This window comes from Pituophis catenifer, unplaced genomic scaffold (assembly GCF_029215685.1).
Source record: "Pituophis catenifer annectens isolate HBS135680 unplaced genomic scaffold, rPitCat1.0.hap2 SCAF_3, whole genome shotgun sequence".
Lineage (NCBI taxonomy): Eukaryota > Metazoa > Chordata > Lepidosauria > Squamata > Colubridae > Pituophis > Pituophis catenifer.
This window is the reverse complement of record NW_027256883.1, coordinates 211461026-211605204: the sequence shown is the minus strand read 5'-3', so window position 1 is coordinate 211605204 and position 144179 is coordinate 211461026. Positions and strand designations below refer to the sequence as shown.

General features: G+C 42.7%; 1 protein-coding gene across 1 annotated transcript; it reads left to right on the top strand.

Annotated features, from left to right (window-relative positions):
- The first annotated feature begins 25054 nt into the window (after nucleotides 1-25054).
- On the top strand, nucleotides 25055-135494 carry RTEL1 (regulator of telomere elongation helicase 1). Its single transcript, XM_070940239.1, has 30 exons — nucleotides 25055-25130; nucleotides 29393-29477; nucleotides 31432-31497; nucleotides 35519-35672; nucleotides 37343-37381; nucleotides 39795-39873; nucleotides 43327-43424; nucleotides 49487-49542; nucleotides 54071-54145; nucleotides 56598-56679; nucleotides 62036-62168; nucleotides 70304-70417; nucleotides 75684-75724; nucleotides 77830-77915; nucleotides 80173-80250; nucleotides 86739-86816; nucleotides 88620-88763; nucleotides 89501-89616; nucleotides 90085-90208; nucleotides 93464-93629; nucleotides 96687-96835; nucleotides 100082-100180; nucleotides 105846-106056; nucleotides 108043-108180; nucleotides 109403-109516; nucleotides 112200-112445; nucleotides 121616-121723; nucleotides 124058-124180; nucleotides 126156-126259; nucleotides 135089-135494. The coding sequence occupies exons 2-30, from the start codon at nucleotides 29448-29450 to the stop codon at nucleotides 135194-135196; spliced, it is 3159 nt and encodes a 1052-aa protein (XP_070796340.1). The 5' UTR covers nucleotides 25055-25130; nucleotides 29393-29447; the 3' UTR covers nucleotides 135197-135494.
- The last annotated feature ends 8685 nt before the right edge of the window (nucleotides 135495-144179 follow it).

Below are 144179 nucleotides of genomic sequence, written 5' to 3'. Positions count from 1 at the left end.
TCTACCTCTCCCTTGCTTGTTTGAGCCTTTAAAAAATAAGGAGTCTTTTTAAAGGGCTCCTATAAAACGGTGTGTTTTTATTTCTGTTTTATTGATCTGCAGTTTTGCTGAGCCTTCCGATTTTTCTTTTCACTCTCTTCTAAATCTCTATTAACTTTTTAAGAATTCAGATCATTTTGCAAATCATCCTGACATAGTACAGGTAGTCCTCGACTTACAGCGGTTCATTTTAGTGACTATTCAAAGTTACATCATCACTGAAAAATGCGACTGATGACCGTTTTTCAGACTTACGACCGTTGCAGCATCCCCATGGTCACATGGCCAAAATTCAGACAGTTAGCAACCTACTCATATTTATGACAGTTGCAGTGTGATCCTCTTTTGCGACCTTGTGACAAGCAAACCTTCTGACAAGCAAAGTTAATGGGGAAACCAGATTCGTGTGACTAACGATAAATGAGATATTTGTTAAGTGAATTTTGTCCCATTTTACGACCTTTCTTGCCACAGTTGTAGACTGTGGCAAGAAAGGTCGTAAAATGGGACAAAATTCACTTAACAAATATCTCATTTAGCAACATAAATCCTGGGCTAAACTGCGGTCATAAATCGAGAACTACCTGCACCTTCATTAAAAAAACAACAACCCTACAATTGCTAGGCCTGTTATCATTTTGGGGCTGCTCAGGATTTATATAATGTCTTTGCAGTGATTCAAAGCACTTCCGATGCACCTTCTCCGTTACCTTTACAACAACCCTGTGAGGAAGACATTCCATCATTGCAGATGGCCTTTGGTGGTAGCATTTGAACCTGCCTAATATCATTTGGGGCCTTTTCTTCCCCACATATATGATCTGAACTGGGACCTTCTCACAACGTGGCTCATACCAGGGATGGGCTTCAAAAATTTGGAGCCCAACAAGGAGTTCTCTGCCCAGTTGCTTGGTGGGTATGGCCATGGTGGGCGTGGCCTAGTCAGCCTCCTGCACCACGGCGGGGAGGATGCGTTTTTGCCCTTCCTGGGCTCCGGAGGCTTTCCTTGAGCCTCCGGAAGGGAGAAAACGGCCTCCCCAGGCTCCAGGGGCCCTCTGGAGGCACTCTTCCCGAATTTCCGGTAGGCCCGTTTTTCAGCCTCCCTGAGCCTCCATGCGTGCCCTGCTCTTACCTACATCCAAAAAGGGCTGCGTGGGGACTCCTGAGAGGGGAGGGGTGGCAGGGCCAGCCAGGTGTGGGATTTGGGAGTTCTCCGAACTGCACAGAATCTTAGCTAGAGGTTCTCTCGAACCACTGCGAACCCCCAGCAGCCCACCCCTGGCTCATACTCTACCCATGACTAACATGATTGTTCCAAAAACGAATCCAACCTTAAAATGGGCATTTATTTTTTTTGATATGCACCCAGGCTTGGCTCCTGAAACGTCATTGGAGATTCCAGGAGAACTGCATACTGGAAAATGCCATCTCAGCGTCAGAGTGCTGGTGCAGTCAACATAACTGAATTTCATCATCTTTCCAGTTCATTTTGGGTGAGAAGATGTGAAGGGTCATCATCAGTGCTAGAAGGAAATGGGATTTGTGGAGAGGAGGAGGAGGAGGAGAAGGAGAGGAGAAGGAAGGAAGAAATAGAAGGAGAAAAGAAGGAGGTGGATGGGAGGAGAAGGAGGAAGAGAAGGAAGAGGAGGAGAAGGAGGAGAAGAGGAGGAGGAGGAAGAAGAAAAAAAGAAAGAAAGAGAGAGAGAGGGAAAGAAAGAGAAAGAAAGAAAGAAAAAGAAAGAAAAAGAGAAAGAAAGAAAGAAAGAAAGAAAGAAAGAAAGAAAGAAAGAAAGAAAGAAAGAAAGAAAGAAAGAGAAAGAGAGTTGGAGTGTAGTCAGTGGTGAAATCCAATTTTTTTTACTACCGGTTCTGTGGGCATGGCTTGATGGGCATGGTGTGGCTTGATGGGCATGGCTTGGTGGGCATGGCAGTGGAAGGATACTGCAAAATCTCCATTCCCACCCCACACCAGGGGAAGGACACTACAAAATCCCCATTCCCTCCCCAAAGCTGTCCGATGCTCCCTTGCCCAGCAGCGTCAAGTGGGAGAGCTGAAAATGAGCCTCCCCCCCTCCTTTATCGGGAACTCAGCTGGTGGCTTTATCGATAAGCCTTTCGCCCTGATCCTCCCTCCGAGGGGGAAAAAGGCCCTCAGAGCGGCTTAAACCCAATCGATGCCAAAAAAAAAAAAAAAAAACCCAAAAAAGTCTGTGTCTGCAGCTTTCTGATCTGAAAGATTTTTCTTTTTTAAGGAAGGAAGGAAAAAAGCATGGTAAGGAACATTTTTTAAAAGCGAATCGCCATTCTGATATCAACTCATCATTCACTGGCCTCGGTTCAAGGAAAAAAAAAATCTGGTTATTCAGCAAGACCGATGGCTTGACCTTAACTTTCCTGCTGACTTCTCCGGGACTAATTAAATGGCAGTTCCCGCTTAATGACAGCTGAAGGATAGGCAGAGCTGGCCTTTCTACTTCTGGATCCTCCAACCTCAGGAGGCCCAATTAACTCATTTGGCAGTCTGGCAAGGTCCCTCTTATCCTAGCCTTGCTGTTTTGCTTTTTTTTTTTTTGCTCATCGGTACCTCACTGACCTTGGCTGACCTTGGAAAGAAAAATGGGGGACAGCTTGGATGGGGCACCACCACGGAATCCCAAGGCTGCAGGTTCGCCTGAGAAGCTGAAAAAGCCATCTCAGAAAGATGTGGCAAAACCGTTCAAGCAAAATGCACCGCAGTTTTGGGAACGAAGTTGGACTTTTTTTTCTTTTTTTTTTAATTTAGATTTATATGCCGCCCTTCTCCGGAGACTCAGGGTGGCTTACAATGCGTTAAGCAATAGCCTTCATTCTTTTGTATATTTATACAAAGTCAGCTTATTGCCCCCACAATCTGGGTCCTCAATTTACCTACCTTAGAAAGGATGGAAGGCTGAGTCAACCTTGAGCCTGGCGAGATTTGAACTTGCAGTAATTGCAGGCAGCTGGTCTTAATAACCAGCTTAATAACAGGGTGCCTTAGACCACTGTACTACCAAGGCTCTTAGGGAATTGGATCCCGTTATCAGTTTGTTTCATCATCTTCATCTTCGATTGGAGAATTCAATGCTCCCAATTGGCCCTTTGACAATTCCCCAGTCTATTCCCCACCATCCGGTCAGAACTGAAGAAGCTTCTTGGATGAGGAGCGAAATGTTTTCAAAGAAAAACCAGAAAGTCCAGTTGCCTCTTGAAAAAAGCACCTTTTTATTCTTTAAAGAAACATACAAACAAGCCAAAAAAAAAAAAACCTAGGTAGAATGTCTGGATCTAAGAGTATAATTCTAAAGATTTTAATTAATTTTACCAAGTAAACAAGCCCAAAAATGTGCTGGAGTCTTTGTTGGGGACAATATGCTGAATTTGTAAACCGCTTAGAGAGGGACGTAAAGCACCGTGAAGCGGTATAAAAGTCTAAGTGCTATTAACATCCTGGGCCTGGTAGCTCAGCAGACTAAAAGCATTGTGATTAACACCAGCTGTCTGCAATTACTGTAAGTTTGAATCTCACCAGGCTCAAGGTTGACTCAGCCTTCCATCCTTTCTAAGGCAGGTAAATTGAGGACCCAGTTTGTGAGGGGGGGCAATAAGCTGACTTTGTATAAATATACAAAAGGATGAAGGCTATTGCTTAACGCATTGTAAGCCGCCCTGAGTCTCCGGAGAAGGGCGGCATATAAATCAAATCTCGTGGTGGTCCACGAGAAAATTTTGGTGGTCCGCAGAAAAATTATTTGCATTTTTTATATTGCACTAAATCAGGGATCCTCAAACTACGGCCCCTGGGCAGGATACATGCAATGAACATTTGTGTTGCTGCAGAGTCTCCCCCTTCGGGGTCTTTTCGTGTGGGTCAGAGAGGGGGTGCGGAAATTCCAAATTGGGGTCTGCTTCAGCCTCTTGATGGGGGGCTTTGGGTGAAGGCTGGAGGGAAGCACCGCTGGTGGCAAAGAGCCAGAAGGCCTTGTTCCAGTGGGACTGCATCGTGGCCTGGAACTGGCTGACCATCTCAGCCCACTGAGCCTCCAGGTGCCGGTACCTGGCCTTGCACTCCTGCAGGTCTTCCCTCTGCTTGGAAAGCCTATGCTCCTAGTCCTCAGTGAGGTGCTTCTGCTGAGCCTCCTTCTCGGCCAGATCCAAGTTGAACTGAGCTGTTTTGCCAACTCTTTCTCATGGTGGCTGCTTAGCTCCAACAACTGCTTCCTGTTGGGGCCCTAAGGAGCCTGGGTGGGCAGGGGCTGGGAGGGGAGGTGTGAGTAGAGGCCGGTGAGGAGACCCTCGACATGAGTGACATCGAGTTGGCCATGCCCACCCATTCACATGCCCACCTAGCCACGCCCACCCAGCCGGTCATTAGGGAGATCATATTAGTGGTCTGCGGGATTTAAAATTATGAATTTAGTGGTCCCTGAGGTCCGAAAGGCTGGGGACTCCTGGACTAGATGACCTGTAAAGTCCCTTCCAACTCTGTTATTCTGCTTTAAACTTGTAAAAAGCATCGTGATGGTTTGGAAGGTTCTTGAAAAATCTGCATATTTTAAAAAATGGTGCTGTCACACGAGAGTGTCTGTATTCATAAATTGTAGCGATTGATAAAAGTGAATGGGAAAACAAGTAAATGTTTGTTTGTTTATTGGTTCGATTTGTATGCCGCCCTTCTCCGGAGTCTCAGGGCGGCTTACAATGCGTTAAGCAATAGCCTTCATACTTTTGTATATGGAGCCTGAGTGGCGTAGGAGGCTAATGCCTCCTACTAAGGCAGCATTTAACATCCAGCTGCCTGCAATTACTGCGAGTTCAATTCTCACCAGGCTCAAGGTCGACTCAGCCTTCCATCCTTTCTAAGGTGGGTAAAATGAGGACCCGGTTTGTGGGTGCAATAAGCTGACTTTGTATAAAAATATACAAAAGTATGAAGGCTATTGCTTAACGCATTGGAAGCCGCCCTGAGTCTCCGGAAAAGGGCGGCATATAAAAATAATAAATAAATAATAAATAAAATAAAAAAATAATATACCTGCTTAGTAGGGCTTTCAGCCCCCCCCACCCCAATAAGTCAGCTTATTGCCCCCACAATCCAGGTCCTCATTTTACCTACCTCGGAAGGATGGAAGGCTGAGTCAACCTTGAGGCTGGTGAGATTTGAACTTGCAGTAATTGCAGGCAGCTGGCAGCTAAGTGCTATTTAACAGCGCTTTAGTCCGCTGCTCCACCAAGGCTCCTTAAAAAAAGATCTGTATGGCCCTTTACTGTTTGTGGGGCCTATTTGCGAAGGTTGAACGAAACGTATCTTACATTTTTAGAGTTCGTTCAGAAAACAGAACAGTAAGCAAAAACCCACCGGCTAGATCTAATCTAGATCATGTGCTAGCTAAATTGAAATGAGCGGCTGCTGGGTCAGTGCAATCTATGAATGCAGCCCCAGAAGTGGTCATCTTGTTTGCTTTGCAAAAAAAAAATTGGGGGGTGGACAGGAGGGGAGGGTGCCACAGGGGAGATATTTTGCAAAGTGCAACCTGCCCTGACTTTACAAACATAACTGATTTGGCCCAAAGGTGCTTTTTTCAGGAGGCAATTGGACTTTCTCGTTTTTTCTTTTGAAGGCATTTCACTTCTCCTTCAAGAAGCTTCTTTAGCTATGACTGGATAGTGGGGAATGGAAGGATTTATACTCCTTGTGGACAGCTGGTCATTTGCATCCTTTTAGAGGGTCGTTGAAGCACTTGGAGGTTTATCTGTGTTCTCAGGGTCATCTGAGTAGTGCAAACGGTTCCTGTAGTCTGCAATTTTTCCTCTGGAAATCCATTCCTACTCTCACTCCATTCCAAGGGTGTTCATCCCATATTGCATAGTGAAAAGTCTGTAGAGATTCTCAGTCACCCAGGTCATGGTTGTCCCAAAGGTGCTTTTTCAGGAGGCAACTGGACTTTGTTTTTGTTTTTTTCTTTTGAAGACTGCAAGGAATAAAGCATAAGCCACCTTGAATCACACTGTGAAGCGGTATATAAGTCTGTTCTGCCCCAGCTACGGACCCCAAAGAACTCAGCACGCACAAAGTCTGTACAAACCTTTGTTTGCTAAATTAAATCAGTCTTTTTTCAAACAAAAGCTGTTAATTAACTTTCTTAACAGCCTACAAGAATCCAAAGAATAAATAATCGTAATCTTACTATGGTTGGCAGAAAGCCCAGAAGCAATTTGCAGAGAACTAAGATCAAGACGCGAAGGAGAGTGAACGAAGTTGTTCCCTGCAAATTGCCTCAGTCGGCGTTCCTCCTTAAATAGGCTAAGGGAGTGGCCAATTAGCCCCAAGCCTTACTCTCAAGGAGACCTCCTCCTGAGGAGCCACTCCTGCCTTTTGGCAGCTCTGCGCGCCCGTGCATCGAGAAGAGTCTCCTCCTCTTCTTCCTCTTCACTTATGGGAGCTTCTGGAGGTTCTGAAGGCCCCGGCTGAATCCCCGCCTCTGGCACCACAACTTCTCCAGCCTCCTCATTGTCCAACTCGAGTGCCAGCTGCACAGGCTGCTGGCACAGCACCACACCAGCCTCCTCGCTGTCGGAATCAGCTACTAGCTGCACAGGCTGCTGATGGGCCACAACAAAGTCTAAGTGCTATTGCTATTCCTCACCTTCCAGTCAGAGCTGAAGAAGCTTCTTGGATGAGAAGCGAAACGTCTTCAAAGAAAACCAAGGAAATCCAGTTGCCTCCTGAAAAAGCACCTTTGGGACAACCATGACCTGGATGATTGAGAATCTCTACAGATGTTTAGCTATATAACTGATTTGGATACCTGCAATGCTTAACCATGTTGAATGATGAGTGACAATTACCCGAGTTCTCACATCACACTGAGACAAAACCAAACAATGATAGATTAGCAATAGGGGTGCATCAAGTCATTAGTTTGAACTTAGAATGATGTAGAATAATGATTTAAGCTGCAAGAAAACCTTGATTCAGAGTTCGAGCTAGCAGGAAGCTTTGAGCAAACCCACAGCAGGCAAACAGTCTCATGGATGGCATGGAGATAACCAGCAGTAATAATAAATAAACTCCTTGAAGTTTAGCTTAATTCCTGGGGACTTCTTGGATGGTATCCATGCGGTTTCCTTAGTAACAATGTAGATGAGATTTCTCCCCCCTCCCTCTTCTGGAATGGTTTTCAACCTCCCTTGAAGAAGCTGGATCTCCTGGTGGCCTCCCATCCACTCTGACCTGGCTTGCCATTTGAAACTCAGTCAAGGTGAGCTAGGTATTGAATAGAAGGAAAATATATATATACAGGTAGTCCTTGACTTACAACTATTCTTTTAGTAACAATTCGAAGTTACACCGGCACTGAAAAAAATGACTTATGACCATTTTTCACACTTAACGACGGTTGCAACCTCCCCGTGGTCACATAATCGGGCACTTGGCAACTGGTTCATATTTATGACGTTTGCAATGTCCCACGGTCCCTATTCTGACAAGCAAAGTCAATGGGAAGAGTCAGATTCACTTAACAACAGTGGCAAGAGAGGTCATAAAATGGGGGCAAAACTCACTTAACACCTGTCTGACTTAGCAACGGAAGTTTTGGGCTCCATTGTGGTCGTAAGTCGCGGACTATCTCTAGAATCAATCCCAGCATTCCCGCTGGGATGCCCTCCAGCCTTTGAGGACTACAACTCCCATCACTTCAAGCTTGGAAAGAGCAGAGACCCCAGTCTGGGCCTTGATTCCTGACTTGTTCTCTTGCTTAAAACTGACCTAGCACAGCGCCTAGGACTACAAACTCCACCAACCTCGCCTGGCTAAGGTTCCTGAGTAGCAACCATGGGGTTTGTAGTCCCAACAAGCTTGGGCGGGCGAGAAGCGCTTTTTAGGCCCATCTGGGAGAGAAGATGGCGTCACCATGGAAACGAGAGAGAGAGAGAGAGTTGCCCCGGCAACGAGAATGCCTCGCGAGAGCTTGCCGTCGTCTCTCTCTCTCTCTCTCTTTCTCTCTCAGAGCTCTTGTCTCCTCCTTCAAGGTGTGTGCGCGCGCGCGCGCGTGCCGCCCAACCAATGAGACGCCGAGGACGCGGCCACGTGACCCAACGCGCGGGGTCTGCGAACCGGGGCGCTTGAAGAAGAGGTGCGTGAGGGGAGCTTGGCGGAGACCGCGCGGGTTGAGGCTCCTCCTGGGCCCTTTCTTTCCCCGCTCACCGGAGTAGAGCGGCGGGACGGGAGGCCAGTCTCTCGGGGTCCCCTCCTGCCGGAAAGGGGAACCCGCCGGGGGCCCCTCAGAATGGGGGGGGGTGGGGAGGCACGGATGAGGGAGTCTTTTTTTCCCCCCCTAGTGTGGGGGAGGGGAGGGGGTTGAGGCCTGGTGTTGTTTTTTTTTTACCCAGGCCGCTGAGGGCCTGGTGGTGGGGGGGGGGACAGGGACTTGGCCCTGATGACTCTCTGAGCCTCTTTGGGGGGGAGGGGGGGTGACCCACGGACCTATTAATAATCTGAAAGGAAAGCGAATACCTGAGCGAGGCGAACCAGGCCTTCCTGGCTCTGAAGAGAATGCTCCCAACAGTTGCCATAAGTTCACTCGTTTTCCAAAAGCACCAGAAGGCAAGACAAGTAGCTAATCAAAGAGAGAAGCAACCTGGAATTAAGGAGAAACAGTGAGGACAATTAACCAGTGGAACAGCTTGCCACCAGATTTATTTATTTATTATATTTCTATACCGCCTTTCTCCCGTAGGACTCAAGGCGGTGTACAGTCAAGAAAAATATAGACACAGAAACATCATAAAATTGCTAATTAAAATTATTACTTAGTTTGGTCAATCAAATAAAACCCAGAATTAGATAACATTTAAAAAATCATTCACATGTTCGTATGTTTAGCCCCGCCTGTTGGAACATCAGGGTCTTGAGGGCACGGCGTGATATTCCGTATCTCCGGGGGCAGTTCATTCCAAAGGGTTGGAGCCCCCACAGAGAAGGCTCTCCCCCTGGGAGTCGCCAGTCGACATAATTTGACTGACCGTATCCTGAGTAGTCCCTGTGAGAACGAACTGGTCGGTGGGAGGCTATTGGTGGCAAAAGACAGTCTCGTAGGTACCCAGGTCCTAAGCCATGGAGCGCTTTAAAGGTGATAATTAACACACAGATGTTGAGGGTGCTTCATCACTGGAGGTTTTTAAGAAGAGATTAGAATAACCATTTGTCTGAAATGGTGTAGGGTTTCTTGCCTGAGCAGTGGGTTGGACTAGAAGACCTCCAAGGTCCCTTCCAGCTCTGTTATTCTATCTATTCCATTACCTAGTTGAGTAATGAAGCGTCGTCAAGAGAACCATCAAGCTCAGAGACCACCAAGGACCCCACAGTTCCACTTTGAGCTATAAATATTCTACTCCCCAAATATTCTATTCCCCAATGGGGTCAATAACATGTCCTGAATATTTAGTGGGGGCATTCATAGAGGACAAAAGAAGTAAATAAGTAAAACTAATATCCTGCAGACACAAGTGGTTTGCTCCCATCTGTTCCTAAATGGAAAAATCTGTCTCTTGAATTGTACAAAGGTGATGAAAATAAGTTCTTACAGATCACATTTTTCAAACTAAAGCTTTCCGTGTGTTAAATGATTCTTTAAACTTGTATCCCAACTTTATCAAGGAGTTGAAGATGGTTTACATAAACATCTCTTTATTTCTGCAATAATTGTTTTATGGAGTAGGTTGAGTTGGGAGAATTATTGGCTCAAAACGAACCAGAGAGATTGTGTGATTAAGAGTGAATTGCAACAGGTTCTCTCTAGTCTTAATCCAAAACATGAACTACACTCCTACATTGACTAGAATCCCTAAATTTATTTAATCAAATTCATATGGCTGCCCATCTCACACAAGGGGATTCTGGGTAGCGTACAGCTAAACCAACCATTGAATGTAAAAACTAAAGCAGTGAAATAATCAACATAATTAAAACCAAGATTATGAGAGAATTAATTAAGGTTTCATAAGTAGTTATGATTTGGCTGTAACCCACAAATCAAATAAATATGAAATTTGTCTTAAAAGCATTCCATCATTTATTTAAAGGCAATAAATCATGTTTAAAGCTAAATAATATGCATATTGTATTGTTATGAAGCTTTATTGTTGATTTTAGTCACCTATTATCTGACAGTGGTCCAATGCTGAAAAATATTTTTGGGTTGCTAGCAGCTGACCCTTTTGCATTAACAAGGGGAAGAGATCTGGCAATTTTTTTTACTAATTTGCCCACACAGTAAAATAGGGGTTGTAATTGCTTGTTCTTTCTATAATATTCTAAACCTATTTAAAAGTAGAGCTTGCAGCAATCTTCATAGAGAACTAGAAGTATGTGGTTCATCATGACTGAACGGGTCAAATATAGTGGGTTTCTTAAAACACTGAGATTTTAAAGGAAATTTTTGTGATGAGATGGGCGGTAAACAAAATTAATACATAAATAAAATTTTAAAAAGGAACTCTCACTGCTGAAATAGAATTTGGGAGATTATGAACTGTCTTGTTGATATTTAGTACTAATGGAACAATATTCTTGATTTTAGGTTTTGTGATCCTGAGATGCCAGATGAAATATGCCCAAAATAAAATTAAATGGCATTACTGTTGACTTTCCATTTCCACCCTACAAATGTCAGGAGACATATATGTCCAAAGTGCTTGAGTGCCTGCAAAAGGTAAGCATTTGATGAAATTCTAAACAAAACATAATACATGTGTGTCAAATGAAAGAAACTTTGAAACACGCAACATACATCATTACATGGACTGTCTTTGAAGCTTCAAGTGATCAAAATGTCTCTGTTTTAACTATGTTGCATCTATACCAGGGGTGTCAAACTCTATTTCATTGAGGGCCGCATCAGGGTTGTGTTTGACCTCGGGGGGGGGGAGCATGGCAAGGGTGGGCGTGACCAGCTCGACATCACTCGTGTCGGCTGCACCTGTGGCGGCCTGAGCACTCTGACAGTGAAAACGGGCTTCCAAGCTCTGTTTTTGGCTGCAACAGCCGCCTGCAACCTTCTGCAAGCAAAAACGGGCGGCCCTCCCGAGTTCTGTTTTCGCTGGCAGAGGCACCGCGGGCCAGTCCTTCACTATTTCCAGGGCAGCCCCGTTGGCCAGATCTAAGCACCCATGGGCTGAGTTTGGCCCCTGGGCCTTGAGTTTGAGACCCCTGATCTGTACTATGATAGCTGCATGGATTTGCTTAAGTCCAATTCAAGATGCTGCCTATTGCCATCTGGAGCTTTAAAGCCTCCAGGTATCAGAACAGACATCAGCAGTATCACTTAATATACCAGGCAGAGAGGTGTAGTTGAGTATCAATAAAGGAGAATATTGGATTCTCTCTGATTCTCTCTGAACTTGCTTGTTTTCTTGCAGACATTTTATTATCCAAAATAGGTAACATAATCAGTGCTAGTAAGGAGTGGGATTTGCTTTCAGTTTATATTTTAGTGTCTTGCCCTGGTGGGGGTGATTTTGTAGGTTTTTTTTATTTTATTTGTATTTTTCGTCAAGTGTGTATTTTATGACAGATACAAGTGTAAACATAATTATAAATACATGAAAAGGATACGAATAAAAGAAAACATTAGGACAGGGATGGAAGGCACGCTGGTGCGCTTATGCATGGCCCTTAAAGACCTCTTAGGAATGGGGTGAGGTCTACAGGAGACAGTCTTAGGTTAAAGTTTTGGGGGTTTGGGGAAGAAACCACAGAGTCAGGTAGTGCATTCCAGGCGTTGACCACTGTTGCTGAAGTCGTATTTTCTGCAGTCTAGTTTGGATCGGTTTACCATGAGTTTGTATCTATTGTGTGCTCTTGTATTGTTTTGGTTGAAGCTGAAGTATTCATTGGCTGGTAGGACATGGTAGTGGATGATTTTATGTACTATGCTTAGGTCAGACCGAAGATGGCGAAGTTCTAAGTTGTCTAAGCCCAAAATTTCAAGTCTGGTGGCATCAGGTATTTTGTTGTGAGCAGAGGAGTGGAGAACTCTTCTTGTGAAATATCTCTGGACTCTCTCAATTGTATTAATGTCTAATATGCAGTGCCGGTTCCAGATAGATGAGCTGTATTCAAGAATTGGTCTGGCAAAAGTTTTGTATGCCCTAGTTTGCAGTTCAATATTACCGGAGTAGAAGCCACACAAGATTAGGTTAACAACTCTTAATGCTTTTTTGGCAATGCTGTTACAGTGAGCTCTGGCACTTAGATCATTAGAGATTGTAGGAATCTGCAATGTGCATATGTGCAGGAATTTTCCTATCTTGGATGGCAAACTTCAGATAAGGAAAGTTACTTGCACGTAAGCGCCAGGAAATGACATTAGAAGATAAAGACCCTAACTCTGTAAACAAGAGGAACAGGAGGAGAGGAAGTGGGATGTGTGTTAGATTTTAATTATAGTTAAACATTATAAGTGCTTAAGCAAAGCAGTAATGACTAAGCTATGATTTAAGTTACCTGGAAGATTCTGTGAGCCAATGATATTCTGCCAAGTACGCTGTAACTTGAAAGTAACAAACTATATAATGTCACTATGTAAGATAATAAAGTTACCACATATATTCTCAACCTTTGTGTGTGTGGTCACTCAACAAGAGATGAGTATTCCAAGGTCTTTGACAGAGTGAGGGTTATCTGTTAGGTCATATCCGTCCAGCTTGTATTTTGTGTTCTGATTTTTTTTTGCCAATGTGTAAGACAGAGCATTTGTTGGTTGAGATTTGGAGTTGCCAATTGTTTGACCATTCTGACACATAGTCAAGGTCTTTTTGTAGAGTAGCAGCATTGTCATAGTTTTACGTCATCAGCGAAGAGAATGCAGTTGCTTATAATATGATCTCAAAGGTCATTAATATAAAGTATAAAGAGTGTGGGTCCTAAAACGCTGCCTTGGGGGACACCGCTGTTAACAGGTGCAGGGTTAGATAAGCCATTCCTTATTTTGACTACTTGTTGCCTGTTCGATAGGAACGCAGTTATCCACTTATGCAGGAATCTGGAAATGCCATAAGATTTTCGTTTTAGAAGTAGCTTGTTGTGTACCACTGAATTGAAGGCTTTACAGAAGTCTATATAAATTGAATCTATTGATTGGTTCTTTGGTTGCTGTTGGCTTCTTTGGCAGTTTCTTGATTGGGATATTGTCTACTTATTGATTATTGATCTGAAGTTAATCTTAGGGTTAATCTATGCTCATCTGGGTGTTGATTGCTGGCGGAAAATGGTCTTTTCACCTTTTTGCTAGTTGATTGTCTCTTTTGTGTAGTGTATAGATATTGTTTATGACTGTGTTTATTGATTTCTAATTTGCCAGAGTTTCAGGCTTCTAGAAATTCCCTAGAGTTTTTGGATCATGGATGGTAATTGGTGCACCCTAGGAGGATGATTGAGGTGCTAGGTTTTTAGTCTTTGTTTTTGTGGTTTGTAGTTTTATTATAGTGAACTGCCCAGAGTTAGGTGTTATGGGCAGCAGTACATATCTAATAAATAGATCTTGTTATCAGAAAATAAAGATGACTTTGCATCATTCATCATGGACATAAAACTGCAAGAGAAAGATCCAAGTTAGTGCTAAATATTAACAAGGACAAGGTTATTTCAGTCAGAGTGCTTAGAGTGACTTCATAATATTGCATAACAGGTCTGAGATAGCTGGTTGCAAAAATTACTATTCTGTGATTTAATTGATTAATCCAGAATTAATCTTCTTGAAAATAATCTTAGAGGATTTCGTTTTGAGCGATGATATATAGAATTGCTTTGAAAGTACTGCAGCTATAATAAACATGATCTTCTAAACTCAGAAATAGAATTGGCTTAGTTAACTGTATCGACGTACACGTTTTTGGATTCTGCATATATTTTTACCTTATGTAGAACAGATGCATTTGGAACATATGAAACCTGCTTAGCACTTCCTGAAAAGAAGCTTTGTTTCAGTCCCTTCTCTTATCAGTGCCAGCCATGTTTACATGAGACCTGGAAGTAGAGAAGTGGGTAGATGGGCTCTCTTTTCTTGATGAAGGGAAAGAAACACTTAAGAAGCCCTTATGTTCATACAATCTGTTCCTAAATTTTTAGTAAGTCAGAAAATACATTCTGTGCTGGCTTAATACTGCAAGATAATTTTATGGAAAGACTTTGCTCATGGACTGTTTTGTAAATGTTATTATTGCCCTAGTCAGGAGTCCTGGCATCTTTTTGAAATCAAGGGGTCTGTCTGTCTTTTTGTCCATCTGTCTATCTGTTTGTCTGTCTTTCTGTTCATCCATCTATCCATCCATGTCTGTCTGTCTGTCCGTCCATGCATCCATCTATCCATCCCTCTCACAGAGGGGCTATACAATTTAATCAAAACATTAAAACCAAATAATTTACGATTCAAATTTAAAAACGTAAAACAACAACATAAAGTTGCAAGAGGTGGAGAGAGCCAAGATGGGAAGACTAAGAATTGTTCATGTAGACTGGGGAGGAGTTCCCATGGGGCCAACCTGCCCCGTGACCTTGGGCTGCTGTATCCCTCACGTAAGGCTACACATCCAGGCTTTGACCCCTTTGTGGAAGGCCAGGGGATTGGAGGCTTTCCTAGTCACTGGGAGCAAGGTATTCTACAAAGTAGGGGCTGCCACAGAAAAAATTTGCAGAGCAATAGTTTGGCTTTGCTGTTGTAATACGTGGTCTTACTATTGGTAGGAGGGTGATTGTCTGCTTACACGTTGTAACTTAAAAGCTTGTGTAACTTAAAATACAATTTATTGATTGGTTCGCTTCTTATGGTTATTGACTGAAAAATTGGTTTTTTATTATTTCTTCCTTTCAGGCAAACAGTTAAATGTGGGTTGTATCCCATGATTGTGTAAGCAGAATGCAAACTAATTTTCCTGCTGTGTTTCTCCAGGGATAAGGAGCAATCTCTTGAACAGTACAGAGCCATTAATTCTGCCAAGGATGGGTGTTTTTTTTTTTTACAAACTAGGGGTCACATTTCTTTTGAAAACCATCTCCATGGCTGCGTGGGGCATGGCCAGTAATGTCATAATGTCACTGGAATATAGGCAGGTGTGGTGGAACACATTCTTTCAGGATTTTCTGATTTTCTGAGAATAGAGGTTAAGGGGCATTGTCTTAACTGTGCCCTCCAAAATCCAGGTTGGTGTCAGCGCCCTCTGGAAAACTTTAGGAGCCATAAAATGGTTACTAAAAGATTGCATGAAGACTATTCAGGGAATCCTTGACTTACAACAATTCACTTAGCGACCGTTCAGTGTTACAGTGGCCCTGAAAAAAGTGACATGACCTGTCTTCGCACTTATGACCATTTCAGCAATCCCCAGGGTCAGGTGATCAAAATTTTGTGCATTGTGGCATGTCTTTATAGCGGTGGCAGCGTCCCTGAAATCACGCGACTGCCATTTGCAACCTTCCCAGCTGTTTTCCAACAGGCAAAGTCAAGGGGGAAAGCTGGATTCTAATTATCCTCTGAAGTCTGTGTTTTGTGAAGTGCATAGAATGACTTTGTGGAAATGTTTATCCTCCTCTGGTACTTCAGTAAATATTTATTTTCCCAATTTCTCCCCTTCCCCCCTTTTAATTCTCATTTCAGCAAGTGAATGGGATCTTGGAGAGCCCCACAGGCACAGGGAAGACATTATGCCTCCTGTGCTCTACCTTGGCATGGCGAGCGCACTTCAAGGATGCCGTTTCCGCGCAAAAGATTGCTCAGCGATTAAAAGGGGCAGAGCTTTTTCCGGACCAGCCCTTGTCGTCTTGGGGTAATACTGTCACAGGGACCGAAGTTCCAGGTATTTCCTTTCATTTGGAAGCCCTCGTTACATTTGCAATGAGATTTTGACCATAGAGCAGATGTAAGGATAAGTTTCACGGTTCCAAGTAATAGATCCATAGCAAGCAGAACTCGGAGGCAGGTAAATTCCTCAAAGGATAGCTTTATTGGAAATATCATATTGGCACATACCTGGTGAAAACCTAGTTAAAAGAGAAAGTTTTCCCACAACCCCAAACAATCAGTCACATGGTCCAATCAAAACGCTGTCTGGTCGTCTGGTGACCTCCTCCTTCCACGGTCCAGGTGTAAGAATGTCCTTGCTTCTCAAGAGAAAGTATTTTGTTTTGGCTACACAAACCCCTCTATCTCTAATCCCCCCCTTCCTTTCTCTCAACTCCAGTGTGGAAACACTGAAGCTGCAATATGGCTCCTTTCAGGTCAGCTTCTGGGTTGACAATAAGAACAGAACAGAATAACAGAGTTGGAAGGAGCCTCATAGGTCATCTAGTCCATCCCCCCCCACCCCGCCCAAGGAGGAGACCCTACACCAGATGGCAGTCCAGTCTCTTGAAAGCTTCCAGGGATGAAGCTCCCACAACTTCTGAAAGCGAGCTGATAATAGGCTTATTAGATACAGGTAGTCCTCAATTTACAGCCATTCGTTTAACGACTGTTTGGCGATACAAAAGCACTGCGACTTACAACCAGTCCCCATGCTTACAATCTTCGCAGTATCCCCAGGGTCACATGGTCAAAATTTGGGGGTTTGGCTATTGGCATGTAGTTATGACAATCGCAGCATCCCAGTGTAATGTGATCCCCATTTGTGAACCTTCCCAGCTGGCTTCCAACAAGCAAAGTGAAGGGGGGAAGTCAGATTCACTTAATGACTGTTGTTGTGTCCGTGGTTACCTGATTGCCATTTGTGACTTTTCGGGCCAGCTTCTGACAAGCAAAGTCAACATGGGGAAACTGGATTCATTTAACCACCTCATGATTCACTTAACATCTGCAGCGGTTCACTTAACAATCATGGCAAAAATGGTAAAAAAAACCTGGGCGTAACTCCCTTAACTGCCCCGCTTTGCTTAGCAACTGGAATCCTGGTCCCAATTGTGGTCGCAAGTTGAGGACTACCTGCAATGCTGGTACCCTCTCCTCTTGCAGCTCTTCAGAATTTTGAAAATTCAGGGAATATGAAAGTTGAAGGAAGTTGAACCAGTAAAAATATTACTAAAGATAAAGGTTCCCCTTGCACATATGTGCTAGTCGTTCCCGACTCTAGGGGGCGGTGCTCATCTCCGTTTCAAAGCCGAAGAGCCAGCACTGTCCAAAGACTTCCACGTGGCCATGTGGCCGGCATGACTAAATGCCAAAAGTGCACGGAACGCTGTTACCTTCCCACCAAAGGTGGTCCCTATTTTTCTACTTGCATTTTTTACGGGTTTTCGAACTGCTAGGTTGGCAGAAGCTGGGCCAAGTCACGGGAGCTCACCCCATTATGCGGCACTAGGGATTCGAACCCCTGAACTGCCGACCTTTCAATTGGCAAGCTCAGCATCTTAACCACTGAGCCAGCGTGTCCCCCCAAAATATTAATACATGCCTTGAATTATTTTTCATAACAAAAGCAGAAACTGGTTATGAGAAAAGCCTGAGAATCCTGTTGTCTGGGGAGGAGAACTTGAAGCAATGCAAACCAGTACATCAATTTTCACTGCCAATTCCAGAAACTTATCCACAAGTGCTTCAAAATAAATCTCCTTTTTTGAAGATAGTAAAAAACATGCAATCTTCTCTGTTAGGTGGGCAATTGGACTGTAAATTCCCAGACTATCCCCACAGGCTAAATTGTTACCATAGCACCAGCGAAGAAAAGCAGACTGACGATATATTTAGTTACTAAACACAAACTAAACAATTTTTTCCTTCTTCTTCTTTCTCCCTCCTGCGCACACGGCTCCTTTCTCACTTTCTCCGCATGACAGCTTATTACAGCGATGTCCCTAAAATAATTTATGCTTCCAGAACACATTCTCAGCTTGCTCAGGTCATCAGTGAATTGAAGAATACTGTTTACAGGTAAAGAAAGGATTTTGACTTCAAGTGTGAAAAGCGCCTGGGGTTTATAGCTGTCTCACCTTATTTATTTCAGAAGCATCCTTGTTTATTGCAGTGATCTGAAAAAAATGTCTTGCCCTGCAGCTACAGTAAAGGAGCACTCCCGAATAAAAAGCAAGGCCCCTCCTGGATCAGACCAAAGGATGATGTTTGTCCAACATTCTGATCCGCAGAGGCAAATCAGATTCTCTCTTGGAAGCCAACAAGCAGAACCTAAATGCAATATTACTTTATCTCAACCGCTGCTTGGAGGCTATTGCAAATGGTAATGGGGATCATAAATAGCTTAGACGACTGTTAGCCATTGGTGATTTATCCAGCTGAGCCTATTTCATCTCTTTTTAAAAGCAGTCCAAGTTGGCATCCATCGCTCCTCTCTTGCAGTGCATTTAATGGTAGTTTAATTATGTTGGTTGAAGAAATATTTTCTTTTTATCTGTGAGGATTTATATCATTCAGCTGTGCTTAAGGGTAACAGAATAACAGTCGGAGGTCTCGGAGGTTTGATTAACAGAGTTGGAAGGGACCTTGTGGGTCATCTAGTCCAACCCCCACCCACCCACCCACCCAAGCAGGAGACCCTACACCATTTCTGACATGGCCGTCCAGTCTCTTCTTGAAAGCCTCCAGTGATGAAGCTCCCACAACTTTTGAAGGCAACTTCTGTTCCATTGGTTGATTGTTCTCACTGTTAGGAAATTTGTCCTTAATTCCAGGTTGAATTATTTATTTTATTTTATTTTATTTTATTTTATTTTATTTTATTTTATTTTATTTTCTTTCTTTCTTTCTTTCTTTCTTTCTTTCTTTCTTTCTTTCTTTCTTTCTTTCATTCATTCATTCATTCATTCAATCAATTTTTATACCGCCCTTCTCCCGGAGGATTCAGGGCGGTGTACAGCCAGAGATAAAACCCACAACAATATAAAAGTTAAAAGACGAATTAAAAATATTAAATAATTTGGCCGAAAAAGCTAAAATAAAGACAACCCATTAAAATAGCATTAGGCCAGCCCTGCTTGGTGAAACAATAGCGTTTTGAGGGCGCGGCGAAAGTTGTGAAGGTCAGGAATCCTACGAATCTCCGGGGGCAGCTCATTCCAGAGGGCAGGTGCCCCCACAGAGAAGGGTCTCCCCTTGGGGGTCGCCAGTTGACATTGTTTGACCGACGGCACCCTGAGGAGTCCCTCTCTGTGGGAGCGTACTGGTCAATGGGAGGCTATCGGTGGCAGAAGGCGGTCTCGTAAGTACCCGGGTCCTAAGCCATGGAGCGCCTTAAAGGTAGCGACCAACACCTTGAATCGCACCCGGAAGACCACCGGGAGCCAGTGCAGCTGACGCAGGAGCAGTGTTACATGGGAGCGTCGAGTCGTTCCCATAATCACCCGCGCGGCTGCATTCTGGACCAGTTGGAGTCTCCAGGTGCTCTTCAAGGGGAGCCCCATGTAGAATCTTCTAGTCCAACCCCCTGCTCAGGCAGCAGACCCTATACCAAGAGCGGTGGTGGTGCAGTAGTTAGAGTGCAGTACTGCAGGCTACTTCTGCTGACTGCTGATTGCCAGCAGTTTGGCAGTTCAAGTCCCACCGGCTCAAGGTTCATCCTTCCGAGGTCGGTAAAATGAGGACCCAAATTGTTTGGGGGAAATATACTGACTCTGTAAACCGCTTAGAGAGGGCTGTAAAGCACTGTGAAGCAGTATATAAGTCTAAGTGCTATTGCTATTCCTATTTCAGACAAATGGTTGTCCAATCTCTCCCGTGTTGGAGCATTCACAGTTTCTGAAGTTCTGTTCCACTGATTAATTGTTCTCCCTGTCAGGAATTTTCTCCTTAGTTCCAGGTTGCTTCTCTCCTTGATTAGTTTCCACCCATTGCTTCTTGTCCTGCCTTCGGGTGCTTTGGAGAATAGCTTGACTCCCTCTTCTTTGTGGCAGCCCCTGAGATATTGGAAGGCTGCTATCATGTCACCCCTAGTCCTTCTTTTCATTAAACTGTAGTATTTTCACAGAGGGCATCTCCCTAGTAGCCATGTTGTACAGTTTAGATGCCCATTTATCTTGCTTATCCTGCCCCTGTTTTACTTTCCTGGGATTTTTTTAAAGCTAAAATATAAAACGTGCCACTGTTTTGCCTTTTCTTGATCTGTATTTTGACATTACATGGAAACGGCCTGGATCTTTTGCTCTTGTTAAAACAGACCCAAAGTTTGTGTGTTGGGATCCAGAGACCAGCTTTGCATCCACCCTGAAGTTAAAAAGCAGGAAAACAATCATATGCAGGTAAAATGATATGTGCAAAATGATGCTGGCGCAAGATTATTCTGTTACTCTTATGATTGAGCCGAGGTGGCGCAGTGGTTAGAGGGCAGTCCTGCAGGCTACTTCAGCTGACTGCCAGCTGCAGTTCATCAGTTCAAATCTCACCAGGCTCAAGGTTGACTCAGCCTTCCATCCTTCCGAGGTGGGTAAAATGAGGACCCCAACTGTTGGGGGCAATATGCTCACTCTGTAAACTGTTTAGAGGGGTCTGTAAAGCACTGTAAAGCAGTTTATGACAGGAAATGCAGCCTCCCTATTACAAAAATTAATTTTATCATGTGTTTTTCAAAGCACTATCTTCCCCCATCACCTCTGCAGGAGCCCTGTCTTCCAATACTCTATTATAATGGGCCATGATGGTGCAGTGGTTAGAGTGCTGTATTGCGGACTAATTCTGCCAACTGCCAGCAGTTTGATTCTCACCAGCTCAAGGTTGACTCAGCCTTCCATCCTTCCGAGGTCGGTAAAATGAGGACCCAGATTGTTGTGGGCCGTAGGTTGACTCCGTAACCTACTCAGAGAGGGCTGTAAAGCACTATGAAGCGGTATATAAGTCTAAGTGCTATTGCTATCTCCTTAAGAGGGCTTTTTATGAGTAGTGTGGTGGCCTAGTGCTGAAGACATTTGCCTCCCACTCAGAAGGTTGAGAGTTCAATCCTAGATAGCACAAGATGTTTCTCTCCTAAGGCGCAAGTAAAAAAATATCTGCTGTGAACTCTGTGTAGGCATCAGGAAGGGCAGCCGGCCAGTAAATGCTCAGCTCCATCTAGTCGCCCCAACTCTACCCTGAATTAAGGGATTAGAGGGTTGTAAAAAGAGAGTAGGGGGCTTCCTATCAAAGCAGGGGTGTCCAATCTTGGCTACTTGACTGTGCATTTCAACTCCCAGTATTCCCCAGCCAGCCATGTGAAGGGTAACATATTCCCTATCTCAGAGCTAAGCAGACAAATCTACTTTGCACAGAATAGATGATCATGTTGCTAGTGTAAATTTAAACACGGAGCGCTAATGAACCTATTTTAGCTCCATTATGTGATGCACTGAACTGGATTTTAATTGATTTGCAGATCCACTTGTGTCGTATGAAAGTGTCAAGTCGCTCATGTCATTTCTATAACAATGTGGAAGGTAAGGAATGCGGATATTGACTGAGTTTGAATAAGGCTTTTGTTGATGGGGGTCACATTTATGTTACGGGTCTGCTGCGTTTGCCAGGCAATCTGCGCTGTGATTGGTTGCTGTAAGTGTGGAGGGGGAGGTTCCCTTTTTCCCCACCCTTTTCTTCTGTGTGCTCTTATGTATTTATCTCATGATGCTCCTGTTTCCCTGACTATCTTGTTTGCTGTACAGATAGATAAATAGATATAGATGGATGGATAGATGATAGATAGAAGATAGATAGATAGATGGATGGATGGATGGATGGATGGGTGGGTGGATGGGTGGATGACATGATAGATAGATATGGAAAGATAGATAGATAGATAGATAGATAGATAGATAGATAGATAGATAGATAGATAGATGACAGATTGATAGATAGATAGATGATAGATCGATATGGATGGATGATAGAGATAGATAGATAGATAGATAGATAGATAGATAGATAGATAGATAGATGACAGATAGATACCGTGTTTCGTCGAAAATAAGATCCTGTCTTATATTTTTTGAATCCTGAAATAAGCACTTGGGTTTATTGCCATGCACTGAAAAGCCCAATTGGGCTTATTATCAGGGGATGTCTTATTTTGGGGAAAACAGGATAGATAGATAGATAGATAGATAGATAGATAGATAGATAGATAGATAGATAGATAGGATAGATAAATGGATGGATGGATGGATGGATGATAGAAGATAGATCGATCGATCGATAAGATAGATAGATGATATAGATATGGATGGATGGATAGATGGATCGAGAGAGAGATAGGGAGATAGAGGGATAGATAGAGAGATGATAGATAGATAGATAGATAGATAGATAGATAGATAGATAGATGTTAAATATATTTAGTTAGTGTCAGCATCTCTGACTTCATTTGGACATCATCTGTGCAATTCCCTGACACCACTATAGCCAGGGTTTGATAGATTCATAGTATCATTAGCAAGTTTAATACAAGCACTCTATTTTATTGTGCATTTGCATGTATTGATTTGGATAGATATTTGCTGATTTAGTTTTCAAATTATTAGGCTGGCAAATAAGACCGGTTAAATAGGTGTCTATTTAGCATAGGAGATTCTCAGCAATGTTTTTTTTAAATAACCGTGATCAGATTGAGGCCTGGTAGACCAACTATTTACTCTATATAAGGGCCAAAGGAATAAGTATCACCCTATTGGGCGGCGTATAAATTTAATAAATAAATAAAAGGCACTTTTCCTATATGGGTTATTTCCTATATGGGTTATATAGTGAAGGTTTTGAAGCAACAAATTTATTTTAGTTTCACTCTCGCACATTATGATACGTTAATAGAATTGCAGGTAGTCCGTGACCTACAAAAGTTCATTTAGTGACCATTCAAAGTTAACATCACTGAAAAAAGTGACCTACGATTGTGTTTCACACTTACAACCATTACCGCATCCCCATGGTCAAGTGATCAAAATTCAAATGCTTGGCAGCTGACTCATATTTATGACAGTTGTCGAGTCCTGGGGCCGCGCGATCCCCTTTTGCAACCTTCTGGCAAGCAAAGTCAGCTGTGAAGCCAGATTCACTTAGCGACCGTGTTACTAACTTAATAAGTGCAGTTATTCACTTAACAACGGTGGCAAAAAAGGTTGTAAAATGGGGGCAAAATTCGCTTAACAGATGTCTCAGCAACAGAAATTTTGGGCTCCGTTGTGGTTCGTAAGTTGAGGACTACCTGTATAGAGTGTAGTTTAAGAGCAGGAACTATGGTGGAAGCTGCAGTCACAGACTGAGTTAAGGAAAAGGTCAAGGGTATCAACTCTTGGCTTGCAGCTGAGCACCGGTGCTTGTAATGTGTTGCGTCCCTTTCATCTTGGATTAGCTTTTTTTAAAAAAAATTAAAACTGTGGACGGGTGATGAATTAACAGTGTAGTGTTTAATGTATTAATCAAATAAAAGCAGCAGGACTTGATTAAAAGTGGATTCAGCACGGCAGGTCGAATCTCAAGCCCTATTAAACATAGCCGGTTCCTTCAGGGTTCCCCGAAAGGGTGTGTTGTTTCCTTATCGCTGATCACTTGGTTGACTGACATCTGAGACAGATTCGTTTCCAAAATAAATTGTACAAAGTAAAAGGCCCTTGCAAAGAAGTTGTACATTCACAATTTCAGCAAACGGGTTTCATTTAAAACTGGTGCTGGTTATGCATAGAAAGCTGCTGTTTTTAGTTATTTATTTGTATCCCACCTTTTACTATTTTTGCAAATAACTCAAGGTGGCAAACATATACGATACTCCTTCCTCCTCCTATTTTCCCCACAACAACAACCCTGCAAGATGGGTTGGGCTGAGAGAGAGAGATTGGCTCAAAGTCACCCAGCTGGCTTTCATGCCTAAGGAGGGACTAGAACTCACTGTCTCCTGGTGATTGGTCCAAAGTCTCCCAGCTGGCTTTCATGCCTAAGGAGGGACTAGAACTCACTGTCTCCTGGTGATTGGTCCAGTCTCCCAGCTGGCTTTCATGCCTAAGGTGGGACTAGAACTCACTGTCTCCTGGTGATTGGTCCAAAGTCTCCCAGCTGGCTTTCATGCCTAAGGCAGGACTAGAACTCACAGTCTCCTGGGGATTGGTCCAAAGTCTCCCAGCTGGCTTTCATGCCTAAGGAGGGACTAGAACTCACTGTCTCCTGGTGATTGGTCCAAAGTCTCCCAGCTGGCTTTCATGCCTAAAGCAGGACTAGAACTCCCCCTCCCCCCTTCCTAGCCAAATGCCTTAACCACAGCTATCACGGTATCAGAATAACATCATGCCCATCTCCTGCCCACCCTTTTGGAGCCTCGAGTCAAGGAGAGGATGCTTCTAGCAAGAGGTACAGGTAGTCCTCAATTTAAGATTGAGCCCAATATTGATGTTGCTAAGTGAGTTTTGTTGGCCACTTTTTTTGCCACTATCATTAAGTGAATCATTTCAGTTGTTAAATTTGTAAGACGGTTGTTAAGTCAATCTGGTTTCCCTGTTGCTTTTGCCTGTCAGAAGGGGATCACATGACCCCATGACACTGCATAAATGCGAGTCAGTTGTCAAGCACCCGAATGTACCTAAATCACATGACCATGGGGATGCTGCAATGTCCACAAGTGTGAGAAATGGTCATAAATCACTTTTTTCAGTGCTTCTGTAACTTTGAATGGCTGTTAAGTGAACTGTTGTAAGTTGAGGACTACCTGTATTATCAAGCCCCACCTCGCTTTCCTTTCTTTCTTTTGAGGGAAAAAAAATGAGCCCTACATGTAGAAACTAATGCCATGAAGGTCAGGGGTCATGCGGTGGGAGGTTTAGAAATAGGAAATAAATTAGATTTAGACTATCTAGCTTCTTTTAGCCTGAAGACTAAACCAAGAATGTTCTGTTGTCTAGTCTTAACATAAAAGTACCAGTGTCTTGTTAAGCCTCAGGTGTGCCACAAAAGGCCTGATCTTGATTGATGAAACACCAGCACAGCGATGGTTGTAATTGTTTTAAACTTCCAATACACAACATATTTTTTTCCCCTTCTTTTTCGTGTAGAAAAAAGCACCGAGAAAGACCTGATCGATCCCATCTTGGACATTGAAGACCTTGTTAAAAATGGAAACAAACACAGGTCACTTCTCCTTAAACTCTTGTCTCACTTCCTTGGAGACGTAGCTCAGCAATGGCAGGGCTTCGTATTAAGCCGGAATGGCGAAACCAGATTTACCAACCTAATTTACAGAACCAAAGACGATGCTTTCTTTTGCAGAGATTGTGCATGTTTAAATCATTTGTTGATCCCGTGAATGGCCGGGGTACCTGTGTTTGCCCCTGAAAACAAAAGCTTGATAGCACAAGCATTCAAGTTATTTTATATGCCTTATTGTGATCATCCATAAAGCAAATTTTATAATGCTCATTATAGGTCAGGGGTCTCCAACCTTGGCAACTTTAAGATTTGTGGAATTCTGGGAGCTGAAGTCCACAAGTCTTAAAGTTGCCAAGGTTGGAGAGCCCTGTTATAGGTGACTTTTTGAGAGATTCCTCAGGAATCTATTGTCTCCCCACTCTTATTTAACATCTATATGAAGCTGGGGCAAGGACATCTCTTGGCATAAATTGTGTTTCATCGCAATGCTGATGACACCTAACAATAGCAACGACACTTAGACTTATATACTACTATACCATAGTGCTTTACTGCAGTCTCTGGGTGGTTTACAACATCGGCATATTGCCCCTAACAAACTGGGTCCTCATTTTACTGACATCGAAAGGATGGAAGGCTGGGTCAATCTTGAGCCAAACAGGATCGAACACCAGACTGGGGGCAGAGTTTGCCTGCAATACTGCATTCTAACCACTGCACTGCCAGGGCACGTAGTAATACATCTCTACCCCGGATTAATCAACTGATGCTATCAGAGTTCTTTCTTAGTGTTGTGAAGCTGTGGGAGTGTAAATGGGGAGAACAGAATTTATTTCTATAAACAGAATTTATATTTCTGTTTATAGAAATTCTGTATTTTTCGGAGTATAAGACGCACCTTAGTTTTTGGGGAGGAAAATAAGGGGGCAAACATTCTGCCTCTGTCTACCAGGTATTCATCTGGCTAGCGTCCTTAGCCTGGTCAGCTTCAGCACATTAGTTCCTGGTTGTGAGCGCGTGGGGGTTGCCATTTTGGGCTCTGCGCCTTGTGTTTTCAGCTTCCAAATGCTCTGTTTGAGAGCTGTTCAAGGCTGCGGGGATCGCCAAAGCACATCGCTGCCGATCACCACCCGAAAATGCAATGCGCAGAGGCCAAAAATGGACTATGCAGAGGCCTAAAAAGCAATGTGCAGAGGCTGAAAACGCCATGCACAGAGGTAGCGATAGGTGACAATGTGCTTTGGCAATCCCCACAGCCTTGAACGGCTCTCAAACTTGAGGCATGGAGCCCAAAAACGCAAGCCATTGTCTGTGGCAATCTCTGTAGCCAGGAAGAGGATGCGTGGAGGCCGAAGGGTGGGGGCCGGTTGGTGGGCGGGGCTACATTCGGAGTATAAGACGCACCCAAATTTTCAGCCTCTTAGGGGGGAAAAAGTGTGTCTTATACTCTGAAAAATATGGTATATATATTTCATATTTCTTAACTGGCCATCTCTCTCAGAGAGGGGCTGTGGGTGGTGTACAATATACCGTATTTTTCGGAGTAGAAGACGCACCGGACTGCAAGACGCAACTACTTTTTTGATGAGGAAAACAAGAAAAAGAAATCTCCCTCTGCCTCCCAGCAATTTTGCCTTGTTGCAGCAAACAGCCTGCTTTACTTTCATTTTTGTTTTCAGCATAGCTTGATTAGCACAAGGGAAAAAAAATCTGCTCCAGCAATTTATCTCCTTGCAGCAAGTAGCAGAGGCCCCTGCAAAACAGCTGAGAGCAAAACAGCTGAGAGTCGGGAGGCCGATCCACTCAGCTTGTACTAATCAGGCTGTGCTGAAGCTGAAAAGGGCTGTTTCTTCTTGCTGCTTGCTGCAAGGAGGTAAACTGCTGAGAGGTAGAGGCCAAAGTGTGTGTGTCAGTGGTGGGCAGGGCTACATTCGGTGTGTAAGACACACCTAAATTTTCACACCCTTTTAGGGGGGGAAAAAGGTGCGTCTTATACTCCGAAAAATACGGTAATCAAATTAACATTAAAATGAGGATTTAAGATTAAAAAGTTTTTAAATTATAAAAAAATACTTCTTTTTATTTCGTGCTTCTTAAGTATGGAATCTATATCTTTGGCTCAACCACTGCAAGACTCCGTGGCTGTGGGTTTTAAGACCCTCAAGATTGGGAGTTTTTTTCCCCGATCTTCAGCTCTTCCTGGGAGGGTCGTTTCCCCAGTCAAACTTGAGGCGCAGCGAGGGGCTTCTCCTGGCCTCACGACTTCTGCTTGAAATTCAGATGACAACCTGGATAGGGGAACCTTTGTAGGTGTTCGTGCTGGGCACCGGTTTCCCCTGTTCCTGGACCAGGCAGCCTTGCTCATATCACAGTGATTCATGCCTGAGTCATCTTATTTATTTTACTGTAATGGACTCCGCATCGGATTCCCTTGAGGAGCTGCAGCTGATTCAGAATATAGTGGTGTGAGCAGTTTGGGTCATTTCTCATTACTTCTGTACAACAATACTGCTCCCAATAGGATTCTGGTTGCTACTTATAAAGCCTTACATGGCATAATCTCTGGTGATTTGTGGCTCCCATTTTCTTCGCTCGCCTCACCAAATTTAGCAAGAAAGGCATCCTCTCAGTCAATTAAACAATGTCACCTGGTTAGGCCCTGGAGTTGTGCCTTCCCTGTGGTGATGCCTGCTTTATGCAACAACCATAATGGGGACGATTCTGACCTGGTTAGCCTTTCATCAGTTATTAAAGACCTGGCTGGTCTCGCAGGCATTTGGGCCGCATGATTGGGCAAGCTATTTCTTACCAGATCCCTCAAATGCCTTCAACTGTGGCCGAACGTCTAATGCAGGGATGGCAAACCTTTTAGACACCCGAGTGCCCAAACTGCGCATGTATGCATGCCCAAACGGAAAGATACGTCTCATGCACATGCACGGACATGTGTGCATGCGCAGCAGAGACCCAAAGATCAGCGGGAGGCGGGGCATCCCAACACTGGCACTGTGGCAATAGTTAAGGTCTTTTTCTTTCGTGAGCTTCTGTTTCGTCATTTGCAGGGAAACAGAAGCTCACGAAAGAAACGCCACAAAGATCTGACCTGGGGCGATGGCACACGTGCCAGCAGAGAGGGCTCTGCATGCCACATCTGGCACATGTGCCATAGGTTCGCCATCATGGGTCTAATGTATTGGAAAAGTTCTTAAAATTCAGGAAGATTTTCAGAGATGCATCTGCCTTGGAAGTAGCCCTGATTGAACAGTCAAACAACTGACGAGGGAAGTTGTTTTATGACATTCTGTATTATGTCGTAAAATGCCTTATGATGAGTTTGATGTCATGAAATGTTTTATAAAATTTGCCAGATTTCAATTTTACAAGGGCCATAGGTCCCAGTTTTTGGATGCATTCTGTAAATTAATCGGTTTGAGGTACCTTGGTTATAAACATTTTCCCTGTGATGCACCATTTCATTCAGTTAAAGGTTACAGATACCAAGAATTTTAGAAGGTTATAGGCAGACAGATAAATAAGCTCCCTTTTGTAAATGTGGCTGATGAATATAGACCTTGTTATCTATAGTTAAGGATTTCCTGAATTGTGTTCATAGTGAAAGATTCTAATATATTTTACATGTACATAAAAGTATTTATTGGGCTCCACGTTTCCACAAGTCTGCTGCCAATCTTCCTATATTGCAATATTTTTTCAACCTTGGTTACTTTAAGATGTGTGGACTTCAACTCCCAGAATTCCTCAGCCACTTGGCTGAGGAGTTCTGGGACTTGAAGTCCACACATCTTAAAAGTTGCTAAAGTTGAAAAACACTGTCTTATTATATACCCAGCAATCTTCTCAGTCCGCCCCTCTACCCCAGTGCTTCCCCCCCCCTCCCGGTTTTGTGTTCCAGAATCTTTCCACAGACTCAAGGCTTCATTATCCATAGTTTAGTTATCCTTGGTTGTAGGCTAAAATGGAACTCTCAAATTACAAGGAACAGCATTATGTCAGTATTAAACAACGCTGGAATAGCCCTGCGGTTGGAAAGTGGCAGTTATTTTGACTTAATAGCCCCTAATGAATTTATGGCCAAGCCACAAGTTGTATATCTTGGCTTGTAGCGTTTTCTCATCCATTAAAAAGATGGCAGGCAGTTATTGATAAACACAGCAAAAGCTTTATTGAAAACAATGTAACTCAGAAGGCATTGTGTAATTTTTTAAAAATTTCTCTTTAAACAGAGTTTGCCCTTATTATCTTTCTCGGAGTCTGAAACAGCAAGCTGACATCATTTTTATGCCTTATAACTATCTGCTGGATTCAAAGGTATATGTTGTATATATATTTAATTAAAAATAATCAAACCTGATTTCTATATTTTGGGAAACGCTCTTCGGTGTTTACAAACTCTGTATCAAAGATAACCAGATGTAGATTTTCAGCTGAACCTGGTTATTTGGGAGCATCTGGGTTTGTCTTCACTTGGTACAGAATCTAGATCAACTCAGAAGTTGGTGGTCAGAGTGGAAATTGTGGAGCTGGCCCAGAATCATCAAGTGCCTGGCACATGGATGGTTGTCCTTACGATCCAAGGGTCCATCCACAATTGTGTTAGAAGCACTTAGAAAACTAACGATCAAGTGAGCCTGTTTCATCGCTGCAGAGAAGTTATTAAATTAGTTTTCCCCCACGCAGCTAATGAATCTGATGAGTTTTGGAGGGAGCAGGAATTTTAGCAACCAAATAGATAATAATTCATGCTGGAGTTTCAGAACCACGTGGCTCGTTTTTCCCCTGTCTCTCAAACCACTGAACTGAATTAGCAAAAATTCTCAGTGCGTTTTCCATTCTTTTTTTCTATCTTTTCATACACTACAGTAACTTTACCAGATTTTGTGTTAAGATACCAAAAAATAAAATAAAATCCTATATTTTAGCATGGCAGTCATGCATACGGAATGATGGAGGGATTTGGATGAAATGACAAAAGTCCTTTTTTTATTTTGTGTCATACGTTCTGAAGTAAGAAACTGACGGGTCATTTTAATCTGTTAGCGCATCAGTCCCCAACCTTTTTTCCACGGGCCAGACGGGCAGTGTGTGTGGGGGGGAATGGTTTCTCATGCTAGCAAGCTCCTGCGCATGTGCAGAGGAAGCTTTGCTTGCTTGTGTGGCTCAGTTCCTAACAGGCCACGAACCGGTACCGATCCGCAGCCCAGGAGTTGGGGACTCCTGTGTTAGTGTTTAAGATTACTTAGATCTGTAATGCTGCAGAACATTGTTTTCCAATGCTGGCTGGGGAATTCTGGGAGTTGAAGTCCATACATCTTAAAAGTTGCCAAGATTGAAAAAACAAACAAAAAACAAACTGGTGTAGAATCTTCACTTGTATCAGAGAATGTGATTTCTTGGCCTCGCATCGGAGACTCAGTGAATCATTCTGTGGTAATGCTTACAGAGTATCAGACCTATGGATCATCTCTGGCTTACTACCACAATTGCGACCAGAATTTCCATTGCTAAGCGAGGCAGTTGTTAAGTGAGCGGTATCCAATTTTATGACTTTTTTTTTTGCCGTGGTTGTTAAGTGAATCATGTTAAGTGAACCCGGCTTTTTACCATTGCCTTTGCTTGTTAGAATTTAGCTGGCCAGGTTGGAAATGGCAATCAAATGACCCAGGAGGCTACTTGTAAACCCCTATTTGGGTTACCAAGTGCTTGAATTTTGTTCATGTGACCATGGGGATGCTGCTATGGACTGATAATTTTTCAGTGCATTTATAACTTTGAACATTCACTAAATGAATGGTTGTAAGTGGAGGACTACCTGTGCTGAAAGGATGAATTAATTTTTTAGTTGATTGGCGCTATATCAAAAAGTACAGGCCGTCCTTACAACCATTTGTTTATTGATTGTTTGAAGTTACTTAACAACCATGGCAGCATCTTCTTGGTCACATGATCAAAATTCAGATGCTTGGCAACTGTCTCCTATTTATGACGGTCGCAGTGTCCCGGGATCACATAAACACCCCTTGTGACCTTCTGACAAGGAATGTCAATGGGGAAGCCAGGTTCACATAACAACAGGTTTATTAACATAACAACTGCAATGATTCACTGAACAATTGTGGCAGGAAATGTTGTAAAATGGGGCAAAACTCATTTAGCAATTGTCTTGTTTAGTGGCAGAAATTTTGGGCTCAGTTGTAGTCGTAAGTCGAGTGCTACCTGTGTCGCAACTAATTGAGACCAAGTATTGTGTTTTGCTTTTTCATAGAGTCGAAGAGCTCATAACCTGGATTTGAAAGGGACTGTAGTAATACTTGATGAAGCTCACAACGTGGTAAGTAAAAAATACAATTAACTTGTTCCTACTTTGTATTTGAAAAACATGTAGGTCTCCTTTTGCAGGAAAGTCTTGTTAATCACCATAGCTATATAATTTTTCAAAGGACTTTAAGCAAGCAAGAGACAATCATTAGACAAATTCTTCAACAATAAATGTTGGAAAGGATGAATCACCCAAAACATGCAATAGAGAATTTGTGCAATAATAATAAACTGTGTAAAACCAGCTCTTTGGCAGAAGGAGCATATTTTTTTTCCCCCAAATTTAATTTAGGGATATTTTACAATCTCGCCATCTGCCCCCTCAGAATTCTTACATTGAGATTATTTCCTCTATTCCTAGACCTTAGGTATGGAATGGGACATATTATTATATTTTTATCTCATTTCTTCAGGAAACCTGTTGTTAAAATGTTAGTTAATAGTAAATGAGCAAGGACAGTCGGATTTAAGCTATTTCTGCATAGAAGACTTTACAGAATTTACAGAAGGAGTCAAACTATTCTCCAAAGCACCTGAGGGCAGGACAAGAAGCAATGGGTGGAAACTAATGAAGGAGAGAAGCAACCTGGAATTAAGGAGAAACTTCCTAACAGTTAGAACAATTAATCAGTGAAATGCTTGCCTCCAGAAGTTGTGGGTGCTCCATCACTGGAGGTTTTCAAGAAGAGATTGGACAGCCATTTGTCTGAAATAGTACAGGGTCTCCTGCTTGAGCAGGGGGTTGGACTAGAAGACCTCCAAGGTCCCTTCCAACTCTGTTACTCTGTTCTGTTTTTCTGAATATAGTCCTTTACAGAACTGTGTCTTCATTTTATTACAAGGCTTACCAGTAGCTCCTTATTTATTAGATTTCCTGGTTGCCAACTGCACGCAGATTCATGGCAGTTTATGACAAAATTAAAACCTCCATGGCATAGCATAAATATATAAATAATAAAATAGGCGCAATAAGTTTAGAACCACATCAACACAGTAAAATTGAAGCATCTATGGTTCAGAACAAGCAAATGCCAACCCAGTGGGATCAAAACATGATTAAATTATAATCAACAGTACAATACTCGTCACAGACAGTGGCATAAAAGAGAACCACAAATTAGAAATCAGAAATTAGATTTCTGATAACCATAAATTAGAAATCAGCCAGTAAAAGCAGGACAACACCTATCACCAAAAACAATGCAGAACAATTCAGTGACAATATTGTTCCAGTTACGGGCAGTGGGCAAGATCTTCTTATAGAAGACGTCCCCACTGAGTTGACCGCAAGGACTCAGGGTTGCAGCTTAAATAGTTGGAACTGCCACAAAAGGGACGATCCTTCCTTTTGGAAATGACTTGCTGAATGTCTCTGTGGATCCATCATTTTGGGGATAGCTATCCTGTTGGGCATGCGAGGAACCAGAAAGACACACTGAGCGGATAAGAGAACGACAGGCAGCCCCCACCTTATGATGGCAATGACCCCAAAATTTTAGTCGCTAAGCAACAGATTAAATGAGTTTTGCCCCATTTTACGGCCTTTCTTGCCATAGTCATAAAATGAATCAATGCAATTGTAAAGTTAGTCACACAGTTGTTAAGTGAATCTGGCTTCCCCATTGACTTTGCTCATCAGAAGATCGCTAAAGGGGATAACATGACCTCGGGACACTGCAACCGTCATAAATATGAGCCAGTTGCCAAAGTTCCAAAGTTTGATCGCCTGACCCTGGAGATGCTGCAGAGGTCATAAGTGTGGAAAAAAACTCATCAGTCATTTTTTTCAGTGCCGATTTACTTACTTAAATTTATTTACTTCGAACTACGCCGACTTCAGTCTGACCTAAGCATAGTACATAAAATTATCTGCCACAATGTCCTTCCTGTCAATGAACTTCAGCTTCAACCACAACCACAACAATACACGAGCAAATAATAGATACAAACTCAAGGTAAACTGCTCCAAACTTGAGTGCAGAAAATATGACTTCAGTAACAGAGTGGTCAACTACCTGACTCTCTAGTTTCTTCCCCCAAACCCCCAAAACTTTCACCTTAAACTGTCTACTGTTGACCACACCCCATTCCTAAGAGGTCTATAAGGGGCCGTGCATAAGTGCACCAGCCTGCCTGCCTTCCGTCCCTGTCCTAATATTCCTTTTTCCTCTTACTCTTTTCATGCATTCAAATTATGTTCATACTTTTACCTGTTTTCTTATAATATGCTTGACAAATAAACTTATGATTATGATTACCTGTTTCCTCCTCTGGGAAACATTTCCTCTTTTTGTATCACCCGCTGAAGGTATTACCTTTCCAAATCATTATTAAAACAAGCTGATGATAACTCCCTGGTAGAATATTCTGATCTAAGGAATGGGTTCCCTTTTACATCATCGTTGACTCTCGCTTGGCTGTTTGCTATTAAATAAAAAAATACGAAGTGTAAATGATTAATTTGAAAGGAAAGTGCGGGTTTATGGCAATACCATCATATCCTGCTGAGAAATAACCTAGTTTGTTATCCAATGATAATTAAAAGAATGCATTTTGAATTAAACATGGAGAGGTTGCTTCCAAATTTGGAATGATTGGTATTATTTTGAAAACTGGGAAACCATGTCCACCTGCAGTGGGTACCTTTTGTTGCATGCAGTTATGTGCGGTCTCCTTGAGAGGCACACAGTTGTATTTAAATGGCATGTTTTTCCTCTACTTTCACAGGCAAGGCTGCCTTTTCAGTACAGGGAGTCCTCGATGTACGACCATAAACAAAACTTTTGTGTACAAATGTTTTATTTTGGCTGTTCACCGCCCTGAGTCCGAAAGGAGAAGGGCGGTATAGAAATCTGAAACATACATACATACATACATACATACATAAATAAATAAATAAATAAATAATAATTGAGCCCAAAATTTCCATTGCTAAGCGAGACATTTGTTAAGTGAATTTTGTCCTGTTTTATGACCTTTCTTGCTACAGTTGTTAAGTGAATTAGTGCAGCTGTTAAGTTAGTAACACGGTTGTTAAGTGAATCTGGCTTCCCTGTTGATTTAGCTTGTCAGAAGGTCACAAGAGGAGATTACATGACCCCGGGAGACTGTAACCGTCATAAATATGAACCAGTTGCCAAGCTTCTGAATTTTGATCACATGACCATGGGGCTGTTGCAATGGTCATAAGTATGAAAACAGTCATAATTCAGCTTTTACAGTGCTGTTGTGTTTTCGAACAGTCATTAAATGAACTGTTGTAAGCCGAGGAATACCTATATATATGTAGCAAGGGTGTCCAACCTTGGCAATTTTAAGACTAATGAACTTCAACTCCCAGAATTCCCCAGCCATGGCTTCTGGGAATTGAAGTTCACAAGTCTTAAAGTTGCCAAGATTGGACATACTTGTTATATAGCAGGGGTGTCAAACTCGCGGGCCAGATGCATCACGTGCTAGCCACACCTGGCTTAGTGAAGGGAGAAAAAGTCATGATATCTCACATGACACCACTGTAATGACGCGAGTTTGACACCCTTGCTATATAGGATTAAAAGACTGACAGCTTCACTGTGGGAAAGAATTTGATATTAATATTTAACTCTTGTTTCAGAAAAATCTGCTATCGCCCTCTGCTACTACAAAGAGTCCTTAAGTCTTTTAATTTGAAGCAGGATGGAGAATATTAAGGATTCTCTGAAGTTATTTTAGGGTTTTCCTGAAGTAATACAGCAAAAATATAACATTTCCCACTTTGGGGGGTGGGGGAATTTGTGCAACAGCTTACGCCTTGTTCTGAAGCATCTGGTATTGATTGACAACAGCAATCAGAACGGAGGACAGGAAGACTTGGATCCTGCTTGGAGCAGCCAAATAAGCATATTTAAAAAAAGGATAATTTTGTTTTTATTGACTCTATGGATGCCGCTGTCTTTGCAGCACAAGAATTGCCCTTGCACAAACCATGTGTAAACATAACTGTGCAACTGACGAAATGCAAGCGTTTCATTGTTTTTTTTTTTCTCCTTTTCCAGGAGCAATTGTGTGAAGAATTGACCTCCTTTGACCTGACTCCCTATGACTTAGCTTCAGCCGTTGATGCCATCAACATCGTCTTAGAAGACCAAGCTAAAAAAATTGAACAGAATGAATTTAACGCTGAATTCAATATGGAATACGGCAACTCAGGTAGGATTGCCTCCACACACAGGAACCTACAAGCTGACTGGGCCACCTAAGAGTGGAGGGCATTGTTTTATAGTACAGCTAGTCCTCGACATACGTCATTTGCCATGATGGTTGTAAAATGTGACAATCACATAACCCAATCTGATTTTGCAGTGGTTTTTTTTGACGGTAATTAAGTAAATGTGGTTGTAAGCACAAGCACCACAGTTGTAAGTCTCAATAAAGAAAAATATTTGTAGCTCAGGGTTGAAATGAGGGTTCCTTGGTGCTCTCTGAGTTTGCTTGTTTTCTTGCAGACATTTAATTACCCAACTAGGTAACATCATCAGGGCTAGTTGTAAGGGTGAACCATTATAAGTAGTCCTCGATTTACAACAGTTTGTTTAGTGACCATTCAAAGTTACAGTGGCATTGAAAAAGGCGACTTTTCACATTTACGAGCGTTGTAGCATCCCCATGGACACATGATCGAAAGTCAGATGTTTGGCAATGGACTCATATTTATGACAGTTTCAGTGTCCCAGGGTCATGTGATCCCCTTTTGCGACCTTTTGACAAGCAAAGTCAATTGGGAAGCCAGATTCACTTAACAACAGTTTGATTAACGATTACAATGATTACTTAACAATTATGACAAGAAAGGTCATAAAATGGGGCAAACTCGCTTAAACGTGTCACCTAGCAACAGAAATTTTGGGCTCAGTTGTGGTCGTAAGTCGAGGACTACCTGTATTTGCTATGGGTGCGGTTTTGCCAAAAACCAGAAGTAAGTGCTGGTTTTCAACAAAACGGTTGTAAAATGTGACCGGTTGCAAGTCAAGGACTACCTGTAAGCATGCTTTCCCTTGTGTTGAAAGGATAACTGAGTGGGTGGGACATTCTGAAGACAATTTAAGCATCAAATAGCTACAGAAAGTAGAAGAAAACATTAAACTGATCCCAAACTCTTTAAGACTTTAAACATTTACAAAATGCTGACATGGGCCAGAAAAATACTCGAAACAGTAACATTTTGTAGTCACACAAGCCAATCCCAGTTAGCAATCAAGTACAGTAGTTCTATTTTAGGCTAACTCAGGCTAACATCAATCATCAAAGGTAGTAGAAAAAACACATTGCAAAATTTGATTTTTTTTCTGTCCCGGATTTACCCTTGACTTTAAATAAATGATTCCAAGATGACTTAGAAAGAAATCATCTACCCACTGTCTCTTATGTTTAGGTACAACCACCGTTGTTCTTTGGTGGAGATTTGGCAAAGGGGGTGATAAAACTGTGTAATTCTGGGCACAGGGATTTGAAGGGATTTCTTTTTTGGTCAAAAGGCCTAGTTTCTTTCTTTTTTCCCCAATCTCAGAGAGTAGTCAAACTCTGCATGATTTCATGAACATAAGAGACAGTTGTTAGCATTCTGCAGTGGGCACACAGCCTATCTCCGTGCGATTGTGCGGCATGGCTGTTTTGAAACGGAGGAGGCTTGCAAGATTCCTGTCAAAGTTCTTGAACATCTTCTTTAATTTTTTTGCCCACCACAGAAGTCTGAAATAAATCTCTTAATAATAGGTGCAGATATATTACGTGAATATTTATCTTTCTATGAATATATGGAATGATAGAAAAAGATGGCATCTGTAAGTCTAAACTGAAGGAAAACTCCTTTTCTTAAACAGGACTGAACATGGAACTTGAAGATATAGCAAAAATAAAACGTAAGTACCTTTTGCCTTGTGAAGTTTAGCCAAAGTAATCCTATACTATAGTCCTCGCTTAACATCCACTCATTCAGCATCTGTTCGAAGATACGACGATACTAAACAAGGGGCACTTACGACAGGCCCTGCTAGTTATGGCTGTTGCAGTGTTCACATGGTCATGTGATTGTGACTCAGGCACAATTATGACATCAGAGTATCCTGCAGTCATGTGAATATCACTTGTGATCTTTACTTCCAGCTTCTGACAAGTGATCAATGGGGAAGCCGGCAGGAAGTCACAAATCCTGTTCATGTGACTGCAGGAGACTGCAACCACCTAGGATTCACCTAACAATGGCAACTGCAACTGCCAGAACCTCAGTGCAGTCATGTGATATTGTACTTATGATCACATTGCTTAGTAATGGAGTTTCTGGCCCCAGTTCCCCTCTGTCACTAGGGGGGACGTAGTGGCTAAGACATTGAGCTTGTCGATCGAAAGGTCGGGTCGAATCCCTAGTGCCGCGTAACGGAGTGAGCTCCCGTTACTTGTCCCAGCTTCTGCCAACCTAGCAGTTTGAAAGCACGTCAAAAATGCAAGTAGAATAATAGGGACTACCCTTGGTGGGAAGGTAACAGTGTTCCATGCACCTCTGGCGTTTAATCATGCCAGCCACATGACCACGGAGACGTCTTCGGACAGCGCTGGCTCTTCAGCTTTGAAACAGAGATGAGCACCACCCCCTAGAGTCAGGAACAACTAGCACATATGTGCTTGGGGAACCTTTACCTTTACCATCAGTAAGTGAGGACGACCTGTTCCAAACTTCACCCAGTGTTCAGTTTGCATTTCTGATCTGACCATTTTAGTTAGTTTAGTTTAGTTTAGTTTATTTGATTTGTATACCGCCCTACTCCCGAAGGACTCAGGGCGGTGAACAGCCAAGCAATAAAATACATAAATACACAAAATTTAAAAACCAGATAAAATCAAATTAAATCATTTTGGCCCAGACAGATTAAAACACCCCAATAATTTAAAAACAGATTAAAATTTACATATTAAAAGAGGGAGGAGATTAGGCCAAGCCCGCTTGATGGAATAAAAAGGTCTTCACAGCGCGGCGGAAGGTGCACAGATCTGGGATCCTCCGTATCTCTGGGGGGAGCTCATTCCAGACGGTAGGTGCCCCCACAGAGAAGGCTTTCCCCCTAGGGGCCGCCAGCCGACACTGTTTGGCTGACGGCACCCGGAGGAGTCCCTCTTTTAGGATTTGGTGGCATGAAAGTTTGAGCTATGTTTAGTTTAAAATGGAGTTGTAAGCCTTCCAGAATCATTTAGGTGAGAAAGGCGGCATCAGGCGCAAGAAATTAGGAGCCAGGGTTAGGTCCAAAATGAACACGAGTTTATTCCATGCTACCTCTAAACAAGAATCTGAACTATTAGACGGTTCAAGGCAAATTGGCAGTAGATAAGAGTCAACGGAATTCAAAGAGAACTGGACTTGAATCTCTTGTGGGCAAGAAGGGATTCCGAACTGATGACGCACTTGATCCCTCCCTCGGACTCAGCCTGGTCATCTCCTACAGGCAGTATAAAAATTTAATAAATAAATAAAAGTGTACAGGCAGTCCTGTACTTAAACAATTAACACCCACAACTGAACCCAAATTTTTTGTTCCTGAATGAGACAGATGTTAAGAGAACCTTGCACCATTTTACGACTTTTCTTGCCACAGTTGTTAAGTGAATCACTTAGTAACATAGTTATTAAATGAACCTGGCTCCCCATTGACGTGATCCAGGGACACTGCGACTGTCATAAATGTGAGTCAGATGTCAAGTGTTAATCACGTGACCATGGGGATGTTGCCATGATCATAACTATGAGCCGAGGTGGCGCAGTGGTTAGAGTGCAGTACTGCAGCTACTTCAGCTGACTGCTAGTTCAGCAGATCAGCGGATCAAATCTCACCGGCTCAAGGTTGACTCAGCCTTCCATCCTTCCGAGGTGGGTAAAATGAGGACCCAGATTGTTAGGGGGCAATATGCTATTTAGTATATTGTCTTTGGTGTAAGCCGCCCAGAGTCCTTGGAGAGTGGGCGGCATAGAAATATGACTAATAAATAAATAAACTATGAAAAATGGTCATAAGTCACTTTTTTCAGGGCCATTGTAACTTCAAGCGGTCACTAAGCGAACTGTTATAAGTCAAAGTCTACCTGTACATGCAACAGAGTAGATGCCTCACCATCTTCCATGAACTGGATTAAGCAGAAAATGATTTGACAGGAAACCAGAGGAGCAGAGGACATTCACCTGGCTTGAGGGAAACAGAGAGGGCTTCCCCCCTCCCCCCGCCCAGGTGAGCATCCATCGGTAACCACATTAAATTTTTACCCCCTTTTCCTTTATGTGCCGTAAAGGGATCCTCCTGCAGCTAGAAAGCGCTATTGACGATGTAGAACTCTCATCAAGTGAAAATGGACTCACAAAAGAGGGAAGGTATGTTTCAATTTTTTTTTAAAAAAAAAGATCTCTTCCAACTTGGTGTTAGAGCAGTGTTTCTCAACCTTGGCCGCTGGACGATGTGTGGACTTCAACTCCCAGAATTCCCCAGCCAGTCCACACATCGTCCAGCGGCCAAGGTTGAGAAACACTGTGTTAGAGTAATCTTTATTTTTGCACGCTTCTCTTTTGGCCTGCTTGTTCCAACCGCAATTGGGACCGTAAAATTCCTCATTAAGCAAGGTGTCACATGACCTCACCTGATCGTACGACCCCTTTTTTTTTTTTTTTGCTACGGTCATTAAGTGTATCACTACGGTTGTTAAGCAAGGCATCATGTGATTGCAACTTGCAACCTTCCCTGCCAGCTTCCCTGCAGCTCCACTCATGCAAGAGGGAAGGAAAGCCATTTTGGGGTGCTGTGCGTGCGAGTGGAGGTGCTGAGTGTGTACACTGGCCCGTCTCTCCTGTAACCCGGTTCCAAATAGACCATGGCCTGGTAGTGGCCCGGGGGTTGTGGACCCCTGATCTAGAATTTGATGTGGAACCCTGCAGTCCCTTAATAAACAGGAGGCAGGAATTGATCCCGGCAAAACCTCTTTTATTTACACGACTATGAATTACGTTCATTCACAGTCAGCAAGGTTTGTCCAAACAGTTTTTCAAAGGTATATTTCTCAACACACCTCATCTCGTTTGCCAAGCTGCCACATAACTTGTTTCCAACCACAGTACAAGGCCAAACTTGGCACAGAGTCTCTCAGAGTCACGGAACGAACAAATGGTTTCCTGCAAAAGCCCCCCTCCCTGTTTGCTTCTCTTTTATTTCCTATGGGAGGGGCCAATCACCTCCAAGGTGTGGCTTTACTCCCAGGTCGACCCTGTTTTCTGAGTTGTCTTCTGGCAGCTCTGCGCGTGCACACATTGGGAACGGGCTGCAGCAGTTCCTCTGCCTTGCTGCTGTCTAACTCCCTCTCTGCCTCCGATGCAGAGCCCTCGTCGGAGCTTTCCATAGCTCCCAGGACTGGCCCACGTTCCTCCCCAACCTCCTCACTGTCCGACTCTGCTGCCAGCTCCGCTGGCTGCCAGCAGGCCACAACACATTGAGGGGAGGATACTCTGCCCCATAGTTGATGCTAAGAGAAATAGGAGAACGCAGGGTAAAGAACAACCCCAATGCTCCATCTTACAAAGAGCTAAGAGCAATATAAAGCAGAAGTACACCCCTTCCCGGCTCATGTACACCAGGCTGAAGACCAGATACAGTTCTGAGCAGCTCCAGGCGGTGGGTCTCAAGTGGCACCCATTCCTCTTTTGGGGAACGCCTGCTAATGAGCAGATCTTCCATCTTAGTAAAAATGAGTTCTTTAGGCATACGTGAGGCTTTAAGGCCCTCATTTTGACTTTTAAAAGAATGTCCCTCCTCTTCCATAAAAAAGAAAGCATCAAATATCCCTTCTCTCTCCTTATCTTCCCAGTTTGAGAGCCACGGAAGGTTGCTCCATTTCTTAGATCTCTAATTAAGCAAATTTAATAATTAAAGTCAGAGCCTGCTCTCCTTGGCATTTGGGGAAACAATTGAAAGAATGCAAGAAAGAGCTATCTTTTGAGCAGACCCTGGTGTGCACATGTGTCACCTCTCCTGCAGGAGCTGAATTGGCTGCTGATTTGCTTCCGGGTGCAATTCAAGGTGCTGATTGTCACCTTTAAAGCCCTTCATGGCTTGGGACCAGGTTATCTGAGGGACCGTCTCTTGCCGGTCACATCTACCCGACCCATCAGAGCGGGAAGGCAGGGAATGCTGTGGGTCCCATCCCCGAGGGAGATATACCTGGTGGGACCCAGAAGAAGGGCCTATTCTGTGGTGGCTCCCTCTCTCTGGAACATTATTCCCCCAGAGATTAGAATAGCCCCCACTCTAACACTCTTCTGGAAGGCACTGAAGATCCAGTTCTGCCAGTGGTCCTGGGGAACCCAGAGTGGCTCGTGTGATCGGATGTTGCTGGGGTGGGAGGTGATTTTGTTATATTGTACTATATTAATTTATTTGATTCTTTATGTTAGTTTTTATTGTTTTAAATGTGGTTTTATATTCTGTAAGCTGCCTTGAGTCTCCATGAGCGAATAGGCGGCAATATAAATTCAATAAATAAATAAAATTATCTATCTATCTATCTATCTATCTATCTATCTATCTATCTATCTATCTAATTTAGGCCTTCGCACGATTTAAGGAGACTCTAGATTGCTTATGATATAATAAAAATAGAGATATAAGAACCATTATCAATTAAAAAATGGATTTAAATGGTGGGGTCCTTGGTGCTCTCTGAGCTTGGTGTTTTTCTTGTAGATGTTTCATTACCCAACTAAGTAACATCATCAGTGCTAGAAGGGAATGGGTTTGCAGGGAAGAGGAGGAGAAGAAGAAGGGGGAGGGGAGAGGAGGAGGATTGTCCTTGGTGCTCTCTGATCTTCGTTGTTTTCTTACAGACGTTTCATTACCCAAACTAGGTAAAGTCTTCAGTGCATTGATGATGTTACTAGGTGGGTAAGGAAACATCTGCAAGACAACAGTCAGGTTCACAGAGCACCAAGGGACTTTGCAGTTGAAACCTGAGCTACAAATATTCTCTTCCATCAGATTAAAATTACAAAATATTAAATACAGAGTTAAGAGATCCCAGGCTAGCTGCAGAGGCGGTCACTGCACCAACCACTCCAGCCTGCAGCTTCTCCATCGGGGCCCCAAGGCAACTGGCAGAGTCAGGTTTTAAGGTCTTTCCTGAAGACCAAGAGGTTGATCTCACCTCCGGCAGCAAGATGTTCCAAAGAGTGGGGGACCTGATAGAGAAGGGTCTTTTCCTAGACCTCGCCTGCCAAAATTCCTTGGCTGATGGGGTTTGTAGTAAGCTGGTTCTGCCAGAATCATCGGCAGAACCTTAATCGTATGCCTCCTTCCCTTTAGCAACTCCGGGGAATGGCTGCTATCCTCCTCCTCCACATGTCGCCCTCACAGCAACCTGTGATTTAAATTAGCCTGAAACGTTTGTGCATAAACACATTGACTTCCCTCTTGTTAAATCAGAAAATTATTTCAGAACAGTTCGTTTTAAGACGAGAGGCACCGTTGATCTCTGCAGGTAAACCTGGGATAAGCTGTTGCTGAATGAGGCTGAGCTTTCTGCTAACTTATACTTCCAATGAGGCATAGAGCTAAAAAGTCTACTATTTTGTCTCCTTTGCCCCCTCCCCCCTACTTTTGAATCCAGTGTCAAGTGTGGGTGGCATAATGATGATTTATGGCAAGTTAAAAAAACAAAGAGAATCGGATTTTGTAAGCGAAGAATAACAGCATGTTTTTCATCCTACAGGGAAAGAAAAGCTGTTTCCTTTCAGGATGTACTAAAAATACTTTTCTTAACAGTATGTTTCTGCTTGAATCTCTAGCTACATATTTGACTTGTTCGCAAAGGCTCAAATCACATTCCAAACCCAGAATTCTCTCCTTGAATCACTGGAACAAATTGTGCAGTATTTAGCTGGCCGTAAGTATAGACCCCCTCATTTTTACAAGAAAAAGATTGTCTTGGGGAGGATGAGAAATTGGAATAATGATGACGGTTGTAGTGTCCCGGCCGGGGTCACGTGGTCCCCTTCTGACAAGCCAAGTCAATGAGGAAGCCAGATTCACTTAACAACCATGTTATTAACTGAACCACGGCAGCGATTTAGTTAACAGCTGTGGCAAGGAAGGTGGTAAAATGGGGCCGAATTCACTTAACGCATGTCTCACTTAGCAGCAGAAATTTTGGGCTCAGTTGTAGTCGTAAATCGAGGATTACCTGTATTTTACTACCCACCCAACTGTTTTCTGCACCCACTGAAGTTTCCTAATGCTCTTCAGGGCGGCCCCGCGTAGAGCACATTGCAGAAATCTAAGCAAGAAGTTGCAAGAGGGCATGGGTTGCCACGAGAAGGGCCTCCTGGTCCAGAAATGGGCAGATGCTGGTGGATTCGCCAGTTTTGGCTCTGTTGGATCAAGGTAGCCTGGCATTTATCCTAAATAGGAGCTCTGTTGCAATGAGTGGTATGCAGGTAGTCCTCGACTTACGACCACAGCTGAGTCCAAAATTTCTGTTGTTCAATGAGACATTGGTTAAGTGAATTTTGCCCCATTTTACGACTTTTCTTGCCACAGTTGCTAAGCAAATCACTGCAGTTTTTAAGTTAGTAACATGGTTGTTAAGTGAATCTGGCTTCCTTGTTTGTTTGTTTGTTTGTTTGTTTATTTATTTATTTATTTATTTATTAGTTTGATTTATATGCCGCCCTTCTCCGGAGACTCAGGGCGGCTTACAATGCTTTTTAAGCAATAGCCTTCATACTTTTGTATATACCTGCTTAGTAGGGCTTTTGGGCCCCCCTAAGCAGTGTTCTGTTTTATACAAAGTCAGCTTATTGCCCCCACAAACCGGGTTCTCATTTTACCTACCTCGGAAGGATGGAAGGCTGAGTCAACCTTGATCCTGGTGAGAATTGAACTCGCAGTAATTGCAGGCAGCTGGCAGCTAAATACTACTTTAACAGTAGTTTAGTCCACTGCACCACCAGGCTCCTCCTTAGCTTGTCAGAAGGTCGCAAAAGGGGATCACGTGACTCCGGGACACTGCAACCGTCATAAATATGAACCAGCTGCCAAACGTCTGATTTTTCATCCCGTGACGGTGGGGATGCTGCAACGGTCGTAAGTGTGAAAAACGGTCGTATGTCACTTTTGTCACTGTAGTTGTAACTTCACTAAATGGTCACTAAATAAACTGTTGTAAGTCGAGGATTACCTATACTGAGCTGACTTTGAAACCGCCCAGGAATTATGGTTGGTATAAACAAGGCCATAACAATAAATGGAGCCTTGGTAGTACAGTGGTCTAAAGCACCCTGTTATTAAGACCAGCTGCCTGCAATTACTGCTGGTTCGAATCTCTCCAAGGCTGAAGGTTGACTCAGCCTTCCATCCTTTCTAAGACAGGTAAATTGAGGACCCAGTTTGTGGGGGCAATAAGCTGACTTTGTATAAATATACAAAAGGATGAAGGCTATTGCTGAGCACATTGTAAGCCGCCCTGAGTCTCCGGAGAAGGGCGGCATATAAATCAAATTAAAAAAAAAAAATGGAACTGGCTGCTTTGATAACATTATGGTAAGGGATATTAGCTTTTTAAAATGCCCAGATCTAAGTTAGACCAGGGATCCCCAACTCCTGGTCTATGGACTGGCACTGGGCTGCGGTATGCCAGAAACTGGGCCGCGCAAATAAGGCTGCAACCATGGGATGCAGGCAGCACATGAAACCATGCCCCCTCCAGTCCGTGGAAAAACCTCCCCATGGAACCAGTCCCTGGTGCCCAAAAGGTTGAGTTAGACAAAACCTTTAAGCATCTTATGATCCCCCTTTCATCCTTTTAGCTTCCTGTTGAAATGCTCCCTAAACCAGGTTAAATCTAATTAAAAATCTAGAGGAGTTTTCAAAGCATACTTAGCCACAATCAGCCCACATCTGCCAGTGGAGCAATTAAAAGTTGCTCTTTTTTTTTTGTTTGTTTTTTGTATTTATCCATTAATGAATGATCATTTTGAAACCATTTCTATGGAATACGTTAAGTGTTTTTGACAGGTTTCGACCTGCTCAGTCCAATTTTCCGTTTCCAAGTAATCCACTTAAGCACGCGTCTTAAAACCCAAGAGCAAACAAAACTCTTTAAAGACTTTTGATCACACACGTATGCCAGTTAATATTAAAGAACGTTAACCCCAAAACCTTCGAGATGCAGGAATTAAAATTAACTCGGTTAATTTGATTCCCACGTTGGCCATAGTGTGAACCCTGCCAAGTGTCTGAGTCATATCAAATTAACAAGAAATTGTAAAGAATGTTCTGGAGCGGTTCCTGGGTTTGTAACCTTTCAACTGTTCGAATTACAAAGTAATGAGTGTGTTTCCATTTTTAAGGATACTTGTGTCGCGGTTTTTTCCCCCCACTTGCCAGTGACCTGGTGTCTGTTGAGATTTCCTGTATCATTTAATTACATGGCTGAATTATCTACTGTTGTTACACATGCTCTCCCGTTCACCTTATGATCACAGACACAACACAAAGCCCTGGTCATTAGCCACACTTGAATCACATTCAGCGGAAGTCTGAGGCACAACAGGTTCTTTGGAAGACTCGAAGACCCAGTGAATTTAAAAATAACAGCAAAACTTTACTGGTCAGTCAATCAGAATAGAACTGGAAGGGACCTTGGAGGTCTTCTAGTCCAACCCCCTTCTCAAGCAGGAGATCCTATACCAGCGATGGCGAACCTTTTAGGCACAGAGTGCCCAAACTGGAAGGCGCGCGTGCCAGAGTGCCGGAAAACCCAACAACCAGCTGGCTGAGCTGGGGCGACGGCGCGCGTGCCCACAGAGAGGGCTCTACATACCACCTTTGTCATAGGTTTGCCATCACGGCCCTATACCATTTCAGATAAGTGGCTGTCCAGTCTTCTTAAAAACCTCCAGTGTTTATTTATTTATTTATTATTTATTTATTAGTCCAATTTATATGCCGCCCTTCTCCGTAGACTCAGGGCGGCTTACAATGCATTATAGCAATAGCCTGCATCCTTTTTTGTATATACCTGCTTATTAGGGCTTTCGCCCCGCCCCCCAAGCGGTGTTGTTCTATACAAAGCTGGCTTATTGCCTCCCACAATCCGGGTCCTCAATTTACCTACCTCGAAAGGATGGAAGGCTGAGTCAACCTTGAGCCTGGTGAGATTCGAACTTGCACTAATTGCAGGCAGCTGGCAGCTAAGTGCTAGCACTTAACAGCACTCTAGTCCGCTGCACCACCGAGGCTCTTGGAGCACCCACAACTTCTGGTGGCAAGTTGTTCCACTGATTAATTGTTCTCACTGTCAGGAAGTTTCTCCTTGGTTCCAGGTTGCTTCTCTCCTTGATGAGTTTCCATCCATTGTTTCTTGTCCTGCCTCTCAGGTGCTTTAGAAAATAAGTTGACTCTCTCTTCTTTGGGGCAGTTTCTGAAATACTGGAAGACTGCTGTCATGTCACCCCTAGTCCTCCTTTTCTCTAGACTGCCCATACCTAATTCCTGCAACCATTCTTCATTTATAATGTACTTTTGTTCTTTCTCACATGCACACAAACACTCATTCACACTTACCAACGTCCCTCGCAACTAGGCTGCCAGGCATGAACTAAAGGGACGGCGGCCATCCAGTCTGGACCCCTTTTATCCCCCAAAAACCTTGCTTTGTTGATTGGCAAGATTGGCAACTACTCTTACCTTGTTGATTGACAGATCTGGTAGCTGTTAATGGGATTTGGGGAGGAGTTTCCCATGTGATCAGACTCAAGTTCTTTTGTCTGGTTCAGGTGATATTTCCCACCCTTGTTTTCGTGAGATTTATGTATTTGTTTGTTTGTTTGTTTGTTTGTTTGTTTGTTTGTTTGTTTGATTTATATGCTGCCCTTCTCCGGAGACTTAGGGCGGCTTACAATGCGTTAAGCAATAGACTTCATACTTTTGTATATACCTGCTTAGTAGGGCTTTTTTGGGCCCCCCTAAGCGGTGTTCTATTTTATACAAAGTCAGCTTATTGCCCCCACAAACCAGGTCCTCATTTTACCTACCTTGAAAGGATGGAAGGCTGAGTCAACCTTGAGCCTGGTGAGAATTGAACTCGCAGTAATTGCAGGCAGCTGGCAGCTAATGCTACTTTTAACAGTAGTTTAGTCTGCTGTGCCACTAGGCTCCTAGTCTTGTTTTAGGCATAAAAAACAGTTGGGTGACTTTGGGCCAATCAACAAGAGGCTATGAGTTCTAATCCTGCCTTAAACATAAAAGCGAGCTTGGTGAGTCCGGGCCAATCACCAGAAGTCTGTGAATTCTAGTCCCGGCTTCGGCATGAAGGCTGGCTGGCTGACTTTGAGCCAATCACGCTCTCAACACATCCCACCTCACAGGTTTGTTGTGGGGAAAATAGGAGGAAGAAGGAGTCTTAAGTATGTTTGCCACCTTGACTTGTCTATAAAAATAAGGGCAGGAAATAATAATTATTTCCCAAAGGGATCCTTTAGGCAAGATTCCTGGCTTTTCTGTACCTGCTTCATATTTAGGTATGGCAGCTTCACCCTAGTCTCACCCTGTGCATTGAAATCTTCTTTACAATTTCCATGTAAAATTTCACAGGCCTCAGAGCAACAAAGATGATTAGGGGGCTGGAGGCTTCCAAGGCTAGACTGGGTAGTCATTATTGTCAATTTTCGGAGGAGCTGTTCAGGTTGAATTGATGTATCTGGCCCTTAAGACTTCTGATTATCATCCCACTTTATACAGGTAGTCCTCAATTTACAACCACAATTGAGCATGGAATTTATGTTGTTAAGTGAGGAATTTCTTAAGTGAGTTTTGCCCACCGGTGAAACCCAAATATTTTTACTACCGGTTCTGTGAGCATGGCTTGGTGGGTGTGGCAGGGGAAGGATACTGCAAAATCTCCATTCCCACCCCACTCCAGGGGGAAGGATATTGCAAAATCCCCATTCCCTCCCTACTCCTGGGGGAAGGATATTGCAAAATCTCCATTCCCACCCCACTCTGGGGCCAGCCAGAGGTGGTATTTGCCGGTTCTCCGAACTACTCAAAATTTCTGCTACAGGTTCTCCAGAACCTGTCAGAACCTGCTGGATTTCACCCCTGGTTTTGCCCCATTTTATGACTTTTCTTGCCACGTTTGTTAAGTGAATCACTGCAGTTGTTAAATTAGTCACACATTTGTTAAATGAATCTGGCTTCCCCATAGACTTTGCTTGTCGGAAGGTCGCAAAAGATGATCATGTGACCCTGGGAAGCTGCAACCATCATAAATACGAGTCATTTGTCAAGCATCTGATTGTAAATCACATGGCCAAGTGGATGTTGCAATGGTCATAAGTGTGAAAAATGGTCATAAGTCACTTTTTTCAGTGCTGTTGTAACTTCGAATGGTCACTAAATGAACGACTCAGGGCGGCTTACAATGCGTTAAGCAAAAGCCTTCATACTTTTGTATATTTATACAAAGTCAGCTTCTTGCCCCCACAATCCAGGTCCTCATTTTTTATTTTTTTTTTTGAATTTGATTTATATGCCGCCCTTCTCCGGAGACTCAGGGCGGCTTACAATGCGTTAAGCAATAGCCTCCATTCTTTTGTATATTTATACAAAGTCAGCTTATTGCCCCCACAATCCGGGTCCTCATTTTACCTACCTTAGAAAGGATGGAAGGCTGAGTCAACCTTGGGCCTGGTGAGATTTGAACTTGCAGTAATTGCAGGCAGCTGATGTTAATAACAGTGCTTTAGTCTGCTGCGCTACCAGAGCTCCTTATTCTGAACAAGTAGTCGGAATTTTAGATAATTTTATTTAACACCATCTTCTAAACTTGCTGTATGTTTGGTAGTGAATAACAAAACAGGGGAAACAGTATATTCAATGAATGTTTGTCATGTGCAAGTTTTTTGGGATATATAGAAATATTATTTTCATACTTGTTTATTCTAGGTTCTGGGATATTCACTAACACCGCGGGACTGCATAAATTTGCAGATGTAATTCAGGTAAACTTTTAGTTCTTGAATTAAATATATAAAAATATATGTTTATTATTGGTGTTCATCGTTCTTGTTGTTTTCCTAACCACCACTAGATGACTCTCCAAGCTATACTTTACACTGAATTAATCAGGACAAAAGAGATATACTGTTTGGTCAAAAGGAATTTGACCAAAATTGTTAACACTAGTGTTTTTCAAAATCGGCAGCCTTAAGATGTCTGCACTTCCAATACATCCTGGCTAAGGATTCTGGGAGTTGAAATCCACACAAGTTGCTTTAGACTCTATGGTGATATGTACTGTAACACATCCAGGATTGATTAATTATGTACCATCAAATTGTTTTCAACCCCAGTTTAGGTACATACCACATACTGTAGATAGGTGTATATATTAGGAAAAAACCAGAAGTAGCTATTTCATTGCACTAATTAAAGGCCTGGAGACTAAAACAAATGAAGAACGGTTGCAGGAACTGAGTATGGCCAGTCTAGAGAAAAGAATATGATAGCACTATTCCAGTATTTGAGGGGCGGCCCCAAAGAAGAGGGCGTCCACCTATTCTCCAAAGCACCAGAAAACAAGACAAGAAACAACGGATGAAAACTCATCAAGGAGAGAAGCAACCTGGAATAAAGGAGAAACTTCCTAACAATGAGGACGATTAACCAGTGGAACGGTTTCTGGGGCTCCGGCATGTGCAAAAATCAGCTGGCCAGGGCACGTGCATGCACCGGAAACCAGAAGAGCAGCTGGCAACGGCATGCATGCCCACAGAGAGGGCTCTGCCTGTCACCTCTGGCACGCGTGCCATAGGTTCGCCATCACTGTACAGGGCAGTGATGGCTAACCTTTTTGCTGTCGCGTGCCAAAAGCTGGGGGAGCGCAGGGGGTCACGCGCCCGCGTGCTCACACCCATAATTCATGTGCATGCCCCCCACGCATGCACATGTGACCCCCTCCGCACTCCCCCTGCTTTTGGCACGTGATGGCAAAAAGGTTACCGGTGGGCCCAGTAGGCCTGTTTTTCACCCTCCCCAGGCTCCAGAAGCTTTTTGGGAGTCTGCGGAGGGCGAAAATGGCCTTCCCCACCCACCCACCCCAGAGGTCCTCCGGAGGCCAGAAACGGCCTGTTTCCTGACTTCCGGTGGGGCCAGAAGGCCCGAAAACCAGCTAGCCAGTGCGCACATGTGCATTGGACCTGAGCTAGGGCAACGCTCATGTGTCCACAAATATGGCTTCGTGTGCCACCTCTGGCACGCGTGCCATAGGTTCGCCATCATGGGTATAGGGTCTCCTGTTTGAGCAGGGGGTTGGACTAGAAGACCTCCAAGATCCCTTCCAGCTCTATTCCGATTGAAATATGCTTTTCCTCATTGGCAAAAGTCCAAAGATTTCATTAACTGCATTAACATACTTAACTGCAAATCCAGTTGCTCCACAATTCCTGTCTTGTAATTGCATTGATAGTACACTACGTGCTTGACCTGATTCTCAAATTAACCCATTTTCTAGGCACTGCACAGTTCATTAAAATCTTAAACTCATTAAACAGACAGAAGTACAGCCAGGCCTCATTTAACATCCTCTCGTAAAGCAGCCATTCAGAATGACAACTGCGCTGAATGAAGGGGACTTAGGATGGTCCTCGCAGTGGTGGCCATTGCAGCACCCCACCCCCCCATGGTTACGTGGTCGCAATTCAGGCGCTTGCCATCCGCTTGGAATTGCAACGTTGCATTGTCCCACAGTCACATGATTGCCTTTTGCGATCTTTGATTTCTGACAAGCAAAGTCAATGGGGAAGCCGGCTGGAGATCTCAATTTGCAATCCCATAACGGTGGGATGCTGCCACCACACGAGATTCTCCTAATGACGGTAGGTGGGAGTGGCACAACCGCGGTCAAAAGTCGGTGCAGTCACGCAATGTTTTACCCTATGACTGCAATGGAGTTCCCAGTTCCAATTACAGGTAGTCCTCGACTTAACAACAGTTCATTTAGTGACCATTGGAAGTTACAACGTCACTGAAAAAAGTGACCGCTTTTCACACACTTAACAGCCATTGCATTATCCTCATGGTCACGTGACCAAAATTCGGCCTCTTGGCAACTGGGTTCATATTTATGACGGTTGCGGCATCCCCCGGATCATGTGAACTCCTGTTGCGACCATCTGATAAAGTCAGCGAGGAAGCCAGATTCACTTAGCAACCGGATTATTAACTTAACAGCTGCAATGATTTACTTAACAACTCTGGCAAGAAAAGTTGTAAAATGGGGCAAAACTCACTTAACCAATGTCCTGCTTAGCAACATAAATGTTGGGCTCTATTGTGGTCATAAATCAAGGATTACCTGTACCATTGCTGAGCAGGGGACGATCTCTTCAAAACCAATAACCATAGGGTTAAAACAAATTTAGCAGGTTATGGAAACAGAGCTACTGAATGTGGAAGTGACCTGGTTAAGGATCTATCTCCCTTCAGAGAATTTAATAATCTATTTTTGCATAAAATCATTTCTCTTCCGCCCTTCTGTTCTTTCAGTCCCCCCCAAGGGCTACTTTGATCATCCTCATTATCATTTTAAAACATTCTAAAATGAAAATAGTAAAAGGAATAGTAAATTCGGAGTGAAGCACTAGGCAATTTCACAGCAGGAGCAAAAAAAATATCACCTATTATTCAGTTCCAGCAATTTTTTACGCCATCTGTTTATGTGGCCGCAAGCAGCTTACACTCTGCAGTACGAAAAAGTTCCATGAAAACCATCCCGAGTTTGTCTCAGAATGCTTGTCAAACATAGCACCAAAGGCTACCAGGAGGATCTTACTTGGGTGGCAGAGCCCAAAATAATGCTTCTTACTCGACTTACGACCACAATTGAGCCCAACATTTCTGTGGCTAAGCGAGACGTTTGTTAAGTGTATTTAGCCCCATTTTACGACATTTCTTTCCACAATTGTTAAGTGAATCACTGCAGTTGATAAGTTAGTAACCTGGTTGTTAAGTTGAATCTGGCTTCCCCACTGACTTTGCTTGTCAGAAGGTCACAAAAATCACCTGACCCCGGGACACTGCGACCGTCATAAATATGAACCAGTTGCCAAGCATCTGAGTTTTGATTACATGATCATGGGGATGCTGCAAAGGTCATGCAAAACAGTCATCAGTCACTTTTTCCAGTGCCATTGTAACTTTGAATGGTCACTAAATGAACTGTTGTAAGTTGAGGACTACCTATACTGGGAGATTTCTGAGGCATCTGTTGGAAACCCAAGAGGAACCATAAGAAATGCAAGATGGGCCAGTAAATGATCCCCATTCCCACTGTAGAGGGCTTTCTGGAAGGGTCTCTGACAGTGAAACACGCTGGGGGCGACGCATGAGTGGCAGCAAGCGGCAGCAGAAGAAGTGGGCTGGCAAGGCAAAGCAGGTATCTATGTGAGGCCTGGTAAGCAGGGAAGCTCCACCCCCCGGCCATCCCCACCCCAGCTTAATTTTTACCCATGCGCCTCGCCCTACGCCCTGCACCCTGGAGTGGGCGGGGTCTTAATTAGAGCTTATTGGGTTGGGTAGGGCTTATATTGGGCGCATGTGTAAAAAGCTAGGATTTAATTGAGGGGTAAATCGTATTATCGGGAAACACGGTAGAGGTGAAGGGGGTTTGCTCTCTGCTTATATTTAAGTGGCTTGCCCTGTTGGTGTTGGTGGGAATGTTCTTAGTGGTTCCTTGATTAGGTTGTATATTGTTGGATTGTTTGTCTCAGTTGGTAGTTCCTTGATTTGGGGTATTCCTTACAGCTTGATTGTTAGTCTAATAATCATCTTGGTGTTGATCTCTGCGTATCTGGATGTTGATTGTTGGTGAGGAAGTGTTTTGGTCTCTTTGTTTCCTTCTTAGCTTTTGAATGGACTCTTTTGAATGGTATGTAGATGTCATTTATCTCCATGTGCCTGTTGATGGCTGATTTGTCTGACTGCCTGGCTTCCAGGAATTTTCTAATGCTTTTGGATTTAGCTTAGTCTGAGATGCTTGGTCTCCTGGGGATTGGCCCAAAGTCATCCAGTCGGCTTTCATGCCTAAATTGGGACAAGAACTCATCATTTCCTTGTGATCGGTTCAAAATTACCCAGCTGGCGTTCATGCTAAAGTGGGACTAGAACTCACCTCTTGGTGATTGATCCAAAGTCACCCAGCTGGTTTTCGTGCCTAAGTCGGTACTAGACCTCACAGTCTTCTGGCTTCTAGCCTGGTTCCTTAACCACTAGCCCCAGCTGGCTATAAATAAAATAAATTTTTCTAAAATAAATAAATAATAAATTGCTTTTTAAAGCAATTAGTTTTCCATGCTTTCAATCTGACTGTTGAGTTAAGGTCATAAAAGGTAAACTAGAGAGCCAGCAAAATCATAAGATCATAATGAAATACTTTTTTCTGATAAGGGGAAGGCATTTTCGAATGTTACTTTACTAGAAACGTGGCTGGATTTGTCACCCATTTAATTCTATTTTTTCCCTCTATTGTAGACTGTTTTTAATGTTGGTTCATCGGAAGGGGTGCCTGGCATCGTAGCAGGCGATGTGATATCAAAATACTATAAGGTAAGTAACACCCTTATAAGGCAATGATATATTCTTTAGTTGCTTTTTTGCTAGAAAATTAGAATATGATTTCCAAATCTTCAAGTGACACCTAAACTGGATACATTAAATTAAATTTAAATGGCCACTACATTTTAAGGAAATGAAAAGCACAGGTTTCACAGTTCTTCAGTTTAACGTCTGGGGTTTTCAAAGACTTTTTTTGTACCACCTGTATTATTTTTGTAAATAACTGAAGACGGTGAACATACTCCTTCCTCCTCCTATTTTCTCCACAACAGCAATCCTCTCGCTCAGCTGACTTTCTTTCCTAAAGCAGAACAGGAAGTCAGTCTCCTGGTGATTGGTCCAAAGTCACCCAGTGCCTTTCATGCCTGAGGCAGGATTAGAACTCAGAGCCTCCTGATGATTGGCTCAGAATCACCCAGCAGCTTTCACGCCGAATGTGGGACTAGGACTCACCGTCTCCTGGTTTCTAGCCTGGTCCCTTAGCTACTAGACCAAACTGGCTATTGTTAGTTACTCTTTTCTAAACTGCAATCCATCTGTTTCTTCAGCCCTTAAACATATACAGTCTCTGTGTAGCTTTCCCCAATGCGATGCCTTCCAGATACTTGATGCTATTCCAGAAGAATTTTCTTACTTTAAACCAAAAAAACGGAACACAATCACACTGAAGCACAATGAAAATTGGTTCATTGACGAAGCTGGAGGCTAAAGACAGACCCAAAGAGGGAAATGTTTACTATCACGATTTACAGATTTAAGCAGACAGCATGTGCATGTTATTGGAAACAGCAGTGATGTCATTAAGTGATATAGGCGACTGCAAGCATTTGTTTTGAGTCCAGCATATAACACAGGGCAGTGTTTCTCAACCTTAGCAGCTAAGATGATTAAAGGCCTGGAGACTAAAACATGTGAACAATGGTTGCAGGAATTAGGGATGGCCAGTCTAGAGAAAAGAAGGACTAGGGAGGACATGATAGCAGTCTTCCAGTATTTGAGGGGCTGCCACAAAGAAGAGGGGAGTCAACTTATTTTCCAAAGCACCAGAAGGCAAGTGAAGAAAGAATGGATGGAAACTAATCAAGGAGAGAAGCGACCTGGAATTAAGAAATTTCCTAACAGTGAGGACAATCAACCAGTGGAACAACTTGTCTTGAGAAGTTGTAGTGCTCCATCACTGGAGGTTTTTAAGAAGAGATTGGGCAGTCACTTGTCTGAAATAGTACTGATTCCCCTGCTTGAGCAGGAGGCTGGACTAGAAGACCTCCAAGGTCCCTTCCAGCTCTATTCTGATTAGTTGGTTGAACTTTAGGATAATTCTGGGAGTTGAAGTTCATTTTAAAGTTGCCAATGTTGAGAAACACTAACGCAATGAGGTCATTAAAGCATTCGAAAGCCAGTTTGGTCTAGCGTTAAGATTCCAGGCGACGGTGAGTTCTAGTCTGGCCTTAGCCATGAAAGCTGACTGGATGACTTTGAGCCAGTCCCTCTCACTCAGCCCAATTAACCTCACAGGGTCATTGTTGTGGGGAAAATAGGAGAAACAAGGAATATTAGGCATGTTTGCTGCCTTATTGATAAAAATAAAGGTGGGATACAAATAAATAAAATAACTACTAGGTAATGCAACAGAAGCAAAAGGACTGTGGGCTTTTGAAAAACAAAGAGAGCTTTTCATAAACATGGTTTATTTTTAGGAGTTGTTTCCATTTCCAGAGCTTTGTTCAACACCCATGGGGTTTTTCCATTTGTCAGTTTTCTTTGGCGTTTTGATGTGTTATTAGTTGAGCTGACGGTTTAATTCCCCTGAATAATGTCTATTTGGGTTAGAGAATTTTAGCTTGATCTTTCAAATTTTCCTTTACGGTGACACCCAAATAGTCATCTCTAACTTGGAAGGGCGAGAATTGTAAACTAAAGGATTTGGTTCACATTCATCGGAGTAAATGGACCTTAAAAACTCTTATGGAATGCAAATTGTATTAGATGGTGGTTTGAACTCCTTTTATGGACGTATAGACCCCTTTGAGGGGACGTGGTGGCTCAGTGGCTAAGACGTTGAGCTTGTCGATCAGAAAGATCGGTGGTTCGAATCCCTAGTGCCGCGTAATGGGGTGAGCTCCCGTGACTTGTCCCAGCTTCTACCAACCTAGCAGTTGGAAAGCATGTAAAAAAAGCAAGTAGAAAAATAGGGACCACTTTTGGTGGGAAGGGAACAGCATTCCATGCGCCTTTGACATTTAGTCATGCCGGCCACATGACCACAGAGATGTCTTCGGACAGCGCTGGGTCTTCGGCTTTGAAACGGAGATGAGCACCGCCCCCTAGAGTTGGGAACGATAGCACATATGTACGAGGGGAACCATTACCTTTACCTTAGGCCCCTTTGAGACATCGTGATGCAGGTTCATCTCCTGTTCTTTGATGTTATCCTCTTCTCCAGGTCCATATCCATCTTGATGAAAACAATACAAAATGGAAGCCCCGGACCGATTTGTGGAACTCGTTGCCAACTAAGAAACAAGGTAACCTGGAGGTTAAACACTTTACAGCTTGGTATAAAATATAGCGGTAGATTTATTTGGCTGTTAACTTAGCATGTCGTTACGATGAACGCTATTGGGAGGCTAAATATCTACAGAGATTCTCAGTCATCCAGGTCAAAGGTGTCTCAAAGGTGCTTTTTCAAAGGGCAGCTGGACAATGTTTCTCCTTGAGGAAGGAAGACGTTTTGCTTCCCATTCAAGAAACTTCATCAGTTGTGACTGGATGGTGGGGTCACCTTTTCCTTCCATCGCCCCCAAAGTTCTGCTAGAACCGATGAAGCGTCTTGGATGAGCAGTGAAATGTCTTCTTATTCTTCCTCGAGGAAAAACAATCCAGCCGCCTTTTGAAAAAGCACCTTTTGAGACAACTACAGCTAGTCTTCGACTTACGAACACAATTGAGCCCAAAATTTCTGTTGATAAGCGGGACAGATATTAAGTGAATTTTGCCACATTTCAACCACCTTTTTTTTTTGCCACCATTGTTAAGTGAATCACTGCAGTTGTTAAGTTAGTAATACGGTTGTTAAGTGAATCTGGCTTCCCTATTGACTTGGCTTGCCCGAAAATCTCAAAAGGGGACCCTAGGGCACTTCCGCCGTCATAAATACGAGTTAGTTTATTTATTTATTTATTTATTTATTTATTGGTTCGATTTATATGCCGCCCTTCTTCGGAGACTCAGGGCGGCTTACAATGCGTTAAGCAATAGCCTTCATCCTTTTGTATATGCCTGCTTAGTAGGGCTTTTGCCCCCACTCCTCCCCCCAAGCAGTGTTCTTTTTTATACAAAGTCAGCTTTGTATAAATAGTTGCCAAGCATCTGAATTTTGATCACAGAACCACGGGGATGCTGCAACGGTCATGTGAAAAATGGTCATAGCTCACTTTTTTCAGTGCCGTTATAACTTTGAACAGTCATTAATTAAGCTGTTGTAAGTCGAGGACTACCTTCATTGGAGACTGTTTCTTCCTTGGGCTTCTGTGCGCCAGTTGTGTCCTTTCCTGGACTGATAAGTCCAGGAAGTCTTAATCGTGGTCGTAGATCGAGGACTACCTGTAGTAATAACACTGGGGAGAAAGAAAGGCCGAAATAAGGGACAGATTGAATTGTAAAGTCCACCACGGTTCTGACTGGATGCAGCAAGCAAGATATTTGATTGCATGTAATACCTTGTTGTGAGCTTTGCGAGGCCAGTGAGGCAATTCAAGGGAATCACTTAGGTAATGAGGTAGCAGAGTTCTTTGTTCTTTGCTCTCACAAAACAAAAGAGTCATATTCCATGAGTTTCTCTGCAGGGAGTTATTTTCCTTTGCTTTTCTGAAACAATGCTTGCCTTTTTTTCTCTCTCTTTCTTCTTAAATGGGCTTTGTCCTTAGTTCCAGGAACATTTATAAACATACAGTTCAAAATACAGATTTCGTTGGAAAAAGAAAAAAGAATTCTATTGTTTTTCTTTTGGTTCTGTTTGGATAACATTGCAGAGAAGTACTAATTTAATTTAATTAATTTAATAATTCAATTCAATTCAATTCAATTCAATTCAATTCAATTCAATTCAATTCAATTCAATTCAATTCAATTCAATTTATATGCCGCCCCTCTCCAAAGATTCAGGGCGGCTCACAATACATTCCAAAAAATCATTATAAAAAAACATTTAAAAATTAAAAACATTAAAAACTCATTCACGCCATTCATGGCCAGATCTCGCCAGATCACAAGAGCGAGATCAATGGCCCCAGGCCAGCCGGAAAAGCCAGGTCTTCACCGCTTTTTGGAAGGCCAATAGGGTGGGGATGGTCCGGACCTCAGGAGGTAACTGGTTCCAGAGAGCCGGGGCAGCCACAGAGAAGGCCCTCCCCTGCGGGCCCGCCAGCCGGCATTGTTTAGCTGATGGGACCCGGAGGAGACCGACCCTGTGGGATCTTACCGGTCGCTGGGAGCTATGCGGTAGAAGGCGGTCTCGAAGATACCCTGGCCCTGAGCCATGTAGGGCTTTAAAGGTAATAACCAACACCTTGAATTGTGACCGGAGACCAATAAGGAGCCAGTGCAGCTCGCGGAGAATTGGTGTAATGTGGGTGCATCTAGGTGCATATTTAGTACATCTAGATGTACTAAAATGGATAAGGCCTGCATGCAGCCACCCTGGGAACAAAACCCAGAATATTGATGTTTGTTGCTCAGTCTCTGTTAAGGATTTAATAATTTGTGAAGAGCTCAACTAAATGACTAAGTAGACAAACATCTGCTGCTAATTATGGACATTTTAAACGGACTTCACTGATTGTACAGGGAATCCTCAACTTATGAGCACAATTGAGCCCAAAATTGATGTTGTTAAGTGAGACATCTGAGTTCTAGCCCATTTTACGACCTTCCTTGCCACAGTTGTTGTGAATCGCTGGAGGTGTTAAGTTAGAAACCCAGTTGTTAAGTGAATCTGGCTACCCCATTGCCTTTGCTTGTCACAAGGTTGCAAAAGGTGATCACAGGACCTTGGGACACAGCAATGGTCATAAGTATGAACCAATGGCTAAGCGTCTGAATTTTGATCACATGATCCTAGGGATGTACAAAGGGATGTACGTGTGAAAAATGGTCATAAGTCACTTTTTTCGGTGGTGTTGTAAATTTGAACAGTCACTAAATGAACTGTTGTAAGTCGAGGACTACCTGTGCACTGCTACTCAGGGGTCATGTTTTCTGTTGTTACAGTGAGCATGCGGGGATTGAACTTGTTTAGAAGCCTAGTGAAAAAATACAGGGATTGTAATAAAGTGGTTTCAGACAGATCTCGTGGACAGATAACACAAAATCAGTTACAGGTAGATTTCCTTGATGAGGGTGTGACATTGTCCAGATGAGGGTTGTATCAGTCATCTGGACAATGTCACCCCTACTCAAGAAATCTGGCATTTAAGGTAAGACCAATGCCCAATTTCCTTGATGAGGGTGTGACATTGTCCAGATGACTGATACAACCCTCATCTGGACAATGTCACCCCTACTCAAGAAATCTGGCATTTAAGGTAAGACCAATGCCCATTCTCGACGTATGACCACAATTGAGCCCAAAATTTATGTCGCTATGCGAGACATTTGTCAAGTGGATTTTGCCCCATTTTACGACCTGTCTTGCCACAGTTGTTAAGTGAATCACTGCAGTTAAATTAGTGACACGGTTGTTAAGTGAATCCGGCTTCCCCATTGACTTTGCTTGTCAGAAGGTCTCAAAAGGGATTACGTGACCCTGGGACACTGCAACCGTCATAAGTATGAGTCAGTTGCCAAGCATCTGAATTTTGATCACATGACCATGGGGAATGCTGTGACGGTTGTAAGTCACTTTTTCAGTTGCCGTTGCGACTTCGGTCACTACGTGAACTGTTGTTAGTCAAGGACTACCTGTCCAGAACTTCTGGCTAGTTCTACATGTGCGTTTTCACCTTTGTGTGACAGCAGAACCAAATCAAAGATGCACCTGAAATGCAGGGATGGCTTCCCATAGTGCACTGATTGTCAAGTGACAATCTAACTAATGAACCCACACAAATCAGAGGCTTGGACTTCTTTATTGAGTACATCATATCGGCACCTATTAAAGGAAAACCAGCTCTAAATAATTCCCACGGTTTCAGTATAATTAAAAGAAGAAATAAAAAGTGTCACAGGTCATGTTGGCCAAACCAGGCTCACCTTTCTCAATCTTATCCGTTCCCCATGGAGATGATCTTGGCTCCCACGAGAAAGGTCTCAGTTTAAATCATCATTTTTAAAGAGCAACTGTCATCTCTCCCACAGCGGCTCCTCCTCTGACCCGCTGTTGACTCACCGACAGTCCCAATATTGCAAAATGTGCAGCCTCATGCTACATAACAAAGCTCCATTTCATGCTGAATAAACTAAACTATTAATGTTAATATTAAATAGAAAACTACCTTTAGATAGCTTTTTACTCTAAAAGCATTTTATTAAAATAAATCGATTAAAAAAATCTGTATTTGCGCAAAGATGGAAAGCAGAGAAAATCCCTACAGAGGGAGAAGTAATTAAGAAAATATTGGATTGTGTAGAAATGAACAGATTTACTTTGACAATTAAAGGAAGAGAGGAATTGGAATATGTTAAGATATGGGGGCAATTTTATCATTGGTTAGAGAAGAGATATATATATATATATATATATATATATATATATATATATATATATATATATATATATATATATATATATATGTTTGTTTTTTTCTTCTAGCCAGGTTTTCCCTACGTAGCCAAGGTTTTTTTGTAGCTCCAGCTCAGTACAAAAAAACCTTGGCTACGTAGGGAAAACCTGGCTAGAAGAAAAACACACATAAACCCTACGAAGAAGTAAGAAAATTTTTATATATATATATATATATATATATATATATATATATATATAGGGTAACGTAATGAAATGAGTGAAGAAGAAAGAAGAGAAAGAAGATAGATAAATGTATTAATAGAAAAGCAAGAAATGTGGGAGAAATGTTATAATCAATGAAATGATAATATTAAGATATGATAAATAGTGGAGGAGTAGGAAGAAGACACAAAAGATGTACTCAGATGATACACTGAATGAATGTTTATGTATTGTATGTTTGTCTATACAATAAAAAACTTATTTAAAAAATCTTATTTAAATTTTTAAAAAATGTGATTTTTTAAAAAAAAATCATCAATGTTTATCCATCCTGGATGATGTTACCTAGTTGGATAATGAAATGTGTGCAAAAAAAGCCCAGAGAGCACCAAGGACTCCATTGTTGTAAAGATTTGACGTAGGCCGGAGAAAAGGTGTAAAATGATTGCATTTAGTTCTTCTAGCAAGTTAGCAAAACCAAATCACTCCAGGTTAATAGATGCTTGACAGGTAAAATAATTATGCAAATAATTACATTCATCTTTAATTTTATAAGGGACACGGTGGCTAAGACACTGAGCTTGTCGATCGAAAGGTCGGCAGTTCAGCGGTTTGAATCCCCAGTACCGCGTAACGGAGTGAGCTCCCGTCACTTGTCCCAGCTTCGGCCAACCTAGCAGTTTGAAAGCACGTAAAAAAACAAATGCAAGTAGAAAAATAGGGACCACCTTTGGTGGGAAGGTAACAGCGTTCCGTGTGCCTTTGGTGTTTAGTCATGCCGGCCACATGACCACGGAGATGTCTTCGGCTTTGAAACGGAGATGAGCACCGCCCCCTAGAGTCGGGAACGACTAGCAGAGATGTGTGAGGGGAACCTTTACCTTAATTTGATACTCAAAGGTGCTCTAACCTTTTGCCTTGGTGTTCATTTGATACAGGGAAGATCTTGAGCTACTGGTGTTTCAGCCCCGGATACAGCATGCAGGAGTTGGTTCGTCAGGGAGTCCGCACCATCATTCTGACGAGCGGGACCCTTTCCCCACTTTCCTCTTTTGCTATGGAGATGCAGATGTGAGTCCTGTTTTATTTCCTTTTTGAATTAATTAAAAAATAATAATTAATAGGCCGCTTCAGTCAAGGTGACTCTACAGGGTGCATAAAAACAGCAGCTGCAGCCAAAGCAGTAGCAGCAATATTATGTATCTATTAGAGCCATGGTGGCTCAGTGGATAGAATGCAGTATTGCAAGCTGACTCTGCCCGCTGCCAGGAGTTTGATCCTGACTGGTTTAAGGTTGACTCAGCCTTCCGTCCTTCTGAGGTCAGTAAAATGAAGAGCCAGTTTGTTATGGGACAAGATGCTGCTATTGTAATCTGCCCAGAGAGGGCTTGTAAGGTTTACAATCAATTTTCAGACTTATGACCCTTGCAACATCCCCATGGTCACGTGATCAAAATTCAGGCGCTTGGTAACTGGCATATATTTATGACGGTTTCACTATCCTGGGGTCATGTGATCACCATTTGTAACCTGACAGGGAGGGTCCATCTTAACCCTCTTCCTGCCCACCAGACATTCCAAGCTCCTCTGGTTTCTTTGCTCTCTGGGAAGCAGCCCCCTCCCTCCTCGGAATCCAGGCTACATTCCGCCACATCACGGGAGCCAGGAAGCCTGCCTTTCCATAGGAGCCCTTACCCTATGGAAACGCTTGGGCTTCCCCCCAGCATTGGATAGGGAGAGGGGGGTGAGAGGCTTTAATGAGGAACTGTAGGTTGTGTGTTTTGCTTTGGTGCAAGGTGTTTAATGTTTATGGCTTTATTATAATTATGCATTATTTTATTATTACTTTTCTTTTAATTGCTGATTGAGAGCTTTCCAGAATTCAGTATAAGATGTTCTTTCTTTCTTTCTTTCTTTCTTTCTTTCTTTCTTTCTTTCTTTCTTTCTTTCTTTCTTTCTTTCTTTCTGATATATGTTTGATGTTTATGGTTTTATTATATTTATGCATTATGTTATATTTCTAATATTCTTTTAATTGCTGATTGGGAGCTTCCCAGAGTTCAGTATATGATGGTCAGTTTTACTGTTTTTTGTTTTGTTTTTTTATTTTATTTTATTTTATTTTATTATTTTATTTTATTTTATTTTAAAATATATATCGTAAATATATGTCCCAATAAAATGACTCTGGGCAGCTTAGAGATTGCAAAAAGATGAATAGAAAAGCAGTTAACATTTGAAAATCATACACATGATTTTTTTTGAAAACCAGGCAACTATATTATTTATTTACTTGATTGTGCCTCCATTGTTTATTTTATTGTTTGTTATTGTTTACGGGGCAGGGGGTTCATCCTTTTTTCCTCCATGTTATTGTTGTAAGCCACCCAGAATAGCCCCCCAGCAAAATGGGCAGCAAATAATTTAACACACAAATATGTAAATAAATACAGATGCTTTAAATAAGTAAATAGAATGCCAATTTGAATAAAGGCAGTTTGATCTAATGGTTAAGGCACCAGACTAGAAAACCAATGAGTTCTGATCTCACCTTAGCCATGAAAGCCGGCTGGGTGACTTTGGGCCAATCACCAGGAGACTGTGAGTTCTAGCCCTGTCTTAGGCATGAAAGCCGGCTGGGTGATTTTCAGCCAGTCCCTCTCTCTCAGCCCAACCTGCCTCAGAGGGTTGTTGTAGGGAAAATAGGAGAAGGGAAGTGTGTTGCATATGTTCTCTATTTTGCGTTATTTGTAAAAATAAAAAAGGCAGGATACAAAAAAATAAATAGAAACATTAAAAAGCCATACAGCAAAATCCACAGCCAAGGTATTCTCTCATCCATTGATAACATTCAATACAGCCGCTGGTCTCCTGTTTCCCCACATGATGGCGACCTACAACAAAACAAATACGATTTATATTTAAGTGCCTCCGTAGCTTCTCAGTTCTCCAGCTCAAGGTTGTCCCAAAGATGCTTTTTCCAGGAGGCAACTGGACTTTCTTTCTCTCCCCCCCCCCCCCCGAAGACATTTTGCTTCTTCTCATCTAGGAAACTCCTCATCCAGGTTTCTTGGATGAGAAGAGAAGCGTCTTCAAGGAAAAACAAAAGTCCAGTTGCCTCTTGCAAAAGCACCTTAAGGTTTAAACCATTCCAAGTAATGTGGTATTTCCGGTCCTAGAAGCTGTGCAGCATTAATTCCCAGACCTTAAAAGATTTTCCAGGAAAACATTTTCAGAGCTTCCTGAAGACCTTGAAAATGGGAGATTCCCTGGCCTTCCAGGGCAAGCTGTTGCAAATTAGGCTCCAGACAAGAATGATCTCTATAAAAAAAAAAAAGTTGCTTAGAAGCAACTTTTTGCCCCGGGTTGAAATAATATTGACAGTAGTGATACTGAAAGCGGAAAAACTCAGGGATTTTCCATGGTTATCATTATCTCCCCGGTTCCTGTTAGAGAACAATGTGTTTATTTTCTTCTGCGGTTGTCAAGAAATCTTATTGCCTGCCCACCGTACTTGCTATGTTTACACTGATGCAACTCAAACTTGGCTCACCAATACTCAAGTTTTGTTGTGCCCGGAAATGTTTTGTTGTACCTTGAAATGGTTGACTGTTTTATTGTGCCTGGTGGACTTGTAAAAAAGCCAGAAATGTCTGGGTTCAGATCAACATTCAACTTTAAGCAGAACTTTACTTACTGGGATTAATGGACATCCAATTAGAAAAGGACCTTGGGAGTTTATTCTTGTTTGTTTGTTTCTCATGTTTCTAGAGTGCTCATCTCTTTCAAAGATGCATTTATACTATTATTATTATTATTATTATTATTATTATTATTATTATTATTATTATTTTATTCATAAACATTTTTGAATACAGTGTATTGTCAGGGTATACCATTTAGAAGACAGAGAAAAAAAGCCAACTAGAAAATAGTAATAAATATTAACACATGAACTAATAATAATAATAATAATGTAATAACACGTGTATTGAGAATAGTAGTAATAATATAACCAAATAATTTTAACTAAGTTTCTTTTTATATTGGCTTATTTACATTTTTGTTATTATAACGATTGTAATTATAAACCTTCTTTATTGTTAATACAAACATTCGTAGTCTTTCTTCCTCTAATTTCTACCTCTCGTCTCTAACCACTCATAAAATCTGTTCCACATCAAATAATATTCTGTGTCTTCTTTATCCTTTATTTTTAAGGTTAGCTTATCCATTTCAGCACGGTCTAAAATTTTTTGAATTACTTCCTCATCCGGCGGGGTGTTCTCATTTTTCCAGTATTTAGTAAATATAGTGCTTGCTGCTGTCAATATATGTAAAACTAAATATGTGATCCCTTTATCAAAACCCTCCGGTATTATGCCCAACAAATACATTTCTGGTTTTAGATCTATATTCTGTTTAGTTATCTTTTCCAGCCAGCTGCGTATTTTCTCCCAATACTTTCTTGCTTTGGTACACGTCCACCATATATGATAGTAAGTACCTGTGGTCTGATTGCATTTCCAGCATTTGGCGGACAGATTACTGAGCATTTTTGCCAGTCTTGCCAGTGGTAAGTGCCACCTGTAAAACATTTTGTAAAGGTTTTCTTTATACGCCGAAGCCATAGTCAATTTATAGTTCCTGTCCCACAGTTTTTGCCATTTCTCTAACTCTATATTATAACCAAAAAAATTTTGCCCATACAATCATTGTTTCTTCATCAAAGATGCATTTATACTTGATCACTGTTGCGGGACTATTATATGTTATTGTCATTGTTCAGTCACTAAGTTGTGTCTGACTCTTCACAACCGTATGGTCCCGAGCACACCAGTCTCCCCTGTCCTTCACTGTGTCCCGGAGGGGCCTATTTCCTAGGCTTCAATCACTTCCTGCATGTATGTATACGTTCAATCTTGCAGCTACTAATCTTGCAGCTACTAAGATTGTTAGACGAACAGGCAGCCAGGGAAGTGATTGAAGCCTGGGAAAAAGGCCCCTCGCGTCAGTCAACAGGAGCAACAGCAATAGCACTTAGACTTATATACCGCTTCATAGTGCTTTATAGTCCTCTACGCAGTTTACAGAGTCAGTATATTTCCCCCAACAATCTGGGTCCTCATTTTACCAACCTTGGAAGGATGGAAGGCTGAGTCAACCTTGAGCCGGTCAGGATCAAACTGCCAAATTGCAGTCAGCCAGCAGAAGTAGTCTGCAGTACTGTACTCTAACCACTGCGCCACCACAGAGTGCTGATTTACCACCAGCTTATAAAATATTTAGGAGGCCAGGGCTGGGCAGCACAAGGAAACGACAGTTAATGATTTAAAAGCCAACCATCAACATACCCCAATCAACATTTAAAAAGGCACCATATAAATAACATACAAATAAAAGAGCCAAGGTGGCGCAGTGGTTAGGGTGCAGTATTGCAGCTACTTCAGCTGACTGCTAGTTCAGCAGATCAGCGGATCAAATCTCACCAGGCTCAAGGTTGACTCAGCCTTCCATCCTTCCGAGGTGGGTAAAATGAGGACCCAGATTGTTGGGGGCAATATGCTATTTAGTATACTGTCTTTGGTGTAAGCCGCCCAGAGTCCTCGGAGAGTGGGTGGCATAGAAATATGACTAATAAAAATAAAAATAAAAGCACACACTCTCCAAGAGAGGAGTTCTCTGAGGATGGGCTCTAGCACGAGATTGAAAGCTCAGAAGAGTAAATCTCCGGTCCCGGCGACCGACTCAGATTGGATCCTGCGACATTATCCTGGGACACGCACATCCTTGGTGACTTACGATCAGGATTGAGCCCAAAATTGATGTTGCTAAGTCAGCCGTCCTCAAATTTTTGGGCACCAGGGACCAGTTCCATGGAGAGAGATTTTTTCCCACGGACCAGAGGGGGCGTGGTTTTGCATGCCACCTGCATCCCGCAGATGGGGGTTCGCTTGTTTACCCGACCTGGTTTCCGGCATGCTGAGGCGTAGTGCTGGCCCACTTAGAATAGAATAACTTTATTGTCATTTGGAATGTACACTAATTGGCGTACATTCAAATGAAATTTCATTGCATACAGCTCCCAGAGGGTCTCCATCTCCAATATACACAACATAAACATGACTAAATAAATAAAGACAAAATTAGGCATATAACTACATATATTATATGACAAGGAGAAAAACTCCTATAAATTGTCTCAACTTCTACCCTCAAAACGACGTTATAGGGCACTGCACACCAGAACAACTAGACACAAGGACAGGTTTTTCCCTGCATGCCATCACTCTGCTAAACTTCTAATTCCCACAACGCTGTCAAACTATTTACTGACTATTTATTATAAACTATTTACTATTATTCTTCTCATCCTTCCTATTACCTGTCTCCTCCTTCTTCTGACTATAACCTTCTTGCTTGTATCTTTGTATTGTTTTATTTAGTTTCCTAGTATGATTTTGATTGCTTATTTAGTATCCTATGACTATCACTTAAGTGTTGTATCTTATGATTCTCGATGAATGTATTTTTTATGTACGACAAATTCCTTGTGTGTCCAATCACACTTGGCCAATAAAGAATTCTAAAAACACAGTCTAGTTTGGATGTATACATGTACATGGCGAGAAAAACGAATCTTGCAAGTTTGCAAGATGGGTGGCCTAAGGCTGGGGAATTCTGGGAGTTGAAGTCCACCAGGCTTAAAGTTGCCAAGGTTGGAGACCCCTGGCCTAAGGAACAAAGCTGTTCCAGAATTAGATAGTTCTGCTATAAATACTTTGAAACCTCATCCTAGAGGGGAACAATAGGAACAGACCGTGAAGTGGGTGTATGGGGTCTCATGGACCGGGGGTTGGGAACACCCCTGTGCTAAGTGAAACATTTGTTAAGTAAGTTTTGCCCTATTTTATGACCTTTCTTGCTACAGTTGTTAAATTAGTAATCCAGCTGTTGAGTGAAAGTGGCTCGCCCCAAATGTCAGAAGGTCACAGAAGCGGATCACGTGAGTCCAGGATATTGCAATTGTCATAAATATGAACCAGTTGCTAAGCATCCGGATTCTGATCACGTGACCCAAGGGATGCTGCAATGGTTTTAAGTGTGAAAAGCAGTCAGAAGTCACTTTTTTCGGTGCCATTGTAACTTTGAATAGTCACTAAACGAACCATCGTAAGGCGAGGACCACCCATATATTTCAACATAGTATCAACAGTAGAGACCTTCAAATTTCTAGGTTCTACCATATCGCAAGATCTAAAATGGACACTTAACATCAAAAACGTCATCAAAAAAGCACAACAAAGAATGTTCTCTCTGTGCCGACTCAGAAAGCTCAAACTGCCCAAGGAGCTGCTGATACGGTTCTACAGAGGAATTATTGAGTCTGTCATCTGCACCTCCTTAACTGTCTGGTTTGGCTCTGCAACCCAACAAGACACACAGACTTCCGAGGATAATTAGAACTGCAGAAAAAACAATGGCTACCAACCTGCCTTCCATGGAGGACCTGTATACTGCATGAGTCAAAAAGAGGGCTGTGAAAATATCTACAGATCCCTCACATCCTGGGCATAAACTGTTTCAACTCCTATCCTCAAAACGACGCTATAGAGCACTGCACACCAAAACAACTAGACACAAGGACAGTTTTTTCCTGAATGCCATCACTCTGCTAAACAAATAATTTCCTCAAAACTGTCAAGCTATTTACTAAATCTGCACTACTATTAATCTTTTCATCGTTCCTATCACCCATCTCCTCCCACTTATGACTGTGTGACTGTAACCTTGTTGCTTGTATCTTTACGATTTATATTGACTGTTTCCCTATGACTATCATTAAGTGTTGTACCTTATGATTCTTGATGAACGTATCTTTTATGTACACTGAGAGCGTATGCACCAAGATAAATTCCTTGTGTGTCCAATCATACTTGGTCAATAAAGAATTCTATTCTATTCTATTCTATTCTGTTTGTCTTCAAATTCAAATCTTTATTGTCAGTGCACAACATATGTACAATGAGATTGGTTGAGCTTCATTCTACGTTTGTTTGCTAATTCATTCATAAAGTTTATAGGCTGCCCATCTTACTGCAAGGTAACTCTCATTAAATCATACATAACGTGAGCTTTTAAGTTGTTCTATTTGATGCGAAGGCTGTGATAAATTTATATGACTCTCAACAGATGTTTTGCAGCTAAGTCTGAATGCAAGTTTTGCTTTGGATTGATCTCAGTTCAACTTTGTTTCTACACCTCATTACTTTTATGAAAATTAATGTCCATTTCAAGTCACCCGTGTACTATCCCGGCCAATTATCTGCATGATATATGTGGGGAAAGTTTTTTTTTTTCCCCTTCCTGCTTTATTTTTATTACTCTGGATAATAAGAGTAGAAGGTTGGTAGATTTCTGGATGCCAGACCTGGAAGCCACCTTTTATAATTGGGGGGTTTATTTAATACAGGATGAGCATTTATGTAAGATTACCATCAAGACAAGTGAATTATATGATTTGGAATACACAACTTCCTTTAGAGAAAGGAATTCTCTTTTCTTCTTGTGGAAATGTGTCAACTCTCCTTCCTCTCGGGAAACAATACTCACAATGGAGGAGATTATAGGAATGAATTTAATGAATATATTACAGGTAGTCCTTGACTTCGGGCCACAGCTGAATCCAAAATTTCTGTGGCTAAACGAGATAGTTAAGTGAGTTTTGCCCCGTTTTACGACCTTTCTTGCCACAGTTGTTAAATGAATCTTGGCAGCCGTGAAGTTAATAACATGGTTTTTAAGTGAATCCGGATTCCCCATTGACTCTGCTTGTCAGAAAGTCACAAAAGGAGATTGCATGACACCCCCCCCGCTCCCCAGGGACACTGCAGCCGTCATGAATACATGCCAGTTGCCAAGCATCCGAATTTCGATCACGTGACCGTGGGGGGGGGGTGCTGCAACGGTCGTAAGTGTGAAAAGTGGTCACTTTTTTCAGTGCCGTTGAAACTTCTGTCCCTAAATGAATGGTTGTAAGTTGAGGACTGCCTGCAACGTTACTGCAGATTGCTAGATTTAACCCTTAAGTACCTACAGGCGGCTGCCATCTCCTTCTGCCTGGTTTCAGGAATTAGGCAGACAAGTATTAAGGCCATCTCTCTAATACATTGATTACATCGTGTTGACTTTCTCCTTTTCTGCAGACCATTCCCAGTTCATTTGGAAAACCCACATGTTATTGATAAACATCAAATTTGTGTAGGAGTCATCCCCAAAGGGCCGGATGGAGGTTTGCTGTCCTCCACTTACGAAAAAAGGTAATGAATTATTTCCTGTTTGCTATCCCCCAGCTTTATTATTATTATTATTATTATTATTATTATTATTAATATTATTATGTTCACTTAAGCATTCAATGGTAAATATGCACTGATATAAGTGCTTCACACATCATAATGTTTTAAATTATTTTTAAAATCTCTTTAAATACTATCAAGAGCCTTGATAGTACAGGGGTTTAGTGCACCCTGTTATTAACACAGCTGCCTGCAATTTCTGCTGGTTCGAATCTCTCCAAGGCTCAAGGTTGACTCAGCCTTCCATCCTTTCTAAGGTAGGTGAAATGAGGACCCAGTTTGTGGGGGCAATAAGCTGACTTTGTATAAATATACAAAAGGATGAAGGCTATTGCTTAACGCATTGTAAGCCGCCCTGAGTCTCCGGAGAAGGGCGGCATATAAATCAAATTAAAAAAAAAAAAAAAAAATTAAATCTCTTTAGATAAATTTGGATATTTTTAATCTTTGAGCCTAAATTACTTAATCTGTTTCTTAATAGTTTTTAACTTCTATATGTATTTGTATTTATTATGGCTGTTCACCGCCCTGAGTCCTTCGGGAGTAGGGCAGTATACAAATATGAAAAATAAATAAATAAATAAATAAATAATATCCAGGCGACACATTGGAACCAATAGAAGGGAATATTTTAAGCTCAGGGTTGAACTGAAGGGCCTTGGTAGTACAGTGGACTAATGCACTGTTATTAACATCAGCTGCTTGCAATTACTGCAAGTTCGAATCTCGCCAGGCTCAAGGTTGACTCAGCCTTCCATCCTTTCTAAGGTAGGTAAATTGAGGACCCAGATTGTCGGGGCAATAAGATGAGTTTGTATAAATATACAAAAGTATGAAGGCTATTACTTAACGCATTGTAAGCCGCCCTGAGTCTCCGGAGAAGGGCGGCATATAAATTAAAGCAAAAAAAAACAAACAAACTGTGGGCTCCTTGGTGCTCTCTGAGCTTGGTGGTTTTCTTGCAGACATTTCCATGACCCAACTCGGGAACATCATCAGTGCTAAAAGGGGGTGGGGTTTGTGGGATGAGGAGGAGGATTGTGGGATCCGTGGTATTATTCTCTGAGCTTGGTTATTTTTTTGCAGACGTTTTATGACCTAACTAGGTAACATCATCAGCGCTAGAAGGCAGTGGGGTTTTGCTCTGTGTTTATACATCATTGGTTTGCCCTTGTCAGTGTTGGTGGGCGTATTCTTGGTGATTCCTTGAATAGCCCGTTGTTGACTGTTTGATTGCTTGTCTGAGTTGGTGTTTCTCTGATTGGCCTGTTCTTTAAGTTTGACTGTCGGTTTAGTGTTAATATTGCCGTTAATCTCTGCTTATCTGGCTAAAGTGTGATCTATGAGGACTCTGCTGATATTCTTAGGATTTCATAGAGATGAAGAGAGGAATGTCTGTGGAGATTCTCCGTCATTCAAGTCATGGTTGTCCCCAAGGTGCTTCTCTTTCAAGAGGCAACTGAACTTTCTGGTTTTTCTTTGAAGATGTTTCGCTTCCCATCCAAGAAGCTTCTTCAACTTTGACTGAGCTGAAGTCCGAGCTGAAGTCCGCTTCTTGGATGAGAAGCGAAACATCTTCAAAGAAAAAAAAAAGGAAGTCCAGTTGCCTCTTGGAAAAAGCACCTTTGGGATTAAGAGTGGGAAGAAGGAGTAGACACGCTACCACCCACCCTCCCTTGTAAAATTTCAATCCCAATGGCAAACAAAATAGTGGTAGACTTTGCATCAAAGCCCTGTTGGGGCCTTCAGCCTATTTCATCTGGATAAACAGGAACCAATTCTGGTAGTGAGTTTTTCCTGTTTGTTTAAGCCCTGCAAAGTTTCCAACCTTTCCCCCCTTTCAAATTTATTACTGATATCTCAGGATGTCCCAGTTCCAACTGTGAGAGCCTTACATCATTTTCTCTATGAGATTCTCTCCTCCAATAGAAGAGAATATTTGTAGCTCAGTATCCTAATTACGTTACCTAGTTGGCTCATGAATTATCTGCAAGAAAACCACTAAGCTCAGAGAGCACCAAGGACCCCACAGGCCTCCTCCTCCTCCTCCCTTCTAGCACTGATGATGTTACCTAGTTGGGTCATGAAACATCTGCAAGAAAACCACTAAGCTCAGAGAGCACCAAGGACCCCACAGGCCTCCTCCTCCTCCTCCCTTCTAGCACTGATGATGTTACCTAGTTGGGTCATGAAACATCTGCAAGAAAACCAGTAAGCTCAGAGAGCACCAAGGACCCCACAGGCCTCCTCCTCCTCCTCCCTTCTAGCACTGATGATGTTACCTAGTTGGGTCATGAAACATCTGCAAGAAAACCACTAAGCTCAGAGAGCACCAAGGACCCCACAGGCCTCCTCCTCCTCCTCCCTTCTAGCACTGATGATGTTACCTAGTTGGGTCATGAAACATCTGCAAGAAAACCAGTAAGCTCAGAGAGTACCAAGGACCCCACAGCGCTCTTCCTTCACCACCACAACTCCACACACCCTGCTCCCGTCTAGCACTGATGATGTTACCTAATTGGGTCATGAAACATCTGCAAGAAAACCACTAAGCTCAGAGAGTACCAAGGACCCCACAGTTCTCCTCTTTCTCCTCCTCTTCTTCCTTCTTCTCCTCCACTCCACACACCCTGCTCCTTTCTAGCATTGATGACGTTACCTAGTTGGGTCATGAAACATCTGCAAGACAACCAGCAAGCTCAGAGAGCACCAAGGACCCTGCATTTCCCCCTCCCTTTAACCAATGTGCTTTCTGTTCTAATTGCAAAATATGTGCTTATTCAGTGACATATTGTTTCTAATTCTAAAAAAACCCAACCCATTAGATAAGCTGCCCAAAGATCACAGATAAACCTTAGGGGGATTGCTAAATTGAAAAGTCACTATTGCAAATTTGTCATTGTTCTTGAATAATACCACGAACATTCTCTATTTGTCATATCTCTATTTATTATTCTAGCATGGTGTTCCTCTTTACTCAGAAAATAGACAATGGATGATTTCCTATGTGTGGAGATAAACTATTACAGGAATCTGAACAGTTTCAGGGAAATTTGTCCCAGAGAGAATCTTACGAGGAAAGATTCCTGATGAAGCATTAGGAGGGAAAGCGATGCCTGTGAAATTGTGATTGCACATATCTCAGGGTTCTGCTGAGGGGCGAATCCTGCTCTACCCTTCACTTCATTTTGCTCACTGTCATGTTTCATGGCCTTTTGATCATCGGTCGGCCAACAAACACCACTGAGGCCACTGCTCTGCCAGCTAAATTATTTAAGAGTCTGCTTTAAGGTGTTGGTGATCACCTTCAAAGCCCTTCATGAGTCCAGGTTACTTGAGGGACTGTCTCGCCCCACTGGGACTGGCCTGTACCATTTGTGCTGGCCTAGGAGGCATGCTGCGGGTCCCCATTATTCCAGCTGGGGTGGGGAGGTCCAGGAGAAAGGCCTTCTCTGCTGTTGCTCCTACCCTTTGGAGCATCTTTTTTTTTTTTTGCTTTAATTTATATGCCGCCCTTCTCCGGAGACTCAGGGCGGCTTACAATGCATTAAGCAATAGCCTTCATACCTTTTGTATATTTATACAAAGTCAGCTTATTGCCCCCACAATCCGGGTCCTCATTTCACCTACCTTTGAAAGGATGGAAGGCTGAGTCAACCTTGAGCCTGGGGAGATTTGAACTTGCAGTAATTGCAAGCAGCTGATGTTAATCTGTTAATAACAGTTAATAACCATCCCTCTGTACTACATCTCACCATCCCTCACCCCACTCCATGTGAGGTTGACCCCAACCCTCCTCTTTTCATAAGGACCTAAAGCAGGGGTGAAATGTTCCCGGTTCAGACCGGATCACCCGATCCGGTAGCGATGGAGGTGGGTGGTTCAGAGAACCGGAAGCAAAAATCCCTGCCCCCTCCCCCCCATTGCCCAGCTGAGCCGCGCAATCATCAGAGGCTTTTCTTTTAATTTTTAAAAGCATTTTTTTCTACAATCTCTTTGGCCGAAAAAATGCTTTTAAAAGTAAAAAAAAAAAAAAAAAAAAGCCTCTGATGATCGTGTGGCTTAGCTGGGATCATCAGAGGCTTTTAAAAGCATTTTTTCTTCCGAAGAGGTTATAGAAAAAATGTTTTTAAAAAGGAAAAAAAGCCTCTGCCGATCAGGCAAGTCAGCTGGGATCATCAGAGGCTTTAAAAGCATTTTTTTTACAACCTCTTCTTCTTTCAGATTGTAGAAAAAATGGTTTTAAAAGTAAAAAAAAAAAAAAAGTTGGCCATGCCCACTCATTCATATTACCCCCACCACCACCACCAAGCCACGCCCACAGAACCAGTATTAACAAATTTTACATTTCACCACTGGCCTAAAGACCTGTTTCTGCCAGTTGGGTTAGGACCCCAGTGGGGGGATCAGCACAATGGAAGTGATTAATAACACATCCTCCACCCAAAATAAGACATTATCCCCTGATAATAAGCCCAATCAGGCTTTTGAGCACATGGCAGTAAGGCCAAGCGCTTATTTCAGGGTTCAAAAAAATATAAGACAGGGTCTTATTTTCGGGGAAACATGTACACATATTCATACATACATACATACATACATACGGTCCTCGACTTAAAACAGTTCATTTACTGACCATTCAAAGTTACAACAGCACTGAAAAAACGCGACCTATGAGCGTTTTTCACACTTGGGACCGCTGCAGCTTCCTCGTGGTCACATCATCATATTTGTGACCGTTGCAGTGTCCCGGGGTCACATGATCAGGTTTTGCGACCTTCTGACAAGCAAGAGTCAATGGGGAAGCCTGATTCACTTAACAACTGTCTTATTAACTTACCACCTGTGATAATTCCCTTAACAAGTGTGAGAAGAAAGGTCATAAAACGGGGCAAGACTCACTTAACCAATACTTTGGGCTCCATTGTGGTCATAAGTCGAGGACGACCTGTACCTGATAGGAATTTTAGAGTAGAGTAACAGGTGGAAAGATTGCAGTCAGCTAGCTAGTCTGCGCCGAAGCCCACAAACAGGTTGTTTCATTGCTGAAGAACAATTCCATACAGCTTGGAAAGGCGTGGAAAGCAATTTCAGCACCACGAACTGAGCATGGAAAAATGATTCATTTATTTTTCCTGAAAATTATTGTGACCATCGAGCAGCATGACCTTCTTCCTAACACCTAGAACCTGCACGCTGATGGGATTCCTTCTCTCTTCGTTTACAGATTTACGGAAGAATGTCTGTCCTCCATTGGGAAAACCGTAGGTAAAGCAGAAAGAATCTGGGTGCAAGTCAGGACTGAATGCTCCAGTGCAGTTGATAGGGTACATAGAAGAATAAGAGAGGGTTGAAGGAGGAGATAAGCCAGAACCCTGACGTTGCTCTCACCATGTCTGCCATTGGTGATTCTTGAAAAGCTGGTGGGCTCTAAAATCTGTTTCTGGAACCTCTCTTGGAAAGCAGCTGTCAGTCCAGAGTACTCAAGGGGATATTACAATTTTACGTTATACTATATGATGCAGGTGTGTGTGTTTGTGTTTGTGTCTTCATCCCATTACATTGGCCTATCTCCACCCAGTCAGGCAGGGAAGGGATAGCAATATAGACTTATATACTGCTTTCTAGTGCTTCACAGCCTTCTGCAGTAGGTAGAGTTAGCCTGCAATACTGCATTCAGATAGATAGAGAGAGAGAGAGAGAGAGAGAGAGAGAGAAAGAGAGAGAGATTTGAGCTGGTCAGGATCGAACTGCTGGCAGATGAACATTGAGTTAGCCTGCAATACTGCATTCTAACCACTTGCCCACCAGGGCTCTTGTTGCAAATCCCATCAGAACTCTTTTAAGGATCTAGGAAGAGAGCCTTCCCTGCTGTTGCCCATTGCCCTGTGGAATATCCTCCCACAGGTGAGGCAGGCCCCCATTCAGAATCCTTGCTTAATTCTAAAGCTTTAATTTTTACATATACTGGTTTTATATTTTAATCTTTTATCGCACACTGCCCAGAGTGTCTCTCTTGAGAGAGTTGGACGGTTCAAAAATGTGAAAAATAATTTGTGCACGCACGCGTGTATACAGTATGTATATATATGTATTTGTGTGTACACTGGGGGGGGGGTTGTATGAGATCACATGCACACAACCATCCCCAAGTTATCCTTTTTGAGGTCAAGACCTAAATCAGTCAAGTACCTGAGCATCTCTTCAGATTTCAGGCTGGACGCATTTTTTGTGTCTTATCCTCAGAGTCTCATTGTCAGCGGTGCAGAAATAGCCAGTTTCTTAATGTTTGAAGGGAATCACTTCTCAGATTCAGTGGGAATCATAGAGTTGGAAGGGACCTTAGGATGTCCAGAGATCCCCTACAGCAGGGGATGTGAAACTCAAGGCCCGAGGGCCGGATCCGGCCCGTGGGGGAGCTCTGGAAATAGCAAAGAACCGGCCCACGTTACCTCTGCCAGCGAAAACATGGCCTTCCTGAGCTCCTTTTTTGCTGGCAGAGGGTTGCAGGACGCCATCCCAGCCGAAAACGGAGCTCGGGAGCCTGTTTTCCCTGGCATAGTGCCCGGACCACAGGCGCCCCCAACAGGAGTGATGTCAAGATGGCCACGCCCACCTGCCCCCCCCCCCCGAGGTCAAACACAACCTTGATGCGGCCCTCAATGAAATTGAATTTGATATCCCTGTCCTACAGTATCAATGACCATCCAAGCTCAACCCAACATATGGCAGCCTCTTCTGTTCGTTGAGAGCTTTTACAGTCAGAGAGCATTTCCGATGTATTTATTCTTGTACCCCAACATTTTAGCGATAGGAAGATGGCTGAGAGACTGAGACTTTGCTTTGCTGAGAATAGGGCTGTAGCAAAGTATACGTAGCCCTTGACGTACAACCAGTCGCCTAAGTGACCGAAGTTACAATGGTGCTGAAAAAAGTGACATACACCCAATGTTTGTACTTAAAACCATCGCAGCATCCCACCCTCATGTGATCAAAATTTAGACTCTTGGCAATCAGCATGTATTTACAACGGTTGCAACGTCCTGAGTCACATGATCATCATTTGTGACCTTCCCAGCCGGCTTCTGACAAGCAAAGTCAATGGGAGAAACCGGATTTGCTTAATGAATGCACGGTTCTCTTAATTGCAGTGATTTGTTTAATATCAGCAGCCAAAAAATATCATAAAGTGGGGTGTGATTCACTTAACAGCTGCCTTGCTTAACAACATAAGTTCTGATCCCTATTGTGGTTGTAAGTCAAAGACTGCCTGTAGATCAGAAGAGAAATGTCCAAAGGTGTTTTAAAAAGCAAATGTTATCTCAGTACTGAAGTCAGATAAAGTTGGTTTAACTCACTGTGTTTTATTGCAGTTAATCTTGTCCGAATAATACCAAATGGACTCCTGGTGTTTTTTCCTTCATATCCGGTCATGGATAAAAGCCTGGAATATTGGAGAGTAGGTTTCCGCTTTGGGGAACAGACTAGACCTTAGATTGGGGGGTTTCCAAATTTGGCCATTTTAAGACTTGTGGATTTCAACTTCAGCAGCCTGCTGGGAAATTCTGGGAGTTGAAGTCATAAACGACTTAGATGAGCAAATAGAAGGGGTTCTCATTAAATTTGCAGAGGACACGAAGCTGTGGCAGGAATAAACAACACCCCAGATGATAGGCTCAGGATCCCGATGGATCTTGACAGACTTGTTCACCAGGCCCTATCCAACAAAATGAAGCTCAGTGTAGAGATAAGTAAGGTTTTGCATTTAGGCAAGAAAAACATAAGTGTAAAAGACAGACTAGAAATAAAAATAAGAAAATAGTAACAGAACATCTGCCTGACCTTGATGAATATAAATTACCGGGACCTGACCGATTACATCCCAGAATTCTGAAGGAGCTGGCAGATGTCATCTCAGAACCATTGTATCATATCTTTAAAAAATCTTGAAGCACCAGGGAATTATCAGAGGATTGGAAAAGTGCTGATGTGGTTCCCATCTTCAAAAAAAGGGGGGGGGAAATAGACCCAGGAAATTACAGACCAATCAGTGTAACGTCAATTCTTGGAAGATACTGGAAAAAATAAAAAAACCCCAGATCTGTGAACATCTAAAAACAAATAAAGTTATGATTAGCAGCCAGCACGAGTTTGTTAAAAACAGATCATGTCAAACCAATTTTATTTCATTTGTTGACAAAGTGAGTAAATTAGTAGACCAGCGAAATGCTGTGGATATAGTATAGTTAGACTTCAGCAAGGCATTCGACAAAGTAGACCACAACCTACTTCTTGGTAAGCTAGAAAAATGTGGGATGGACAGCATCACCACCCAGATGGATTTGTAACTGACAAATTGTATTCAACGAGTAGTCCTTAACGGTACTACATCTACATGGAGGGAAGTAAACAGTGGGGTGCCATAAGGTTCTGTCTTAGGCCCAGTATTCTTCAATATCTTCATAAATGACTTAGATGAGGGAATAGAAGGGGAATTCATCAAATTTGCAGATGACATTAAGCTGATGACATTAAACACCCCAGAAGACAAGCTCAAAATCCAAAAGGATTTTGACAGACTTGAACAATGGGCCCTATCCAACAAAATGAAATTTAATGTGGAGAAAAGCAAGGTTTTACACCTGGGCATGAAAAACCAGAGGTACAAGTACAGATTGGATGAAACCTGGCTCAGAAACAGTAATTGTGAGAGGGACCTTGGAGTTCTAGTGGATGATCACTTAAACATAAGCCAGCCGTCTGCTGCAGCAGCCAAAAAAGCTAATGCAATCCTAGGTTGCGTTAACAGAGGGATAGGATCAAGATCACGTGAAGTATTAGTACCGCTTTTAAAAGCCTTAGTAAGACCACACCAGTTTGGGTCACCATATTATAAAAAATATGTTGAGACATTGTAAAGAGTGTACAGAACAGCAACTAAGATGATTAGGGGGCTGGAGGCTAAAATATAAGAATTAATTGAAGGAATTGGGTATGTTCAGTCTAGTGAAGGACTAGGGGTGACATGATAGCAGTTTTCCAATATTTGAGGGACTGACACAAAGAAGATAGAGTCATCCTATTTTCAAAAGTACCAAAATGCAAGACAAGAAGCAAGGGTGGAAACTAATCAAGGAGGAAGCAACTTAGAACTAAGGAGAAACTTCCTAACAATCAACCAGTGGAAGAATTTTCCCCCAGAAGTTGTGGATGCCCCATCACTGGAGGCTTTTAAGAAGAGGCTGGACAGCCGCTTGTCTGAAATGTATAGGGTCTTCATCTTGAACAGGGGTTGGACTAGAAGACATCTGAAGTCCCTTCCAACTCTTGTTATTCACTGTTCCTTGAAGAACTCCCAGAATTCCCTATCCAGCCATGCTGGCTGAGAAATCTGGGAGTTGAAGTCCACAAGTCTTAAAGTGGCCAGGTTTGGAGACTCCTCCCAGTGGTGAAATCCAAATTTTTTTACTACCGGTTCTGTGGGCATGGCTTGGTGGGCATGGCAGGGGAAGGATACTGCAAAATCCCCATTCCCACCCCATTTTGGGGCCAGCTAGAGGTGGTATTTGCCAGTTCTCCGAACTACTCAAAATTTCCGCTACCGGTTCTCCAGAACTTGCTGGATTTCACCCCGACTCCTCCCTTAGATGATGGAGGAGTTCTCCCTATTTTTTTATTTTATTTTAATTTAATCTCTTCTGTCTCTGCTCTGCTAGGCCCATGACTTTGCAAAAAAAATAGAAGCACTGAAGCCAATATTTGTAGAACCGAGGCACAAAGGAGCATTCACAGAGGTCAGTGAGACTTCATCACAATGTTTTCACAATAAATTACTTTTCTTTCAGAAACCTTATGCAGTCAGTTCCCTTATTAATTGATAGTCTTGGCTTAGCGATATATTCAGATGCTTTCATAAATGTTACCCTCAGCTTGTTGATGGAAGAACATCTGGCCAAGAAAGATGGAGTATATTTTGGCCTGCTTGCATTTTTCCATCTTTTTTGGCCAAATGTTCTTTCATCAACAAGCTGAGAGTATGAAAGCATCTGAATATATCACTAAGCCAAGACTATCAGTATTAGGTGATGATAATTTAATGCTTTTAAGATTCCGTAAGGTTATGCCACAAGACTACTGTAAAAGAGATTCTCCCAGAACTGATCCTTAAATAGAGATTAAATGGAGATCATAAAAAAGCGTAACAAACAAGTCATCCTTGATTTTCTGATAATGCTTTTCAGTTGTACAAGGTGCTTGGGTCTTCAGAACTGAAGAAGCTTCTTGGATGAGAAGTAATAGGTTTTCAAAGAAAAGACACCAAGGAAGTCCAGTTGCCTTTTGGAAAAGCACCTTTGGAATAACCGTGACCTGGATGATTGAGAATCTCCATAGACGCAAAGCCACTGTGCTGTCCTGTTCACACTCCCACATACCTAGTGGTTTAGTGGGTTTATTAATATTCCCCAGCAATTCACTTCACCAAAAACCCAGAACTGTTCAGCCAAAAGTAGACCGATGCTAGTCCACAGAGCAATGGCCACTGAGTCCACAAGGTACTTGAAAGTTTTCCACAAAAGACAAATCCATCAGGCAAAATTAAATCCACAACACAAGAGGATTCACAAGGCAAGAAAAATCCAGAGTTCACAAGGCACAATCCAAAGTCAAGGCACAGGGTCATTCCAAAGCAAGGCAGGAATCACGACCAGAAAACATGCGTCTAGGAAATGAACACATTGTTCCCAACATCGGCTCCATTTGTGTGCTGTGTTAAATAGCCAGCTTCTGGTGCAGCCCATCAAGAAAGGTGAAGTTGCCTCCTCATGAGTAATTTGGCTGACCTCTGCTGCTCCTGCCTTTTCTCTGTCCTACCTGTTCTTGGATCAGGTGCAGAAGGCAGGATATAAAAAAGATGGAGACTTTAGAAAGAGTGCAGAGAAGAGCAATAAAGAGGATTAGGGGACTGGAGGATAAAACATACAAAGAATGGTTGCTGGATTGGGTATGTCTAGCTCACGGGAAACTCGCCGTGCCCCCTTGCTGTCACGTGATGTTTTGCGACATTTCCCCCATTCTCGGAGTTGCGGTGGGCGTGGCCTGCGTGTGACGCATCTGGCCCGCAGACTGCTAGTTTGACATCCCTGATCTTAATGAAAAGAAGGACTAGGGGTGACATGATAGCAGTGTTCCAATATCTCAGGAGTTGCCACAGAGAAAAGGATGGGGGGGGGGTCAACCTATTCTCCAAAGCACCGGAAGGTAGGACAAGAAGCAACGGATAGAAACTAATCTAAAAAAGATCCAACCTAGAACTAAGGGAGGAATTTCCTGACAGTGAGAACAACTAACCAGTGGAATGACTTGCCTTCGGAAGTGGTGAATGCGCCAACACTGGGATAACCATTTGTCTGAAGTGGTGTAGGGTTTCCTGCCTGAGGAGGGGGTTTGGACTAGAAGACCTCCAAGGTCCCTTCCAACTCTGTTATTCTATTCTATTCTCATCATCACTGACCCACTGCACTTGTGATCCAGCCAAATTACCCTCAGCTGGCTGCTTGGAACCACTGACCAACACCCCTCCTGAAGTGCCTGAGACTGGTTCATCCTCCTCTGGACTGACCTCTGGAGAGGTATCTGGGGGAGCCATCAGAGCCACAGAGCCATGTTTGTGTGTCTTTCCTGAAGGCCAGGTCGGTGGGGGCTCTGCCTTACCTCTGGGATGAGGGAGACTATTCCATAGGGCGGGGGGAACAGCAATGGTTTATTTGAAACCCACCAGTTGGACTTCTTTGGTTGACAGAGTCCGCAACGTATCTTCCCTGCCCAACCTGGGCAGAACAAAAAGGATCTCATAGGTAATTTTATTTATTTATTTAGAACAGGGATAGGAAACTGTGGCTTCTTATGACTTGTGGACTTCAATTCCCAGAATTCCTGAGCCAAACAGGAGTTTCGGGTTGAAGTCCACAAGTCAAAAAAAAAAGAGGCCCATAGTTCCCCACCTCTATTTTAGAAGGTCACGTAAAATCCTGCCTTTGGCTAACATGCTAAGTTTGAGATTGTGTTAAATCTCACTTAGCTTTTTGGGCATATGTTTTTTACATATTATACAAAAAACAGCCTGTTTGGCGGTTGGTGACTCTTTGAATTTTGCAAAGCCAGTCATGGGGTAACTAGGTTAGGCAGCCAACGTTTGGGAGCTGGTAATTAAAGGTTATTTGCTTTAGGGACTTGGTCACTGCATAATCATTTTTTTTCCCCGGAAGGACAGGATTAGTAAATGGTATTTTTACTCAGTGAGAGTGAAGTGCTTGGGAGCAGGGAAAGAATTATGTGTTCTTTCTATCTTTTGACCTTCCTGTGTGAGTAGCAGGAGGGAATTTTCCGTTTTCCTTTGTTCAGCACAACTTGTCCAGTCTGGGGAATTTCTTATAGCAGATGGAAGAGAGCAGTGCTAACAGGTGATCAATTATCATGAACGTTAGGCAACTCTTACTTTAAAGCCAGTGTTTTCCAATATTTATTATTATATATTTTTATTCTTATTCAAAACAAATTTAAAATACAAAATACAGCGCTGAAAAAAAAAATCTAAAAGGACAAAAAGAAAAAAAAACCCACAAAACCGTCAAAAGCATTAAAAAAGGTGCATCACACAAAAAGACATTATACACATACCATCCCCTCTAGTTGAATACTGATTAATATATTATTGCAGCATTAATTGCAAATAGATTCAATCGTTTTAAACAAAAATTGGAGGGCTTGTTTTGCAGGGGGTGGGAACTAAATGTGCTGTTTTCCAATCTTGATTACTTGCAAATGGAAAGGACACTGAATATATGTTCCATTCAGGATTTTGCTTTTATTATGTGCTCTACATGGGGCCGCCCTTGAAAAGTATCCAGAAGCTTCCATCGGTTCATAATGCGGTGGCTTGAACAGTTTTGTGTAAGCCTAGATTTGCACATGTGTCGCCTCTCTTGCAGGATTTGCATTGGCTGCCAATTTTTATTTTTTTTTTAATTTGATTTATATGCCGCCCTTTTCCGGAGACTCAGGGCGGCTTACAATGCGCTAAGCAATTTGCTTCCAAGTCTCATTTAAGGTGCTAGTTGTGACCTTGTAACTCTGCATGGTCTGCGACTAGGTTATTTGAAGGACCATCTTTTCCCAGCCACCTCTACTCGATCCACCAGAGCAGGGAGGCAGGGAATGTTACGGCTCCCCTCTCTTAAAGAGGTCCATCTTGTGGGACCTAGAAGAAGGGCCTTCTCCTTGGTGGGTTGCTCCTTGTGGAACATCATCCTTAAGGAGATAAGATTGGTCCCCACCTTCACCTTCTTTCAGAAGTCCTGAAGACCTGGTTCTCCCAGCAGGCATAGAGTCCCCAGGGTGATATGGAGCCCATCACATGGCTGATCTGGTGGGTAGGGCTGTGTGTGGAGTTTATTGAGTTTTGTCCTTGGGTTTTATCTTTCTAAGCCACCTGGAGTCACTGTGAGTGATCTGAGCAGCTGTTTAGACTTACTCGTAATGCACCTCTACTCGCAACTTGACAACAGAAACGAAGGGAGTGGGGAGGAGAATGCTTGGAATATATTAGGAGCTGGGAGGGAGTTAAAGAATCTATGTGAGCCTTTGGCAGCCTGAGAAGATCCTGATACTTCAAGGCCGTGCGATGGGAATCTTCCAAAAGCGCAGACTGTTTTCCCAAAATAAAAAGAACGTGTTGGATTGGTGGACAATGGACAGTAGGTGGGCCAAATGGAGAAAAGGGGAAATGAACTATGCTGTTTTTTGCGCGAAAACCTCAGAGCTAGCTTTGCTTCTTCTGTACCCTGTATGGATCTATCAGTAAAGTTGTACTCTTGGTAAAGTAATGTCCCAGGAGCTTCCTTTGCTGCATATGCCAACAGGACGGTTGACAGATAAATCTTCTTAATAAATTAAATAAGTTACAGGTAGTTCTCAACCTGTGACCGCAACTGAGCCCTAAAATTTCCTTTGCTAAGGAAGGCGGTTGTTAAATGAGTTGCATTCCATTTTACGACCTTTTTTCCCCGCAGTGGTTAAGCGAATTGCTGCAGTTCTTAAGCGAGTCAGGTGGTCGTTATGTGAATCTGGCTTGCCCCATGGACTTGGCTTGTTGGAAGTCAGCTTGGAAGGTTACAAATGGTGATCGCATCACACGGGGACAACCGCAGCTGTCATACATGCCAGTTGCCAAGAAATTTGATTGCTGCAAGGTTGTAACTGAAAACCCAGTCATAAGTCAGTTTTTTCAGTGCTGTTGCAACTTCGAACAGTCACTAAATGAATTGTATGTCGAGGACTACCTGTACTTGAAGTGAGCAAAATTCATTCCTGGTTGCTTTTTAGTTTTTTTTTTTCCAACACAGAAAGTTACAGAGAGGACTTCTAATTGCTGGTACAATCAAACACTTTTATTACTCTCTTTTGGACGGAGCCATTTCAGAGTTAATGTTATTTCTTAAATGCTTCCAAGAGAACTAACTACATTTTGAAATAAAATATCTTCATCTGGGTTCACTCTGAGGAAAATGCACATGCTGAACCCTTTAGACAGTTCATGATGTTGATGTTCCAGTGAGACTAACTAGGTGTACCAAGAAAGCACGGTATGTGGGGTCCCTGGTGCTCTCTGAGCTTGGTTGTGTTCTTGCAGATGTTTCATGACCCAACTAGCTAGCGTTATCAGTGTCAAGTGCAAGACATCAGGAACCAAGATAGCGTTCAAAAGCACTACAAGTCTATTTCGTGTTACCTATACACGAGAATCTGAACTATTACGGAAATGGTCAAGGCGAATTGGCACCAGATAAGAGTCAACTGATTTCAAAGGAGGAGGTGGACTTAGAGACTCCAAGCTGATGATATGTTTGACTCTGTCCTCTGGCTCAGCCTGTTCATTTCCAAGAATAAGTGCTAAAGGGGAGTGGGTTTCTCTGTTAACATACAAGTGGCTTGCCCTGTCAATGTTAGTGGGACAATCAAGGAACTACCAACACACAAACAACAAGCCTAATCAAGGAACCATCGAAACAAGAACTCCCACCAACACTGAGAGGGCAAGCCACTAGTATATTAACAGAGCAGAGATTAGATTATCTAGCTGGGTAATGAAATATCTATAAGAAAACAACCACGTTCAGAGAGCACCAAGGGCCACCACTACTTCCTCCTCCTCCTCTCCCTTCTTGTACTCACGATGCTACCTACTGGGTCATGAACCGTCTGCAAGAAAATCACCAAGTTCAGAAAGCATCAAAGATCCCACAGTTCAAACCCGAGCTACAAATATTCAATAAGTAGGGTGTATATTTGACAGTAAAAAAAAAAAAAAGGGCAAAAGGGTTCTCAGTTGAGATGGTGATCCATGCGCTTTTGGCATACAGTCATGCTGGCCACATGACCACAGAAATGTCTCCAGACAATGTTGGCTCTCAGCTGAGGGAGCCAACATTGTCTGGAGACATTTCTGTGGTCATGTGGCCAGCATGACTGTATGCCAAAAGCGCATGGATCACCATCAAAGTGGCACCTACTTATCTACTTGCATTTCTCTCCGGTGTCAGCTGAGAGGAAGATGAATCAGTTCCAGGCACATCTGGAGGGGAGTTGCTCAACAGCGCCAAGCAGCCGTCTGAGAGGGATTCGGCTGAAGCACAGCTGCAGCAGGGCAGCCCTGAGGCTTCGGGTGGGGAAAGCAGGCAGCTGCAGCCAGTCAGCGATGAGGAAGAGGAACTGCCTGCTGCACCTGATCCAAGGACACGTAGGGCAGAGAAAAGGCAGGAGCAGAAGAGGTCAGCTAGATTACTCACAAGGAGGCAGCTTCGCCCCTCTTGGTGGGCTGCACCAGAAGCCGGCTATTTAGCATAACAGACAGTTGGAGGGGATGCTGGGAACAACATGTTCATTGACTAGCTGTCTGTTTCCAAGTCGTTGTGATTCCTGCCTTGACTTGGATCGTGCCTTGTGAACTCTTGGACTTTTCTTGCCTTGTGAACTCTCTTGTATTGTGGATTTAATTTTGCCTGGTATGGTGTGTTTTTTTTGACTGGAAAACTTTCAAGTGCCTTGTGGTCTCATTGGCCATTGCTCTGTGGACGAGCATCTGCTGGTGGCTGGACTTAATTGGGACAGTTCTGGGTTTGTGGTGAAGGGAGTTGTGGGGGAATATTAATAAATCCACTAAACCACAGTTATCTTTGTGTGTGTGTGTGCATTCTGTTTGAACTGATCTAACTTTTTTCCCTAGGTTATGGATGCCTATTATGAAAAGGTGGTCTGCCCGAAATCAAACGGTGCTATTTTCTTGGCTGTGTGCAGGGGAAAGGTATGTTTGGCCCAAACATACATACATACATACATACATACATACATACATACATACATACATACATACATTTAATGCAGATCCTGTCCTGGTTCAAAATCCAGAATCGTAAAGCTCGAGAATGAGAGCAGTGTATATTCAAACTGTACAGTCGGTATAAACCTGACTAGGTTCTAGAGCAATATTTTCAAACTTGTCAACTTTAAGAGGGATTTACTTCAACTCACAGAATTTCCCAGCCAGCACTTCTGGTAATCTAGTCTTCCAGACATCTCAAGAGCTGCCAAGTTTGAAAAACACTGGTCGAAACTAAAGCCAGTGTCCTCCCATCCAAGTAATAATCAGATGCAGTTCCAGTGAACTTTGCCAGAAAAGCCAACATTGGCTACATACTACCACCTGATGCTTCATACATTGTTTATTTTGGACACACTGTATCTCCTCCTATGTACGGCCAATATGTGGGCTGAAGAATGAGAAGCGAAACTTTTTCTTCTCCTTCCTCAAAGAAAAAACAGTCCAGTTGCCTTTTGAAGAAAAAAGCACCTTGGAGACAACTATGACCTGGATGACTGAGAATCTCCACAGACATCAACCCTGACTTGGAAGGACAGATGCTGTGAAGCCAAAGCACAAATACTTTGGCCACCAAATGAGAAGAGAGGGCTCCTTGGAAAAGACCCCGATGTTGGGGAAGATGGGAGGCTAAATGGGAAGTGGGGACGGCAAAGGAGATGGTTTGATGATATCATCGACACAATGAACATAAATTTGGGCAAACTCTGGGAGGCACTAGAGGACAGGGTGGGAGGCTGGAGTACTATGGTCCATGGGGTCACAAAAAGTCAGACACAACTTAGCAACTGAACAACAAACAAGAAAGGAGGCTAAAGACTCAAACAGTTGTTGACTGTTTGGGTGGCAGGTTTTCATTGGCCTCTGCAGAAACCTGTGATTCCTCAAAAGTGAGCAAAGTTAGTAACAATAACAATAGCACTTAGACTTATCCCAAAGGTGCATTTTCAGGAGGCAACTGGACTTCCTTGTTTTTATTCGAAGATGTTTCGCTTCTCATCCAAGAAGCTTCTTCGGCTCTGATTGGATGATGGAGGACGGAAAGATCATCCACTACCATCCAGTCAGAGCTGAGGAAGCTTTTTGGATGAGAAGCAAAACATCTTCAAAAAACCCCCAGGAGGCAAATCTACTTGCCTCCTGAAAATGCACCTTTGAGACAACCATGACCTAGATGATGGAGAATCTCCATAGACACTTTGACTTCTATACCGCTCCATAATGCTTTACAGCACTCTCTGAGCGGTTTACAATGTCAGCATATTGTCCCCAGCAATCTGACCTCTGAAGGATGCAGGTTTGATTCAACCTTGAGCCAGTTGGGATCAAATTCCAGGCTGTGGGCCGAGTTACCCTGGAATGCTGCATTTAATCACTGCACCATCTGTTTTCCAAAGAAAATCTGAATATTTAATACAATACCAGGCAGCACCTTCGGTCTTGGACAGCTCCCCGCGGCCAATTTGCCACAGGACAATTCAATGCTGTGTCAATAGTTTCATTCTGTTTCTTTTATTATTGGTGACCACGTTTTTGTCGAAATCATTGCAACTTGTGTTTTTGGATTGTGTTTATTATTATTGACCACTGCTCAGTCGAAATTAATTTAACTTTTGTATTTGTTGAATTGCCCCTTGACTAGTTTGTCCCATTCTGCAGCACCTTGATTTTTGCAGACATTTGTCCTTTAACAGGACAATGTTGATCAAACTCGTTATTTGTCTTCAGGCTAGCGAAGGTTTGGACTTTGCTGATAAGAATGGACGAGGCGTCATCATCACGGGCCTTCCGTACCCTCCTCGCAAGGACCCCAGGATCATGTTAAAGATGCAGTTCTTGGATGAAATGAAGACAAAAGATGGCAGCAAGCAGGTAAGGAGAGAGAGAGAGAGAGACGTTGCTTTGATCATAGAGATGGGCAAAACATGCCAAAGTTTGAAATTCCAAAACATCCCATTTTGTGCCAAACGTGTCAAAAGGTTTTCTTCCAAATCATTTCATTTTGACCTTGCAACAGTCTCTTTGGACTCCGTCAGAAGTATCCTGCCTGTTTTTGAGTTGATCAACCTGGATTCTAGTCTTTTTTTAATGGATTTCTAGCCAGATTTCTTAGGCTACAGGCACTGTTGCTGGATGCTTTCTAAACAGACTAAACTGAGCTCAGAAACATTCAGACATTCTTCATTTGGGTAAGATTTTGCGTGGGGGATAGTTGCTGTTGGCATCGTAACATGTGAAACAGACGTTCTTATTTTTCACTTCAAATATTGTAAATGCCTATCAGTAAATCCTGGCCTTCTCATCTGTCTGCAGTCTAGAAGGAATGATGCATAGATTAAATACACGATAAGCTCTTTTATGTTGCTATTTTAATTGGGATTTTGTTTGGGGTAGTGATTTAGCTAATTTCCCAGAATTGGGCCTGCAACTTTCCCCTGTTCTGACCAACTGCAGATTAAGACACTGACATGGGTGTTCTCGTAAGAGGGAGCAGGGGTGAATTTTTTAAACCGCGTTTGGTCTTTTACTTTTTTAAAAAAAAGGCTGGGAATCAAAAACAGAATGCAACACTCTTAAAATAAAGCTGTATTCTTTCCGCCATGTTTTAGTGTTTGTCTGGAAATATCTGGTACAAACAGCAGGCTTCTCGTGCCGTGAACCAAGCTATTGGAAGAGTTATCCGACATCGGCAAGATTATGGTGCCATTTTCCTCTGCGACCACAGGTGAAACTTCCCTTCCAGTAGAATTTTGTACCATTAATGTTAACTTCTTTCTTCTCACCTACTGAATATAGAGATCGGATATGTTTGTACAGGTGGTCCACAACTTACAGCAGTTCATTTAGTGACCTTCAAAGTTACAACAGCGCTGAAAAAAGTGAATTATGACCGTTTTAACTGACTCATATTTATGACGGTTGCAGTGTCCCAGGGTCCCGTGATCCCCTTTTGCGACCTTCTGTCAAGCAAAGTCCATGGGGAAGCCTGATTCACTTAAAAGATTGCTACTAATTTAACAATTGCGATGGTTCACTTAACAACTGTGACAAGAAAGGTCACAAAATGGGGCAAAACTCACTTAATAAATACCTCACTTACCAGCAGAAATCTTGGGCTCAATTGCGGTCATAAGTTGAGGACTACCTGTAATCTTTTTGTCAAGGCTGACTACAAGTCTTCCATTCTCAACAGGTTCACACAGACTGAGACAAGAGCCCAGTTGCCCTCCTGGATCCGCCCTTACGTCAAAACCTATGAAAACTTTGGACATGCCATCAGGGACGTTTCTCATTTCTTCCGTACTCTCCAACAGTGTGTAAGTATAAAACAGCAACACGTGAGGGGGATGGTGGTGAAAAAAAGTCTCCCAATTATCAGAGGAAGTGTTCTGATGAGTACATCAGTCATTTAAAGCATTCGCCCACAGACTTTTTTTAGAATCTTGACCCCTTGTTAGTTGAGGAAGTTGAGCTATTAACTTTTTAAACAAAAGTGTTTGGATACCTTCCGGAGTATCTGGGAGGAATCGCAGGAGATTTTGGAATGAGATTGACATGAGGGGTCCTTGGCGGTCTCTGAGCTTGGTGGTTTTCTTGCAGATGTATTATTACCCTAATGCCCCAGTACCAGAAGGGAATGGGGCAGTGGTGAAATCTGAACTGGTTTCCTACCAGTTTGCTGGCCACGCATGTGTGCAGTGCACCAAGCACACTCTGCACAAGCATGTGCAGTCCACGCCAAACACGTACTGCGCACATATGCACAGTACGAGCTAAATGCATGCGCAGTGCGCACCAAAAACACACTATGAGCATTTGTAGTATGCGCCAAACGCGTGGAAAAAGGCTTTGGAAGGTAAGTATAACAGCGAGGCGGGGGGAACAGCTGTGCTGCACGATCTAGATTCACTAGAAAGCAGGATTTCCTGCTTTCTAGAGATTTTAAATCGTGCAGCACAGCTGATTGTTGGAAATACCAGTTTGGGGAACTGTTTTTATCACTACCGGTTCGCCCGGTAGGATTTCACCGCTGGCATAGGGTTTATGGAGAGGAGGAGGAGCAGAACTGTAGGGTTTTTAGTGCTCTCTGAACTTGGTGGTTTTCTTGCAGAGGTTTCATTAACAAACTAGGTAACATCCACTGAGGCTAGCATTGATAATGTTACCTAGTTTGGGTAATGAAACATCTGCGAGAAAACAAGCTGAGAGAGCATCAAGGACCCCACAGTCATCATCGTCATCGTCCTCCCCCTCCCCCTTGTCAGGGTTCCAAGTAATACATCCCCTTCAAGAAGAACTCCAAGGCAGACAATTTGCTCAAATAACGTTCCTTTGGGACATATCAAATTGGCAAGTTCCTGGTGGAAAACCGGCTTTAAGTTCCCACTGGTTTTCCACCCAATTAAAAGTCAAACTTTGCCACTTCCCCCCCTCTGCCCAGAGTCTCCAGTCACATGGTCCAATCAGCATACAGTCCAGTTGCTAGGTGACCTCAGTCTCCACCTTTCGAACACCTCGATTCCCATGGGAAGGGATTTTGTTTTGGCTACAATACCCCAAGTATCTCTACATCCCCCTCCCGAACCCCTTCACTCCAGCCCTGAAGCAATGGGAAGAGAACCAGCCTGAACAAACAACAAAGCTCAGTACAATGGTGAATGTTAGCGCCCCCACCCACCCCCAAAACCCCTCTAGTTAATTCAAGATGGACGTGATCACTCCAGGAAGATTAACCTGCATTCACAGTTGAAATTATGGAAATTCAGCTTGGAATATTGCATCCAGTTTTAGTCGCCACATTACAAAAAAGATGTTGAGAGTTTGGAAAAATCGCAGAGAAGAACAACTAGGATGGCCTGGAGACTAAAACATATGAAGAACAATTGCAGGAATTGGGTATGGCCAGTCTGGAGAAAAGAAGGACCAGGGGGTACATGATAGCAGTTTTCCAGTATTTGAGGGGCTGCCACAGAGAGGAGGGGGTCAACCTATTCTCCAAAGTATCTGAAGGCAGGACAAGAAGCAACGAATGGAAACTGATCAAGGAGAGAAGCAACCTAGAAATAAAGAGAAATTTCCTGACGGTGAGAACAATTAATCAGTGGAACGACTTGCCTCCAGAATGGGTGGGTGCCCCATGACTGGAGGTTTTTAAGAAAAAACTGGACAGCCTTTTGTCTGAAATGGTAGGGTCTCCTGCTTGAACGGGGTTGGACTAGAACACCTCCAAGTTCCTTTCCAACTCTTCTGTAACAAAACTTAATTGCAAGATATCCGGTCATTATATTTTATAAAGGAGAGATTCATATTTACTGCCAAGATGTAGTGTGCATGCATGCATACATACCAATTCTAATGCCAAAGCTTCTCAAAGCAGTTTTCAAGGGAACGTTTTTAGAATACATAATAACTGATGTATTAAAATAATTTATTGATTTGATTTGATTTGATTTGATTTGATTTGATTTGATTTGATTTGATTTGATTTGTATACCGCCCTTCTCCAGCAGGACTCAGGGTGGTGAACAGCCGAGATAAAACAGAACATACAAAATTTAAAAAACAGTTTAAAAGGTAATTAAATAATTTCGGCCCACAATTTAAAACAACGCAATTAAAACCAATTTCAAATTAAAACCGTAACGGATGAGATCAAGCCAGCCCGGCTAGGTGAAATAAATGAGTTTTCAGGGCCCGACGAAAAGTCCGGAGGTCTGGTATCGTGCATATCTCTAGGGGGAGGTCGTTCCAGAGGGCGGGTGCCGCCACAGAGAAGGCTCTCCCCCTGGGGGTCGCCAGCCGACATTGCCTGGCGGACGGCACCCTGAGGAGGCCCTCTCTGTGCGAGTGTAATAATACGTGAAAGCATACAAAAACAAGAAACCAGAGACAATAATTATACAGCGGTGGCATCTTCTGTCTTAGACTATGCAGAATGTAGATTTCTGGAGTTTTTAGAGTTTCTCAAGCCTCCTGCCCCATTGCCAACAATTACAGCAGCCCTCTGAATTCGGAGGACAGAATATCCTGGTTTAGCTAATATGTGGTATAACATCATCCATTTGACGTTGCTCTCTCCTGTTACTACACCTTCCCCCACCTCCCAAAATTGTGACTACGGGTAATCCTCGATTTGCAACCACAATTGAGCCCATCATTTCTGTTGCTAAGTGAAACATTTGTTAAGTGAGTTTTGACCCGTTTTACAACGTTTCTTGCCCCAGCTGCTAAGTAAATCACTGCAGTTGTTAAGTTAGTAACACGGTTGTTAAGTGAATCTGGTTTCCCAATTGACCTTACGTATCAGAAGGCCGAAAAAGGGGATCACGTGACCGCTGGATCCCGCGACCGTCATAAATATGAACCAGTTGCCAAGCGTCTGAATTTTGAACCAGGTGGCCATCGCAATGCGGCAACGGCCGTAAGAGTGGGAAAACGTTCATAAGTCGCTTTTTTCAATGCCGTTGTAACTTCAAGCGGTCACTAAGTGGACTGTGGTAAGTCGAGGACTACCTGTATTGGCCATTTGAAAATGGTCTCCCTGTAACGTGATGTTTCTCATTTCTCTACAGATGCCAGGTCCGCTACCTCCTCGTCATCTTCCTTCTACTATCACTGCCAAAGAAAATGATTCTTCTTCGTCGTCGTCGTCTTTTGTTCCGTGCAAGCAATTCCCTACTGGGACAAAAGCCAACATGGTGGAAGACCATGTTCCTAGTCTGAAAAGGAAGCGGATCGGTCAGTACATTCCTTTCCTTAACATGTGAGAATAGGAAACATGTACAAGTCATCCTCAACTTGTAACAGTTCATTTAGAGACTGCTCAAAATTACAATGGCACTGAAAAAAAGTGACTTAGAAATGTCTTTCACATTTAACGACCATTGTGGCATCCCTATGATCAAAATTCAAACGCTTGGCAACTGGCCACGGCCGTCATATGCTCTTCTAAAGACAGCCGTGCGTCCAGGAGGACACCCAAGTTACGCGCCCTCTCCGTGGGGGCCAATGTCTCGCCCCCAATAGCCAGCGATGGCACCAGCTGGCTATATCAGGACGCCGGCAACCACAGTCTTGGAGGGGTTGAGTCTGAGCCTGTTCCTCCCCATCCAGACCCGCACGGCCTCCAGGCACCGGGACATCACTTCAAGGGCATCGTTGGGGTGGTCTGGGGTGGAGATGTACAGCTGACTGTCATCAGTGTACAGATGGCCCCAAAACCACGGATGATCTCACCCAGCGGCTTCACATAAATGTTGAACAGGAGAGGCGAGAGGACCGACCCTTGCGGCACCCCACACACCAGGTGCCTTGAGGTCGACCTCTGCCCCCCTGCCAACACAGACTGCGACCGGTTGGAGAGATAGGAGGAGAACCACCATAAAACGGTGCCTCCCACTCCCAGCCCCTCCAACTGGTGCAGCATGATACCATGGTCGATGGTATCAAAAGCCGCTGAGAGATCTAATAGGACCAGAACAGAGGAACATCCCCTGTTCCGAGCCCTCCAGAGATCATCAACCAACGCGACCAATGCCGTTTCCGTGCTGTACCCAGGCCTGAAGCCAGACTGGAACGGATCTAGATAGACGGTTTCATCCAGATACTGCGGGAGCTGTCGCGCAACCACACTCTCAACAACCTTCGCCAGAAAGTGAAGGTTGTAAACTGGACGATAGTTTGCCAAAACAGCTGGGTCCAGAGACCAGCTGGTTCATCACCCAACTGGGTATTATCATCAGTTCAAACCCCACTCCCTTCTAGAACTGATGATGTTACTTAGTTGGGTAATGAAACGTCTAACAAGAAAACAAACAACCTAAGAAAGGACAGAGGACCCTACAATCCTCCTCCTCTTCCTGCTCCTGCTCCTCCTCCTCCCCGCAAACCCCACTCCCTTCTAACACTGATGAGGTTGCCTAGTTGGGTAATGAAACATCTACAAGGAAACAACCCAGCTCAGAGAGGATTAAGGATTCCACAGTCGTCGTCCTCCTCCTCCTTCACCAAACCCTCCTCCCTTCTAACACGGATGAGGTTTCCTAGTTCCTCCTCTTCCTCCTCCAAACCCTCCTCCCTTCTAACACTGACGAGGTTGCCTAGTTGGGTAATTTATTTTATTTATTTATTTATTTATTAAATTTTTATACCGCCCCCTCTCCCGAAGGACTCGGGGCGGTGAACAGCCAAGAATGCCACTAATGAAACGTCTGCAAGAAAACAACCCAGCTCAGAGAGGATTAAGGACTCCACAGTCGTTGTCCTCCTCCTCCTCCAAACCCTCCTCCCTTCTAACACTGATGAGGTTGCCTAGTTCCTCCTCCTCCCTCTCAAACCCTCCTCCCTTCTGATGAGGTTGCCCAGTTGGGTAATGAAACGTCTGCAAGAAAACAACCCAGCTGAGAAAACAACCCAGGACACCTCACAATTGTGCTGCTTTCAAGGAATGCCTACTGCTTGCTTGTGTACCCAGCTCAGCAGTGGGCTGCAAATGGTCATTCTACCGCCATTAGTCTAAGGCAGAGGTCTTCAAACTTGGCAGCTTTAAGACTTGTGGACTTCAACTCCCAGAATTCCCCAGCCAGCATAGCTATTCTGGGAGTTGAAGTCCACAAGTCTTAAAGCTGCCAAGTTTGAGGACCTCTTGGACTAAGGCAACAGATAATTGTTTTTGTCTTCATTGGTTTTTCATGTAATTTATTTGTGGTCCAATGACTTAGTGACTTTTGTGGTTCACTGTTGCAACTTTTGAGGGTCACGAGTGTATAAATGCAAGGGAAAAAAAACCATCAGCTGAGTAATGCAACAAATGGTTCTGACTGGCCATACATTTTATCAACTCTTGACGCAAACAAAAATAGCTTTCTTAGGAAATCTTAGTCATAACACGGAAAAAGTCTTAATCCTAAAGTTCTTCAAATATCTGCTCTCAGGGAATTGCACAAACGGAGTCAGAGACGCTGACGCGAACTTGCAGCTTTATATAAATATATTTAACATCTATTTATATCTATATAACTATAGAATATTTATAGTACATGAGATAATCAGGCACATCACTGCATCATGAGGTAAATTAGAGAAGAGCATCCAGTATGCGCACACAAACACACAGAAGAAAAAGGCGGGGAAAAGGGGAAACTCCCCCTTCTTGCCCGCCAACCAATCATAACGTAGCTTGCCTCATGCAGGAGCCCGCCCTCTCCAATCAATCAAAACCACAATTTTGTGTCCCGGCCCATTAATATATTAATATAATGTTCCAGGTACTAAATTAAATATCTTAACACGCAGGTAGTCCTCGACTTAGGACCACTGTTGAGCCCAACTTTTATGTTGTTAAGGGAGACCTTTGTTACGCGAGTTTTGGGCCATCTTACGGCTTTTCTGGCCACGGTTCTTAAGGGAATCGGCACTTGTTAAATTAGTAACGCAATTATTCAGTGACTCTGGCTTCCCCGTGGACTTGGCTTGTCAGAAGGTCGCAAAAGGAGATCGTGTGACCCCCACCCCCCCGGGACGCTGCAACCGTCATAAATACGAGTCAAAATACGAATTTTGATCACCTGACCAAGGGGGATGCTGCAAAAGTGAATAATAGCCATAAGTCACTTTTTTCAGTGACATTGTCACTTTGAATGGTCACTAAACCAAATGTTGTAAGTCGAGGACTATCTGTATTGGACAAGTTAGCACCACTCCTCTTTTCTCTTCCTATCCGTTAGTAGAACGGAAAGAAAGAAAGTTGTTCAAAATGCATTTTTTTCCAGGCTCTGTTTCTGTTTCTTGTCTCAGATAACAGAGAGGCCGGGGTGTGCGTGGCCTATGGGCAGGGCCCATCCTCTTCCAGAAGGCAGCCTGGAGGCCTCTTGGATGCCCTGGAGCACAACGATAAAAGCTGCCATGAAACAGATGAGGAGAAATGCTTGCCGGGAGAGGAATCGGTATGCACATGGACTGGGCTGGACGGAGCTCGTTTAGGTCCCCTTTATTATAGAATTCCTTTGATGTGGGTGGCAGCGAAGTAAACATAAACTTTCTTCTGCCTTTGATTTTCCACTACTTCTCTCATGACAATATTCAGGCTTTAAAGGCTCTTTCGGAAGATGCCCAGGGTACCTTAAATAGATAGACAGACAGACAGATATATAGATAGGTAGGTGATAGGTAAATCGATAGTGGCTTTTAAAAAATAGGCAAGCAGACAGACAGACAGAGATAGATAGGTGATAGGTAGTTAGATAGTATTTTAAAATTAGTTAGGTAGACAGACAGATGATAGAAAGGTAGGTTGGTAGGTAGGTAGGTAGATAGATAGATAGATAGATAGATAGATAGATAGATAGATAGATAGATAGATAGATACCGTATTTTTCGGAGTATAAGATGCACCTTTTTCCCCCTAAAAGAGAGGAAGCCATTTTTGGCCTCCCAAAACTCCACCCCACTCGTTCCATTTTTGCAAAAAACAGGCCCGTTTTTTGCCCGTTTTTCACAAAAACAGTGTTTTTGCCCTCCCCCAGCCCCCAGGAGCACTCTGCAGGCTTCCCAAACCCTCTGCATGCCTCATTTTTTGCAAAAACGGGCAAAAAATAGCAAAAAAACGGGCCGCGCAGAGGGTTTGGGAGGCCTGCAGAGTGCTCCTGAGGGCCAGGGAGGGCAAAAACTTTTTTTTTTTACTTACCTCTTCGAAATCTTGGTGCGTCTTATATACAGGTGTGTCTTATAGTTCAAAAAATATGGTACATACATGCATACATACATACATACATAAATACATACATACATGTAGATAGATAGATACTGTAGATAGATAGATACTAGATAGATAGATAGATTGATAGACATACTGTAGATAGATACATTGTCGATAGATGGATAGATAGGTAGAGATAGATGAGAAACAGATTAGATAGATAGGTGATAGACAGATTGATGCAGATAGACACACTGGATGGATGGATGGATGGATGGTGGATGATAGATAGAGAGCTGGATTAACTAAATTGTTAACTTAATTATTAATTTCTAAGTCTGTCCTGCTGATTTTCAGCATTGGCTCTGGCTGTTGTTTGGGAATGTCACTTGCTGCGTAGTGGAGAAATTTTTAAAAAATTTGTCTAGTCATCTGTCCGCTTCTGAAACCTACTTGAACTTCCGTGCTTTCAGTGCCAAAAAAATGGATACCCAGAAATATTGCAATCTTCCCGGTAACTGTTAAGTCAGCTTTCATAAACAAACAGTTCTCTTCAGATAAGTTGTACTTAAACTTCTGCAATCCCCATTTATCACTGCTTTCATCAGTTTATTTGGTTATCTGAAGTTGACCTATTAAGGAAGGCAGACATTATCAGCCTTTTTCTCCTTTAAAACTATTGAAATTGATGGATGAGGCATGGTAGAATATTTATTTCACTGTAAACTACCTTGGAATGTTTATAGTTTGGAAAGACCTAAAAGCTGCACTAAATAAATAAATAAAATACATTTTAAAAAAATCTTCTATACAGGTAGTCCTTGACTTATGACCATAATTGAGCCCAAATTTTCTCTTGCTAACTGATACAGTTAAGTGAATTTTGCCCCATTTTATGACCTTTCTTGCTACAGTTGTTAAGTGAATCACTGTAGTTGTTAAGTTAGTAGCACGGTTGCTAAGGGAATCTGGTTTCCCCGTTGACTTTGCTTGTCAAAAGGTCGCAAAAAGTGATCACATGACCCCGGGACATGCAACTGACATAAATGTGAGTCAGTTGTCAAGCATTGGAATATAAATCATGCAGCCATGGGGATGCTGCAGTGGTCTTAAGTGTGAAAAATGTCATAAGTCACTTTTTTCAGTGTCTTTGTAACTTCAAACTGTCACTAAGTAAACCGTTGTAAGTCGAGGACTACTTGTATTTTAGCATCAGAAATAGCTTTCTAAATGTTTAAGAGCATCCTGAACCCCTAGGCCCATGATGGTGAATGTATGCCACGCATGCCAGAAGTGGCACACAGAGCCCTCTCTGTGGGTATGCCCACCATCGCCAGCTGCTCTTTCAGGTTCCACCGTGAGCATGTGCACCAGCCAGCTGCTCTCTTCCAGCGCTCCGGTGCACGCTCCAGTTTCAGCACTCAGTGCCGAAAAGGTTAGCCATCACTGCCCAAGGTAATATTGTGATTAACATTAAAAGGAGTTTAAAAGGAGTTGAGTTGCTTTCCCTTGAATTTATACAAAATTGATTAAGGATTAAAACATTTGCAGAAGAGGTTAAAAAAACCCACCCAAATACCTCTTCTTGGCTCCACTGCTAATCATACAGCTTAGCTGAGAAATGTTTAATTTTCTGTTTCACATTCTGCTGTGCACAATATGCACATTCACTTATTTTTTTTCTCTCTGCTTTCTTTTTCTTTCTGAGTTGGATTTCTTTCTAGTAATTTCTGTACTCGCTCAAATGTTTTGGTTATTTTTTTTTAAGTGATTTGACTGTTCTTTGGCCCTCGAGTGTCAGCATGTATTTCTCAGGAGGGAAATCCCACTTGCTCAAATCATGAGTTTCTATCTTAAATATCTCCACTACTTAGGCTTTATTTTTTTATTTATGAAATTTTATTTTCCACCCATCTCAACCACAAGGTGACTCTGGGCGGCTTACAAAGTTAAAAAGAATAAAACATATATGAATATAGTAAGAATAAAGCACTATAAACACTGTGCGGTAAGCCTCCCAGAGTCACTCTGAAACAAGATGTCCTCAACTTACAACAGTTTGTTTAGTGACTGAAGACACAACAGCATTAAAAAAATGACATGACCATTTTTCACACTTAGGACAGTGTGACAAGGAATGTCGTAATATGCGATAAAATTCACTTCACAACTATCTTGTTTAGCAATAGAAATCTTGGGCTCAATTGTGGTCGTAAGTGGAGGACTGCTTGCATAAAGAATGAATGAATGAATGAATGAGAGAAAGAAAAAGAAAGGAAAGAGAAAGAAAGAAAGAAAGAAAGAAAGAAAGAAAGAAAGAAAGAAAGAAAGAAAGAAAGAAAGAAAGAAAGAATCAATTGTAAATGCTTCATTCTTCACCTCAAGGTCATTCAATTGAATGATTTCTTCACCTATTGTGGGATTTAGTGGCAGGTCAGTTTTTGGGGTCACCTGAAAAGGAAGACCTTGCCATTTAACCTTGTTCCTTTTATAGGCAAAGCGTTTGTCAACTCTATCTCTTCAGTATGAAAAAAAACTGATGGACCAACAGAAAGGCAGCGGCAGGAAGAAAATCAAGATAGTCAGCGGCATGGTAGGTGGCATTTGCATCGGCTGTAAAAGGATGTATAACCAGATGAGCCCCATTCACACAACTTCTTGACCTATTGTGGAGGAAAGGTTTCCTCCTCCAGCCTTTAATCTTTATATCAGAGGTGCCCATGGTCACGCTACCAAAAATTCAGATGTTCACATTTATGACAGTGTCCTGTGATCATGTGATCCCCTTCTGCGACCTGACGAGCCAAGTCAAGTCAGAATCACTTAACACCCACGTTACTAACTTAACAAGTGCAGTGATTCATTTAACAACTGTAGCAAAAAAGTTCCTGTGGCAAAACTCACAACTCTCTTACTTAGCGACAGAAACGTTGGGCTCAATTGCGATCGTAACTCAAGGACGACCTGTGTTCCGAAGCTGCTGTACTCATTTCATCCCCTTCCCCCCTTGTCTGTAGGAAACAATGATTGTACAAACAAGTATGCCAAGTTTTGTTTCCTCTTAAACATGACGATTTCCTAGCCTCTCCCTAAATATTCCATGCTAGGTTTCTGCATATACTATTTATAGCCTATTTCTATGTCTTAATACTCCATGTGCTTTCAAGAGTTTGAGAGATCATCAGCACTAAGTAAAAAAAAAAAATTTCCACTGCAACTACAATTCTCTTGTAATGGTTTTGTTGGATTCTTGAAACAAATTCCTCATCACCGTCACTCCCACTACATTGAACATTGCGATGAGTTAGATTGGGGCCCCGCACATGCTAAGCTACAAATAAACATGATGAGCATGTGACGTATGTCAGCAGCTGTGTTTGTCTGGTTGATCTAATTAAGGACAATTGTTTGGACATCACTGTGATGTGTGCATTCTGTCTGGAAGGGACAAAACAGCTGCAGCTTTTGTACATTGGTGATTCTTTATGATCCTGTGTGGTCTCTGGATGGGATTGCATTGAATCCTCCTGGACTTGTCGCTCCTGCTAGATCAGCAGATAGAAGACATGGCCAGGGGGTGTTTTGCCCAGGTTTGGTTGATGGGCCAGTTATGGCCTTACTTTGGTTGAAAGACTTAACGGCCACAATTGAACCCACAATTGATGTTGCTAAACAAGACAGTTGTTAATGAACCGCACAGCAGCTGTCCAGATGAAGTTGGATACACTAATGCAAATTTGCAGTCTTTTATAGGTATAAGTATATTTAGCATTCAAGTTTACAGCATCCAGAAAAATAAGAATAAGAATAGAATAGAATAGAATAGAATAGAATAGAATAGAATAGAATAGAATAGAATAGAATAGAATAATTATAGACTAGACTAGACTAGACTAGAACAGAACAGAACAGAACAGAACAGAACAGAACAGAATAGAATAGAATAGAATAACAGAGTTGGAAGGGACCTTGGAGGTCTTCTAGTCCAACCTCCTGCCCAGGCAGGAAACCCTACACCACTTCAGACAAATGGTTGTCCAACATCTTCTTAAAAATTTCCAGTGTTGGAGCATTCACAATTTCTGGAGGCAAGTTGTTCCACTTATTAATTGTTCTAACTGTCAGGAGCAAGATAGTCAGGAGCAGAGGACTATCAGGAGGTAAGATAAGCAGTACAGCTAGTCCTCGACTTACGATCACAACTGAGCCCAAAATTTCTGTTGTTAAGTGAGACATTTGTTAAGTGAATTTTGCCCCATTTTACAACCTTTCTTGCCACAGTGAATCACTGCAGTTGATAAATTGCTAATCTGGTTGTTAAGTGAATTTGGTTTCCTCATTGACTTTGCTTGTCAGAAGGTCGCAAAAGGTCATCCCATGAACCCAGGACGTTTCATGTATTGTAACTGTCATAAATGTGACTCATGCCAAGCATCTGAATTTGGATCATGCGACCATGGGAATGCTGCAATGGTTTGCAAATATTAAAAATGATTATAAGTCACCTTTTTAAATGCTGTTGTAACTTCGAATGGTCACTAAACGAACTGTGGCAAGTCAAGGACTACTTGTACAGTGATTCATGCCCTCATTGCCACCCAGAACAGAATACCAAAGTTGGAAGGAACCTCAGAGGTTTTCTACTCCAAACCTCTGTTCAAGCAGAAGACCCTATACCATGGGTGTCAAACTCGATTTTATTGAGGGCCGCATCAGGGTTGTGTTTGACCTCGGGCGGGGGGGAGGGCGTGGTCAGGGTGGGCATGGCCAGCTCAACGTCACTCGTGTCGGAGTGCCTATGGTGGCCCGAGCGCTCTGCCAGCAAAATCAGGCTTCCGAGCTCCGTTTTCACCTGCGATGGCCTCCTGCAACCCTCTGCCAGTAAAAACAGAGCTTGGGAGGGCTGCCCGTGGCCCTTGCGAGCTCCATTTTTGCTGGCAAATATACCACGGTCCGGTCCTTCACTGTTTCCAGGGCAGCCCCACGGGCCAGATTTTCAACCTTGATAGCTTGAAGATGGGTGGACTTAAACTCCCAGAATCCCCCAGCTGGATTCTGCCCCCCCCCCCCGAGGGCCCAGAATAAAATCGAGTTTGAAGTCCACCCATCTTCAAGCTTCCAAGGTTGAGAAACACTGCCCTATATCATTTCAGATAAATGCTCTCTACTGTCTTCTTTAACACACACATACACACACACACACACACACACACACACACACACACCATTGAAGTTTATCCAATCTGGCCCAAGTGAAAACTGCCAGTCTGCGAAGATTCCTGTGAAATAGGCAGGAGCTATAAAATAGAATATTGATGGTCTGTGCATCTGGTTGCTTGTGCCTGACCAAAAATGGAGTTTTTCCAGAGAGATTTCGCAGGGGTTGAGGGGGGGGGGGGTTAACCTAGAGGCACTATTTGGGTCTTTTAATATAGCATTATTTATTTATTTTATTTTAATTAGTCATATTTCTATGCCGCCCACTCTCCGAGGACTCTGGGCGGCTAACACCAAAGACAGTATACTAAATAGCATATTGCCCCCAACAATCTGGGTCCTCATTTTACCCACCTTGGAAGGATGGAAGGCTGAGTCAACCTTGAGCCGGTGAGATTTGATCCGCTGATCTGCTGAACTAGCAGTCAGCTGAAGTAGCTGCAGTACTGCACCCTAACCACTGCGCCACCTCAGCATTATGTTATAATTCTCTTTTGTGAGCTCCAGAGACTGTTTATAATGGCAGCTGGATATAAATCTAATGAATAAATATCACCCTTTCTTTTTGACAACCCGACAAGTCATACATATAGTCAGGCAGTTGGATGGGCTGTGAAATCTCACTGCCGCCTGTTGTCACACCAAGATTTAACTATCAGTGATAATCGCAAGGAAAAACAGATGTGTCTGGGAAGCTGAGCATGTTTGACTTAACCACCACTCATTTAGTGACCATTTGAAGTTACAACGGCACTGAAAAAAATGACACGACCACTTTTCACATGACCCTATGGTCATGTGATCCAAACAGTCATGTGATCCAAATTTGGACGCTTGGCAACTGGCAGTACCCCAAGGTCATGTGATCCCCTTTTGCGACCTTCTGACAAGCAAAAACAATGGGGAGACCAGATTCATTTAACAACTGTGTTGCTAATTTAACTGCTGCAGTGATTCACTTAACTTTCTTGCTTAGCAGCATCAATTTTGGGCTTAATTGTGGTTGTAAATCGAGGACTACCTGTACATGTATTGTCTCAGGACTGCCCATTAGAAAAGTAAAAAGAAACCAGACCAGGCAAAAACTGATGGGCATGAGCGACTTTTTCTTGGTGAATTTCAGGAGAATCACAGCTGGCATGATTAGACAAGCTTGAATTGAAGGACCAAGTGTTCCTTTCATCTACTTGAACTAATTATATTTACTTCAGTATAGCATTTCCTAATAATCTTGTCTGTTTGCATCTACAAGGAACTATTTTGGGCCTTAAGGAAAAAGCAACCTCAAGTAGATTCATTAAAATACCTTATCAAAGAGAAAGAGCTCAAAACATTTCTCAAGTTTCTTGCTTTTTCAAGTCTTAACTAGGCATTATTCACAGAACACAGATGCCTCAAGAAGATTACAACTAAGGATAACATTTAAAATATTTACTAGGGTGTAAGACATAAATTAATGCCCTTGAAGTGATGTCCCGGTGCCTGGAGGCCGTACGGATCTGGATGGGGAGAAACAGGCTCAGGCTCAACCCATCCAAGACTGAGTGGCTGTGGTTTCTGACGTCCCGATATAGTCAACTGGTGCCATCGCTGACTATTGGAGGCAAATCATTGGCCCCCATGGAGAGGGCTCGCAACTTGGGCGTCCTCCTGGATTCACAGCTGTCTTTAGAAGAGCACTTGACGGCCGTGACCGGGAGGATTTTTCATCAGGTTCGCCTGATCCGCCAGTTGCGTCCCTTTCTGGATCGGGACTCTCTACACACAGTCACTCATGCCCTCGTCACTTCTTGTCTGGACTATTGTAACACTCTCTACATGGGGCTCCCTTTGAGGTGCACTCGGAGGCTCCAACTGGCGCAGAGTGCGGCCGCGCGGGTGGTTATGGGAGCGACGTGGAGTTCCCATGTAACACCTCTCCTGCGTGAGCTGCACTGGCTCCCGGTGGTCTTCCGAGTGCGCTTCAAGGTTCTGGTTATCACCTTTAAAGCGCTCCATGGCTTAGGACCTGGTTATCTACGGGACCGCCTGCTACCACCAATAGCCTCCCACCGGCCAGTATGCTCCCATAGAGAGGGGCTCCTCCGGGTGCCGTCGGCCAAACAATGTCGACTGGCGGCCCCCAGGGGGAGAGCCTTCTCTGTGGGGGCACCTACGATCTGGAACGAGCTCCCCCCGGAGATACGGAGGATCCTGGATCTGCGCACCTTCCGTCGTGCGCTTAAGACTTTTTTATTTCATCAAGCTGGCCTGTCCTAAATCTTCTCCCCTTTTTAAATGTAAATTTTAATTTGTTTTTAAATTATGGGGTATTTTAAATTCAGCCAAATTATTTAATTCGTTTTTATTCTATTTTAAATTTTTGTATTTATGTGTTTTATCCTGTGGCTATTCACCGCCCTGAGTCCTTCGGGAGTAGGGCGGTATAGAAATTTAAATACATAAAATAAATAAATAAATAAATAAATAAATAATAAATTAAAGGCCAGTTTGATCTGTTGGCTAATGCACCAGGCTAGAAAGTGGGAGACCATGAGTTCTAGTCCCGCTATAGACATGGAAGCTGGCTGGGTGACTTTGGGACAATCACCAGGAGACTGGGAGTTCTAGTTCTGCTTAGGCATGAAAACCAGCTGGGTTACTTTGAACCAATCACCAGGAGAGCATGAGTTCTAGTCCCGTCTTGAAAGTATGATATCCCACTGGGTGTCTTTGGGCAAATCTCTCTCAGCCCAACCCACCTCACTGGGCTGTTGTGAGGAAAATAGGAGGAGGAAGGTATATTTCGTATGTTCACTCCCTTGAGTTATTTGTAAAAATAATAATCGTGGGAGACAAATAAAAGAAAACAAAACAAAACAAAACAGAATAAGTACAGTAGCTATTGAGGCCCTGAAATTCATTCTGGGAAATATTTGGAGGGGATTTAGACAGTAAAGATATCTAAAGGGAAGGAAAAAAAGATAGTTGAAATTAAGATGGCTAAAATATCTGGGCATATGGAGAGAGAGAAAAATAATCTTTTTTTTTTAACTTTACAGCAAACTAACGAGGTACCCGATTCTTCGGAGCCCAAGATGGGCAGAGCCGTCACTTTTATTGCAGAAGTGAGGAAATCTCTGAGCCAGCTAAATTTTGATGTATTTTCAGAAGCCCTCCGCCAGTACAAAAGAAAACACGATTTCAATGCTATGTTATTTCAGTTGAGTGGACTTTTCTTAGAAGATCAAAACACCCATGTCCTCATGCGAGGTATTTGAAGTGCCCAGGTTTCTCTTGTACCAATAGTATGTATGAATACCAACGAGGAATTAAATGGGACTTGAATTCCTTTTGTTAATACTTTGATTAACACTTTGATTATATTTTTTAATACAGTTCAAAAGGCTTCCTTCTGCTGATTGCATTTGCATCTGTAGGTACAGTATTAGGAATTATGATTCGTAACAGGGGAGGCATGTACTGTAACATGTACAGTAACAACTGTGGCTATTATGGTTGATTGCACAGTCATCCAGATGTTTGAACTACATTTGGCATTTTTATACATCTATCAAGTCCTTCCCAAGGACCTGGGATAGGCAGATATGTTTGATGGTATTAAAGATATCATTGTAGGATGTCAGCTGTTCCAAGTAAAGCTGCCTTTTGCAATTGACTGATGGGGATTTTCTCATGCCAATGGTGTTCCAGTGGTGCTCCAGATGTTTTGGGATTGCACCCAAAAGTGCCTATGGCTATTGGTATTAGCTTTGCTTTCTTTTGCCACAATCATTTTACTTCTATTCGCAGGTCTTTGTATTTTATGATTGTCTCCAGTTCTTTTTCTTCTCTTCTGCTGTCTTCAGGTACTGCCACGTCCGCTATCCAGTCTTTTTTTTATCTTTCTTATCGACAATTAAGACCTGTGTGTTATGTAGCAGGGGCTTGTCTGTTTGAATACTAAAGTCCCAGGACAATTTAGCTTCTTCATTTTTCTCTATTTTGAGGTTCCACCAGTTTCTTGCTTGCAGGCAACTGGTATTTCTTGCAGATCTTCCAGTGTGTACCATTGTTACTACTTTGTCATGCCACTTTTTTGTAGTAAGTCTGTGCGACATAGTTGCAGTAGGAAAAAAGGAACTAGGAAATCCAATTTCTTCAGCTTCTTTGTAGCAATGGCATTTGCGATCTTTTGCTTTCCTCTCAATTCTGGCTTTGTATGCATTTGTTATTTCTTAGTTTTCTCTATATAATATTAATATATTAAGAAATATCAATATATAATAAACACACTCACAGATATAAACACTATATTCCAAGACAACGAACGTATCTACTACTCTTGTTCCTACTTTTCCCACAGTCACCCTTTGAGAGTGACCGGCTCAAAGATTCCCAGCTGTATTTCATGCTTATGATAGGACTAGAACTCATCGTCTCCTGTTGATTGGCTCAGAGTCACCCAGCCAATTTTCATGCCTAAGCAGGACTAGAACTCACCATCTAACTCGGCACCTTAACTACCACACCAAACTGGCTTTCTTGGTGATTTAAATTCTCTTTGCAGAGCCTGAAGATACCTCCAATACTGTTGAAAATCATTGTTTTGTCCATTTTGGCAGCACAGTCTTAAGATGTAGAAGTGGAGGGGGCAGGGGGGAATCTTCTGGCAGATAGCCCACTCCTACGCTGTCAGCTGCCACCTTGTGCTCACTTATGCTTTGCTGCTATGCGGTGACAGACTGCCATGAAGGGGGGTGGGAATGCTTGGGAAAACGAAAGTAAGTGCTGTGCCTTCTCTAGACACTGCCTCAAGGTCACCCAGCTGGAAGGAAGAGGGGGCTGCATACCAAACTGCTTGCTTGGACTGACCGTTAGGAAAACACCTTGCCTGAACCTGATTGGTTACATCGGGTTGGGCAATGAGAGACAGTTAAGGAATAGAAAAGTAGAACTTATGGATTTGGGCCGTGATTCTCAGTTCTGGCTTTGCAATACTGCAATACCTTTGATCTCTAATAAACTGTACCTTTCTCAGCAAATGGAGCCAAGAGTTGCTTCTATTTAGAGGTGTACATTGTGGCAGGTGTGATAGACGCTGGATCATTAACCAATGATTGACGCACCACAGTGCTGGATTTGCACAGACTAAAATACACACTGCATTTGGGGAGAAACAGGCCAGCATTTGACCTTGTTAACTGCTATCATCATCTTTCCCCCTTCTTCTTCTTTTTTTAAAAAATTATTTGCCAGAGTTTTACCAATTTATTCGGCCTCAGCACAAAAAGCAATTTGACGAAGCTTGCCGTTCCCTGACGGGCGTCGGTTGCGGATACAAACCCGAGCACAGCCTGCTGCAAGAAGATAGATTGTTATTAGCTGAAAATGCAGGTGAGGCCGTCTTTAAGCAGCTGGCAGCTCCGCCGGCATTGAAATGTATTTTTCGTAGAAGCCACCCCTTTCCCAGGAAAAATAACAATGCCCTCGCCAGAACAGAGCGTCCTCTTCCAGCCTGTTTTGTTTTTGTAGAGGCTTTTCTTTCAAGCTCCCTCAAAACAAAGCAAATCCGCCTTAACAAGGAAAAATGTCTAGGCTTCTTTGCCCGTTTTCTTCATCAGTAACTGATAAAGTCCCTGGATTTAAGTTTTGAATCTTCCCAGGAACTTCCCTTCCCACCTGCTGTCGGCTGCTATCAATAAATGTTTTTTTGTTAATGCTATAACTTTAATGCTTAAAGTTTAACATTTTCAATTTTTATGCAGGTAGTCCTCAATTTACAAACATTTGTTTAGTGACCGGCTGAAGTTACAATGGCCCTGAAAAAAGTGACACGTGATCAAAATTCAGACGCTTGGCAACTGTCTCATATTTATGACGGTTGCAGCGTCCCTGAATCACGTGATCACCTCGTGCGACTTTCTAACAAGCAAAGTCAATGGGGAAGCCAGATTCACTTAACAACCGTGTTACTAACTTAACAACTGCAGTAATTCACTTAACAGCTGTGGCAGGAAAGGTTGTAGAATGGGGTAAAACTCACTTAACAACTGTCTTACTTAGCAACAGAAATGTTGGGCTCAATTGTAGCTCTAAGTTGAGGACTGTACTGTTATTTATGATACTATAAATAGCCCAGATTTGCTTATTAGCGAGATGGTCGACGTAAAAATTTAGTAAATAATAATAAACCAATAAGACTATTTCTATTTACTTAAAAAAATATCTATTGCCTATCTTGTCAAGGGAATATGGCCTTGCTGCCGCCAGCTAATAGAATTATTTCTTGGGTGGGTTTTATCACATTTGGTGTTCTGATACGTTTGTTATTTTTGCTGGTAATTCAGGGGTCCCCAATTCCTGGGCTGCGTCCTGGGCTCTCCCAGGCCATGGGAGAGATGGGCAACCAAGTGGAGCTTCATTCATAAGCGCAAGCACCCTCCGCTCACGTGCGAAGCTCCATTTGCACAAGTGAAAGGCACCTGTGCCTGCCACTCGCACAAATGGAGTGTTGCATGTGCGCCTGCCACTAACACTCCTCCCCTACAAGCTGGAAAGATTGGGGACCACTCTGCTAATAAAGCCAATATCTCTATCTGGTTTTCTTTGATTTTAGGACAGAACTATGAAAAGAAAATTACTTTTATGGAAGATTCCACTAAACAGCTTAATTCCGTGCAGCATTTAAACAAAGGCGGATCCCACCTGACGGCTGATTTAAATGTGAAAGGTATGCTTTAAATAAAGTTCCTGATAACACCTGTGGGGAATTTTTCGTTTCCAGTTCATCATTAAAACTGAATTCAATCACCTACTCACACGGATGAAACCAAATGCAGTTTTGAATTGGGATAAAGACGGAAATTCTTAAATCCTCTTTTGAATACTTATGCCCCAGGGAAAGAATCTTTGTAATTGCTCTGCTGCACATTAGTCACCCAGTTTGGACTTCAAAAAAAAAAAAAGAATTATAATTTTTTTAGGTGGAAAGGAAATGTTTCCCTTACTTTGAATTTGGATGAACAAACGTGACATATGTGGCTTGGAGCAATAATCATTGTTCTCACTTCTGGTTTATTAGTGCAAGAGGGCGAGTCTGTTTCTCAGTAAGCATTGCACATGCTTTAACAATGGGGAAATTTACCCCCTTTATATCCTGGTTTGTCCTTTGAAAAACACTCCTGAGGATGTGCAACAATCTGGAGAAAACAATAAAGCTGTTGAAGAGGATCTTAAGTGATGCAAGTCTGGGTTTTCCAAGGAGACCAATGGCAGGAATAAAGGGAAACTCAAAAGAAATAAAATTTCAACATTTCGTTCATTTCTCAAATCTGTAAAGTTTTTGTTTCCTCAATCTTGCCTAATTCCATTGGGTTTGACATACCGCACAGCAAGAATATTTATTTATTTATTAGATTTTTATTCTACCTTTATTACTTTGTAGGTAAGTCAAGGTAGCAAAACAGGCATTATACACTTTCCTCCTCCTATTTTCCTAAACAGCAACCCGGTGAGGTGGGTTGGGTTGAGAGAGAGTGACTGGCCCAAAGTCACCCAGTTGGCTTTCATGCCTAAGGTAGGACTAGAACTCACTGTCTCCTGGTGGATTGGCCCAAAGTCATCCAGCTAGAATATGTGCTTTTCGACATAATTTAATAGGGAATCAAAGCAGATAGAATAGATTAGAATAACAAGAGTTGGAAGGGACCTTGGAAGTCTTCTAGTCCAACCCCCTGCTTAGGCAGGAAACCCTACAATACTTCAGACAAATGGTTATCCAAGTCTCTTCTTAAAAACTTCCAGTGTTGGAGCATTTACAGTTCTGGAGGCAATCATGGAGAGTTGACAATTACACCAGGGAAAACTGTTATTAGGTAATAGTCTAGTTTAGAAATCAAAAGATTGAGGATCAGCTTGGATTACTGCATCATGCTCTATATGGGGCTAACCTTGAAGACCATCAGCGAGCTAAACTGGTCCAAAACGCAGCCATGCAATGATAGGCATTCCTTACTTTCCTCCTATGACATCTCTGCTCTACGAGCTGCATGGATTACTACCGGGATTCCAGGTGTGCCCGTCATTTACTTTAACCCAAGTATATTAGGGGTCTCCAAACGTAGTTGTGCTGGCTGGGGAATTCTGAGAATTGAAGTCCACAAGCCTTAAAGCTGCTAGGTTTGTTGACCCCTGATATACTTGGGTTAAAGTTAGCAAAGACCACACCTGGAATCATGATTAATTGATTATGTGCCATCAAGTAGGTCTCTAACAGTGCATCCATCAGTGCTATATTCAAGCCCATCTTCTGGCCAATTCTCCTTTTCTTCTTTGCTTCCACCTTGCCCAGCATCAGAGCCTTCTCCAGAGACCTCGGTCCAGAGTAATAATTTGACGTGATAATTTTAGTCTGGGCATTTGCACCTCCAGCAAGAACACAGAACTTTGCTTTGTTTGAGGAGCCATTTGTTCGTTTGTTTTTAATTATCGGTAGCATCCTTAGAAGTCTCCTCCCACACCAGAGTTCAAAAGGGTCAATGCTCCCTTACTAACCATACTACATCAAGAACGCTTTACAGGTGGTTCTCAGCTAACAAGCACAATTAAGCCCAGGTTGCTAAGCAAGACAGTTGTTAAGTGACTTTTGCCCTATTTTATAACCTTTCTGGCCACAGTCGTTAAGGGGAATCACTGCAATTAAGTTAGTAACAATTGTAAAGTGAATCTGGCTTCCTCGTTGACTTTGCTTGTCAGAAGGTTGCAAAAGGGAATCACGTAACCGCGGGTCATTCCTACCATCATAAATGCATACTAGTTGCTAAGCCTCTGACTTGATCACCTGACCCTGGGGATGCTGCAAAGGTTGTAAGTGTGAAAAACAGTCATAAGTCACTCTTTCAGTTCTGTTGTAACTTCAAACGATCAACTGAACAAAAGGTTGTAAGTCAAAGACTATCTGTGTTCAGAGTTCAATTATAGGTAGTCCTCTACTTACGACCACAACTGAGCCCAAAATTTCCATTGCTAACTGAGACCATTGTTAAGTGAGTTTTGACCCATTTTACGACCTTTCTGGCCACAGTGGTTACGCGAGCCGCAGATTTATGAAATAAATCTGGCTTCCCCCTTGACTTTGCTTGTCAGAAGGCCGCAAAAGGGGACGCAGGATACTGCAACCATGATAAATATGAGTCAGTTTAATTTTGATCACGTGACCATGGGGGTGCTGCAATGGTCGTAAGTGTGAAAAAAGGCCATAAGTCACTTTTTTCCAGTGCCGCTGTCACTTCAGTCACTAAGTTATAAGAACTGTTATAAATCGAGGACCAACCACCTGTATTTCTGAGACGTAGCCACAGAACATGCAGATGAGTCATTTGTGTTTCCCCACCGTGTTGTGTGTTGTGTCTCAGGAGAAAGCAGTGCCAAGGTGTCTGATGTTGCCCCAAGAAGTTCATTCCGTACCACAAAGGAGGACGAGAAAGAGACCTACCTGTCGGCCTATGTAAATGAACTCAAGAGGGCGCTGGACAAAACAGCCTATAATACCTTCAGGTCAGCACTCGTCGCATACAAGAAGACCGGGGACTATGACTCGATGGTGACTGTGGTGGTAGCCCTCACCACGGAGAAGCCAGAGAACTTCCACCTTCTGCAGAGTAAGTGCCTCTCCAACTGTTCTTAGAGTAAGCTGAACTCTGTCAGTATTCTGTTAGGTCCTGGGCATTATGGTTTATGTGGTGGAAAGAACCATAAGACACATTGCCCTCCCCAAGGGATTGCAAAACAGCTAAATTCTGGTGGCAAAACAGATTCAAAACTTAATTAACTATAGAAGTTCAAAATACAGATAGTCCTCGACGTACGACCACAGTTATGCCCAACATTTCTGTTGCTCAGTGAGACATTTGTTAAACGGGTTTTGCTCCATTTTAGGACCTCTCTTCCACAGTTCTCAAGGGAATCACTGCAGGTGTTAAGTTAGTAATATGGTTATTAAGTGAATCTTGCCTCCCCATTGACTTTACTTAAAGTTAGAAGTTTGCAAAAGGGGATTACATGACCCCGGGACACTGCAACCGTCATAATTATGAGTCAGTTGCCAACTGTCTGAATTTTGATCAGATGACTATGGGGATACCGCAATGGCTATAAGTGTGAAAAACAGTCATAAATCACGTTTTCAGTGCCGTTGTAACTTCGAGGGATCACTAAACAAACTGTTGTAATTTAAGATTATGTGTACTTCTATACAGGGACAGCAGCCCAGAGTGATCCTCTCGGGAGGTTGGTCCTTCTACTTAAGCAAACATTAGTCATGATTGCATTATTTAATCAAAGGTGTGTCCAACCTTGGCAACTTTAAAACCTGTGGACTTCTTGTTGGGTTGGTTCTGCAACCCAACAAGACAGACCCAGACTTCAGAGGATAGTTAGAACTGCAGAAAAAACAATGGCTACCAACCTGCCTTCCATGGAGGACCTGTATACTGCACGAGTCAAAAAGAGGGCTGTGGAAATATCTACAGACCCCTCGCATCCTGGACGTAAACTGTTTCAACTCCTACCCTCAAAATGACGCTATAGAGCTCTGCACACCAGAACAACTAGACACAAGGACAGTTTTTTCCCGAACGCCATCACTCTGCTAAACAAATAATTCCCTCAACACTGTCAAGCTATTTACTAAGCCTGCAGTACTATTAATCTTCTCATCGTTCCCATCACTTATGACTGTATGACTGTAACCTTGTTGCTTGTATCCTTACGATTTATTTCGACTGTTTCCCTAAGACTATCATTAAGTGTTGTACCTTATGATTCTTGACAAACGTATCTTTTCTTTTATGTACTCCGAGAGCGTATGCACCAAGACAAATTCCTTGTGTGTCCAATCACACTTGGCCAATAAAGAATTCTATTCTATTCTATTCAACTCCCAGAATTCCTCAGCCAGACAACTGTGGAATTCTGGGAGTTGAAGTTCACAAGCTTTAAAGTTGCCAAAGTTGGACCCCTTTGATTTAATTATTTTGATGCACACTTGGAATCATCCTCTCCTCAGGTTAGGATGGCCCTGACTCTGCTGGCCGTTCAGAAGGCCTTGAAGACCAGGCTGTGTGTCCGGGCCTCAGCTCCCATGTGTGTGAAGGGCTCCATTCCCTGGGCGTGTTGATACTGATGCATTATAATATCTCTTGGCTTTTAATTGTATTTAATTTCTTTTTTGTATTGTCTTTTAACTGTTTTGATTGTTTTTATGATTGTTTGCCACCCAGAGTTACTGCTTTAAGATGGATGGTGGGAATGGAAAAGAAGGATGAAGGGAAGGGAAGGGAAGGGAAGGGAAGGGAAGGGAAGGGAAGGGGAAGGAAGGAAGGAAGGAAGGAAGGAAGGAAGGAAGGAAGGAAGGAGAGAGAGAGACAGACTATGATCGATTCTTTGGTTCTCTCTGAACTTAGTTGTTTTCTTGCAGACATTTTGTTACCCAACTAAGTAACATCTTCAGGGCTTGAAGGGATAGGGTTTGGTTATACCAACCGAAGATAATTTGATCAGAAAAATTCTGGAATGTGCGGAAATGGATAAACTTACAAAAGAGATACAAGAAAAAGAGGAAACAGAATATTAATTAATTAATTAATTAATTAGAAATGGTATGAATGGCTGGAGGAGAGAGATAAAAGGCAAGGAAAAATTAAATAATGGTTGAAATAGGAGTAGAAGTACAATAACAAATATGAGGAAACAAAAACTAGAAATGAAATTGTGTACACGGGTATTTATATGTATATATGTAAATAACTAAATATTAGAAGTATATGTACAAAAGATACATTAGAATAAGGGAGGAAAAATGTATGAGTAAGAAAATTTTTACTGACGCAAAACTGTTGAAAAGGAAAAATTGTTAAAAGTTCTCTTTTTGTTTTTTAAAAAAATGTTTAATAAAAAATAATTTAAAAAAAATATTCCTGTTCAGTATTGTACTGAAGCCATTTTAAGTGTGAAAAACAGTATGTCACTTTTTTTCAGTGCCATTGTGACTTAGAATGATTTTATTTATTTATTTATTTATTTATTTATTTATTTATTTATTTATTTATTTATTTATTTATTTATTTATTTATTTATTTATTTATTGGTTCGATTTATATGCTGCCCTTCTCCGGAGATGCAGGGCGGCTTACACTAAGATCACTAAGTGAACTGTTGTAAATTGAGGATTACCTGTATTGAAGAAATTTTTTTTCCCCTCTGTGAAGCCTGTCAGGCCATCATAAGAAGGAAATAAGACATATCTTTATGTCTTTTGTAAAGATAGGTTAACAATTATTAAAGACTGGAATGAGTAAGTTTGCATGTACAATTGTATGTGCACAATTAGGAATCTGTTTTTTTATTTCTCTGTCCAGTCTGGAATTCCTCTTCTGTATATCAGATGTGAAAAATATCCTTTCTTAATATTCCTAATTTCCTGTTTCTGCATTATCCCTTTATTTGAATTTAAAATGAAATGGCTTTTGAAAGGCTGTTTTGAAATAGCACAAGTACAGTTGTTTTTCCCTCAAATTCCCCTAAAGTGACAAGATATGGTCCTGTAATTTGGAAATAGGATGTGGATGATGATGATGATGCTGTTATCCATTCAGTCGTGTCCGACGCTTGGGAATTCTGTCGGCCAAGGTCTCTCCACATCTTCCAATCTTGCACCACCACTTTGAATTGTTTTATGCTCTGGGTGGTGTCACTTTTGATGGTGTCCAGTCACCGTGTTCTTGGGCGGCCTGGTTTCCTTTTACTGTTAACTCTTCCAAACATAATTGCTTTCTCCAGTGAATTTCCCTGCATGACATGGCCAAAGTAAGTGACACGCAGAGGATGTGGATATAACAACAACATAATATAAAGCTAAAAAGAGGCATATCAATTTTGCATCTAAGACCTAGGGATCAGTACAGCAGACTCTGGAAAGGATTTCTCTCCCATGACATTAACTCATAATAACTTCCCTTGTTTCTGTTCTAAAACAATTAAAGTATTTTCCTGCCTTTTACAAAAATTCCTTTTCCTTCTAACCCAAAAAAGCCAGCTTGGTCTACTGGTTGAGACATCAGGTTACAAACTCAGAGATTGTGAATTCTAGTCCCTCCTTAGCCATGGAATCCATCTGGGTGACTTTGGGCCAATCATCAGGAGGCTGCGAGTTCTAGTCCCATCTTAGGTTTGAAAGTCGACTGGGTCACTTTGGACCAATTACTCTGTCTCTGCGCAACTCACCTCACAGGGTTGCTTTTGTGGGGAAAATAGGAGAAGGAAGGTATTAGATATGTTTGCCGCCTTGTGCTGTTTAAAAAAACAAATAACAAAAAGCGGGATATAAATAAAATAAATAGTAAAAGTGTTTTCAAAGAGGTGGGAGAAGAAAGTGGTATGGGAATGGTGAGTCACTTCCAGCGAGACAAAATTGGACAAGGAAAGAGACTTAATTGTAATAACAAATTTGATTTCCTCACCTATAAAAAGAAAGCAACTCCTCTACAACAGGGGTCCCCAACATATGGGTCACAGCCCACTACTGGGCCATGGCCTATTCACAGCCGGGCCACACATGCACAGCCCCACTCACCCGAGTGGCAAGCCACAGTGCTTGCGGCCCCATTCACATGAGCGTGCATGTGTCCCCGCTGCTCACACAAATGAAGCTGTGTATACCTGTGTGTGTACGTAAATGCCCTCACACAAAACCATCCCCTCTCCCCCCCACCCCTCCGCCCTGCCCCCCACACCAGTCCACCCGTCCCGAAAGGTTGGGAAATGCTGCTTTGCAAGAATAGCCCACTTATTATATTTACAGCTAGTCCTTGTCTTATAGCCATTTGTTTAGTAACCATTCAAAGTTATAACGGCACTGAAAAAAAGTGACTTATAATCATCACGAAGATTCTTTTTCAAGAGGCAATTGGGCTTCCTTGTTTTTCTTTGAAAATGTTTCGCTTCTCATCCAAGAAGCTTCTTCAGCTCTGATTGGATGATGAGGAATGGAAGGATTTATATTCCTTGCAGATAGCCGGTCATTTGCATTCTTTTAAAGAGCCATTGATGTTTGTGTCCTCAGGGTCACCTGAGTGGTGCAAATGGGTGTGGAGCCCTCTTGGAACTGCTGAAAGGATTGTGTTGTAGACTGTAGATAGATGATGTTGTATCCCTCTCCCTCTGTTGAAAGAAAGCTATTCAGTGTTGAGATAGATGGCCTCTTTGACCGCTCTTTCTTTTGTGATCCCCTGAGGACACAGATAAACCTCCAAGTGGCCACAACTCTCCGAAAGGATGCAAATGACCAGCTGTCTGCAAGGAATATAAATCCTTCCTTTCCCCACCATCCAGTCAGAGTTGAAGAAGCTTCTTGGATGAGAAGTGAAATGCCTTCAAAGAAAAACAAGGAAGTCCAGTTGTTTCCTGAAAAAGCACCTTTGGGACAACCATGACCTGGATGACTGAGAATCTCCATAGATGTCATTTATGACCATTTTTCACACTTACGACCATCGCAGCATCCCCATGGTCACATGGCCAAAATTCAGACACTTGGCAACTGACTCATATTTATGACGGTTGTAGTGTCCCAGAGGCATGTGATCCCCTTTTGTGACCTTCTGACCAGCAAAGTCAATGGGGAAGCCAGATTCACTTAACAATCGTGTTATTAACTTAAGAACTGCACTGATTCACTTAACAACTGTGGCAAGAAAGGTTGTAAAATGGGGCAGAACTCACTTAACAACTGTCTTGCTTTGCAAGAATAGAATAGAATAATTTTTTTTCTATTTCTTATTCGCAAGAAGAATAAGATTGGCCCTGTTGCTTAACAACAGGAATTTTGGGCTCAATTGTGGTTGCACGATGAGGACTTCTGTACTGTATAAAAGACGCAGCCTTCTGGCACACATTTCAACTCAAAATAAAGCGAATAGGAGTTGTCCAGTCCAGTCCAGTGGAGGAGTTGAAGCAGAAATCACTCACCAATGTTTTATGTCAATAAACAGTCTGTATTTGGCTACCCTGAAAGTACAGGAAGAAATTGTGCTTTAACTTAAAATTAAGAAAGTAAAGATGACGACAGCATTTTGTCTGCGGTTATCATTCGTAATACTTGTACAAATTCAGGTCAATTTGTTTATTGACCTGAAAATTACAGTGGATGAAGATTTGCAGGAAGCAAGAGTCATAGAATTGCATCACTAGGACTCAGAGGCAATTTTTAGACTGTCACCAGGAATAACCATGTTTGTCTTTCAGTGCGAAGACAAACGTCTCCTCTGCTCGCTACACAAAATCCATATTTGGGGCTCTTTAATAAAAGCTTACCTACCCTTCCTTTACTAATGAGCAAAAAGCAGGCTCTTTCCGCTTAATGGGCCCTTGGTGCTCTCTGAGCTTAGTTGTTTTCTAGTTGTCATCAGTTATTGGACCTTAAAAAAGCAAGACAAGAAGAAAATCGACTTGCTTGAACTATGGTGCTGGAGAAGGCTCCTGCATACTCCTTGGATAGCAAAGGGGACTAACAGGCAAGGACTGGAGCACATAACACCAGACATGTCACTGGAAGGAAAAAAATCACGAAACTGTGTCTCAATTACTTTGGCCATGTCATATGGGGGAATTTCACTGGAGAAAGCAATTATGTTGAGAAGAGTTAGCAGTAAAAGGAAACCAGGCCACCAAAGACCACAGTGGCTGGACACCATCGAAGTTGACACCAACAGAGAAGAGAACAACTCAAAGAAATAGTGCAAGATCAAAAATGTGGAGAAACTTGACCTATAGAATTCCCAAAAGTCAAACACGACTGAATGGATAATAGCATCATCATCATCAGTGCTAAAAAGGAGTTAGAAGAGTTGCCATTCCCTTCGAGCACTGATTATGTTACCTAGTTGGGTAATGAAACGTCTCTAAGAAAACAACCAAGCTGAGAGATCTCCTCCTCCTCCTCCTCCTCTCCACAACCCCACTGCCTTCTAGCACTGATGCAATGCTTCAGGGTCCATTTAGACGACATCTATTGAATGCCCAGGAGAAACCCTCTGCAGTTTTTCAAATGCTGCTTCTTCCAGAATTGGACAGTTGCACAGCCAGCCTAGGATTCCACTAAAGCAGTGTTTCTCAACCTTAGCCACTTGAAGATGGGTGGACTTCAACTCCCAGAATCTACCAGCCAGCAGGGAATTCTGGGAGTCCACCCATCTTCAAGCTGCCGAGATTGAGAAACACTGCACTCAACCATTCTTGAACCAGCAACCACCTAAATCCTGCTGGAAAATCTCACTGTTTAAAAATGACTTCATTTTAAATTTCTCAGGAACAGATGATTCACTTAGTAAAACCCAGGCCTATCTTTTACTTAGATGTTTAGAGTTTTTTCCTAGTTCCTTAAAAAGATAAGGATATTTATCTTAACCTCCTTCTAATAATATTATGGTTTCTTATTAAGAAATGAATGGATGTTGTCAGATGCCCTAACAACTATAACAAAGAAACTCTTGTTTTCTCATCAAGGCCCCATTTCTCCGCCACCCCCACTCCGGGCATATTGACCTCTTGTTTGTTGGAGAGGAAATTTCTCTAGTTTTCCAGGAAAGTTAGATTTCGCTTTGGGAGAGAGAGAGACACACACATTTTACCTCCTCAAATCTTCATATTTCAACCAGCCCTTCCAAGAGAGGATGCTGTGGTTTTAACCCATTCCTGACAGCAGTTCTATAATTTCAGCAAATTAAAAAAAACCATTACAGGTAGTCCCTGACTTACAACAGTTCATTTAGTGACCTTTCGAAGTTACAACATCACAGAAGAAAGTGACTTATGATCATTTTTCACATTTACAACCATTACAGCATTCCCGTGGTCACATGATCAAAATTCAGATGCTTGGCAACTGACTCATATTTATGACAGTTGCGGAGTTACCTTTTACAACCTTCTGACAAGCAAAGTCAATGAGGAAGCCACTTAATAATCCTGTTACTAATTTAACAAATACAGTGATTCCTTAACAGCAAGAAGAGTCGTAAACTGGGGCAAAACTCACTTAACAAATATCTCGCTTAATGACATAAAATTTGGACTCAATTGTGGTCGTAAGTCAAGGACTCTAGCTCTCATAGGTGTTGTGGTCCGCCAGCAGCCTGCAGAGCTGGCAGCGGAGTCAGACAGTGAGGAGGCTGGGGAGGAACATGGGCCAGTCCTGGAGTCTGGGGAAGGCCTGCACGAGGGCTCTGCATCAGAGGTAGAGATGGGGCCAGGGCCATCTGGGAATGATGCACGACTCCGGAGCCTCCAGAGTCAGATAGCAGAGAGGCAGAGGAACAAGAGGAGCCTGTTCCTAGTACGCGCATGCACAGAGCTGCCAGAAGCCAAGAACAGTTAAAACAAAAGGGAAGATTTGGGAGTAAGGCCTGGAGATGATTGGCCCCTCCCATAAGGCTTAAAAGAGAAGCAACGGCATGTGGGCTCTTTGAAGGAAAGCAGTGTTGTTAATTCTGTTCCCAGTCGGCATCTCTGTTTGATTCTGGACTCCGTGTGGCTTTGCCAATAGGTCTTTGGCAGAGCGTCAAGGGAGATAAAGGTTGGTGATTATCCCGAAGAACTTCTCCCGAAAGACTTTTTGCAACTAATTGGGACTCAGCTCTGAATGAACGTAATTCACAACTGTTGCAATAAAAGAGGTTTTGGGGACTACTCATGTGTTTTAATGACTCAGGAAGCCGAGGTCACAACAATAGGTTAGGAAGCACTGTGGAGAGAATCATTGTTAGTTAGACTCACAACTGGGTGTAAACAATCACCCAAGAAGTGTTCCTTGTTTTATATTGGGAGTAGGATTCACATCTTTATACAGAAGATTCTTAAAGCAAATATAAAGATAAAAACCAGAGGCTTTTCTTTTAGGCTTAATAATTTTAGGCTTTTAGGCTTAAGCACGCACTCACATTTTCGGTTCTGGGTGAACCGGTTGTCATAGCATGTGCCGCCCACCTCTGCATGTGATCCCTTTTTGCAACCTTCTGACAAGGAAAGGCAAAGGGGAAACCAGATTCATTTAACAACCGTGTTACTAATTTAATAAGTGCAGTTGGTTCACTTGACAACTGTAGCAAGAAAGGTCATAAAATGGGGCAAAACCCACTTAACAAATGTCTCACTTAGCGATGGCAATGTTGGGCTCAATTGTGGTCTTAAGTTGAGGACTACCTGTATTATGTAAAAGTTGAGGCTGTATTTCATTATCTTATTCTACTGCGCTAAAGAGAGTCAGAAGTCAATGCTTTTCTTTCTTCTTTCCCTTTTACTTTAATTTTGTTCTTCTTTCCTTTTGCCTCCCCTACTCTCCTCCTATTTTAATTTTTCTTTCTGTTGTATATTTTGATAAACAAATAAAAAATTTGGAGCTGAGAAGTCTTGTTTTTCCCAAAGGTGTTTCCCCCCTCCCCTAAAAAGCAATTTATTTTATTTATTTATTTTTATATGTCGCCCTTCTCCGGAGACTCAGGGCGGCTTACAATGTGTTAAGCAATAGCCTTGAATTTTCTTGGTGTTTCTTTGAAAACAGTTCAGTTCTGAAGAAGCTTCCAGGATGAGAAGCCAAACACAAATAAAATCTTTTTTTTTAGGAAAAAAGAAAAAAAAAACCACACCCTTGGGACAACCATGACCTGGATGATTGAGAATTTCCATAGTCATTTGTTTGAGAAGACGAGACATGTTCTCGTTTTTCCTTGGAAGTCATTGGCTCGCATCGTGACCTCCTGCTTGTTTTCTTTGGTAGAATTCGCCACATTTGTCCGCCCTCCTCACAAGGAACAATTCCTGCAGATGTGCAGAGAACTGACTGGCACAACTTTTCCAGAGGAGAAGAATGAGAAAAGTTCCCTTGGTAAGAGCTTTCACACTGCACTCTGGAACAGGGGTCTCCAACCTTGGCAACTTTAAGACTTGTGGACTTCAACTCCCGCAGCCAGCAAAGCAAAGCTGGCTGAGGAGCTCTGGGAGTTGAAGTCCACAAATCTTAAAAGTTGCCAAGGTTGGAGACCCCTGCTCTGAAAGACACCGAAATTCAGGATAAAGCTGCCAGACCATGCCCAGGTTTTCAGTGCTTCTTTTATTGACATTTCCACGCTCATCTTTAAGGTATTGCTTCCTTAATTTGAGCATATATCTTTTTAAAAATTTGAATATTTTGAGATGAGTTTTATCCCCTGGGGAGCTTTCGGAACAAGCCTCCTCTGGTGTTGTTCTTAATATACATTTTTGTTTCGTTAGCTGGATTTGTAGAACATTACGCTATAAACTTTGGAACAGCGCACAGATTTCAGAATGATGAGTCAAATTCCAACTGCAAATTAGTAAAGGGGATTAAAAAAAGCTCAAGGCTTCTACAAGGAAACACTGCATTGTTGCATGTAGATAGTCCTTGACTTACAACCATTTGTTTAGTGACTGTTCCAAGTTATAACGGCACTGGAAAATTATGGCTGATTTTCACACTTAAGACTGTTGCAGCATCCCCATGCTCATGTCATCTGAATTCAGACACTTGACAACTGGCTCCTATTTATGATGATCGCAGTGTCCCGGGGTCACATGATCCCATTTTGACAAGCAAAGCCAATGGGAAAACATTCACTTAGCAACTGTGTTACTAACTTAACAACTGCAGTAATTCGCTCAACAACTGTGGCAAGAAAGGGTAGTAAAATGAGGCAAAATTCACTGAACAAGTGTCTCACTTAGCCACAGAAATGTTGAGCTCAATTGTGGTTGTAAGTTGAGGACTACCTTTGTTCTCAGTACCATGAATAGCTTAGTAGAGATGACTAGAAATTAGGCATATGATGTAGAGTTTGGTTCCAAGTAATAGATCCATCACAAGCAAAAACTCCAAGGCAGGTGAATTCCTCAAAGAACAGCTTTATTGGAAATATCATATTGGCACATATCTGGTGAAAACCCGCTCTGAGGGGCGCCTTGATTTTCACCTAATTAAAAGTAAAAGTTTTCCTCTCAACCCCAAACAGTCACATGACCCAATCAAGGCATCCTCCACTGGTCTGGTGACATCACTCCTCCTTCCTCTGGCCAGGTGTGAGAACGTCCTTGATTCCCAAGGGAAAGTATTTTATTTTTTTATTTTTTAATTTTATTTATATGCCGCCCTTCTCCGGAGACTCAGGGCGGCTTACAGTACGTTAAGCAATAGCCTTCATACTTTTATATATTTTATACAAAGTCAGCTTATTGCCCCCACAATCTGGGTTCTCAATTTACCTACCTTAGAAAGGATGGAAGGCTGAGTCAACCTTGAGCCTGGCGAGATTCGAACTTACTTTAATTGCAGACAGCTGGTGTTAAATTACAGTGCCTTGTCCGCAGAGCTATCCAGGCTCCTACACAACCCCAGTTATCTCTAACCCCCACTCCCTATCCCTCAGCTCCAGTGTGGCAACATTGAAGCTCCAAGATGGCTTCGGCCAGGTCAGCTTCAGGGTCGACATTTGGGCTGAGAGAGGACCAATCACAACATGGAGTCCCCTTTAGGTAGCCCAAGCTGAAAAAGGAATGGAATGGGCAGGTGACAAAAGAATATCATGATACTCTCATTATTTATTTATCAAATTTCTATACTGCCCATCTCACCTACACGACTCCATAAATCCATAAAGGAGCAGTCGTAGCACAGTGCCTAGAATGCAGTATTTGTAGGATGACTCTGCCCACAGCCAGCAGTTCGAGTCTCACCAGGCTCAAGGCTGACTCAGCCTTCCATCCTTCCGAGGCCAGTAAAATGAGGACCCAAATGGCTGGGGGCAAGAGGCTGACTCTGTAAACTGCTTAGAAAGGGCTGTAAAGCATTATGAAGCAGTATATAGATCTAAGTGCTATTGCTATAAAACCATTTAAGACATTGAGACTCCCATCTGATATTTCTTTCATATCTATAGATCAGAAGTGTCTAACTTTTTAGGGCAGCATTACAAACTGAATCATGTCAGTCCGAATTCTGAAAGACTGTCAAACCTTGATGGATTTCATCTATAAGATGTCTGTAATTCTGCTATTTTTTTTTTTAAAAAAAGTAATAAATTAAAGCAAATTGACTTAGAGGTCGTACATGTATCACGTGAGTGTGTCGTGAGTGCTGCATAACCAGCCCTGTCTGAACGGAGTCCTGTATGTTCTTGGCAATGTGATTGTGTAATATTTATGGCAGATTCTTCCAAGAATGAAGCACCACAGCCGCTCCAAAATCCAGACCCATCGGAAATTGAGAGAAGGCCCAGCCAATTACGAGAAGCCACAGATGATGGCAGCTTACCTCTCTCCCCAATAGGTGGTAAGTAGTCTCTTTTGATCAAGTCATTCCCTTCCTTCTAAATCCATTTTTCTCCGCCTTTATAATGTGTGGTGTCAACTGTCCAGTTGGGGAATCGAGAACAAGGAACCCCTGGGACATTATTTTACCAAAAGTATATAAAACTTTACTGAATAAATCACGTTGGCATAGAAAAAGTGAAACCAACTCTGGGTTTCCCACGCAAAAGTAAGCATAGTTAATATCCCCTTTTCCCTACGGGCCACCTGCAATCCAAAACATTCATCAATCACTCCTGTTTGTTTGGTTATGGAATGCAATCTACTCTTGCATTCCATCAACTCCCCCACCCCACCCTGTAATTGTCAAGATGCCAGCGAAGGATAAAATGTAGATGAAAGTGTGAATCTGTTCTGCCCCAGCTACGGACCCCAAAGAACGCAGCACACACAAAGTCCGTACAAACCTTAATTTACTAATTAAAGACTACTAATGAGCTTTCTTAGTAGTTTTTCGAACACAAGTAGAATAAATCAGTCTTTTCTGAACAAGGGCTGTTAATTTAACTTCATTAACAGCCGACAAGAATTCAAAGAATAATAACTCAGTTCTGAAGCACAGTAATCTTACTGTAGTTGGCAGAATGCCCAGAAGCAATTTGCAGGAAAACTGATAAGAGAGAAACAAGAGCCAAATCAAACGTTTTCTGGAATCAAGACGCGAAGGAATTTGAACGAAGTTGTTTCCTGCAAATTGCCTCAGTCGTCGTCCTTCCTTAAATAGGCTATAAGGGAGTGGCCAATTAGCCCCAAGCCTTACTCTCGAGGAGACCTCCTCCTGAGGAGCCACTCCTGCCTTTTGGCAGCTCTGCGTGCCCGTGCATCGAGAAGAGGCTCCTCCTCTTCGTCCTCTTCACTTAAGGGAGCTTCTGGAGGTTCTGAAGGCCCTGGCTGAATCCCCTCCTCTGGCACCCCATCTTCTCCAGCCTCCTCATTGTCCGACTCAAGTGCCAGCTGCACAGGCTGCTGGCGCAGCACCACACCAGCCTCCTCGCTGTCAGAATCAGCTACTAGCTGTACAGGCCACTGACGGGCCACAACAGAATCAGTCTTGATATGTGGACTTCAACTCCCAGAATCCATGGCTGGCTGGGGAATTCTGGGAGCTCTAAACCACTTTACCAGAGGGCTGTAAAGCACTGTGAAGCAGTATAGAAGTCTAAGTGCTATTTATGATATATTTATAATATATTGTTATATCATAAAGTTACCAAGGTTGAGAAACCCTACTCTAAAGAAAGATTATCAACTACAGGTAGTCCTGGACTTACAATCATTCATTTAGTGGCCGTTTGAAGTTACGCAGCGCTGAAAAAAGTGACTTACGACTGTTTTTTTTACACTTACAACCATTTCAGCATCCCCATGGTCATGCGATCAAAATTCTGATGCTTGGCATTTGGCTCATATTTACGACAATTGCAATGTCCCAGAATCACATCTTCCTCTTTTGCCACCTTCTGACAAGCAAAGCGAACGGGGAATCAATATTCGGTTAACAACTTCCGTTACTAACTTAACAACTGGGGTGACTTGCTTAACAACTGTGGCAAGAAAAGGTAGTAAAATGGGGCAAAAATCATGCAAGAACTTTCTCACTTATCAATATAAATTTGGGGCTCCATTGTGTTCGTAAGTCGAGGACTACCTATACATGGGAACTAGAGATGGAAGGTTGCAGATCATGTATGGCAATGCAGATTAGAGTCTGCATTGAGCACCTGCGTCATAAAGAAGAAATGAAATGAATGCCTAAGGCGAGTGTTTACACAAAAACAGTTATAACTATTATTAGATTTTTATCCTGCCTTTAGAAAGCAACTGGGCCAGAGTTGCCCAGCCAAAAAAAGTTACTTTCTTTTCCCTAATTGGTGTAGTTAACTCCACCGATTCCTTCATTTTTTTTTTTTCAATTTTTCTTCCTTTCCCCTGTTTAGGTGGCTATCAGTGTGCTAAATGCAGTTCGGATCATGGTGTGCCCTTTAAATGCCAGCAGTGTTCCTTCACGTGTTGCAACAAATGTTGGGAGAATTCCTTGAAGGTTAGCTTTCATTTTCATTTTTCCCTTTATTCTTAATTGCATCATCTGATTTATTTTTGTATATTGATTTATTTGTATCCTGCCTTTATTATTTTTACAAATAACTTTGGCGCAGCCAACATACCCTATCCACTTGGGTTCAGTTAGGAGAGAGTAACTGATCCAAGTCACCCAGCTGGCTTTTGTGCCTAAGGCGGAACTAGAACTCTCAGGCTCCTGGTGATCGGCCCAAAGTCATCCAGCTGGTTTTCTTTCCTAGGAGGAACTAGAACTCACAGTCTCCTGGTGATTGGCCCAAAATCACCCTGCTGGCTTTCATTCTGAGACTAGAGCTCTCAATCTCCTGGTGACTGGCCCAAAGTCACCCAGCCAGCTTTCATGCCTAAGGCGAGACTAGAATTCACGATCTCCCACTTTCTAGGCTGCTGCCTTAACCACTAGATTCTCCCTCTTGCCTGCTCTTAACGCACAGCAGAATTTCTCTTGCTCTACTTCTGCAGTTGATTCTTACAGTGCATTTTCTCTCCTTGTATGTGACTTGAGCATCTTCTTGCAATTGAGATCACACCTCCGCAGAGAAGAGGCTTGTTCTTGTGATCCAAGACAAGTTAGGTTTGGTTAAAGATAGCCATGTGGCCCAATCTGTGCAACGAAACAAGCCCAGAGAACTGTATGAGCTTTGCTTAGCTAGTTAGTCTGATTAATTGTCAAGTTAGTTGGGGATTATAAAATCTGAGGTCAGCAATTCGACACTAGATTGGGAATGACTAAATAGACTTCTAATTTAAGCCACAGAGGCCAGAGTCAGCACTCTGTCACTCAATCTAGATTAAGAGACAGTTAAACTCTGACAAAAACTTGTCTTCTTTACTGCTGACTTTGCAGTTTCCTTTAACTTTAATTCAGCAGCAACCTCAACTAATTTTGCCTTCTGACCGGGGTTTCCCAACTTTGGCAGCTTTAAGATGTGTGGAATTTTCTTGCAGTCCACACATTGTAAAGTTGCTAAGATTGAGAAATGGTGCTTTTGATTTTGTATTGGACTTCAGTCAAGACAAATATTTCCAGTTTGACCCCAAAATCAGCTGGTTGCTCTTCTGACCTAACACGGACAGAATCCGTATTGTTACATCAGGAATTTTCCGCAGAAGAAAGTGGTTAATTGTAGAAAGCATAGTAAGGCAATAGCATTGATATAACCTATTATAACCTATTAACAAAATGAAATTCAAGGGTGAAAAACGGGAGGTTCTACATTTAGGGAAGAAAAACAAAATGCACAGGTACAGTATATGTACCTTGCTCAATAGTGGTGACCATGAGAGGGATCTTGGAGTCCTAGTGGACAATTGCTTAAATATGAGCGATCCGTGTGCAGCAGCTGCCAAAAAAGCCAACACAGTTCTAGGCTGCATAAACAAAAGGATAGAATCAAGATCACGTGAAGTGTTAATACCACTTTATAAGGCCTTGGTAAGGCCACACTTGGAATATTGCATACAGTTTTGGTCGCCACAATGTAAAAAAGATGTGGAGACTCTAGAAAGAGTGCAGAGAAGAGCAACAAAAATGATTAGGAGACTGGAGGCTAAAACATATGAAGAACAGTGAATATGTCTAGTTTAATTAAAAGAAGGACTAGGGCAGACATGATAAGTGTTCCAATGTCTCAGGGGCTGCCACAAAGAAGAGGGAGTCAAGCTATTCTCCAAAGCACCTGAGGGCAGGACAAGAAGCAATGGGTGGAAACTAATCAAGGAGAGAAGCAATTTAGAACTAAGGAGAAATTTCCTGGCAGTTAGAGCAATTAATCAGTGGGACAACTTGCCTCCAGAGGTTGTGAATGCTCCAACACTGGAAGTTTTTAAGAAGATGTTGGATAACCATTTGTCTGAAAAGTGATGTAGGGTTTCCTGCCTAAGCAGGGGGTTGGACTAGAAGACCTCCAAGGTCCCTTCCAACTCTGTTATTCTATTCTATTCTATCTATTCCCTTAAAACAGGGTGAACAAAAACAACATGGAGCATCAACTCTCAAATTGGTTTAACCATATTTCAAAAATGCGACGGGTCTTTTCTGGGAAGGGATGTGATTCAGACATCATGGTTTTGAGGGAGGTAAAAGGTAATAAAAATGGCTCTGGTGATGCCAGGAAATCTGTCCCCACTACTAAAGGAAACCCAAACAATGTTAAGAAGGGAAACAGCAACCCACAACTCAAGTGGTTATTTTGCCTTTTTGGCTGGATGCAGTTTGGGAAATTGTGGGATATTTCATTCAAGAAGCTATCCTGAATTTTTAGATGTTAAAATTGCTAATTCAGGAAGCCAAAGTAGACATAACATTACACTCTTTGATGTTTATCATCATTAACCAGAAACTCACAGAGGTTGGTATGTGATCAGAATAATCTCCTTCCCTCTGGTTGGTCTTTTGTTACTAAGGTTTTTCATACCAAGCTAAACTAAAGCTAATTTAGAATGAGTGGGTGCTGTGGGAATGCAAGGCTATGGTAGGCATGGCCTCCTGATAAGCAATTTCAAGAGCCAGCCACAAGGTCACTCTGTATCTACTGTTCTTGTCCTTGTAATGTAACATAAAACAGATGCTACTTCAAAAATACAGTTGCAAGAAAAAGTATGTGAACCCCTTGGGATTATGTGGAGTTTTGCATGAATTGGTCATAAAATGTGCTCTGAACTTCATATAAGTCACAACAATAGAAAAACAGAGTCTGCTTAAAATAATACTACACAAACATTAGGTGTTGCCATGGTTTAATGGAACATAACATGTAAACATTCACAGTGCAGGGAGGAAAAAGTATGTGAACTTTTGGACTTAATAACTGGTTGACCCTCCTTTGGCAGCAATAACCTCAACCAAACATTTCCTGTAGTTGCAGATCAGACCTGCACAACGATCTGAAGTAATTTTGGACCACTCCTCTTCACAAAACTGTTTCAGTGTAGCAATATTCTTGGGATGTCTGGTGTGAATCACTCTCTTAAGGTCATGCCACAGCATTTCAATCGGGATGAGGTCAGGACTCTGACTGGGCCACTCCAGAAGGCGTATTCTGTGCTCTTGAAGCCATTTTTTTGTTGAATTACTTGTATGCTTTGGGTCATTGTCCTGTTGCATCACCCGTCCTCTACGGAGCTTCAGTTGGCGGACAGATGGTCGTATGTTTTCCTGCAAAATGTCTTGATAAACTCTGGAATTCATTTTCCCATCAATGACAACAATCCGTCCAGGCCCTGAGGCAGCAAAGCAGCCCCAAACCATGATGCTCCCTCTGCCATGTTTTACAGTGGGGATGAGGTTTTGATGTTGGTGTGCTGTGCCTTTTTTTCTCCACACATAGTGTTGTGTGTTCTTCCCAAACAACTCAATTTTGGTTTCATCTGTCCACAGTATATTTTGCCAGTAGTGCTGTGGAACATCCAGGTGCTCTTTTGCAAACTTCAAACGTGCTGCAATATTTTTTTTTGGACAGCAATGGCTTCCTCCGTGGTGTCCTCCCATGTACTCCATTCTTGTTTAATGTTTTCCTTATTGTAGATGTGTCAACAAAAATGTTAGCATGTGCCAGAGATTTCTGTAGGTCTTTAGCTGACACTCTAGGATTCTTCTTTACCTCATGAAGCATTCTGCACTGTGCTCTTGCAGTCATTTTTACAGGACGACCACGCCTAGGGAGAGTAGCAACAGTGCTAAACTTTCTCCACAGTCTGTCTTACCGTGGACACATGAACATCAAGGCTTTTGGAGATACTTTTGTAACCCTTTCCAGCTTCATGCAAGTCAACAATTCTTGATCGTAGCTCTTCTGAGAGCTCTTTTCTGCGAGGCATGGTTCACATCAGACAGTGCTTCTTGAAACCAGTAACCCCAAAACAGGTGTGTGTTTTTAAAGGGCAGGACAGCTGTCAGCAACACATCCAATATCATCACACTGATTGGATTGGCTCACTCCTGGCTCCAATTAGCTCTTGGAGAAGTCATTAGGCTAGGGGCTCACATACTTTTTCCTCCCTGCACTGTGAATGTTTACATGTTATGTTCCATTAAACCATGGCAACATCTAATGTTTGTGTAGTATTATTTTAAGCAGACTGTGTTTTTCTATTGTTGTGACTTAGATGAAGTTCAGAGCACATTTTATGACCAATTCATGCAAAACTCCACGTAATCCCAAGGGGTTCACATACTTTTTCTTGCAACTGTAGGTCAGTGGTGCTACGTGCTCTTGCACAAGTATTTGGAGGTTGGAGTTAATGTCAAATGCAGCAAGCGGGCTGCTTGGTACAAGCTGTAGGGATCACCAAGTGCCTGCATGGAAAGAGCTGTATTCACTGGCATTTATTAAATAGCAATAGCACTTAGATTTATATGCCGCTTCACAGTGCTTTACAGCCCTCTCTAAGCCATTTACAGAGTCAGCATATTTCCCCCCAACAATCTGGGTCCTCATTTTATTGACCAGGTACATGATAAATGATGGAGTCCTTGGTGGTCTCTGAGCTTGGTTGTTTTCTTGCAGATGTTCCTTTACCTAACTAAGTAACATTAGTTCTACAGTAGAAGGAAATGGGGTTTGCAGAGAGGAGGAGAAGGGAAGTGGAAAGAGGAGGAGGAGGACTGGAATCGTTGGTGCTTTCTGAACTTGGTTGTTGTCCTGCAGACGTTTCATGACTCAACTAAGCAGTATCATCAGTGCTGGAAGGGAGAAGAGTTTGTTTCTATATACAGTAGCTTGTCATGGTGGCTCAGTGGACTTCCCACCTGGACTACTGCAATGCTTTCTATATGGGGCTCCCCTTGAGGAGCACCCAGAGGCTCCAGCTGGTCTAGAATGCGGCCGCGCAGGTGGTTATGGGAGCGACATGGCGTTCCCATGTAACACCTCTCCTGCGCGAGCTGCACTGGCTCCTGGTGGTCTTCCAGGTGCGCTTCAAGGTATTGGTTACCACCTTTAGAGCACTCCATGGCTCAGGACCTGGGTGCCTACGAGACCGCCTTCTGCCACTGGTAGCCTCTCACCGGCCAGTACGCTCCCACAGAGAGGGGCTCCTCAGGGTGCCGTTCGCCAAACAGTGTCGACTGGCGGCCCCCAGGGGGCGAGCCTTCTCTGTGGGGGCACCTGCCCTTTGGAACGAACTCCCCCCAGAGATACGGAGGATCCTGGATTTACGCACTTTCCGCCGCGCCCTCAAGACTTTAATTTCAACAAGCTGGGCTGGCTTAACTCTTTTTAATTGTTTAACTTTAATTTGTTTTTAAAAACAGGGGTATTTTAATTAGTATGGGCCAAATTTATTTAATATGTTTTAAATTGTTTTTTAAATTTTATATTGTATGTGTTTTATCTTGGCTGTTCACCACCCTGAGTCCTTCGGGAGTAGGGCGGTATATAAATCTAAATAAACTGAAACTGGTTAGAATGCAGTTTTGCAGATTACTTCTGCTGACAGACTGCTGCCAGCTGTTCAGCAGTTCGATTCCCACTGGCTCAAGGTTGACTCAACCTTCCATCCTTCCAAGGTCAGTAAAATGAGGACCCAGATTGTTGGGAGCAGTATGCTGACTCTGTATCTGCTTAGAGAGGGCTAGAAGGCACTGTGAAGCAGTATATAAGTCTAAGTGCTATTGTTATTGCCCTATCAGTGTTGGTGGAGCTATTCTTGGTAGTTCTTTGATTACACTGCTGCTTACTGTTTAATTGTCTGAGTTGGTAGTTCTTTAATTGGGGTATTGGGCAAGCCACTAGTATACAAACAAGGGCCAAACCCCACTCCTTTCTAGCACTGATGATGTTACCTAGTTGGGTCACGAATCGTCTGCCAGAAAACAACCAAACCGACAGAGCACCAGGGATCCCACAGTTCGACTCTGAGTTATAAACATGCTCTTCTATTTATTAAATTAAAACATATTATTGCTGCTTACTCCAAGAGATTCCTTTTGCTGGTGAGCATTGACGGACAGGGCCTTTGTCTGCCTCTCCCATTACAAGCCAGCCTGATTGTTAATGCCTGCCAGAAAAGTGGTCTTGAAGATGCTCCTATTGATGGTCCTTCTGGCATACAAAAGGTCCTTTCTGTTGTTCACAGGCTACAGAATACATTCTTCATCACGTAGGATAAATGCTGTAAATGTCATCCTTAGATTTATTTATTTATTTTATTTATTTATTGAATTTCTATACCGCCTTCGGCGGTGAACAGAATAAGATTTCATATACATATAATATTTTTTTTTATTTTTTTTATAAACAGTAAATAATAAATTGAGTCAACTTGTTTTTTATAAACAGTAAATAATAAATTGAGTCAACTTGGTGTATCTGCTAAGACCTTGGCATAGAATTTAGATGTTTATGCTAGCCCTGCTTGTTGAAAGAGAAAGGTCTTCAGGTCACGTCGGAAAGTGCGAAGATCTGGGATTATTCGTATTCCAGGATGTATTTTGTTCCAAAGAGACCCCCACAGAGAAGGCTCTCTCCCTTGGAACTACTAGACGACATTGTTTTAATGATGGTACTATGAGTAGGCCTACTTTGTGAGAGCGTATTGGTTGGTGGGAGGTTATAGGTTGCAGCAGGTGGTCTCGTAAGTACTCAGGTCCTAAGCCATGGAGCACTTTAAAGGTAAGAACCAACACCTTGAAGCGCACTCGGAAGGCCACCGGAAGCCAGTGCAGCTCACGTAGAAGAGGTATTACATGTGAGCGCCATGTTGCTCCCATAATTACTCGCACGGCCGCATTCTGGACTAGTTGGAGCTTCCGGGTGCACTTCAAGGGGAGCCCCATGTAGAGAGCATTGCAGTAGTCAAGTTGGGAAATGATGAGGGCTTGAGTGACTGTAAATTAAAGACTGTAGATTAAAGTAAATATTTTGAACATTAACTTTTAAACTTTGGCAGCCACCTTCATTGTGTGTCAGATCGCTAAATAAATGAAACCAAGAGAAGAGAAACTCTGTAGCTGAGGTTTAGACTTTTTTATTGTTGTTGGTGAGACTCTGGAATAAGTGTGGAGGAGAGCAACAAAGATGATTAGGGGCCTGGAGACTAAAACGTACGGAGAACAGTTGCTGGAATTGGATTATGTCTAGTTTAATGAAAAGAAAGACTAGGGAAGACATGATAGCAGTCTCATAATATTTGAGGGACTGCCACAAAAAAGATGGGATCAATTTATTTTCTAAAGCACCCAAAGGCCAGACAAGGAAGAATGGGTGGAAACTGATCCAGGAGAAATTCAACCTAGAAATTAAGAGAAATTTTCTGACAATGAGAGCAATCAACCAGTGGAATGGCTTGCCTTCAGCAGTTATGGGTGCTCCATCACTGGAGGTCTTGAAGAAGAGATTGGACAGCCACCTGTCTGAAATGGCATAGGGTCTCCTTCTTGAGCAGGGGGTTGGACAAGATGACCTACATGGCCCCTTCCAACTCTGTTATTCTAAGCAGAGCCATCTCTCCGGGCACACCAGCCGTTGCCCGTTGCTCTTCTGGGTTCTAGTGCACTCATGCGCGCCAGCCAGCTGGTCTTCGCGCATGCATGCGTGCCAGAAAGCAGAAGACCAGGTAACCAGCGCACATGTGCACACTGGAAACTGGGAGCTCAGCCTTCCTGCGCGCCCATGCGTGCTAGGCAGCTGCTCTTCCGGTTTCCGGCACTCCCCTGCGCGCACGCACTCCCGTTTCAGCACTCGATGCTGAAGAAGTTCACCAACACTGGTCTAGTGGTTAAGGCTGTTGGATATTTATCCTACGGTTGCATAGGTAATATATAGAAAAACTATGTTTGTGACTTTAAATGTTATAAGAAGAATAATTGGCTGTGCTATTATCAGGCAGCCATAAAAGTAGACAGGAAGCCCGGGAGCTCCTGCTCCTGCTATTTGATGATTGATCTCCTGAAGAGGGACTGTGTGTGACTGAAGAGAACTGTAAGCAAACTATGTTTTGTGTCGGAGAGTGATTATTCGAAGACGTGTTATCATTGTTTTGAGAAACCAAGTTAGTTTTTTCACTAAGAGTAAAGAATGTTTTTTTTTTTCACCGTTCAGAGTCTGTGAGTATCTGTGTGTTTAATCAGCAACATATCTCTTTGCTGTCCAGTCTGTTGCCTACTATGCAGAGAGAAGTTTTACCCTCAACAAAGGCACCAGGCTAGAAAGCAGGAGACTGTGAGTTCTAGTCCTGCCTTAAGGGCACAAAAGCCAGCTGGGTGAGTTTGAGCCAATCACCAAGAGATGGGGAGTTTTAGTCCCACCTTAGTATAAAAGCCAGCTGGGTAACTTTGGGCCAATCACCAGGAGATGGGGAGTTCTTGTCCCATCTTAGGCATGGAAGCTAGCTGGATGGCTTTGGGCCTTTTTCTCTCTCTCAGCCCAACCCACCTCACAGGGTTGTTGTTGGGGGAAAATACGAAGAGGAAGGCATGTTGGATATGTTTACCACCTTGAGGTATTTGTAAAAATAATAGAGGCAGGATGCAAACAAATAATTTGGACTTTAGTTCACTGTCTTAAACAGGATAGGCATCAAAAGATGACCGAAAACCACTTTAGCACAAGGATCATGAGCAGAGGGGGTATTCAGCCGCTTTGGACCTATTCACCCAAACCGGTAGCGGAAATCATTGGTGCACCCACCCCGGGTCTATGCCATCCTGTTTAGGCACGTTTTTGAGGCCGGGCGCATGCGCGAAAGGCCAAGTGCATGTATAGGAGGCAGGTGTGTGTCCGCGCAGGCGAACCGGTAGTAACATAATGTGAAATCCACCACTGATCTGCTCTTGTGTTTCCCCACACAGCTTGCCAAAAAGTGCCCAGAATGCCAAGCGGATACCAAGAGAAGACACTTGGCCATATCTTACTGGCCAGATCCCCCCGTGAAAGACACACGTAGAGCGAACACATGAACTGCTCAACGGGATCTAGAGACTGTGTGGCTTGCTCCAGCTGGTCTGTGTGGAAGAGGAATAACAAAATTGCAAGTGGTTTTAAGTCAGCTTTCTGGACCCTCCATGTCCCACCACACCCCTCCAGATATCTGAGCCACTCAAGTGCTCCTGTCAGTTTCAGTCAATCCAGACAGCATTTAAATCAGAGTTAACATTTTATTACCTTTTTCTAATGATGACCTTTGCAGTGAGGTCGGGAACCACAAAGCCTTTTATCTTTATTATGGGAAAATTAAAAAGGAGTTTGTAATATGGAGTCTGCCTGGCGCTTTCCTATTCTGTCTCCAAAGAATCGCCCCTTCCGTTTTTTTTGTTTTTTTTGTTTTTTTTGTTTTTACTTTGCAGTCCTTATAAATTAAATGAAAAGTTTCCACAAAGTCACTATTAGTTTGGATTTCCACAGGATCTGGATAGGCATGTATTTTAAACAAAGGAATACATTGCAGGTAGTCCTCGACTTATGATCACATCTGAGCTCAGAATCTCTGTTGCTAAATGTTAACAGTTATTAAATGTGTTTTGCTCCATTTACGACCTTTCTTGCTACAGTTGTTAAGTGAATCACTGCAGTGGTTCAGTTAGGAATATGGTTGTTAAGTGAATCTGGCTTCCCCATTGACTTTGCTTGTCAGAAGGTCGCAAAAGGGGATCACATGACCCCAGGACATCGCAGCTGTCATAAACATCAATCAGTTGCCAAGCATTTGAATTTTGATCATGTGACCCCAGGGACACTGCAACGGTTGTTAAATGGGAAAATCGGTCATGAGTCACTTTTTTCAGTGCCGTTGTAAGTTCGAACGGTCACTAAATGAACTGATGTAAGTCGAGGATTACCTTTAAGAATTTACCAGAACAGAGTTACCTAAGTGGAAAACTACGTGCTGAAGGACATTTTCCTTTAGAAGGCAGTGGACATGTTAGTTCTGTTGAAAGACTTTCTGACTAATCCTGACTAGCTCTAAGCCTGCAGAATTTATCATTTTTCATCTCTGAGACAATTTTACACCTGTTACCTGTCCTCTCTTGAACTTTGATTGGGCATTACCAAGCTACCTGAGAGGGGGAGTCTATCTCCACTCCTGGGTTTCATTGATACCTGCAGTAACCCACAGCAACCCGATCTTGTGCAAATATTTACCTCAGTGGTGAAATTCAATTTTTTTTTACTACCGATTCTGTGGGCGTGGCTTGGTGGGTGTGGTGTGGCTTGGTGGGCGTGGCAGGGGAAGGATACTGCAAAATTCCCATTCCCACCCCACTCTGGAGCCAGCCAGATGTGGTATTTGCCAGTTCTCTAAACTCAGAACCTGCTGGATTTCACCCCTGATTTACCTCCTGAACTCAACACCAAGGTTGCATTCCCTGTGCCTGCTCCCCCCTGCTTCCTTATCTCCCATTACCCGACACCACTGAAAGAGACCTCCCTCCTCTGCCTTCCCTACAAACCATTCCATCCCCCATCCCTTACACTCTTCCTTAAAAAGGGGGAAACCTCCTCCAACTGACCAATCATCAGAGGCAGTAACAGTAACACTTAACAGAGTTGGAAGGGACCCTGGAGGTCATCTAGTCCCCTGCTCACGCAGGAGACCTATACTAGGGATTCGAACTGCCAACCTTTCTGATCGACAAGCTCAGCGTCTTAGCCACTGAGCCACCTAGCCAGGTAAGGTGAGCCCTACAGGCACTATAGCAATTGCTCTCGGCGCTCTCAAACTCACACCAACCCTTCCCCACTGCTGTGGAGGGGGTCACATCCAGCACTCCCTTATCCCCCCCCAACACACTCACAATACATTCACCCAATACACAAACAGCACCCTGCCCAGTCACTCTCACCCACCAAGCAGAGAGCCACTCCTCCCCCCCAGCTCCCCCCCATGGGAGAAGGACCAATCCACTCATCTCTCACCCAACTTTCCCCTTCAACCCCAAAATTCCCCCGAACAGCTTTCCCAGGCCAGAAACATTACAAAACATTACAAAGATTGCACAGAGTAGTCTGAGGAGCAGCCAAAAGGCATGCTATGCAGTACTAAATATTGTTGCAGCTGGGCAGTCCTACCATGTCTCCTGAAGTTCAAAACATTTGTTGAGACGCAAGAAAGAATGCAGAGAAGAGCAACAGAGATGTTGAGTTTATATTTTACCGACAATGAAATAAAGGGAGACTAGTATAGATATATTTCGAGTTATTTAGCTCTCGCCAGCTAGCCATACCCTTCTGGGATTCGAACCTGGGCTACTTGCATGTTAGATTGATGTATTAACCTCTAAGTCACGGGCTCTTCTTGCTTTGTCAGCTATGCCAGGGGAGAGATTATGTGCAACCTGGCCTACCCAAAAATGGGATGGAGTAACAAAGATGATTAGGAGACTGAAGGCTAAAACATACGAAGAACGTCTGCAGGAATTGGGTATGTCTAGTCTAGTGAAAAGAAGGATTGGGGAGGGGGGGTTGACATGATCACTGTGTTTCAGTATCTGAGGGGCTGCCATAGAAAGGAGGGGGGGCAACCTATTCTCCAAAGCCCCTGGAGGCAGAACAAGAAGTAACAATTTGATATAAAAATAAAATAAAATAAAATAAAAATAAATAAACTGGAATTTAACAAATAGAGATTCAACCTAGAACTAAAGAGAAATTTTCTGACAGAACAATTAATCAGTGGAACAGCAGAAGTTGTGAGTGCTCCATCATTGGGGGGTTTTTCAAAAAGAAATGGTGTAGGGTTTCCTATTTGCACAGGGGGTTGGACTAGAAGACTTCCAAATTCCCTTCCAACTCTGTTTATTCTGTGTTCTGTAATAGACTGAACTCCAGGTTGTCCTTGAAACATTGCGATGTCTTAAATTCTTGTGTTTAAGATAAGAGGTTTGTTCTGTTTCTGTTTTGTTTTGGTGTAAACTGGGGGAAAGACTCCAATTAAACTTTTCCTCCCTTAATATGGTCCTGAATAAATTCGTGATTCACATCCTGTTAGTTTGCATCAACAATAACAGGCTTTGAAAGGACAATCAGCTTTAAGAAGATTAGGCAGAAGAACGGAATGTAATAATTGCAATACCTGAAATTTCAAGAGAAACTACTATTCATGAAAGAGACTTTATCATCAAAAAATGTTAGCAATCCCCTTTCCGTATTACTTTCCGGAAATCACAAGGGTTGTGTGCTTCTACTCCCATTTTTAAAAATAGACTTTGTTTTGGAACAAACTTTAGTCAGTTTGGAAAGGAGTTTTGAATTCTGTCAAGGGTGAATTTTCCATTAGGTTTTTATAGCCAAAGTTCAGCTGGAGTTTCTTAGAAGGAAAGATATCTTCATTTTTTTCAGCTATATCACCTTTTAGGTTAGGGAGATGTTCTAACGAAATCATTGCAAAAATGGTTTTTAATCTGCCAAGGAATTGAATTGAAATGTATCATTCACGTACTTTGCCATCAGTATTGGAAATGGCCAACTTTTTTTTTTCAGTCAAATCCTGATTTTTTTATTTTTTCATTTTGGGCCCTTGAGGATGGTGGTAACAAATCCATGGTGGGTTTTTTATTTTTTATTTTTGATGAGTTCTTCCAAATTAACACATCTATTTCCCTATCTATTTTAGCCTTTGTTTGGCATTATAAAACTTAAAAAAAAGACACCATTGAAACAATGTTTGTTCACCAAGGCTGTTGGGCTACTCATAGGAGGCTCTGAGGTGGGCTAGCAAAATGGCCCTGGGGGCTATGGATTGCCTACCCTTGATCTATCTAATACCAATCTGGAAGTTGGTATTATACATAACACTGGAAGTTTTTAAGAAGAGATTGGACAACCGTTTGTCTGAAGTGGTGTAGGGTTTCCTGCCTAAGCAGGGGGTTGGACTAGAAGACCTCCAAGGTCCCTTCCAACTCTGTGATTCTATTCCCGTGATGGTGAACCTATGGCACACGTGCCACAGGTGGCACACGGAGCCGTCGCCCAGCTCAGCTCCACTGCGCATGCCTGAGCGCTTCCCGCCAGCCAGCTGATTTTCGGGTCTGCCCTGCAAGCGGGAGATGCATGTGCTTATGTGGGGAGACCTACCTTTCTCCTCACTTTCTGCTGCCTATGCCTTCCCAGATCTCCGGAAATTCCTCTCTCAGTGCTGTTTTAGGAGGCGAGGCTTTTTTCCCTCCCCACCGTTTTGAAAGCTTTCTCTTTCCCCTCCCCCCCCCAGCCATTTTGGGAGGCAAAGGCTTCCCCCCCCCCCCCCGCTGCTTTGGGGTGTGAGGCCAAAAAAGGGGGGTTGTGCACTCATGGGAGGGTCACGTGCATGTGCAGAGGGGTGGGGCATGCGGGAGGGGCATTGCATTATGGGTGTGGGCACGTGCGCGCCAGGGGTGGGTTCTAAAATTTTTTACTACCGGTTCTTTGGGCGTGGCTTATTTTGTGGGCGTGGTTTGATGATCATGTGACAATTCTTTAGGATTTAGCAGAGGTACTGGTCTACCAGGCTTTTAACTGCTTGCAGAGCTGTACCGGTCTACCCATTTGTTTTTGGAGGCACCGGTCTTCTCATGTATTTTTGCAGGCACTTGTCTACCCATTTGTTTTTCCAGGCACTGGTCTACTCATTTGTTTTTGGAGGCACTGGTCTACCACCAAACTGCCTTTTACCACTGATCAGCTGTAGGGCGGCCCCGGCAAGAGTTTAAACAGTTTTTTTCCTTCTAGCCATCAGCTGGGACTCAGGAGGCAGCAATAGATTGGGGGTGGGGCCAAATAAAAGGTAAGAATAACGTGGAGGGGGGCGGGGGGGCAGAACCGGTTTGGTGACGTCATATCATCACTGCTACTGGCTCGGACGAGCCGAGAGGAACCCACCACTGGTGCGCGCGTGAGATAGCATGTGCACACACACTTGGCACCCGAGGAAAAAATGGTTAGCCATCACTATTCTATTCTATTCTATTCTATTCTATTCTATTCTATTCTGTTATTACTTTTATTCAATTATTTAACAATTTTAATATTGTCTCCAATGGTTGACATGCTCTGTTATTTATTTATTTATTTATTTATTTAGTAGATTTTTATCCCACCTTTATTACTCTGTGTAATTAGTTTCTACTATCTTCTCTAGTAATTTTATGGTCAATTGTGGCTTAGTAAACACACAGTGGTTAAGCTACGGTTTCATGCATTAGTTCAACCCACTGCAAAGGGTGACGTCCAGTGGTGGGTTTCAAATTTTTTTTACTACCGGTTCTGTGGGCGTGGCTTGGTGGGCGTGGCAGGGGAAGGATACTGTAAAATCTCCATTCCCACCCCACTCCAGGGGAAGGTTACTACAAAATCCCCATTTCCTCCCGATCAGCTGGGACTCGGGAGGCAGAGAATAGATGGGGGCGGGGCCAGTCAGAATTTTTATTACCAGTTCTCCGAACTACTCAAAATTTCCGCTACCTGTTCTCCAGAACTGGTCAGAACCTGCTGAAACCCACCTCTGGTGACATCAGATTATTCCATTGATTTATGGCTCCTATTCCTCTAAGGTAGAAGTCAGAATTCTTTTTTTTAATCTGACGAAACTCAGCAAAGCAACTATTAATTATAACAGAAGCAGCCTTGCTAAAAAAAACAATCTGCCCCTATAGACAGGAAGACTGGCACCAAGTGTGTTTTCTCAGGAAATCATTTTCCAGCCAACAAACACACCTTTTAAAGATCCTGACAGGTTCTCAATCAACGGAGGCAGACCTTTGACAGTGACTTCCGACCGAACGCCTGGAATGAGGCTTGGAAAACAGCTGGCACCCCTACGGGTCAACCGCTTCCCACAAGTGCCTTTTACACCCCCGGTGAGGATTATGGAACCTTTTCAAGGGAAGCCCCAAGAAGAGCAGAACACAGCCATCAATCAAGATGATGGGCTAAGGCTGACTACAAGATCTGGCTGACTTAGTAACAGTCCGTGCTGGGCATACTGTGACCTGGAAATCCCAGGACGATTTGCAGAAATTCCAACTTCGTTAATTAGCGTGGACCGTTTGACAAATAAGCGATGGTTTCTGCATGGTCAGCACGATTTGTAAAAGTGCACAGTGCGGAAGTTGAAGACGGTAAAGTCCCAAAAGTTGGTTAATTTAATAGTAAGATGAGTCTGGAAATTTTAAAAACCAAGTTGGGTGCTTTTTTTTTTTTTTTTTTTGAAACAGGTAACATACCTAATCACATTTCAGTTAGCACATGTATTAGGAATGCAGATCTAAAAGGGTTGATTCATCAGGCAGGTTTGATCATGGTGAACCCCTCATTCTTAACTTCAGCAGAGTTAGGAAGAAAATTGGATGCTCAGCAGGTGAAATGAAAAGAACTGTGAAATTAAAATCTCACAAAAGAATGGATTCTCATAGAAGTTTTGCAAACCACATGGATAATGCTTGGCATCTTCGTTTAAGGAACTATTTAATATCTTATCTTAAATACAGGTAGTCCTCAACTTACAATGGACATTGGTAGTCCTTGACTCACAACTATTCATTTAGTGACAGTTTGGAGTTACAACGGCACTGGAAAAAGTGACTTACAGCCGTTTTTCAGTTACGACAGTCACAGCATCCCCATGGTCATGTGATCAAAATTCAGACACTGGGGAAGTGGCTTGTACTTATGATGGTTGCAATGTCCCAGGGTCACATGATCCCCTTTTACGACTTTCTGACAAGCAAAAGTCAAATGGGGAAGCCAGGTGACTTAAATTAACAACTGCAGTGATTTGCTTAACAACCGTGGAAAGAAAGATTCGTAAAAATGGATGAAAACTCACTTAACAAATGTCTTGGTTAGCAACAGAAATTTTGGACTCAATTGTGACCGTAACTCAAGAGCTACCTGTACTTTGATATGTATCCTAGTTCTCAACTTACAGTGATTCGTTTAGCAACTGTCTGAACTTCGAACAGCACTGAAAAGACTGATTTACAACCAGTCCTTGTACTTATGACCTTCACAGCACCCCCGTCAGTACGTGATCAAAATTCAGGAGCTTGGCAACAGGCATCTATTAACCAATGTTGCAACATCCTGGGGCAATGGGATTCGTTTAACAACCATAGCAAAAGAAGATCATAAAATCAAGTGTGACGCATTTAACAGCCGTCTCACTTAGTGACAGAAATTCTGTTTCCCAATTGTGATCGTAAGTTGAGGACTATCTGTAGACTGAGGTGGTAAGGTAGAGGTTTAAGAGTAAAACATGTTTGTCAATACCATCCTGCAGTTTTCTTGCCATTGATATTCAAGCGGCTTCCCGCTATCGAGTTTGGGGGACTTCCCAGTCTAGCCGACAGCCCATGGATATTGGGGTACAGGTGGGGTGCCCCCTTCCCCCATGGCTGTGTCCTGCTTATTTTTCCATCTTGAACCATGTCAACCATGTGCTGCCACCTGCTGGGGTACCTAAGGTATGACAATAGCTCAAAGCAATCTTAAGTTATCCCATTAAATTAGGGGTGTCCAACCTTGATGACTTAATTAAGATTTGTAGACTTCAACTCCCAGAACTCCCCAGTCCACAGGTCTTGACTGGGTTGGACACCCCTCCATTAAACATGAAATTTGTTTAGGATTAAACAAACTTAAACTAAAGTGTGTTTTGACCTCCAAAATAAGGATTAAGACAGAATAACAGAGTTGAAAGGAACCTTGGAGATCTAGTCCTGTGATGGCGAACCTATGGCACGCGTGCCACAGGTGGCATGCAGAGCCATATCGGTGGGCACGTGAGCTCAGCTCCAGCTTGCATGCGCTCGCTGGGCAGCTGATTTTCGGGCCTTTTGGGCCCACCGGAAGTCAGGAAAAAGGCTCTTTCTGGCCTCCGGAAGGCCTCCAGGGGGTGGGGAAGGCCATTTTCGCCCTTCCCAGCCTCCTAGAAATGCTCTGGAGCCTGGGGAGAGCGAAAAACAGGCCTACCTTGCCATCACATGTCAAAAGTGGGAGGACTGGGGGGGGTCGCACGTACATGCGTAGGGGGCGGAGCGGGGCGCATAGAATGGGTGTGGGCATGCACACGAGCGACCTCCCCCCTGCACTCCCTCCCCCCCACACTTTTGGCACACGATGGCAAAAAGGTTAGCCATCGCTGTTCTAGTCCAACCCCCTGCTGAGGCAGGAAATCCTATACTGGACATTTTGCCAGGTTTTTTACATTAGAAAAGGACCAAAAAAAATGCAAATTACCCCTTTGTTAAACTTGAGGGTTTCTTTTAAACTTTTAAAAGTTAACATTAGTTTCCTCCTCCTTCCTTTTCTTTCAGTTTATGGTATCTATTGCTCTTTTGATCTACAGAAGTCTATTATCATTATTTTATTGGTGGAATGACTTCTAATTTAAGCCCCACAATAATATTTTGCAGGCTATGCCATTAGCTTCTCCAGAGTAGATCTACAAGGGATTTTCCAACAAATAATCATATTCTTATAGATGGAAACATCCACCATCACTTGTTATATGAAGGTAAAAGTCACTTGTCTTTCTCCCCCTTTAAATTGATTTGTACATTTCTGTTGTCTTTCTAATACCGTTGTTGGAAGAAATATCCTTCTAGGTTCTGCTCCAAGTGGGGAAAAAGACACTGGAGACATGGAGACTGCTTGGAAAGATGGTTTAATGGTGGACAGGGTCACATGGCTTGAGTTCCTGAACAGAAAAGGGGACGAGATACAGCGAGTCCCCGAGTTTTTATGCCCTCTCTGGCTTTGAACTTCCTGGGGCCCCGAAAGAGTATCCTGATTGGTTGTCAGAGTCCGAGGGGGTGGGGGTCTTGCTGGCTGATGGTCACATGTGCTTCCCAGGTTACATGTGGTGAGTTTCTGCTGCTATTGTGTAGAGAGCTAATCCTATCTTTGGCAATTCCTACTATGGCTCTGCCTGAAGGAGGCAGTTCTTTGTTATGTAGAATGGACTGGCCC

Coding starts and splice junctions, on each gene's coding strand:
- RTEL1 (XM_070940239.1), top strand. CDS start 29,448: ATGCCTTATAACTATCTGCTGGATTCAAAG. Junction 86,817..88,619: donor TGGCTGTGTGCAGGGGAAAG/GTATGTTTGGCC, acceptor ATTTGTCTTCAG/GCTAGCGAAGGTTTGGACTT. Junction 89,617..90,084: donor ATTTTCCTCTGCGACCACAG/GTGAAACTTCCC, acceptor CATTCTCAACAG/GTTCACACAGACTGAGACAA.